The sequence below is a fragment of the Callorhinus ursinus genome, unplaced genomic scaffold, assembly GCF_003265705.2.
Source record: "Callorhinus ursinus isolate GAN/ISIS: 27379988/994484 unplaced genomic scaffold, GSC_fseal_2.0 scaffold5, whole genome shotgun sequence".
In the NCBI taxonomy this organism is placed as follows: Eukaryota; Metazoa; Chordata; class Mammalia; order Carnivora; family Otariidae; genus Callorhinus; species Callorhinus ursinus.
This window is the reverse complement of record NW_027397067.1, coordinates 60,426,517-60,570,695: the sequence shown is the minus strand read 5'-3', so window position 1 is coordinate 60,570,695 and position 144,179 is coordinate 60,426,517. Positions and strand designations below refer to the sequence as shown.

General features: G+C 37.2%; 2 protein-coding genes and 1 pseudogene across 3 annotated transcripts; 1 reads left to right on the top strand and 2 right to left on the bottom strand.

Moving 5' to 3' along the window:
* Window positions 1-29,009: 29,009 nt before the first annotated feature.
* Window positions 29,010-35,320, bottom strand: UTP23 (UTP23 small subunit processome component). The gene is made up of 3 exons (XM_025871024.2): window positions 35,072-35,320; window positions 31,917-32,091; window positions 29,010-31,011 (listed from the first exon to the last, which is right to left on the bottom strand). Exons 1-3 carry the CDS (start codon window positions 35,257-35,259, stop codon window positions 30,628-30,630), a joined length of 747 nt encoding a protein of 248 aa, XP_025726809.1. The 5' UTR covers window positions 35,260-35,320; the 3' UTR covers window positions 29,010-30,627.
* A 3,033-nt stretch (window positions 35,321-38,353) lies between these two features.
* On the bottom strand, window positions 38,354-38,708 carry LOC112823688 (large ribosomal subunit protein eL34-like; annotated as a pseudogene).
* Window positions 38,709-45,850: 7,142 nt separating this feature from the next.
* EIF3H (eukaryotic translation initiation factor 3 subunit H) lies at window positions 45,851-137,938 on the top strand. Of its 2 annotated transcripts, XM_025871022.2 has the most exons (8): window positions 45,851-46,017; window positions 65,371-65,527; window positions 123,842-124,009; window positions 125,540-125,639; window positions 126,860-127,009; window positions 133,985-134,105; window positions 136,119-136,251; window positions 137,714-137,938. In XM_025871022.2, the coding sequence occupies exons 1-8, from the start codon at window positions 45,886-45,888 to the stop codon at window positions 137,809-137,811; spliced, it is 1,059 nt and encodes a 352-aa protein (XP_025726807.1). In that variant the 5' UTR covers window positions 45,851-45,885; the 3' UTR covers window positions 137,812-137,938. The 2 variants fall into 2 exon arrangements, with proteins under 2 accessions (XP_025726807.1, XP_025726808.1); XM_025871023.2 differs by lacking the exon at window positions 133,985-134,105.
* The last annotated feature ends 6,241 nt before the right edge of the window (window positions 137,939-144,179 follow it).

Below are 144,179 nucleotides of genomic sequence, written 5' to 3'. Positions count from 1 at the left end.
AAATACAGAGAAAAAATTGGGGGTTGCCAGAGAGAAGGTGGGTGAGGTGATGGGTGAAATAGGTAAAGGGGATTAAAAGTATATTTATCATAATGAACACCACATAATGTATAGAATTTTTGAATCATTATATTGTATACCTGAAGTTAATATAACACTGTTAATTACACTTGAATATTTAACATATATATAAAAATATTAAAGAAAAAGAAAGAATCAAGATCTGTCATTACCAAAAGACAATTCTTCAATAACCAAACTCAAAGGCATGGAATTTTGTCTTCTAGCTGATGAAGAATTCAAAATGGCTTTTCTGAAGAAACTCAACAAGCTATTTAAAAAAAAATGGGGCGCCTGGGTGGCTCAGTCGCTAAGCGTCTGCCTTCAGCTCAGGTCATGATCCCAGGGTCCTGGGATCCAGATCCACATCAGGGTCCCTGCTCAGCAGGAAGCTTGCTTCTCCCTCTCCCACTCCCCCTGCTTGTGTTCCCTCTCTATCTCTCTCCCTGTCAAATAAATAAATAAAACCTTAAAAAAATAAAACTAAGAAAAATATCATGAAAAAAATACAGTCTCAAAAGGAGATATTTACCAAAGAGATAGAAGCCATAAAAAAAGAACTAAGCAGAAATTCTGAAGCTGAAGAACTCAATGAATAAAATGAAAGACACAGTACAAAACATCTGCAGCAAAACAAATGAAAGAATAAGTGAGTCAGAGGCTAAGGAGTTTGAAATAACCCAGTTAGAGAACACGAAGGAGAGTGAGAAAGAATGAAGAAAGCCTCTGTGATCCATGGGACACCATTAAAGAACAAATATTAGAGTAATCAGGACCCAGATGGAGATGAGAGGGAGAAGGGGGCACATAGTTGATCTAAAAGCCTGATAGCTGAGAAGTTCCTAAACCTGGGGAGAGAATCAGACATCCAGGAGAGAGGAATGATATCTCCAAAGTGTTGAAAGAAAAAAACTGCCAGCCAAGAATACTCTCTCTGGCATAGTTATTCTTCAGATATAAAGGAGAAATAGGGGCACTGGAGTGGCTCAGTTGGTTCAGAGTCCGACTCTGGATTTTGGCTCAGGTCATGATCTCAGGGTCATTGGGTCGAGCCCCACATCGGGCTCCGACCTCAGTGCAGAGTCTGCTTGAGACTCTCTCCCTCTCTCTCTGCCCCTCCCACTGCGTACACGTGTTCCTTCTCTCTCCCTGAATATAGACAAATGAAATCTTTAAAAAGAGAAATAAACACTTTCCTAGACAAACACAAGCTGAGGGAGTTCATCACCACTAGATTTGCCTTGTAGTAATGCTGAAAGGAATTCAAGCTGAGAAGATGCTAATCAATGACATAAAAACATATAAAAGTATGCAATACAGTGAAGGTAAATACACAAACTTAGAATACTCTAATTCTGTAACAGGATGGGTATTAGCCACTTAACCATAGTATGAAGTTCAAAGGAAAAGAATATTAAAAATAATTATAGCTACTGGGGTGCCTGGGTGGCTCAGTTGGTTAAGTGACTGCCTTCAGCTCAGGTCATGATCCTCGAGTCCCAGGATTGAGTCCCCATCAGGCTCCCTGCTCAGCGGGGAGTCTGCTTCTCCCTCTGACCCTCCCCCTTCTCATGCTCTCTCTCTCATTCTCTCTCACATAAATAAAATCTTTAAAAAAAAAAGGAAAAATAATTATAGCTACTATAATTGTAACTAATACACAATACAAAAAGAGGTAAATAATGACATCAAAAAAATAAAACGGGAGTAAAAGGGTGAAGACTTTGTAGATGACAGAAGTTGCTATCAGCTTTAAACGGGCTGTTCTTATCTTATGTAAGCCTCACAGTAACCACAAAGCACAATTTTAGAGTAGAGACACAAAAGATAAAGAGAGATGAAACAGAGCATACCACCATGGAAAATTCACCAATTTACAAAGGTATGGAGAAACAGTGGGGGAATGCAAAATACCCAGAAAAGAATTAACAGGATAGCACTAGGTAAGTCCTTCTATCAATAATAACTTTAAATGTAAATGGATTGTATTGGCCAAAATGCACAGAGTGGCTGGATATATTTTAAAAAATAGACTCAGATGAATGATTCCTATAAGAGACACTTCAGTTCACAAGCTCAGAGTGAAGGGACAGAAAAAGATGTTTCATACAAGTGGAAACCAAAAGAAAGGAAGCAGGGGTAGGAGCTATATACTTACATCAGAAAAAAAAGACTATAAGCCAAAAATGGTACTATTATAAAAAAAAAAAAAAAAAAAGAGAGAGAGAGAGGAGAGAGAGGCCAATATACAATGATAAAGGGATCAATTCATCCAAGATGTAACAATTATAAATACTTACATATCCAACAGTGCAGCACCAGAATATATTAAGCAAATACTAACAGATCTGAAGGGAAAAAGAGACAATAATACATTAATAGGATATTTCAGTACCCGCTTTCAACAATAGATAAATCATCCTGACAGGAAATCAACAAGGAAATGTCAGGCTTGAACCATCCATTAGACAAATGGGCCTAATTGACATTTACAGAACATTCTACCCAACAGACGCAAAATATACGTTCTTCTCAAGCACACATGGAACCCTCTCCAGAGTAGATCATATAATGGCTATGGAATAAATCATAGCAAATTGAAAAACATTGAAATCATACCAAGTGTCTTTTCTGACTGCAGTGGTATGAAACTAGAAATCAACAAGAAGAAAGCTGGAAAACCTACAGATATGTGGAAATTAAATGACACAGTATTGAACCACTAACAGGCCAACCAAAAAATCAAAGAGAAATAAAAAATCTCAAACCAAATGAAAATGGAAACATACCAAACCTAAAGGATGCTGTAAAAGTAGTTTCAATAAATGCATATATTAAGAAAATAGCAAGATTTCAAACAACCTAACTTTACACCACAAGGAATGAGAAAAAGGAAAACTAAGTCCAAAGTAAGCAGAAGGAAGTAACTATGATCAGAGCAAAAAATAAAGGTAGTAGAAACCAGAAAAATTAAAAACAAAATTTTTTCATAAAGATAAAGAAAATTGACAGACCTTTACCTACTCAAAAAAAAAAAAATCAGAAAAGAGACATTACAACCAATACTACAGAAATACAAATATTATGAGAGATTACAATGAACAATTAAAAGCCAACAAATTGGGTAACAGTGAAATAAACTATCAGAAACAATTTAATTTACCAAAATTTAATAATGAACAGAAAATCTGAATAGACCAACAGCCAGTAAGGAGATTAAATCAGTAATCAAAAACCTTCCAACAAAGAAAACCACAAGACCAGATGACTCCACTGGTGAATTATATCAAACATTTAAAGAAAAATTAAAACATCAATTATTGTCAAACTCTTTCCAAAACATAGAAAAGAAGGGAACACTTCAAACTCATTTTACGGGGCCAGCATTACACTGATAGCGAAGCCAGATACAGACAACACCCCCCCACCACCAAACAAAACAAAAAAACTATAGACTAATATCCCTGGTAAATGTAGATACAAAAATTCTCAACAATATATTAGCAAACAATTCTACAACACACTAAAAGGATTATGTGCCACGACCGAGTGGGATTTATCCCTGGGATGCAAGAATGGTTCAACACACAGAAATCAGTAAATACACTACACCACATTAATAGAAACATAAAAATCTACGGTCCTCTGAAAATATGTATAAAAAGCATTTGACAAAATACAACACCCTTTTATGATAAAAAATGATCAACAAATTGGGCATAGAAGAAATATACTTCAATATAACAAAGGTCATACATGACAAGCCCACAGCTAACATCATACTTAACAGTCAAAGATTGAAAGCTTTTTCTCTAAGATCAGGAAGACAACAAGGGTACCCATTCTTACCACTCTCATTCAACATAGCACTAGAGGTCATAGTTTGAGCTACAACTTTATTTTTTTAAGATTTTATTTATTTATTTGACAGAAAGAGAGATCACAAGTAGGCAGAGAGGCAGGCAGAGAGATAGGGGGAAGCAGGCTCCCAGCTGAGCAGGGAGCCTGATGCGGGGCTCGATCCCAGGACCCTGGGATCATGACCTGAGCCAAAGGCAGATGCTTAACTGACTGAGCCACCCAGGTGCCCCGTAGAGCTACAACTTTCCAAATGAGAAAGGAAAAAGTAATACCGTTATTTACAGATGTTTTAATCTTACATGTAGAAAACTCTACAAAGATTTAACCAAAAAAACCATCAGAACTAATCAGCAATTTCAGTAAGCTAACAAGATGTGAAATCAACATCCAGAAGTCAGTTGAATTTCTATATACGGTTACTTTTTCAGATGTTTTGTTATTAAAACTACCCCATTCATAACAACATCAAAAACAATAAAATATGCTAAGCGTCTGCCTTCGTCTCAGGTCATGATCCCAGGGTCCTGGGATCCAGCCCCGCATCGGGCTCCCTGCTCAGTGGGAAGCCTGCTTCTCCCTCTCCCACTCCCCCTGCTTGGGTTCCCTCTCTGGCTGTCTCTGTCAAATATATAAATAAATCTTTAAAAAATTATATCATATAACTCAGTGGCAAAAAAAAGTAACAAATAGGGAGAGGAAATAGGTATTTTTCCAAAGATAACATCCAAAAGGCCAACAATTACCCAAAAAGGTGCTCAATATCACTAGTCATCATCACCTGTTAGAATGACTATCATCAAAAAGAGATGACAAGTGTTGTCAAGGGTGTGGAGAAAAGGAACCCCTATACACCGTTGATGGGAATGCAAATTGGTTCAGCCACTATGGAAAACCGTATGGAGGTTCCTCAAAAAGTTAAAAATAAAATTGCCATATGATCCAGCAATTCCACTCTTTCATATCCAAAGGAAATGAAAACAGGGTATCAAAGAGGTATGTACACTCTCATGTTTACTGCAGCATTATTCACAATAGCCAAGATGTGGCAACAACCTAAGTGTCTGTCAAAGGATGAATAAGGGAGATGTAGAAGACATATACAATGGAATATTAGTCATCCGTGAGAAAGAGGGAAATCCTACCATTTGTGACAACCTGGATGGAACCTGAGGGCATTATACTAAGGGAAATAAGTCAGAAAAACAAACACTGTATGATATCGCTTATATATGGAATCTAAAACAGCCAAACTCAGAGTAGAATGGTATTACCAGTTAACAGATGAATGTCCTGGAGATCTAAAGCATCTATTATGATTATAGTTACTAATACTGAATTATATACTTGAAAGTAGCTAAAAGAGTAGCTATTCAATGTTCTTACCACAAAGAAATGATAATTATATGGCATGTTAGATAGAGGTATTAGCACTAGTCCAGTGGTAAATCATGTTGCAATATATAAACATGTCAAATCAACATACTGTATACTTTAAACTTATAGAGTTTTATGTAATTATATCTCAATAAGTTTTAAAAAATCACATTCTACACCTTAAATATGCAATTTTTGTCAAATACACCTCAATAAAGCTGGAAACAGTAAAAATATTAATGTTTTAATATTTCACATTACCAGAATGACCTCACAGATGACAGATTTAACATTGCTTAGATTACATAGTCACCCAGCAAATATCAAGTATCAATTATATACCAAGAACTTTGTAAAGTACAGTGTATTTGGATGTCTAAGCTGGCTTTAAAAAAAAAAATCACCCTTATGTTGCACATTATGTAATGGCATCATTCTGTGTATACTTTTATGGGATGTTAAAATGAAACTGAATCTCAAAAGGCATCTATTTTTACCAACCAGAAATCCCTAAAATTCCTAAAATTCTCCATATTAATCATTGCTAACAATAAGATCATGGCAGAGCCCTTTGTAATTTTTTAAAGATTGATTATGAGAGAGAGAAAGAGAGAGGAGGGGCAGAGGGAGAGAGAGAATCTTGAGCAGACTCCCTGCTGAGCACAGAGCCCTGCATGGGGCTTGATCTCATGACCCTGAGATCATGACCTGAACCGAAGTCAAGAGTTGGACACTTAACTGACTAAGCCACCCAGGCGCCCCCCCCACCTTGTTTTTAATTTTAATACCAATACACAAAAATTCTTTGCAATATGATTTCTAAAGTAGACCTGGAAGAAAAAAATTTTAAGAGTTTTCTTTAGAAGGTAATCCTACAGAAAAGCAAATGCATTTGTCATGATACTCCTAAATTTATACACATTTCTTATAATTTCACCAAGGGACCAAAGTCAGATGAAAGAATTGAAAAGAAGGAGCAGCCGTGAATGAAGGTAAGCTGCAAAATTCTTAATTTAGATAGTTGAGTATGGCCTTCATATGATGATGAACATAAAAGACCAGTTGATCATACTGAGAACAAACAGTAAGTTACACCTTATTTTTATACAAATTCTGATGAGAATGAAAAGAAATAATCCAAGTGAAAATGTAATTCCCAAAAAAAAGAAACTGTAATTCAACTCTAATGTATAGATATCAGTAGTAGCAGTTCCTCACCTGCCAAATTTTACCCTTCTGATAGCAGTGTTGCACTTTTCCACAGGGAAACACTTCCTAGCTATTCTCCATTTCTGTAGTTCAGATGGAGTTAACTCCACTCCCAGAGCCAGAGTTGGGCATGTGGCATCAATTGCATATTCTTGGCCCTCATTGTTGGTTCAGAAATGTACACAGTCTTGGAACTATTGCTGGAGTAAAGTAAGAGGGGATTTCTTTTCTGCTCCAGCTTGCAACTCGGAGGCCACCAGGTGGAGGACACCTACCTACCTACCTAAAAGTGGAATAAGCAAAAGCAGAACTGAGAGATGAAGTAGGAGAGAGGTCTGAATGAAATTGAGTACCTGGATCCAGCTAAGACTGAGGCTAAATCTATCCCTGGACTTTGCAGTTACAGGACCCAAAAGATGTTGCCCTTTTAAAGCCAGTTTTTGTCACTTGCAATCATAAATGCCCTCACTAATGTAATTTCCATTCTTCATGGCTGTAAGTCTATGGATTGCTCCCATTCTAGGTCCCAGTGGCTCTAAACCTAGCCTATTGTTTCCAACCTAAACTCCAATTAGGACTAAGATAATGGTATGCTTCTACAGCACACAACTTCATTCATAAGACCAATAGCTTTTAAATTAAATCCCATTAGTAAATTTATGATTAGCTTATTGAACTTTACTTCTGCTGTAACTGCACGTTTTATGGGCAACCAAATCACAGACTACCCTGAATTGAAATTCAGTGTGACCTCTGAATAAATGGTAGGCAGAACATAAGATGTATAAATTTGTAAGTGATGGTTATTATGAATGCTAAAGAAAGGAAGAAAAAATATGCAATGTGAACAAGAATACCTAAAAATAATTGGATTTTGATTCAGTTCAGGGTCATAAAATGATACCACGAAGACATCAGATTTCTTCTTTAGGCATGTGAAAGAGCTCTGGGCATTTTAGAATTTTGATATAAATAGGGTAGCTAGCAATACAAAGTTTTCCAAAATAGCCATAAAAGATGATTATCAGTAAAGTACTGGTAAGTCTGCCTCTTTTTTGTTGTTGATTTTGACATTTATTGTGTGCCTACTACTAAATAGGGACAGTGCTTAGGCAATATAGAGTCAGCAGGCAACATAGAGAAAATTCCTGACCTTAAGGAGCTCACAGACCATAACTTCAAAAAAATAAGAGTAGTATAGGGTACCTGGGTGGCTCAGTTGTTTAAGCATCTGGCTTTGGCTCACGTCATGATCCCAGGGTCCTAGGATCGAGCCCCGCATTGGGTTCCCTGCTCAGTGGAGAGTCTGCTTCTCCCTCTGCCACCACCCCACCAACTCATGGACTCTCTCTCTCTCTCTCATAAATAAAATCTTTAAAAAAAAAATAAGAGTATTATAGTAAGATAACTGTGTAACTTAATAGATTTATATCCAAGTGGCATTATGAGACATAGGAAGGAATGATCAACTCTGCTTAAGGGGATAGATGCTTATTGAAGGTTTTATAAGAGTTATACTTGAAGGATTTTAGCAGAGGCCCTTAGGAAAATCCACTCTAAGGGGCTTGTGACCCTTCCATGAACACTCCAACATGAAAATGTCAAAATGTTTCCTTCTACCAGAAAGCAATTAGGATTAACAGACCACAGCTACCATGTGGTCTCTTAGAATTTCCTACCATCACTATAACTAGAAGTACCTTCCAGGCTATGTAATTTAGTGGTTAAAACCACAGGTTCTAGGTTCAGATCCTGGTTTTCCACTTCACAGCAGAACAACCTTAAGGAAGACATTGAAGTATATAACTCTAAAGGTGGATACACCCTTTTCAAAAGGCTAAATTATATATCTATAGGAGAGCTAATTCCCACAAATCCTCTGATGCCTTTTTTATTAAAAATCTTGCTTATTCATCTGAAGTATATATTTCTATAAATCAATACACATGCTACTTTGAATCCAAATAAGGTTGATGAAACTTGCAACTCAATCTCCATGGACCTATCATTTCTGCCCCAGGAAAGGCACTTAAAATAGTTCAAACACCCAACCAATCACCATCACCAGGAATGCCTTAGAGAGCATGTAATTTAGTGACTGTTCTACAGACTCTAGGTTCAAATTCTGGCTCACCACTTGCCAGCAGAGAGACCTTGAACAAATCAGTAAACTAAATTTCTTCATCTGTAAAATAAGAACCTTCTGCTTGGTGGTATAACAAATAAGATAATGGATGTAAAGGATTTAGACCATTGCAAAATTACATTGTAAACCCTCAAAAAAAAAAAGTAAACTATTATGGTTATGATTATTTGATGGATCACCTGGTTGGCTGAATAGAGGTCTGACTGTATACTGGGACATACACTCTCCCCACACTATATCATCCTGGGGCAGAACTGGGTGAATGATTAAAAAGTCTCATCTTCTGGCAAAGAGATAAAAGCAGTGTGTTGCTTGGCTTTTGATAGAGAATATAGGTAAAGTGAATCCCTTTACTATGATTGCAAGCAAGAGAATCAAGGATGATCTGGTCCAGAGATATGGGACATCTGTCATTTTGGCATATCCCAAAAGAAGATATTCCTTTTAGGATGTCCATCTACCTTTCTCTACCACCAACTCATTCCATACATATGTATACAGTGTTCAACACAGGCACTTTTCACAACATAGTGGATTTTAATCTCCATGGAATGGGGACTTTGCTTCCTGAAGTATCTATAACCTAGGAGAGCAACTGGAACATGGTAAGCTCTTGATAAGCATTTGTTTAATGAGTGAATATGATCATTTCCCTCTTACACACAGCTGATTAGACCAAGGGTGAAAAATTTCAGACTCTGGGCCAATCAGATTCCCTCTTGCAAAAATCTGCATTCAGGTTTTGGAGTTTGGATTTATGAGCAATCAGCCCTGACTTTGTAATGGGATATAAACTCTGAGGCTAAGGGCACCGTTGAATGATGGGGGAGGTGGCGTGGGCAAAGAGGGCAGAGGCACCTGGCCAACTGAGAAGGAGGAATAATTGAAGCAAATATGCATAAAAAATGCAGAGACAAAAGACCTTGCAACTCTAGAGAGAAAGACAGAGTTGGAAAGAGTAGCTACGTTAGATATGTATTTCCAAGTCCTGATTCCTGATCTGCATGAAGCTCAGCTTTGTTCCCTTCCCTAGGACTTTAGGACATACTCCTGTGTCCTTCTTTGAATTCCCCCTTTGTCTAGTCTACATGCACGTGAACTGGTTTCAATTTTTACAATCAGATAGGAATAGGAATTTGCCAAGGTGTACAAAGAAAGATTAAAATGTTTGAATCTGATTCAAAGCTAGGAACATTTAGTGACTTTCAACTGAAATATTATAATGGCTTGGGAGCCCACACCTAATTTACATAATGAGGTAAATGTTTACTTTGACTCATCCCCTAAGAGCCATCTCTGCCTTTCTAAAGAATTCAAAAGGCTCTTAAAGATTTTCAAAGAGCTTTTCCTCCCTAGTGCCTAATCTATCTGTTGTACTAAAAGTGAATTTGCCAAAAAATGTTTCTGACAAAAGTGAAATGCAATATTTAGAACTTCCTATTAAATAGTTTAAGAGTTTTTATTCAGGAGGCTAAATAACTGTTTTCAGAATATATAATTTGATTTTCCCATGAGAACAGTTACTCTCAGGGTTCTTTCGCCATGATGTGTATAATTTTGAAAGATTTTAGCACTCCTCTCTTCTCAGTTGTGGGACAATAAGCTGGTTGACTCTGGATAGGACTGGAATACCTTGGAAATTTTGATCTTTCCCCCAAAAGTGCTCTATCCGTAGCCCTCTCCAATTTGCCTCAAAGCAACTGCATCCTTCCAATCACTCCGGCCAAAAACCTTGGTCATCCTTAACTCCACTCTTTTCCTTACACTCTGTTTATGGGCTGAATTAGGTCTCCTAAAAAGATTTGTTGAAGTCCTACCCCCCAGTACCTCAGAATGTGACATCATTTGGAAATAAGGTTGTTGCAGGTGTGATTAGTAAAGATGAAGTTGTACTAGAATAGGGTAGGCCCTTAATGCAAGATGACTCGTGTCCGTATAGAAGGAAAAGAGATACATGAGAGAAGAGCACCATGTAACGACGGAGGGCCACAGCAGCAAGCCAAGGAATGCCAAGGATAGCTGTCAAGCCACTAGAAGCTAGGAAGAGGCAAGGAAGGATTCTTCCCTGCACCCTTCAGGGGGAGCACCGCCTTCCAAAACTTTGATTTCAAACTTCTAGCCTCCAGAACTGTGAGACAAACTTCTGTTGTTTTAAACCACTCAGTTTGTAGTACTTACTTCTTTAGGGCCACTCTAGCTAATGTAAACCTACATCAGGGTTGCCGTGCAAATCTTCTTGGCCCTACCTTCAGCATACACCCAGGATAAGGCTACTTCTTGCCAACTTCAAACTGGTCTAGTCTCAACATGGAAGCCAGGTTGGTGCTTTTAACACCTAAATCAAAGGATGTTCCAATCTGCTTCCAATGCCTATTTCTTTTGAGTAAAATCCATAGCCCTCACAATACTCTAGGTCTTCTTATGCCAACACCCTCCTGTGCCCTCTCCCTCACCTAGAGTCAGTCTCTCTTCCCCCTCCATCCTTTCCTGCATTTAGCCACATTGCCCTCCCTGCAGTTTCTTGAATAAGCCATGCAGCCTCCCACCTCAGAGCCTTTGCACTGGCTGTCTGCCCTCCCTCTGCCTAGAGGTCCTCCAAGTCTCTGCTCAATCTCTGGTCCTCTTTTAGAGACCCACTTTGACCAGTCCATTTAAAATTACAACATCTCCCACATTCTCGATCGCCCTGGTCCATTTATTCTTTTTTATAGCACTTAACTTTCAGTAAATTAAAGAACTTGTTAAATAGGTTTAGTGTTCATCTTTGGTCTCCACCTCCTCAAAAGAATTTAAGACCCACGACAGTACGAAGGTTTGTATTTTGATTCCCTAGTGTACCCCAAGCACCAATATAGTAGGTGCTTGATAAATACCTGCAGGATGCATGACTACCAAAAGGAGACATCAGGTCTACCAGCCTAGCTCCGTGCTGGGCTAGTCAGTGCTGTGCCAGAGACTCCCCTCAAAAGCCTGCACCTCTTGCCAGCTCCCTGTTTGGGAACATCACATTGGTAGCTTGGAATCAGCCATGGTAGAAATAGTTATAACACAAACATTGACAAACCCTGCCAGTCAGGACTTTTTTGCTTCTCTTCTATCTTCAGGAGAACTGATAAACACCAGTACATCACCACTGCCTAACACTGACAAATGTTACAAGCATAACAGAGTTTTAGCTGTGAGACTAACCGATAAATCAGAATTTAGCTCATTTGGCTTGCTTTGTTCATCAGAAGCTAAATACTACTGAAAATAAATTCCACGCCCTTGTTAGGGTTGACATGACAATGTTTATGTATTATGATCACCACCAAAAAGAGCAGTGGATTAAATATGGTCATGATCAAGCAATGTATTATAGCATACTACTCCTGAATCCATACTGAGGACACAAATACTTCAGTGGGCAATCTATCCACATTTAATTTCTCAGTTTAACTCTGCTGCTGAATATAATAGCAAAATTATTAACTTGGTGTTAAACTTCAGTTTAATTGAAGACATGCTTGACAAGGCCCAAGCATTGTGATAAGGAATGATGACACTAAGGTAAACAAGATGTGGCCTTTGTTCTCAAGGTGTCCAAAGTCTAGTGGGGGGAAAAATGGCAAGCATATTATATGGTAGGAACTTAAATGATATACATAGGAGAATTTAAGAGGCAGAGACATGCAAATAATCAAGATGATTTTTTGCCACCTTTTAATTTTTTTTGCTATTTTCTTTTCTTATCAACACAATATAGTAAAACACAAGCCTGACGAGGACAATTTGGATATGATGCAAATAGTCATTGGGTCCTGCCTTCTGCCCACCCTAAAAGGGGTCAGGCTAATATTTGTACGTTTTGAGTGGAGATGGAGAAACAGAAGGGAGGTAAAGTAGGAAAAGGCAGGGCTCGGAACCACCCCATCTCAGGTGGCAAGGCAGAGGATGGATCCACAGGACCCTGGCTCCATGTTTCAGAATCAGACCAAAGGACACAAACATCAGCTAACTAGGAGATCCCAGAAGTCGCAGCCACACACAGAATGAGGGGTATTCAGTTTGTTGGGACCATCCTCATTTATACCCTTAACCCTCATCTTTTCCCCACAAGCCTAAAAATATTGGCCCATTTTTCTGGCCTTGTCTAGAGACCCTGCCAGAGAATAAAGCCAGTAAAAATACGTGAGGCAGGATGCAGAGATATGGAACAAAGACAGCGTGGTGGTGGATGAGGTTACAGAAGTTGGAGCGAGCTGATAATAGAGCGTCTAAGTCACGTGTTAAAAAACTGAACCACATTTAAGGTTCCACATCATCCTCAGAACCTTATTCTGAGGAAGATACTACATAGCTCTCAAAACTGTTCCTCTCCAACCTCATGGCTACGGCCTCTCACTCCAGGCCACCCCCATCTCTCCCCTGGACTACCACAACAGTCTCCTCCATGGCCCATCTCCACAGTCCACCCCCTACTCTTAACCTACGTGTCCTCCCACACTCCCCAGTTAGCAAGGGATTCATTCGAAACTCAAGTATTCTCACCTTACCTTCCACAGTGGCTCTCCATTGCCTAAGGGTCAAATGAAGGTAAAGATCTATAAGGCCTCACAGACTCCTACCTACTTCCTTCAACATACCAGCCTTTTCTACAGCCACACTCCATTTGTTCTCCCAACCCCAGCCCCACACAACTGTCTACTCCAGAGCCTTCAGTGCTGCAGTGCCCGGTCTCAGTTTCAGAATGACCTCTTCTGTGAAGCCATGTGACTTCCAAGACACCCTGAGGTAGAACTGAACAGGTCTGTCCACCTGTCACACTTTATTGCCTTCTTGGTCAACGTGTATCTTCCTGCAGTATTAGACCAAAGCTTTTCGAAGAGCAGTCCCTTGCTGAGACTAACCTACCCCTTGTACCCTCTCCATCCCTTCAGCGCACCCTTCCCCTCTTCCCCCTCAGGTGATTCTCTTTCTTCACTCCTGGTCTCCTCAGCCCTCCTCCAGGAAAATCTTTGGTTCTAGTATTTAGTAAGCTTTGGTGGTAATGAAAGCAAAGGACTGCATCTTGAATCTGTGAGAGCGCTATTATTAATCTTTTCTTCTACCAGAAGAGAACAATTCCTCTTACAGAATTTCCCCAAACCATTTCCATGGCTTTAGGATATACCATTTGCATTACAAATACTATTCCTTTTAGCCCTCCAGTACCCAGCAGAATATGACTGGATAACTACAGTCAAACAATGCTGAGAGGCATTTTCTCAAATAGGTTTGTCTGTTCTGCGTTGGGCAGTTACAGATACCTGACTAAAATGAAAGCGTGAAAGTAATTAATTCTTTGAAGCTAGATTTAATTCCATGCTATAAATGAATCTTTGATTATAGTGGTAACCAACTTCACTATTTCACTAGTCAAAAAACGTATCAAACACCCATTTATATCAGAACCGCTTTTTCCTTCTGAGTTTTATCAGAATTGTATTTTTTTGGTAAAAAAATATATTTTTGGTCAGGTTTAGAGAGAGAATTTATATACAGTAAGATTCATCAAATGGAGATGTACAATCCTGGGAGAGTTGTCAATGAATACAATTCTGTAACAACCACATAAGATAAACTTTCCATCACTCCAAAATGTTTCCTGTGCCCCTTTGTCATTAATCTCCCCTCACTCCCAGCCCCGATCAACCAGGGATGTGTTTCTGTCCCTATAGTTTTGCTTTTTCCATAAGGTCATATAAATGAAATCATAAAGTTTGTAGTTTTATTCTGGCTTCTTTCACCTAGCATAACTGAGATTTATTCTTGTTGCTGCATGTATCAGGAATCCATTTCTTTCTGTTGCTGAATAGCATTCCATCCTATAGAATGTGTTCATCCATTCACTGGTAGATAGACACTTCAGTTTGTTTCCAGTTTTTAGTGCTATGAATAAAGCTGTTGTAAACATTTGCATACAAGACTGTGTGCGAACATACGTCTGTATTTAACTTCAGTAAATACTTAAGAGTGGGATTACTGGGTCTCATGGTTAAGTGAATGTTTAACTTGACAAGCAAATGTCAAACTATTTTCCCAAGTAGCTGTGCCATTTTGCTTTCCCACCAGCAATGTCGGAGACTTCCCAATGCTCTACACCCTTGCCACAGTCTGGTTTCTTAAAATAACAATTTTAATAGGTGTAGAGTTGTACCTCATTGTGGTTTTGAATTTTACTAGTTTTAATCCTTAGATTGGAATACTACTGAAGCCAATGAGTCAAGTCCAGAGATCTAGAGAGAATACTGCTATGAACCCAAGAAATGATTCTCAGTTGTAATTGTGGGACTTGAAGGAAGCATTTAGTTTTTTTTTTTTTTTTTGATTTTATTTATTTGACAGAGAAAGACAGCACAAGTAGGCAGAGAGGCAGGCAAAGGGAGAGGGAGAAGCAGACTCCCCGTGAGCAGAGAGCCCAACACCGGCCTCCATCCCAGGACCCTGGGATCATGACCTGAGCTGAAGGCAGACACAACCAACTGAGCCACCCTGACGCCCCTGAAGGAAGCATTTAAAACACTAGACAAATTTGAACCACTGAATTTTTAGAAACATGTTTTTTTCTTATTTTGTTACTGAGGACTACTCTCTTCTCCCTTAGGAAAATTACTAACCATTGTTTTATAGCATGCCAAAAATTCAAAAATCAAAGCAATACTTATTGAACCCATGTTATACAAGGCTATATGTATAGATTATTACTTATTTGGTCCCCAATATCCATTCTTCTCTGCTTTCTTAGTAAGAAACCTCCTGACTTACCAGGGTTTGGAGCTAACTGGAATGTTAGCTCCAAATAAATCTCGGTCGAATAAATAAAATCTTTTCAGTCTCCCTTATGACTAGCTACAGCCACATGTTGTGGAAGGGTCACGCGGCAACTTCTAGGCGCCTCCCTTAAATATAGTTGGCAGGAGCCCATCGCTTTCTTTCTACTTTATCCCTTCCTCCTACCTGTTGGCTAGAGCTAAAGAAGCCACCTTGACAGTGATACAATTAGAAGCAACCTGAGTTCCTAAGAATTTTGTGGACCACATCAACCCTGGGCTGCCTACCTCTGGCTTTTTATAGGCAATAAATATTTATATCTTGTGGTAGATTGCAGATGTATCCCTAATTCTTCACTTCTCCCTATATCCATATCCTTGTCATCATCACGGGCAGAATGTATTCTGCACCCTCTGACTTCAGGCTCAGCCGATGTGAGCGCTTCATGGGTAGAAGCAATGGTGAGCTGGTTCTGAGCCTGAGCCTTAGGAGGCTCAGCATTTCTGCTTGCCATTTTTGTCCCTTCCTTTACCGGAAGAACAGTCCTGGTTAGCCTGCCCCTCATTCTCCAATCCGAGGAGGAAGGAGGCCTTCCGAGGCAAACCACAGACCTGCAGTGTGAGAAGCAGAGTTGCCTCAGCTGCCACAACTAGAGAAGAATCCAGTCAAGCTCAGCCTAAGTCTGCACAACCATAGCCACTAATTGTAAAAGATTATTCATTTAAGCCAATGAGTTTTGGCATGTTTTGCTATTTAGAAATACCTAACTGATACACTTGTTCAAGCTACTGTCATTTTGCCCACTATTTAGAAACTAACCAAATCCTAATTCAGATACAAAGGAGTCTAAGATAAAGTCCAAGCCCTCCAGGAGTATGCAATTAAATGGGAAATAGGAACAAAGTTAACGAGGAAAGGAAAATCTTTTCTTTTAAAGGCTGCTTTAACAACTGGATATATCCATAGAGAAAAAAAAAAAAAGAAATTTGATCCCCTCATCCCATACACAAAAATTGAAGAGGGACCTTAGACCTAAACAATAAAACACAGTGTTAAAATACATTTCTAGACCCAAGATGGAGCTGCTTCTGCCCAGCTTGCCACATCAGTAACCTGAGACTTAGGTAACTTTCCTGTCCCTGTAAACGCTCTGCCTGAACCAAAAACACAGTATATCCAGTCAACCGATCCCTAGACACCAAGCCAACTCTGGACTCTCTGCTTATTTCCTTGTTCCTTCTCACCCCAAACAAGGTTCACTACGTGGTCCGCCAATCAGATATTTACTTTTCTCTTCCTTGTTCTCTACTCTTTATTCCGTACAAGTCTTCTGCCTTCTGCCTCATTTTGCAGTTCTTCCAAAGGAGACAGATAGTCCACTTCGTGAAGTGTTGAAGCTTATTTGTATCACCTAAATGGTTTTCTTTCACCATTTTTTAACACCAGAAATATAAAGGTTGTATTTCCTAATTATACTGAGTGTTCACAATATGCTGCCTTAATAAAAGTAATTCATAGAATTTACTAAATACTTATGTGCCAGACTTTGAAAAACACTTTCACCTATATCATTTCTTTCTCAAAAACAATGCCATGGCTCTATATCCCTCTGTGTTTATAGGGGATAGCTACGTGTTTTTTTTTTTTTTATCTAACATTCTTTCCCCCTTATTTTGGTAACAGCACCTGAGTTTCCTTGGAGGGCTGGCTTCTCTCTTATACTTACTTCTTTGTGGTTTACTCCAGCATTGGCCTCAATCGGGTTCCTGTGTCAAACATTTGAAATCCTGATGACATCGCCAGATTCCTGGAACTACCCTCTCTCTTACTCTAGTGTTGTTTTTATCCAGATATGTGGTTCCTAAATTTTAGCATGCACAAGAATCACCTGGAGGGCTTGTTAAAACAGAAGTTTCTGGACCCCACCCCCAGAGATTTTGACTAGTAGTTCTGGGGCAGGGCTCACAATTTGCATTTCTAACAAGCTCCCAGCTGATGCTAATGTTGCTGGTCATAGGAGCTGGAGCAAGGAGGTGGATGGAACTAGGGGGTGTTATGTTAAGCGAAATAAGTCAGTCAGAGAAAGCAAATATCATATGATTTCACTTATATGTGGAATTTAAGAAATAAAACAGATGAATGGAGGGGAAGGGAAGGAAAATAAAATAAGATAAAAACAGAGAGGGAGGCAAACCATAAGAAACTTTTAACTATAGAGAACAAAGAGAGGGTTGCTGGTCGGGGCATGCGCTAAATGGGTGATAGGCATTAAGGAGGGCCCTTGTTGGGATGAGCACTGGGTGTTATATGTAAGTGATGAATCACTAAATTCTCCTCAAACCAATACTACACTCTATGTTAACTAAATTGAATTTAAATAAAAAATGCAAAGTCTGGGCCCTACCCTAGACTGACTGAATCAGACAGTCTGAGAAAGACCCAGAAATCTGAGTTTTAATAAAATTTCCAAATGATTCTTATGCACACCAAGGTTTGAGAGCCACTGTTCCATTAGTGCTCTTGAACCCTCACTACCTATTGGAATGATTTGGGAAATTTTAAAAATATTCAGAAGCTCAGGCACCTCCTTTAGAGAGTTTCATCTGATACTTGGAAACATCTCGCTAGAGACAAGTTTGCAGCTAAGGGTTGAGAAGAGCTGCTCTGAATCATAACGTTTTCCTTAGAAAGGAAAATAGGCCCAGGTATGTGCCTGCAGAAGTTGGGGGAGTGGAGAATGGGGGTAAGGGAACATTTATTTACTTAGATCATTAAGTAGGCTTCTTGACATATGAGTTTTGATGGCTACATAGTATTCCATTATAACCTATGAACTTTTTATTGAACATACACTAAGCTCCAGACACTGTCTTAGTTACAATCTGTATTAACTGTTTTACCCATAAAAAAACGGAGGCTGAGAGAAGCTCTGTTAATTGTTTGGACCTGGAACGGCCTGACTCCCAGACCCAAATTCTTCTCCATACTGAGGTTCTCTGTCTGATCGCTTGTGAGAAACACCTGAGTAACTTTGAAATGACATAAATCTGAGCTTCCCAGATGGTAGACATGTGGAGATTTGGGGAGAGTGCCATGCTCAGAGAGGACTTGGAAGCTCCTGCCCTTTCCCCATACCTTGCCCTATGCATCTCTTCCATCTGGCTGTTCCTGGTGACATCCTTTATAATAAACCCATAATCTATTATGTATATATGTATGTATGTATAGATGAATGAATGAGTGAATGCCTGGATTCCACAGGAGACTAAAGGAATCTAAACCTCCTGGGCGGGAGTTGGGCATCTATTTGTTTTTGGCTTTCTTTCCTTTTTTTTTTTTTTTTACTATTCCCCATGACTCCAATTCAAAGTAAAGGCTAAGACCCACTGCCCCACAGCATTCTGCTTCTCATGTTGATGGTATATATACCTATTTCCGACTTCCTTTTTCCTTTTTTGCTTTAGCAGAATCCCTTTCTTCTCCCTGTTTTGTTACTTCACCAAAGTCACAAAGAAAACATTCAGAAGGTCTAGAATGTATTTAGCTAGAATGTGGTATGGGCCAGAAGATACATGATGAGGGCACCTTACATTCAGAAAGGCTAGAGTACTTTCTCACTGCAGTGAGAAGTAATGAATGCGGTGGTAAGGGGCTGTCCTCCCAGGAGGTCAGAACAGTGTGTGTATCAGTGCAAAGGGTAAAGACACAGTTGAAAGGACACTGAATCAGATAGTAATTTTGAGTGTGGTCTGGGAATGGTTCCCTTATAATCAGCTGTTTTTAATCAACAGAGACAGAAAGGAAAGACAGTGTATCTCTGCCTCCTGTGAATTAGCAATGACCTCTGGGAAACAGAGCTTCAGAACTGATGAGGGGCCCAGCCAGTAGCCTCATACTGTAACCACGCTTGTTCTAAAAAATAATGTGTTTTATGTGCAACAGACACTACACAGTGCACATGCATGCAGTCTCTCTCCGTACTCCTCCATACACATGCATTAGATTACCCGAATCAGAATCATTCATAAAACAATGAGGAGAAAACTAGTAATAATGTTTAGAGGCAGATAAACTCAACAATATTTCAGTTGGGGTACATATTTTGCCAACCAACATATTTCTAAATATTTCTTCCTTTTCACCAAAATGTAAGTTTTTTTTTCCTTATGGTTGGTTATTTCCAAATTCCAAAGGAATAAATGAATAAAATTTTGAGCAATGTGTGTGCTGTATTGACAAGTTAAATTAGATGAACCCAATTTTGTCAGACATCAAAGAAACAGTGAGACTGAGAGTCATGAGTGAAGAAGGCTGGAGACCCTACAGGTATAATAGAAGAGTTCATTTCATCCAATTTAGTTACATTCATTCATTCATTCATTCATCCACTCACTCATTCAACATTTATTAAGTACCTAAGTGCCAGAAATGACTTCAAGCATCACCATGAAAACAAGGGTGGAATAAAAAAAAAAAATGGCTTTGAAGAAAAACCTAGTGACAGCTCCGAGTGTCTAAATGTATTGTTTCAGGAAATGATGATGAGACAGAAAAACCCAGAAACCGTCAGGATTAGGGGCTGCTATCTACCTGACCCACGCTCTGCGCTCACCGCCATTCTAAGGGGAACGCCCATATGGACACTACGTGCTACCAGTCAACGTGGGTCTCTAAACTGCTAGGCCATTTCTTCACAGTTTCTTTTCATGCCTCTGCTCTTTCTGAATGTGGAAACTCTATCAATGGCAACTGTGAATGTTATTACATCATATAGTTAAACAGCATTTGCTCATTTTGCTCACCATGTGAGAGATTTACATGTGGTAATTCAGTTTCAGAGATCAAAATGTTTCATTACCTAGGGATTATCATTCTCGCCTCAAGTTGAACAAAACATCATTGTGAAATAGTTGTGCAAGGTGATGAGTGTTCAGAAGGCTTACCTTTTCAGCATTTTTTTTAAGGATTTTATTTATTTATTTGAGAGAGGGAGAGACAGAGATAGTGGGAAAGAGCACAAGCAGGGAGTAGAGGGAGAAGCAGGCTCCTCGCTGAGCAGGGAGCCCGACATGGGGCTCGATCCCAGGACCCCGGGATCAGGACCAGAGCCAAAGGCAGACGCTTAACGACAGCCACCCAGGCACCCCCCTTTTCAGCATTTGCTACCTGTAGAAAACTTTGGATAATTTGTAAAATTTTGGCAGCTGAAGGGAAGAGATGGCACCTTTCTGACCACATCAGGGAGTGGACAGGGAGCATTGGCCGGTTGGCAGAGATGCACCTGAGATTAATTCATAGGAGAAACAGAAACGAAGCATTAGCACCCAAATAGCTTGTCAATAATTTTCTTCCTTAAAAGAAAATGGAAACATTCATACATATCTTTTTCTTTTTTAGCTGCCACTAAAAACATCTAAGGTGAGAAAGTACATTTTGTTCAATTCACTCAGGTACATGATGAATTCATAAATAAGCATGTAATATACACCTATGGTATAGATTTTAAAAACAGCTTTGTTGAGGTGTAATTCACATAGCTCAATCCACCCACTTAAAGTGTACAAATCCAATGGTTTAATATGTTCACACTGTTGTACATCCATAAGCACAATCAACTTTAGAGTTTTTTCATTACCCTGAAAAGAAACCTGACACACCTTACCCCCCAATCGCCCTCATCTTCCCCAGTCCTGGGTATCTACTACCCTATGACTGTCTCTACAGATTGGTCTATTTTGAATATTTCATATAAATAGAATCATATATGATCCTTTGTGATTTGTTTCTTTCACTTAGCATGTTTTCAAGGTTCATCCATGTTATAATATGCATCACTATTTCATTTGTTTTGGTTACAGAATAATATTCCATAGTATGGATACACCATATTTTGTTTATCCATTCATCAGTTAATGGACTGTTGGGTTGTCTCCGCTTTTTGGTATTATGAATAATGCTGCTATGAATTCTCCCGTGAAAGTTTTTGCATGGACATAGATCTTCGTTTCTCTTGGGTAATACCTAGGAGCAGAATTACAAGATAATATGGTAGTTCTATGTTTAACCATTTGAGGGTTTGCCAGACTGTTTTTCAAAGCAGCTGCACCATTTTATATTCCCACCAGCAGCATCTGGGTTCCAGTTTCTCCACATCTTTGACAACACTTGTTATTTTCTGTCCATTTGCTCATGACCATCTTTTTTTTTTTTAAGATTTTATTCATTTATTTGTCAGAGAAAGAGAGCACAAGCAGGGGGAGTGGCAGGCAGAGGGAGAAGCAGACTCCCCACTGAGCAGGGAGCCCGATGCCAGACTCGATCCCAGAACCCTGGGATCATGACCTGAGCCGAAGGCAGACGCTTAACCGACTGAGCCACCCAGGCGTACCAGCTCATGACTATCTTTGTAGGTGCGAAATGGCATCTCACTTCCATTTGTCTTTTTACCTTTATAATGATTTTTATTAAGCAGGTTTTTAGAGGGCAGAGAAAGGTGGTGAGACAGTGTTTTATAAACTCTAAGGACTGTCTTAATGTTTAGATGTGATTTTTTTTTTTTTTTTTTTTTGCCTGATCCCTCCCACCTCTCTTTGTAGTAGGACACCATGTTTTTCTTTGGTGGACCATCCTTTGTCCAATTGCAGTCTATATAATTTGAGTAGAGCTGACCTCTTCCCCCTACTTCCGAATGGGCACATGAAGCAAGCTGGCTAGTTGGAACCCTTGTATTAGATTGGGCTCTAGTCGGGAGAGAGAAAGCACACCAGTTATGTAAACAGAGAATTTAATATAACCAGGTATTCATAGGTATCAAGTAATTAACCAGGTAACTAAATAGGTAAAAAGAGAACTCTAAGAATTCTGGAGGTAGCAATTGCAGGAAGCAGCTTCTGCCCTTAGGGCAAGGGAAGAAAGGGAAGAGGTTAGAATTATTAAAACTTAAAAACTTGGAGAAGGAGCCCTGTGGAGCTGAAAACTCTGAGGAGGTAGGCTCTAAGTAATTGGTGCTGACATCTCTCAGTTCACGGGAGGAGCCCCGTGGGTCTGCTACCCGGGCAGATCTCAGAAGAACAGGCTCCAGCCAGCTAGTGCTGATATCTGGTTCTCTGGCTGGGGAAGAGGGGTGGAGGCAATGCAGCTGTGTTGGGAAGTTTTGCAAACTGGATTTAGGGACCATTGGTAGGAAATTGCTACAGTAAAGCAGTGACACTCACAAGAGCCTCAAGGAGTCTACAGTAATCTCCCAGGAAGAAGCATGTTCTTCTTTCCTCTCCCCTCCTTCCAGGGCCTGCCTGTAGCTCCCCTTATTGGCAGACTCTAAGAGAAAGCAGCTGCCCCCAGAGAACTAGTTTGCAGAGTCCCAGCCCCATCATCACCATGTAGAGTATAGAAAGGTGGGCTTGAGTTGGCACATTAAACCCCTTTGGCTATTCAGCATCCACACACACCCTTCTGTACAGATTGTAACTTTCATGGAACAATGAAACAACTCCCCGTGTCACCTACTGTGATGTCACGATCTTTCATACAAATGAAGATATTTTCACCCTCTTCACAAAATGAGAAGATGCAAAGTCCTCACCGTCATTGCAGCTATCTCTGAGCTATACTAATTACCCCCAAATTTCAGTCTCAGTCCCATCTGGAATTCTGTTACTTTAGGAGTAAATACACCATTTCTGAATCCAAACAAAGTGGACAGCAAGATGTATTGTTCAAAGTTCTGTCAATAGGGGCATTTCCCTCCATTGCTATCTTTCTGCGCCATCAGTGAATAGGGCTTTAATGCTGTGGCCGTTCACTTTTGGTTTGGGGCAGTGTATAGTATGAAAACATCTATAAGCCGGGTTCAAGCTTTTTTCTCCCTCAGTCAATGGATCATAGGAAAGCTCCTTGAGGTCATAAGTGTGAGTTGGGGGAAAGATGGCAATGCGGCACAGGTTGGTGTCAAAGAAGCATGAGAAAACTCACTCACGCACCTTACTTGTACGGGCTGTGCCTACGTAGGCTGGATCTCTTATGCACCATTCCCACTTGATGCACATGCCCAACCTCATGGCTTAATGGGCAGATAGCATCCAGTTAATTTCAGGAAGTTCAAGTTGCCTGGTCATTCGATGTCCTTTGGCTAGGACCTAGTAGCAAGCTTATAGCTCTTTGTCAAAGGATAATAATTATCTGCAGACAAGGATATTAATTTTTTCCAAAACCTTAGAGGTGTGTGCCATAATTCTTCTACTGTACTTGCCAGAGACTTCACACTGCTACAAAAACTTTGAGTTCGTTGGATCCAGTGGCCCAACCCAAAAAACAGCTTGCACTGTAGCCTAGACTTGCTGCAGAGCCTTATTTTGCTCTAGACCCCATTCAAACTCTCAGTCCTATGGGTTACTTAGTATTTTGGTCAAAGTAACAAATTAAAATATGGCATGTGTTGCCTCTAATACTCAAAATAGCCTACTAAGCTTTTGTGCCCCTCACCCCTTCTTGGGTGATACATGGTTGTGGTACAACAGTGTGTCATCAAGAGGTTATTCTGACATGCTAAAGAGCACTGGACTCTCAGGAATGTCACTGAGGTGGCAGACCCCTGAAATTTCATAGGGTCTATCTCCCACCCTCTAGCTCATAAAGCTTGACAAAGACATTTGTAGTACTTGCTACTTCCTGCTCATCAGATTTTATGTGCATAATGCCATCAACGTCGTGGGTAAGGGTGATGTTTTATGTAATGTCGAGATGATCAAGATCTCTGCAGACTGTATTATGGCTGAGAGCAGGTAAGCTGGCTTAGCATGAAGCAAGACTGTGAAGGTGTACTGTGGATGCTGTCAAGGAAAAACATACTGCTTTTGGTGGTCCTAGCAAATGGTTAAAAACTAGGGGGGCAGGGAAGAGGAAAGCATTTTCCCTATCAGGTTCAAGGAGCTGTGTGGATTTGTTCCAGCAAAGAGAATACATCTGGAAGAGCTGTTTCAAATGAGTCACCCTCTGATCAACATTAAAGTAATGTAGTCATGCTTTAAAACCCATCTGCCTCCTGCACAGACCAAATAGATGAGTTAAATGGAGATGTAATAGGAATCAACACTTCTGCATCAATCAAGTGTTTGATGATGGTAGTAATCCCTGTAATCATTCCAACGACATTCTATTCTTTCGGTTCGCTATCCTGGTAGGGAGGAAAAATTCCAACAGCTTCCCCTTGACTTTTCATAGCCTAGTGACCCTTAGTCCATAAATGAGGGAGCTAACATGGGGGACACACCAGTTGCCTAGTATGTCTTTCCCAATTATACATTCTGGAGCTGGGGAGAAAACAAAGGTCCACAAGCCCACTGGGATTCAAACTTGGCCTATAACTCAATGAATCACCTGATCCCTGTAAAGCCCTACTCTGAATGTCTGAGCAGCAACATCTGGGTCCCTAGCAATTAGGATCATTTGAGAACCAGTATCTAATAATCCCCCAAAGTCTGGGTGTTTTTATTCCCCCGTGCACATTCACTGTAGGAAATGGCCACAGGGAAAATCATAGCAGCGCTTCAGTGTCTTTGCTCAAAAGAACCCAGCCTCCACTTAAATTGAAGGGCTCTGGGGCCTCTGAACTCATTTAGGTCTGGAAACTGGATGAAAGGCTATGACTATCCTTTCTGATGGACGTGAGTGACTTCATTCTCACGTATTTGACAAATATGTATTGAGACATTCTACTCTTAGTACACTTTTTTGTTTAGAACACTATCATAATTATTATAAAGGAAAGCCAATGATCTAGTCAGATCTCACAAAAAAATGTAATTGTAAAAAGTACTTCAAGTGGATTCATATCTAATATTATCGATAAAACTTATGTCTTAAAATATTAGCCTAATGAGGCCATCTAAAGGCAAAGATTTTAAAATAATTTCTTTACCATCCTTTACATTTTGGGTTTTTTTCCTGTGTATATTTTATAATGTACAGTAGTAAACCTATGTAGTTTATAAACATACATTTACAGGTATACACAGTTCTTTTACTGACAAGAATGTATGATTAAAAATTAAAAATTCAGAGGCCACCAATCTAGGATCATATAAGAAATCACTTCCTATGCTCAGTCCAGACACTTCTTTTGCCTTTATTCCTAATTAGTTCTGGATCTCAAAAAATATAGACAGAGTTATACCAAGTTTTTGTATTTTTTCATTTACATCTAAACTAAGAACTCTTAAAAGCTATAGTATGATGACATTTTTTTAAAAACATTTTAAAGAATACAAACTATTCATTCTATCCACCCATGAAAATCTATTCTTTAACCTGTCAAATCACAGACAACTTGCTTTACCAGGTGCAGAGACATAAATTACTGTCTATGCATAAATAGAAAACAGGAAATTTTACTTTTGAAACTCAGCTGCTCTGAAATGACTTCTAGTTTTAATTTACATACCCGTGGGGATGAGAAATGGCTGCAGGGCTTCAAAAATATAGGGAATACAGACTCCTGCCCAAACTCAACTACAAATACTTTTTTGAAGTGTTCATAAAAAACAGTGGTTTTCAGAAACACTATTTTTCAGTCTGGCAAACTTCAGAGTTCAAAAGCACATGGACTCCACGTTTATCCCCAACAAAGCTAGTAGCTACCCTCTAAAGCAGAGGTTCTCAACATTTTCTTTTTGCCAACCTGCAAAATGGATTGCGCTATGTATCCCATGGTGCCACGCGCCCTTCCCCGAGTCATATGGAGAAAAGCAAGGAGTGCTAAGGATTTCTGGGGTGGTGTTAGGACGGTACTATTCACAAAAGAATTTTACAAAGGTATGAGATTCTTTTGTTAAAATATTTTAAAAGTAATTTATAAATATATAAATATATATGACTAATCAGTTTTAAAATATTAAATAATGTATTATCCTAATAGATTATTTTTAATATTTTAATTTAAAAATTGCTATTTTATAAAAATAAGTTGGCTTTTCTAGCTCTCCAGTTCAGACACTATTAATAGGTGACCAGATAGCACTGAATAAATATAAATATTTTGGTTTCCTGGACCCAATTTCAATGCGTATTGGGGGTTTAGACCTTACACGTATAAGCAGTGCCCAGCTGGGCGTCTTACAATTCAACTCAATTCTGGCATTATCTACTGGGAGATAGTATTAGATCCCACAGGTTAAGGGTTCAGTACTTCAACTGCCACCTCCTCTGCCCCCTCGCCCCTTCAGACCCATACAGGCTGTTATCCATGCTTCTGACTTCTGGCTATAAATCAGAAGTTCCCACAACACTCTTCTCCATTAAATTAACTTGCTAGAGGACTCAAGGAACTCAGAGAGACATTTTACTTACTACATTACAAGTTCATTATAAAATGATGTAACTCAGGAACAGCCAGATGGAAGAGATGCATAGGGCAAGGTATGGGGAAAAGGCAGGAATTTCCAAGCCCTCTCCAGGTGGGTCACTCTCCCCAGTCTCCACTCATTAACCTGGAAGCTCTCCAAACCCTGTCCCTGTGGGATTTTATAGAGGCTTCAGTACATAAGCATGATTGATTAAATCAGTGGCCATTCTCCTTCCCCTCATCCCCCCCCCCCGCCCGCCCTCCCCGCCACCGCAGAGGTTGGGGGTGGGGTGGGGACTGAAAGTTCCAACCCTCTAATCACATGATTGGTTCCAAAGGTAACCAGCTGTCATCCTTAGATGTTTTTCAAAACCATCTCATTAACATAAGAGACACCTTTAAACTCTCATCACTTAGGAAATTCCAACAGTTTTGGGATCTGCGAGCCAACAACCATGAACAAAAACCAAATATATATATACTTATTATAAGTCACAATAATCCTTGTTAAAAAGACAAATACCTAAAATTTATTCATTTTAGCATATTGAAAATATCATCAGTGTGCATTTCACTTGCTTTATCACTTTGTCTGCATTTGATTTGGTAATCCTCTCATTCTTAAAGATTTTATTTATGAGAGAGAGCACAAGTGCATGGCGGGGAGGGGTGGCGGCACAGAGGGAGAGGGAGAAGCAGAATCCCTGCTGAGCAAGGAGCCCGAAGTGGGGCTCAATACAGGGACCCCGAGATCATCATCTGAGCTGAAGGCAGACCCTTAACCGACTGAGCCACCCAGGTGCCCCCCTAACGCTCATCATTCTTTTTATTTATTTATTTTTAATTTTTTTAAGATTTTATTTATTTGACAGAGAGAGAGAGAGATCACAAGTAGGCAGACAGGCAGGCAGGCAGAGGGAGAGGGAAAACAGGCTCCCCGCTGAGCAGGGAGCCCGATGCGGGGCTCGATCCCAGGACCCTGCGATCATGACCTGAGCCAAAGGCAGAAGCTTAACCGACTGAGCCACCCAGGCGTCCCTCTTTTTATTTATTTTTAAAGATTTTATTTATTTATTTGACAGAGACAGACACAGCGAGAGGGGGAACACAAGCAGGGGGAGTGGGAGAGGGAGAGGCAGGCTTCCCGCGGAGCAGGGAGCCCGATGCGGGGCTCCATCCCAGGACTCTGGGATCATGACCTGAGCTGAAGGCAGACGCTTAGGACTGAGCCACCCAGGTGCCCCCTAACTCATCATTCTTGACAATTTTTTTTCCCCTCACAGAAACTATAGAGCTATATTCGCTTTTTCCCAGTATCTTTTCCTTCTTTTTAAAAAAGTTCCTTTAAAAATTTAAAACAGAATCATGAAAGGATAATCAAGCCCTAACCTGACTTGCTAGGTAACACAACCTGTGTGTTATTCCTAGTGTACTTTTTTTTAAAGATTTTATTTATTTATTTGACAGAGAGAGACACAGCGAGAGAAGGAACATAAGCAGCAGGAATGGGAGAGGGAGAAGCAGGCCTCCGCCAAGCAGGGAGCCTGATGCAGGGCTCGATCCCAGGACCCTGTGATCATGACCCCAGCCAAAGGCAGACACTTGATAACTGAGCCACCCAGGGAGCCCCCTAGTGTACTTAAGGCTAGAACTTCACTTTCTACCCAAAAAAAGCATCTCTGAATTCAACTGAAAATATTCCTGTAGAAAATGGAAATGGTCTCAAATTTGAGAAAGATCGTTTATTTTAGCCATTACGAGACTTTGTTCATGATGTACTTCATACCTGATCATAAAACCCTAATGATAGATTCAGAACCACTACTCAAAGGTGTCCCAAGCAGCACAAAGTTAGGAGCTAATCATCAGCTTCCCACTTTTCCAACTTTATACTTCAATATTATAGCACAGAAACATTGCAATTTTGGTCTGATGAGTAACTCAAACAATTGGGGAGAGGCTGAAAAAGACGTTTGATTATTCAATTCCTAATATAATCAGCCCTTTAGACATTTTATTAAAAAACTTAAAATGTAGGGCGCCTGGGTGGCTCAGTCGTTAAGCGTCTGCCTTCGGCTCAGGTCATGATCCCAGGGTCCTGGGATCGAGTCCCACATCGGGCTCCCTGCTCAGCGGGAAGCCTGCTTCTCCCCCTCCCACTCCCCCTGTGTTCCTGCTCTCACTGTCTCTCTCTGTCAAATAAATAAAATCTTTAAAAAAATAAAAAAATAAAAAACTTAAAATGTATATACTACATAATGTTAAAATTCTGATGACCCTTTAGACACGTTTTAAATAACATTCGTAGCCAATCTTAAGAGTGTTATTTTGGAATTTTTGCTATTGAATTTAACATTCACTTTTAAAAATCATCCTCCTTAGTGGACAAATGGAACTCAAAAAAATTGTTTTTCCCCCAGGACCCTATAAACAGTTAAGAGACTCTTTAGGGAAACTGAGTGAAATGATCTTTAATCAAGAATTATCTTGCTAGGGGGCGCCTGGGTGGCTCAGTCGTTAAGCGTCTGCCTTTGGCTCAGGTCATGATCCCAGGGTTCTGGGATGGAGTCCCACACCGGGCTCCCTGCTCAGTGGGAAGTCTGCTTCTCCCTCTCCCACTCCCCCTGCTTGTGTTCCTGCTCTCACTGTCTCTGTCAAATAAATAAATAAAATCTTAAAAAAAAAAAAAAGAATTATCTTGCTAGGGGAGCTTGGCTGCTTCAGTCAGTAGAGCTTGCAACTCTTGATCTCAGGGTTGTGAGTTCAAGTCCCATGTTGGGCATAAGAGATTACTTTAAAAAAATTTTTTTTAAAAGGAATTATCTTGCTAAATTAATGCAACAAATATGAGGCGAACACTGGTTGAGCCTCAAAAAAAATGCACTTCCTACACAATCCCTGCTTCACGACAGCAAAAAAGAAAACCAAGAGAGTAAAACAAAGAATGTAGGGAACAGAAATGACAAAGCAAATTTCTGGATAAGGGCAAGAAGTGTGTGGATGACAGGTGAGCAACATATGTGGCAGAAAACCTTTCCACATCGGAGGACAGAGGACTCTAGGATAAGTATCTCCAGGGGTGAGGAATTATCCCATATTATCATATAGAAAATTGTAAGTTCCTTTACAAAATTATTGGAAAATGTGGCAAAACCAAGTCAGATGCTTAAAGAAAATGAGGACATTATTAACTTCTGGAATAACAACAAAGTAGTATAAGAAATAAATTTCTTACAAAAATCATAGCATTGCTATGATTTGGTTGGTTCAGTGGGGAACAAAGTTTATAGTTATAAAATGCAAATATTTTATCTGGGATGTATAAAGACTGAACTATTGTATTAGAAAAATGGAGTCATACAAGTAAGCAAAGTTTCCACTTTCTAACAGAAAGTCAAGTAATTGGACGATGGACCAAAAGGTAGCAGCATACTCCTATTATTTGGAATATAAATTCTACAACTGCTACATGAATTAAATAAGAAATTTTCCTCTGTGAATGTTTTCCTTTGTTGTATGATTTGTTTTTACACTATTTGCATATAATGTTGGGGGGTAGGGGCAGTGGTAAGACAGAAAGAAACAACAGTTTTACACTGAAAAATAATCTCCAGAATGCCTAAACCCATCCATCCTGGTTTGTTCTTTTCTTCTTTTTTCTTTTCTTTCTTTTTCTTTCTTTCTTTCTTTTCTTTCTCTTTCTTTCTTTCTACAAATAATTTTAGGCAAAGGCTTATGGGTCAATATTTATTTATAAAAATAGCAGTCTTTTATTGTAAGTACTTCCACAGTTTTAAAAAGAAATCTGTTTTTCACATTTGAATGTCTTTAAAAGTATTCAAGGAATTCATTCCTTATCATTCTGCTTTTCAGAAAGTACTTTTGAGGTAGATCTGTTCCGGATTCTTTTTCTTTTTCTTTTCTTTTCAGAGGCAGGTGATTTTGTATCCTGTGCTTTCTTCTTTTTCTTCAAACAGCTAAGAGGATTGGGGCCACTTATTTTCTTGTGTTTTTTTCTTCTTCTCTGTTCCGGGTTTTTCACTAAACCCTGTTCTTCTTTGAGTTGCTTGATACTTTGTTTCTCGTGCACTGAGACAAGTTGACCTGACTCTACTGCTTTAACAAAAGCAACAGTTTTGGGAGAAGGTTTGTCCAAGACTATAGTGTTCTGAATAATAAACATGAGTGGAACTCCAGGTTTTTTCTTTACTTTCATAGACAAATTCTGATCCTATTGAAAGTAAAAATAGAATTGTTTAGTTCAAATATGCCAATTATATAAGATGCCTTAAGTAGTAAAAATAAAAGAGATCACAAGTTTTACTTTTCAAATCAGTATGTCTCACTAATGGGGATATACTTTATAATTTTAAAAAAGGAAGACAAAGATGAAATCTGAGCACAGTTAAGTGAAAACAATGTGAACTACACTTATCAATGTTCTAGGACCACAAATTACAAACTAAGGCAATGGTAAATATGTGGAGGCAATGTCCCATGTTTCTACTCTAAGACATGCTTCAAAAAGGGTTAAGAATGTTAACAGAGGTTGTAGGAATAGCAATAAAGTAAGAATTAGCTGACTCACATTCTAGATTCAGCTCTGCATCTAACCATGTGATTTTATAATTCTAAAAGCGTATTTAAGCAAATCTGTATGTACATGAGCTCATTCGATAATATCAACACTGAGAGTCTCTCTTTCCCCCTCCTGGTCTTTAGAAGTCAGAAACAGTTCCATATTGGTAGCACTTTTTCAAATAATATGAAACATGACTTTTTGAGGGAAAAATATGAAATAAAGGAACACGAGAAAACGCTGATGAACACAGATAAAATCTTTGCTCTACTTATTTTCCCTTCAAGAACCCTGAAACATACAATCACATCTCTCTGTCAATAATTTTACTTAAAAAAAACTTCAGAAAGAAGAAAAATCAATATGCTTAAGGTTCTCTTCTCAAATTCTCCAATGACAACTGCTTTCACTGACTGCAAATTAACTTAAAAGCCTGCATTTTAAAAAGTCGAGACATTTTAACAAAGCACTTCCACCTAATTTTTTCTGATTATATGTAGCTCCATACGAAGCATAGAAATGATTAAAATTGACTCTGGTTTTAAAAGCAGTATCACCTGTGTTGCCACAAAATAATGATGAGGATTTCCCTCTTCAACCATGGAGAGCAAACATTCTGATCCACTCACAGCATTCTTGAAATGGGGACAATTTCGGACTTGGCATTTTTGTGCAATCAGTTTTGCCCCATATAAGTCTTTTCCCAATGTTTCTAACTCTTTTAACACACACCTGGAAAAAAAAAAAAGTTATTAACAGCTCACAATTATTATAGATACATATCGTTGTTCACATAAAGCAAGTATTAAAAAAATACCCAATTTTTAAGAAAGTAAAACTATACCATTACAATCTGAATTTGTCATGTGTTGGCCCCAATCATATGGCAGCCAGTTCACTCTTTAAAAAACCTGGAAAATACAACCATTGAGTAGAAGGAATCACAGTTAAAATTTACTGAGCATTTACTATGTGTCAGGCAGCATGCTAATTGCTCTTTACATAACTTCTTGCTTAAATCTCAAACCAGCCCTGAGTTAGGCACCTTACTTGAAAATTACCCGTATTTTAGAGCACCCCACTCTGAGAGATTTCAAGCAACATGCTCAAACACAACTAATAAGTGGTAGAAATGTGAATCCAAGTAGTTGACAACAGATGCCTTGCCCCAACCTTACTGCTATATGCTTCTACTTCAAGTACAAATTGGTACACTTTAAACTATTTTCAGTACAGAAAAGTAAAAATTTTCAAGTCAGTTTAATAACAATCACAACTTCCTTTTTCACTCTGCATTTTCATATTAATATAAGTCAGTGTTTTTCCAAGTGTCAGCTAAAAACTACCCATATCAAAATGACATAGTGATAATCACATTAATTTCTACTCCTTTCTCATTCCCACATCCGCACCTCTTGAGGAGCCAAATATTAGCATTTTAATAAGCTCCCCAGGCACGTCTTCCATCACAGAAAGGAAGAAAGGAAGAACTAATTAATTCTAAGTACTGAGTCAAAAATTTCTTAAGCTCTAGCCAGCCCTTGTCAGACTCTACCTTGCCTCACTCTCTTTATCATCCCTTTAGTTTTTGTTTAAGAAGAGATTTTGCTTTCTAGTCATCGGTTCTGAACTCTTTTTCGGAGTTTCAGGCCCAAACTGCCAAGTATTTTTTGAATATTTCCTAGGGATATATATCAACTCTTTAAATTCACATCTAAAATCTAAGTATTTCCCTGCCTCCAAAATTCTCCTCCAGGGCATGCTATCTCTTTGGCTATATGAGCTTCCCAGACGCTGGGTGTAAGTCAGAAATCCTAACTGACCTTCTTCTTCACCCCTATCCCCACCCCTACTCCATCAGCTGTTAGTCCTATCTCGGCTGTTGCTATCTATCTCATAATGTCTCTTTGTAGAACCCTTGGGTTCCTGCCCTCCCTCTCTGAAGTTCAGGCTCCCATTATTTCTTGATTGGACGACCACAAAATGAGTTTGCCTGCCTTCACGCTCTTGCTTCTCCAACTTAGGCCTCACACCATTAGCTTTTCTGAGAGACCGCTGTTGGGTCTGATAGCATTTATCTCTTCATGATGCACACCAAGAACTGACAGAGTAATATGCTTTAAAATAAACCACCAGTAGGCTGTGTGTGTGTGGGCAGGGGGAAGGAGGGAGCGGTAAATGAAACAAGACTGGCCATGTCAGTAATTTCCAAAGCTGGGTGATAGACATTTCATTATATTACTCTACTTTTGTGTAGGTATAAAATATTCTGGAAGTTAAATTCTTTAGGGAAAAAATGCTATAGAATGTAATTTCATGCAGTACTTTCCAAGCTTTTTTGTTATAGCACTATATTAAAAATGCGACTGTTTCTATGGCACACAGGGGTCAATGAACAGGTTTTGCATAGCCAGAAGTGATGAACTCCAGGCACAAGCCAACTAAGGACTTGTCTGGCAGCCCTAAAGGCTAAGGGGATAAAAAACTGTGGGGTATCTATAACCATTTTGAGGCGCTACTTGACTATGGAAAGCTGTTCATGAAGAAGTATTATGTGAGAAAACAGGCCAATGATACTGTGTGCCCAGTAAGAGCCCATTCCTGTGTGTGTGTGTGCGTGTGCATGTGTACATATAAAGAACTGGATGAATGACACAGCACGTTGACAGTGGTAATTCACTGGTGTGGTATTATGGGTCATTTTCATTTTCTTTTTCTACTTTTTTAAAGTAAATAATCGACCATGAAGGGGAAAACCCCTACGTTCCTTAGTAGTTCATGTTGTAAGTTCGATTTACCTTCTTCCCAGCTTCACTTCCAATTATACCCTGTGCTCTAACCTCTTTTCCAGGCATTTTACAACTCCATTTCTTTATTCAAGAGGCTCCACAAGTCATTTCTCTCTTTTCGGACACTCAAAATAGTCCTTCCCCTCAGAACCAAAAGGTGACTGGGCTCAAAAGTTACCTCCTTCATGAAACCTGCCATGATTCCATCCCCCCTCCCCTCTCCAGGAGGTTCCATCGTAAGTGTTCCCACACTGAGGGAGTGCCAACACACCCATCGAGAGTGACTGCTGCACTCTACTGGCCACGAGGGCTGGAAGTCTGTCCTGCTCACCAAGTTATCCTCAGCGGCTCGAGCAGTGCCTGGCATCTGGCTGGTACTTCATAAAGACAGCCGAATAAACAAATGACCCTGGGCCAAGCTCTTAACCTCGAGTTCTAAATTATCTTTCTGGAAATCGAAGATATTACCTCACAGGGCAGTTGTGAGGCTTGAAAAATTTTCATTTACACCAGAAAAAGCTGCCATTTAAAGGGGGTGGGTTTTGCATACCAGCAAGTGCCCTACGTACACTATACCTCGTTTGATCCTTACAGCAACTTTATTCGTTACGGTCTCTTCCTTACAGATGAGAAATCCAAGGCCCAGGGATTAACTCGCAGAAAATCACAAAGCTGGTAGGACTGGGACCTAGATTCGAAGCCAGGTCGCACTACAAAGCACTGGTCTTATCTGCCAGGCCAACGAAGCGAGTATTTGCAGGGCAATGTTACTTTCTACCTACATTGCAGGCACTCGCCTGACCTCCTTAGCGCCTCCACTTCACTGTCAACTCCTCGTGGGTGGGGCGTTTTGCACGTCGTGGCCTCGCCTCTACCACACCCGCGGGATCCCCGGGCCTCCTCCCCGGACCCGCCTGGCCCACCTGGTGGTGCACAGCTGTGTCTCGCCCATGAGGTAGCGGGGCAGCTGCTCCCGCAGCTGGATACGGCCGCGCAGCGCCGCCTGACAGAAGGTACCGTCCAGCAGGATCTGGTACGGCTCGCGAACTCCGAAATTATTGCGGAAGAAGCCGAGATGCTTCTTGACATGTTTCTGCCTCGTGATCTTCATGCCTGGCTTACAGGGACCGAGACCCAGGGAGGTAGAACACTCTTACCCCGACCGCCCGCTCCTCCCGGAAGTAAAGCGCCTTTGCCCCCGGAAGCAAACGCCCCCATCTGCCGGGCCTGCCCCTGATTACGTCACGCCCGGACCAGCGCGCGTTTCATTCACAGTGCCCGCGCTTTAAGGTGCGCGCCCTCGGGTTAGTGCTTGCGTCTGGCGCGTTACTGTGCGTGCGCTCCGCCTCTCAAAGATTGGCAGTATAATAATAACCAACGAGAATATGGAACCTTAATATGCTACGGGCATTATTCTAAGTAATTTACCATATATTATTCCCTTTAGTGTTTATAATTCTCAAGTGGGGAAAGGAAAGTGATCAGAGTAATTGGACAACTCCGTCTGACTGACCAGGTTTGTCCCAGTTGCCTTCCCTCAAAGAAGTTAAGCACGTTTGGTAAGGGCACGCGGTTCTTTAGTGTTAGAACTATCACTGGAGACCAGGACTGAAGTTAAGGGCTGCCTGTAGTTCCAATGTTCTTGCTACCCACCCTCCATACGTACTACTGTTCCTGAGTGCCAAACTTAGGGCAGAAGATCGCACCATTTTGCATCTCCGCCCATTAAGACCATTCTAAATCACTTACACAGGGTGTTTTAGGAAAAAATGCTCAAGGGCTTCGTTTTCTAAGTGTCGGAATCCCTAAACTTGAGCCCTAGTTCTGCCAGGAACCCAAGCCGTTTCACTTTGAGCAACAATTCAAAAAAAGCTGGGTTCAGTTCCGCACTGTCAAACTGGTTGGCAGGACTAGACTATTTTTAAGAACCCTTTATATGTCTATGGTCTCTAAGATATGAAGACTACACGCTGGACTCCAGTAATAGGAAGGGAAAAAGATGACCGAAAGTTTACAAGTTACTTGGTCAACTCCATTAATGAAGAGTTAATCAGAAAAATTTGTTCCCCAGCAGCTAATTGCCAAGCATCCGCTTCAATTCAGAGCAAGATAATCAAAGAATGGGGAGAATAAAATTTTGCATTTTTGTCCTGGCCTGGAATCTGTCCCAGATCTAGTTTTGGCTAACGATTGAGAGAAAGAACCAATACAGAAAAGTGATTTACAAGGTGATTGAGATGTATTATTTGCATTTGGGATTTTATTTCAAGGTACAGGTTTATGGAATTGGAACTAAGATATTCTATAATGATTCTCATGTCCTGATTCCCAGCACAACGTCACTTAGATGGGTGCTTTTATTTCACTGAAAATAAATTTAGGGATGGAAGCTGTAATGTGTTATTATAGGATTGGATTCATGGTTCTTGAGTATAGTTACTCACTGCTTTCCAGTTTTATTCTTCTTTATTCCTGCATGCCAACTCCCGACCCCAGCTATACTCCCACCACAGAGAAATTATACCAGCCTCGTCTTGCAAAACAGTTAAAAAAAAAAAAAAGTTTCACAGATTTATCTACCAACTCCATTCCATTGGTCATACTGGGCAGAAAGAACTCTCACACCCTACTACTCTTATTCAATAACAGACCCAACAGGAAGAGACTGACCTTGTAGGTGGATACTACTTTACTACTTCAGCAGGAGGAAGAAAGCCTTTCCTTATCCAATGCCCCGCCAACAGCCCAGCCAATGAGAGACGGTCACAACTTGGCCAATGAGAAGCCACTACAAGTTTTCAGTTTACTCCAATGGTCTTTTTGTTTATACCAGTCTTTCAAACCCCCTGATTATCTTGTAAAAGAGCAGTACCTCTTTGTTTCCCAGATTTGCCTGTAGTTGTGCTGCAGCTCACTTGTCTGGTATTGCAATTGTCTGCTATTCCTGAATAACGCCATCTTTTTACTTGGTGAAATAACTGGCTTAAAATAACTGGTTCGATTTTTAAGGTTAACTAGGGAGAAAAAATGTGGTGCAGGAATAGAGATGTGAGTCCTATTCTAGTCGTTGTTGTTTTTTTAAATGTATTAAACTACAGCATAATTACTTTCCAAGCTCTATGTATATGACAGTGCCATTTGCATACCAGATCTTTATTTCACAAACATGAAAACAGTCTATAACAGTGTTTACCAAGTCTAAAACAGTTTTCTGTTACAGCAGTATTTCTCAAAACATGATCCTGAGACATGCAGAAAAAGCTCTTGTTGCTTGTTTAAAATGCCCATTTCTGGCTCAGAACATGTATTGAAGGATAGGAATACTATTCAGAAAGGAAGTGACGTTTATTACAATCTTCCCAAGTCGTTATTATGCATATTAATGTTCCTGAGGTTTGCAGTCAAGCATCACTGTTTATCCACTAGGACATTTTCCAATGAATACTTTTTGGTCTGATGGTCAATGACCTAGTATTAGAAAATCAATATTTGGCCACAACCAAGGCAGAAAACAAATATTGCCATTATTGGTTGAACTATTTAGATATAAATTTAAATCTGAAATTTTACTTTAAAAATTATTATGATATCATTGTTAAATAGTCATTGAAAATAATTTTGACCTTGTAGTGCTGGAACAATAGTGTCTCAGCATTGCCAGCTGCTAGCTTTTTTCTTAGGTCACTACACTGGACATTTTCCATGCCAAATAGACAGTCAGCTCAGGTAGGTAGGGAATTAATTTATTTTTCTTTATTTTTTCATGCTCTTCATATTCTTTATTATGTCTGGATCAAATATAATTTATAATATGATTTGTTGTACATGATTTTGAAGGTTTTTCTTCATGAAATTTCGATGAAGCCAAGTTGACGGAATGATTTATTCTTGCAAGGTGTGACTAATTCCCAAACAAGACTTTTTCATGAAAGATTCATGGCCTAAATGGAATTAAATAGGTAAACATTAAATACAATTCATAAAGGTTATTTTGTTTAATTTCATAAATGTTAGTATTCCAGATAATTCACAAAGATCTATTGTGACATTATTGTGCCTTACATTCATATTTAAATATTTATAAACATTGGTTAACATCCATTAGTTCAAAAAGAACACAATGTTCTTTCTAACATTATGTAGCTAACACATGTTTTTTTGTTGCCTTTTGATTTTTTTTATTACTCAAAAAAAGCTTCATTTTTTTATTTAGCTTTCTAACTCTGTGCTTGTGCCTTCAACACTTGCACAACAATTTTCTGCTCCTCAATAAGGAAAGCATGCTTGATCCTGTCACGAACACACTTACCACACATGGAACCACGATAGGCCCTGCTGATGTGTTTTTTTCATTTTAGACCACTTCATAAGCACTTTAGGTCTCACAGCACTAGCTCCTCGAAGTTGGCCTGGGCAAACATCACATGCAGATTTTGGTGATTTCCCAATCTTTTTGGTATAAAGGTAAATGATTCTATTATCAGGGGTTCCGGGCAGCCTAGTTTTGTTAGAGGCTGTATTGTAGGACAGCCTAGGATGGTAGGTCAAACACTGGACCATTCTGAATGCCTTTGGATGCTGACCCTGGAAGAGGAAAAAGGAAGTGCTTGCATGTTTAAAGGTTAACTATGACTTGCTAACACATGTTCTAAGTAAATAATTTCCCTAAATAAATAATTTAAAACAACTTAGGTAAACTGTACTGAGGGCCTAAGTTCTTCACTAGGATCCCCTATGATAGACTCCAACCTGGACTTGCTTACTGTGAATTTTCATATATGGCAGGCAGTGTTTTGAAGGTTGGATCTGGAAGCTGCTCCACATTTTAAAACATTTTAAAACATTTACAAAAATGCCTATCATAACAAGTGGAACAATGGAACGACACAAAGATAGTCATCCCTTCTCCCCTTGCCCAGAAAAAAAACATTGACAACTTACTGAGTATCCTTCAGCAATTTCCCAAATTCATATACTTATATATCATTTGCATACATATATGTAGAGATTTTTGCTGCTTTATGTTATTCAAAAATGGTATCATATTTTATCACTTTTATACATTTTTGCTTTTCTCACCCAGCAATCCTTGTGGAAATCCTCCCCTGCCACACACCCCAAGTCAATCGGCATAGCTCTTATTCATTATTTTTAATGGCTGCATGACATTTCCCACAAAAACATCACATATAACATAGTGGATGTGACACAGACTGAGTTGTCACCCAATCTCTTCTTTTTTAGTAATTGAATTTGGATTTCATTCTGGACATTAATATGTGCTCAGAGAAAAAAATCCATTTCCCAAACTTGCATGCAGTTAAGTATAGTCATATGGTTAAGTTCTAGCCAAGTATATGTAAGTATAAATGTTACAAGGGACTTCTGGGAAGGCTGCTTAAACGATGCCAACTTAGCTCAGCGATTGGCACTTTGGTTTTTTTCCACTTTCTTCCTTCCTACTGGAATTTGGATGTGATGAATGGAACACCAGAAGCCTATTTTAGTCCATGAGGTAACCTTGAGCATGGAAGCATGTGCTAAGTTGGCAAAGCAGCTAAAGGAAGGAGTCTGTGTCATTTGTGAAACCATCTTTCCAAATCTAGGCTTTCTATGTCTGGACTTGTTTTACATGAGAAGAAAAATAAACTTTTACCTTGGTTTAAAAAATATTATTTTAAGGGTTTTTTTTCACTTTTTGAGACATTATTTATTTTAGAGCAGCATTAGGTTTACAACAAAATTAAAAGGAAGATACAGAGATTGCCCATATACTCCCCACCTTGATATATACACAGCCTCCCTCCTTATCAACATCACTCACCAGAATAGTACTTTATTTTTTTCAAATGAGGACGAACCTACAATGGCACATTCAGTTTCTTTTATATGCAGCCAAACCCAGTCCTAATTGATAAAGTTAAAACTACTTGCCAGAATTTTATGTCAGCAGATGTCTTTGATGAAACTTTGATGTCAGCTAGGTTCAAAATCCGAGTTTATATGTTTTCTGTAAAAAGTGCAATATTTTTTCAAAGTAAAATAAATTAAATCTTTTTTACATACAATAAAATCTATCTTGACATTTTTTTTTCTTTTGAAAGTATAAACAATTTGATTTGAACTGGATATGTCAGTGGGATGAATCTTCCACTGAGTAAAGTTAGTTAAATATGAAGACCCCCTCCCAGCTGCTTGGGCAAGAAACATCAAGGACATATTAGTGTTACCCAGTTGTGAATTAAAGAAAGCAAGTAGGATTTCTGTCTGTTGGCCCAGCTAGTACCAGTGAGCTCTTCCTTCAGGGTATATGACAATAAAGAAAATGTCTCTTAGAAAAAATTTCAAGGGATTTCTGTTTATCGAGGGTATTTTTAAACCAGACAGTAGTCAAGAAGTATCCACCATTGGTTATCAGATGGCCATAAAATTGGAGTAGTAAATTTGCTTGCTGTAATAATCTATATGAATGAAATCATACAGAGGACAAATACTGCCATGGGAATTAAGTCAAAAGGAATTCAGTATTTCGCTATAACAGATCTGAATAGGGTTCTACATTGGAATGTTACTACAAATCTTTAATGGTATTAATTAAAGTGGTAAAACCAAAACCTGGTAGAGAAGAGGAAAAGTTAAAAAGTGGTAGCAATGTGCAAACTGTTTTACTTTGATGCATAACAAACTGCCTTTTCAAATTTAATTAAATCATAACTGAAACTGGTAGCGAAGTTCATACCGACCGTATGGGGTCTTTCATTTTAACTTCTCAAAGCATTTTAGGAGATTAATGAATCCTTGTAAAATTACTCTGGGTAAGCAAATATTATTCCTGTTACTTAAAGGAATTTAAAGATCAAAAATTTTGTCAGATTATGGCATTAAAAGGATTTTCTACAAACACTATTTATTTATGTTGAACAAAATGTTGAAGACAACGATTTCACTCATGCTTTCGTATATATTTTTAAGCAGCAGGAGGACTTCAGGGCAGAAACTGAACTCCTGGTGACAAGAAATTAAACAGACTTTCAATAATCCAGTAGAATATTATTTCAAAGTCTCATATTTATAATTAAATTGCACCAATACACGGTATTAATTATGTGATATTATACAAAATAAAAGTCACTCTTAGAATCTGGGCAAATGTTTTCAGTGCTAGATCACCTTGTTTTAATATTAGTTGGTAATTTATAAATCAAAATACTGGGAGGAGAAGGCCAAATGTTGTTTTCCGAATTATTATTATTTTAGCAAACATACAGAAAATGCCCACATGCTGGGTCATATGTGTAAATGAATATTATTTCCTTTTTATTGGCTCTTTCTTTACCCTCTCTATTGTTCCTTTCATGATACTGAGCAAATCACTTAGCTCTTCAAACAATGGCCTCACACAGTCTTGTTCCACATGTACACAGAGGGAAGCATATGATTTAAATTGATCCCAATCAGACTAAAGAGAAAAATCTTTTCTCCCCATGGTTGGGGGAGAGGTTTTCTTTTTCTTGCAATAAACATAAAAAAAGAAGTGCATTGTGTCCACTGCTCCTGGCAACTGTTTTTGAAATTATGGGCGTAGCCAGTCTGTGGACAGAACCAAAACATGTTAGAAGCCAGAGTCAAGAGCATCATAATGATACGGAACTGGAGAATTTATGCTACTTTATTTGCAATATGCCCTCCTCTAGATATTTAGTTATGTGATAGAGTACCTCTCCTTCTTGTTTAAAATAATTAAAATTGGGTTTTCTGTGTACTTGTTTGTTTTTTGTTACTTGGAGCCCAAAGTGACCTCATTGATGGAATATTTGCTAAATCCAGCTCCCCCCTCCCCAAAATGTATTTTGAAAGGAAAAATGATAGGAGTGCCTGGCTGGCTTGGTTGGTGGAATGTGCAACTCTTGGTCTTGGTGTTGTGAGTTTAGGCCCCATTTTGGGCACAGAACTTACTTTTAAAAAAATAAGTAAAAGGAAAAATGATGGTATTGCCTGTGTAACACCTTGCTTTAAGGAAATTTAAGATGTTCTGCATATGTTCTTGTTTTATCCTGGACAACATTGTGAAGAGACTGGGATGCAGAAACCTGTTGTTATTAGCTGCTTTCGGCATCTCCCAAAGGTGTCTTTTCCACTCTAGTTAAATATTAAGCAAAGTGCTTAGTGTTTTAAGCCGGATGATTTTGTTTGGCCAAATGAATATTTGTGGACTTCTAAAAAGTATACTAGCTTAATCCAGAACTTTAGTTTTTCCCTATTTATATGTTGTTTCTTCTGGCTTTGCTTACATCTAATTTTTGTGTTGTAGACCTGGCTTGTTAATTATGATGACACCGTATAGTCTCTTAGGGAGGGGGAGAAATTGCCCTTTCCCCCCATTTCCATAGAATAGGGAGTTTCTGATCCCCTCCTCATGAGTGAGTGTCGTTGGAGGGTAGACTTCCTGTTTCTCTCCATTCCTTGTTACTTGTGACTCCTGAAGGAAGGAAGGGCTAATCTGATATTTTTGGAGATCTCATAACCATCTCATAAACACATCTCTTTCCCAAGGGATAAAAAAAAAAAGATCTTTGTGCTTCTTTACTAGAAAATAATCTATATAGAAGAGCTAAGAACATACATCTCTTACAGAATCTCTTGCTGAAAGCTTTGAAAGTTTCCTTACTTCTTTTGTTTTTAATGGATACTGGAGAAGGAGGACCCCTTAGCTCTATGTCATGAATATACAGTTACTTCCCAAAGGGACAATAAATAGTAAGATCAGATTACTTTCTGCCCTCTTCCTTCAGCAAAAGCTAGAACAAATGCTAAGTCGAGCCTATAGAGGTTAGCTGTGAACCCTGAGCAGACAGAGACACAGCACCCGCTCTATATGCATTTACTCCATGACCAAGAGTGCTGCTCAGCTCAGGCCCCAAGACTTACCAGATGTTCAAAGGAAACTTGCCTTCCATAGAGGTCTGGAAGCAGGCAACAACTGAATAGGAATTAATTGATATTTAAAAAAGTCCTTTGGTCATCTGTATACCAAATAGGAATAAAGTAACATTTAAAAAAATCCTTTGGGTCATCTTTGGTGTCTTCACTCTCATTTTACTACATTGAAAGGGGTTTAAGTAAGACTTAGCCAAGTGAGGGAAAGCAGCTCCAACACTGGCTGGTTCTAAGGCATGGCTGGACTGGTCACAGTCTTACATTCACTGGGCTGTGTTTTCCTAGTGGGTAGAGTTACTATGCCACAAAGGCAGAACCAGTCAGACAGTTTATTTTTTCATTTTCTTAGTCAGGTATGACAGGCTATTCATTGCTTCCTGTCCCCAGGTGGTAGTCACCTATGGGCACAGCCCACAGCTGGCTTTGGAAGACCCTTACCATCCTCTCTCTTTTTGCCTCTGACTGAATTGGAAATATTTTCAGCAAATGTAGAAGTATACTAAAAACTTTAGTTCCTGTGACAGAAAAAATGAAGAATGTATTGTTACAAATCCAGGGTAAATTTATTTTGGCCAGTAAATGAATAGCTACAATGGCATTAATACCCACAATACCAATCTGCTTTTTTTGGAGGCAGAAATACAATTTAATGATGGTAACCAACCTTCTTTGGGTGATCAGTACTGAATATTCAGTATTCTGCTATAATCTGTTATTTAAATTTTTCTGCATGCTTTAGGTTTATTTGGCTCTTATTTTTCTAAGATCTTGAGGAGGGAGCTTTGGTTATTGATTTGAGATATTTCCTCTTTCATAATGTATGCATTTAGCTATAAACTTTTCTCTTAGCCCTGATGTAGCTGTGTCTCACAACTTTTGACATTTTATATTTTCATATTCACTCAATTCAATGTGTGTGTGTTTTTAAAGTTCCCTCAAGACTTCCTCTTTGATCCATGGGTTATTGGAAGCATGTTGTTTAGTTTCCAAGTTATCTTTATGTTTTGACTTCTAGTTTGAATTCATTGTGGTTGGAGAACATAACTCTGTGTGATTTCAGTGCTTTTAAATTTGTTGAGGTTTGTTTATGGCTCAGGATATGGTTTATATGTTCCATGGGCATTTGAAAATAATGAAATGAATGTGTATTCTGTTGTTGGGTGGAATGTTCTATAAATGTTGATTAGATCCTGTTAATTGTATTGCTGAGTTCCTTTATATCCTCGCTGATTTTCTCTCTAGTTGTTCTGTCAATTGTTGAGAGAGGGGAGTTGAAATCTCTAACTATGACTGTGTCTATTTGTTCTTTGAGTTCTAGGAGTTTTTTCTTTACAGAAGCTCAGCTTTGTTACTAGGACATACACATTTAGAATTACTATGTGTTTTTGTGTTTTTGGTGATTGGCCATTTTATCATTGTATAATGTCTCCCTCTGTCTCTGGTGATTTCCTTTTCTCCAAATTCTCCTTTATCTGATATTAATATAATCACTCCTGCATTCTTTTGCTTAACCTTGGCATGATGTATTTTTTTCCATCATTTTACTTTCAATGTGCCTGTATCATTATATTTGAAGTGAGTTTCTTTTAGACATAGTTGGGTGGATTTGTCCTATGTCAACTTTGCTAAGCTGGAATCATACTTCCTAGAATTCCCTTTCCTATATAGTCTGAGCTAGGGTTGCCCGCAGGGGTGTGAGGGAAACAGAGAAGTCAAAGATGACTCCAAGGTTTTTGGTCTAATCAACTGGAAGAATCAAGATGTCATCAAACGAGATGAGGAAGACTATGTGAGGGAGGTGGTTTTTGGAGCTCAGTTTTGGAAAGGTTAAGTTGCTGGTACACGTTGAACATTTAAGTAGAGAAGTTGCATAGGCAGATGGATATGCTGGTGTGGACTTCGGTGGAGAGGTCTAGGGAAAAATAAATTTGGGAATTATCAGTTCTGCATAGACATTTCTTGACTGAGTAGACATTTCAAAAATAAGCAATAGGCAAAATTTGGAAACATAAGAATGTCCTAAATTCCTTATCTAAAGTGATTTGCTAAAACTGTTAAGTATTGTTTTAAAGACTTCAGTTCTATATTTCAGAGAACTATGTTATAAGTCAGCATGATTTTTACGGAATATGTTCTGCATTATCCTTGAACAATGTACATAAAATAGCTTCTTTGGTACATACTTTACTCATGTAAATCCTGCATAAAACTAAAAACAGCAAATGGCTGTTAATTCTCGTTATTCTGATCAAAGTTCCCACATTATACTTTCTGTATAATCTAAGTGGTTAGAGACTGCGACCTAAAATTACCTAAAATAAACTGCAATACCAGCTCACCACTAATTAACAGAATGACGTTGGACAAACCCCGTCTCAGTTTCCAAGAATGTGTGATGGTAGTTAGTACAGTTCTTCATAGTTTTCAAGATTGGCAATGGGGATTAATAAAAAAAAAAGTGAAATCGTTTTTAGGTGAGACCCTACAAAAAACAAGAGCTATAATGCTGTTAAGGTCATCTGGCTAATGGAGACTGACTAAACATATGGTGGAAAATATTTTCAAAAAGTCTAATTTCGTCTTCAAGCTTTTGAAGAGAAAGAAGCCGCAAAGGCACAATGCACATGCGCAAAAGATTACCTCCGCGAAGGAGGCGAGGTTGGAAAAGAGAAGGGAGGCGGAGCCCCACTCCAGCTTCTCCTCCCAGCTCCACCCCTCGGACTGTGCATGACGTCACGTAAAGCTCGTACTTCCGCTTCCGGTCATTCACGTTTCTCTTTTTTCCTGTCTGGCTGGAAAGATGGCGTCCCGCAAGGAAGGCACCGGCTCTGCTGCCACTTCTTCCAGCTCCACCACCGGCCCGGCGGGGAAAGGCAAAGGCAAAGGCGGGTCTGGAGATTCGGCCGTGAAGCAAGTGCAGATAGATGGCTTGGTGAGTGGGGTTCCGTTTCTACAGGCCCACGTGGGGAGCTCAGTTCTTAGTCCAGTCCCGCCAGACGCGCTGCTTGGCAGCCTCTCCCTGGGTCTGGTGAGACTGGGACAAAGTTTTCCCTTAAAACCTTTCTCTTTCATCTTCACTTTTTGTTGGGAGGCGCAACAGCTTTCTCTGCCACCTATTGGGGGAGTTGAGGGCTGAGATAGGGAACAGAGGCTAGGGGTGTGTGTGGCAGATTCTTGGGGTCTTGTTTTGAGATGCCTGGATTCGGAGAAAGGCTCTTTAGGAAGACAAATAGGTGAAGGAGGTGTAGTGAAGGATCTAGGAATCTAGGGCTTTTGGAAGGTAAGGTAAACCTCATTGATTCTCTGCTGGGACCTGACATATGTAACTTCCCAAGTAGAGATTTACTTTGTAGCCACTTCTGAACCTATGGTTCAGCGTTTATCTGAAACTATGTAGTGGGCATAAACATCTCTCATGTTGGCTGCTTCTTTCCCCATCTGTGAATGTTGGAGTGCCTCAGGACTTGGGTTTAGGCATCCTTCTATCAGGTCTCTGCTTGACATAGTGTAACGAGAGTAGGTAAAAGCACACTCATGGAGCCAGACTGCTTGGGATTGAGTCCTATCTCTAAAATTAGCTGAATGACATTGGTTAAGTTAATCTCTTTATAGTTATTTTCCTCATTTTAGTTGTTTTGAGGATTAAAATTGGCTGAAATGTGTCAATAACTAGAACAGTGTCAGACATAGTAAGTTACCATTTAATCTTAGTTGCTTCAGTGTTATTATTTGTGTTACAAAAAGTTACAGTAGTAGACCCTCCTTAAGTTCCTTTCATTGACTTTAAATATTATTTATATTCTGAAAACCTTTAGATTTATATTTCTTGCCAGACCTGGTTTTTGCATGCCACTCTTATGCATCCTACTGCCTGCCTGACATCGCTTTTTGGATATCTTATAGGCATCTCAAATTTAACTTGTCCAAAATAAGATTACTGTCATCTCCCCTTCCTTCCTCTCTCCCCATCCTTGGTCTTACCTCAGTCTCTCCCGTCTTAGTAAATGGAACTACCATCTAACCATTTGAACAAGTCAGGAAACCTAGGCATTAACCTACATTTGTTTTTTTTTCCCCTCAGCAAACCCTGTTGATTCCACCTCCAAAATATATCAAATTCATCTGCTTCTCATCTACCTATATACCATCAATCATATCCACTTGCAATAAAATACAGACTTCATACCATATTCTTCAGGGTCCTGCTACTCCTGTCTCTTTCTCCAAACTCACCTCCTACTTTATTCTGGGCTCCATTCACAGTGACATTTTAGTTGTTTTCTCTTCCTGAAATACTCAAGTATTTAGTGGCTTCTTTTGATTCTTTAGGTTCTTGGCTTAAATGCCCCATTTTAAGAAAGGCCTTGCCTACCAGCCCTGTTGAATGTAGCTCCCTCCCCATCATCCTCCATCACACCACCCTGTTTCATAGCATTTTCCACTGCCTGTAACTGTCTTGTTTGTTTTCTTGTTTGACTCCCCCACCAGAACGTAAGCTACTGGAGGACTTTGCTTTTTCACGTGTTATGTTCCAATAGAGACCTATTAACTGATATAGATAGAATGAATGAATGAATAAAAGATTTCATTTTATTTTTTTTTAAGATTTATTTATTTTAAGAGGGGGAGACACGAGCGGGGCGGGGGGGAGCGTCAGAGGGAGAGGGAGAGAAGCACACTCCTCACTGAGTGCAAGCCGGCCATGGGACTTGATCCCATGACCCTGAGATCATGACCTGAGCCGAAATCAAGAGTTGGACCCTTAACGACTGATCCACCCAGGTGCCCCTCATTTTTATACTGCTCCTAGTACTTGTCCTCATATCTTTTATAGATTATTCTAATGGTATCTTGGATTGTTCTCTTAGCCCTGTTCAGTCCATCCTTCATAATTTAATTAAAACATTCACTTAATGTGAAAGTTTAGATCTTGTTAACTTCCTTCCTTAAATGTTTACAGTGATGTTGCAGTGAATTCAAGGCCTATCAAGATGTCCTTGCTTTTGTGTTCAGGTTAATTTCCTACTATTTCCAAGCCTCATAGGAAGTGTATGTTCCAGCAACACAGGACTATTTGGTTAGTCTGATGTTTAATCACATTTGTTCCTGGCATCTTTTTAGTGGTCAAGACCTGTTTTTCTTCTTGTATTGAACCTTTCCTTTCCTACCTTTGGTTCTGTTTCATCACATCTTCTGTGTCTTTAATATTACTTTCCCCTTAACATGTGAACATTGTCAGGACTTTCCCATATTACAGTGTTCAGTTCTCTTTTTCACTTAGTTCCATTCTCAGTTTCCACTTTTTTCTTCTTGAAGTCAACGGTTAAAGAATTATCTATATTTGTAGTTTTCCATTCTTTCTTCAACTCACTGTTGTTAGAATCTCCATCACCAATAATTCCCTGATTTAGTTTTTAGAAAAATCATTGATAGCGTTCTCAATTCTAAAAAAAATCAAAATATATCACACATGCAAAATAGTATCTATGATACATAATTTAAATAATCACAAAATAAACATCCAGCTACCTCCCATTCAACCTGCGAAATAGAACATTGTGAATATCTTTGAAGCCTCTTCCCCTATTTCATCCTTTCCTCCTGTCCCTAATCCCCACCCTATAATCACTATTGTGAGCTTTGTTTCAGGGATTGCGTTTTCTTTAAATTTTTTATTGTTATGTTAATCACCATACATTATATCATTAGTTTTTGTTGTGGTGTTCCATGATTCATTGTGTATAAAACCCAGGGCTCCACGCAGAACGTGCCCTCTTTAGTACCCATCACCAGGCTAACCCATCCTCCCACCCCATCTAGGGATTGGGTTTTCTTTATAGCTTCACCATACGGAGTATTTCTAAACAATTTGTTCAGTTTGCCTGTTTATATTAATGATATGGATGAAATGTGAATTAATCATAGTACATGTTCTCCTATGTCTTGAGTCATATATGCATATCTCACATTGTTTTTGAGATTAGTCCATTCTAGACTGTGGCTAATTCATTCCTTTTCATTACTATAGAGAACCTCATTGTATGAATATGACATAATTGTCCTCATCTTACCGTTAATGGACAATTAGATGGTTTGTTTTTCTTGTGTGAAATGGTATCTCTCAAGAATCTTTTAATTGTCCATTCCATTAGGCTTGTCAATGAGATTTTTACTGTACCTTGCACAGAGTCAGTGCTCAGTGTATCCTCTTGGAATGGAGGAGTGGCTCTTCATTGCAGTCAGATGATCTCATTGTTCCTAGAAAAGGTCAAACTGATCTTTCCTGTAGAACTTCTCATGTAAAACCTACATCGTTCCTCCAAACCAGTTTGAATCTTTCTATGGATCAGCGAGACAAGTGGAATTGGCCTCATCTGGTACCTTGTTAGAAATGCAGAAATATAGTATCTCAGAATCTTGGGCCCCCCCCGTCTTGATCTGCTGTATCAGGTGGTTTATAGCATATTAATATGTAAGAAGTATTGTTCTGGTCCACACTGATTTCTTCCTTTATCCGAACATTATCATAGACTGTTCATTAATAGTTTTTCTTTTCTCACTGAGATGATAATTTGTTTTTTTTTTGAGATGATAATTTGAAGACAAAATTGTAAAATTTTTTGTTTATTTTAGAGAGCACGTGCGAGCGAGCATGCATGGGGGGAGGGGCCCAAGGGGGAGGAAGAGGGACAGACTCTGTGCTGAGATCTGAGACTGGAGCCAGACACAGGGCTTGATCTTGACCCTGAGATCACGACCTGAGCCAAGAGTTCGATGCTTAACCGATTGTGCCATCCAGGTGTCCCAAATTGTAAAATACTTATATCTTTCATAGTTCCACTGCTTAAAACTTGGATTTCGATTTTGATTACCATTGAAATTTATTCCTTTAAAATTTTGTTTTTCCTTTTATGTAAAAAGTTATTTTATTGTTTAGAATTGTTAGCTACCTCATTCCTCCTTTATTGGATGTAAGGTAGAGTATGTTATTAATAAGTGAAAAAGTCAGAGCTCCATATACTTTGTCATTTAGGTATCATTCAGATGTTACCTCAGAGGTACTTTCCAGCTGCTCTTAAGTGGCCCCATTAGTTCACTGACCCTTTTATCACCCAGTCAGGCCCTTGTTACTGTCGAAATTCTCATATTTATTTGTTGCTTGTCTTCTCTCACTCAAGTATCAACTTCCTGAGAGCAGGATCAGTGTCAGGTTTGTTCACTGCAATATTAACAGTGACTGTCACATAGAAAGCACACAGATACTGTGAATGAATTAATACAGTTCTGGGTACAAGAAATTTTCTTGAAAATGAATCATGAGGAAACTGGGTCAGTAAATGCTTTGTAGAAATGGTGTGTTGGTGAGAAACACGAGTGAGGCTGGGAGACCAGTGAGCTTTATAAACTCGCTCATATTTCTTCCTTTATTTAAAGCATCAGTGTCTTATCTGTAAGAAAAGTCACTAATGTTAATTGAGCACTTGCTATTTACAAGACCCTGTGAAGGAAAGTTTGGTTAGATTATGTCTGATTCTCACAACAGTTCTAAGGGTAGATGTTATCTGCCTTACGTACCTGTGGTTCTTCAAAGCTGATGAGAAAATGTTGGTGGAAGTGCTTTGTGAACTGAAAGGAATAATTCAAATTTATAAAGGGCTTATACTAGGCCTAATGACCTATATCACTGTGTATTGTGTGTGTGTGTGTGTGTGTGACACTACATGAAGTTAGTAGCTTGTTAGACTAGATAGTAGCTTGTTAAACTATGAAATGGAAACCTTAGTCTAAAATCCAAGTCTCAAGTAGAATGCAATTTGGCCTTTAAATGTTTTAACAACAAAAAAATTGTGTGGCTCTTGGCTCCTCCTTTCAGTTTTCTGACTTCAGGAAAGAGTAAGTTGGTTCTCGTGTGTGGATATTTCAGTCAGATAACTTGAAATTCTTTTAAGCACCGAAATCTTTACATTTTACCATTTTAATTGTAAATCTTTCTGAAGTGTATTACATAAGTTTCTGCCTCTTTAGTCAGAGAATATTGAACACAGCTTAGCCATGTTTTGATGACTTATTTAGTATTATCTTTAAGAACATAATTTGTTGCCCCATACTGGACAGTAGTCCTCGAGAATCCCTTTGGGTATTTACATCTGTTTATTTCTATAATGTCCCCTGTCTTTGAGGTGCCTTGCGTAATTTGTCTTTTAGTTGGCTGTCTTTTTTTCTTAGTGTTTTTGTTGTTAAACTTACATGTCTTACCCCTTTTATTTCCAGCTTTTCATTTGCTATGGATGGTAAACCAGATAAGCAGTCTTGTTAGCATTATTTTTAACATGAGGCTAAGTACATGCTGCATGAGGATTAAATTGAGTATGCAGTCTGACATTTTGACCACTTAGTTATATTTTTGCTTTAGCAAGTAAGGTGTTACTAATTTTAAGTAACAGCTTTTTATAGTAGATAAAAACATTTGACATATGTTATTATATCCTGGAGTTGATAGAACCAGTATTAACTGGATTATATGTATGATTCAGTCACTCATAGAAGCTGAGTGGCTTTTCAAGGGTGTAAAGTGAATTTATTCTAGAGTTTGGACTCAAATCACAAATTGCCATCTTTGATGCATTTTGCTTTCCATTATTACAACTGCTTCATCCATTGTAAGGACTCAATAGATGTTAGTTCTTACTATGTGCCAGGTACTATTCAGAGTACTTTATATGTATTATAGCATTGAAGCCATATAACAGCTCTGATTTGGGAACCATTATTATCCTCATTTTACAAATGAGGAAGCTCATATACATATAGGTTATGTGACTTGATGAATGTCAGCATTAGGGGAAATAGCAGTAGTGTTCACAAAAGAATTAATCCAGTGTTGCTTGCTCAAGCATCAGGAAGTGTATTTTCCAAAACTTAGGTCTCTTACAGACTTAGAACTTTAAAATGTACAAGAAAGCGAATATATCAGAATCTTTATATTTAATAATCTGTCATATTCGAGGAGAAGATTTGTAGCTAATAGAAGTCAATTTAGTAAATATTCTCATTTGGAAAAAGACAGCTTTTAGCCAATGGGTCACATAGATGTAAGATATTGGGGAATCAACATTGAAGAAAATAGGAGGTAAGCTAAAGAGAATGGAGGAGTACTGGTAGGTATTCCTTAGTAAGGTAGTTTACTTGCCTTAGCTAGGTAAATCTAAGTCTGTCTGACTTCTCAGGATGTTTTTAAGATTCATATAATCCTGGAGACATCCTGGACTTTGTTCCTTTCCCTTAAGGTCAGAGGGCTTATTGGAATCCATTGCCTTTTTGATAAAGCTTTCTGATAGTGCTTCCTGTGTTTATGGCATATACATCAGTGATGACAAACTGTATTAATGTTGTTTCTTGTAACTATCTTGGGGTAATTTAAGGAGCCTAGCATACATGGTATTTCTCATGGGGGGAGATGATTTAATAAATCAGTTAGCATCTCTGGGCCTTACTTTCTTCTTTAATATGGGGATAATGCATGGCCTTCCTGCTGTAATGAATAGAAGCTTAATATATACTATTTTTATTGATGTTTAATTACTGTAGTTAACAGATTTAGTAGTTGGTATTGATTTTAATAGTTACAGTGGGATTCCAAACTCAATGCTTCACCAAGTAAATGGAAGATAATGAAAAATTTTAACTTCAATTGTAGCATATCTGGCCCAGATGAAATGGCATATGTACTCTTCAAATGCCTATTTTGACATTAAAAGGTGTGGGTGCACAGTATTCACTGGTTTCTTTTCTTTTGTTTTCTTGTCACCTTTGGCTTCAACTAGCTCCTGTATAATTATAAATTCTGATCTTCAGCTTAATATCTGAGATTTCAAGAGCTTTGCTGAGCAACATCAGGGATTTTAAGTCTTCCTAGCATTTTTCTGGACTTTTAGCTCAGTCCTAGCTTTGACAACCTCTACAGAGCATTAGCCTTTGGCGAGGATCTTTACCAGGTCTTACTTTGTGGTCAAATATTCTCACTTGTACTTTACCCCGTCTAGCCTAGTTTCTTAGATGAAAGCTTCTGATTTCAGCACTTGCACAAAAGCTTGGTTGCATATGCTTTTCTCTTGGAGATTAGTTCATAATTTTTCTTTTGTAAAATATTTAAATTGTGGTACTTGGATATTATTTCCTTTGGCAGTGTATGAGAAAATATACTTAAAGAGAAAATAGCTTTATTTTTTCCCATAAACTATCTGTAGAAGATGATTCTGTAAAATGGCTATATCTTGTAAAGATTAAATAGCAAAAAGTACAGTGTAATGCACATCTCCATCTATATGGTGAAAGAACTGAAATGGACACTAGTGTATGCAAGAGTAGTACCCTGTATTTTTGTTAATGTTGGCACCAAGCCCAAAAATAGAGTAGAAAAAATTGATTCAGCAAAAGAGTGGTAACTTAATATTAACTTAGTCAAAATAACTTTTATACTGTTTGAGTCTGAATTCATCAGCTGTATTTTGGCATAATATTTTAAGGTTTTAGTTTTACTCCACATAGTACCTAAACACCACAGATAGTCATTGTATCCTGATGATTAATAGGAATTCTTTTCCTTAGTACCTTCTATACCTCTATCCCTGTCCCCAGCTAGTTTCATTTGATGTAAGTAGCAAATGTTTGTTTATTTATGGGACAATAGTAATGTGCTAAAATATGATTTTTTTAAACAAAAGCCATATGTATTCATTGTAAGCAAAGTTTGGAGAAATCTCTCTCTCTCTCTGACACACACACACACACACACACACACACATCTCTCTTTCTGTCTGACACACACACACAAATCTCTCTCTCTGACACACACACACACACACACACACACACACACACAAATCTCTCTTTCTCTCTGTCTGACACACACACACACACACAAATCTCTCTCTCTCTCTGACACACACACACACACACACACACACACCCAGAAAGTTACTTGGTTTATAAGCTCGTAACATGAGGGTGGGTAGCACCATTAAGATTTTGGGGTTTACTTTTCTAGTGTTTTTCCTGTGCTTTAATAAATACCTGTAGTTGAAGTTAATGGCTTAAAGGTTATGCATGATTTTAAGCATGTTGCCAAATTGCTCTCTAGTATAGTTGTATAATACAGTTTATTTTCCCATGTGCAGAATATTGGAGTGCTGCTTCTTGGCACTATTGCCCAAGGAGTTATAATTTTTAAAAATCTTAGTCTTTATTTTTAAAATTACCTGTGCCTGTTAGTATGCTGACATACTTGTTACAGTGATTCAGGTCTGTAAAATATTTCCTGTCCTCTGTTAGTGATACCACATCTGCCCAAGTCACCCAGGCTTCTGGTATCATCTTTGATTGCTCTGTAGGGTTTTCTTTGGTTTCTCTTAGGATCACTTACATAGTTTGTGAGTCTATAACTGTGTTGTCTGCACTCTTCATTTCTCACTCTCCTTTCTGAATTACTGCAAAAGTCTCATGTGACTGGTGTTACAGATTATATTTTGTACTTGACCATCACACACAATGCTGCTGAGTAAATAATTATTTTAAAGGACAGCTGTAGTCCTAGAATGCAAAAATCCTTTGGAAAACCCCCTTACACAAAAATCAAACTTGATAGCCTGACTATTAAGATCTTCTTTACCTTCTGTTTTTAGCCTCCAAATGAGGGCTGGTAGATAACTGTTTTCAGGTTTGGTTTACGGAGAGCCTTTAAAACAAAACCAAAATATTTTCCTTTGAATAGAAGAAAACCCCTGTTTTACATTTTGTGCAGAAATGCATAATCTTCAATTCGGTTCTGAGGGACCTCTTGAGAAAGGTGAATAATCACCTTGTTCTGGTATTACTGTGGTGTGCTTTTTAAAAGCTGAAGTCTTTTAATATATTAACCCTATTTAATTAAACAGCCTTTTGGGTACACGTGGTACATAAATCAAAAAGCAAAAAAGAGTATGTAATGAAAAGAAGCTCTCACTTTTCATCTCTGTCTTCAGCTACCCTCTTCCCAGGGGCAGTCACAGAAACTTTTTTAATGTTTCCGTCTGGACTTATTTTAGCAAGCACTGCCTGCTGTTAAGGAAGCAGAAACAAACTATAATTGAAGTGCCCCCAAATCACCTAAAGGCCATCTAATTAAGCAGTGGTCTATGCTCTTCAATATAACAAACTTAAAACATGTTAGGAGTAGATAGCTCCTAACAGTTTTGAAATTTTTTGATTTGTTTTATATGAAAGAGGAAATGAATTTTGTTCCAGCAGAGCTTTTTTAACACTCATTTTACTTTGGAAAAATTACTTTCCAGCTACATGTGGGAAAATTTGCAGATTTGGTTATGTATATTGAGTTGGTAAAGTAAAAACTTAATGTTCAAAATAAAACATCCTCATCACTTAAACTTTAATTGTGATTATACATTTGTATGTTTGATTGCATCATTGAACTATCTCATGACTAATTTTTATGAGGATAACAGTGCTATATTCTGTTGAATTTCTTGAGACTACTTTGCCCTTTTCCCCCCTTTCACAACAATTATTAGTTGATTTAACTTTAAAATTGTGGACCATTGATGAGCATTAGATCCAAGAGAATAATAAGTATGCTCTTTCAACTGAAATATTATAGAGGTGATATTGATTAAGTGTTTTGGAGCATTGCAACTAATCCCATATGTGTCAGGAGCAAAATATCTTTTTTTTTTTTTTTTTTTTGCTATTGAAGTTACTTAAATTTCTTTCACATCAAAACTGAACAGCAGTGATTTAAATCCTATTTATTATTTGACTCAGCCAGTTATGAAATGGAACCCCTATCCCACTTGAGCCATAAAATGTGTTAAATTCAAGACTAATGCTGCTTTCTGCTTTTTGAATTTACATTTTGGCAGTAACTACCTTCTTTGTTCAGTGTTAGAAAAAAATGATCTAGGCTTAACCAAATAAGAAAACTGCCAAGTTCACAGATCAGTCAGTGAAAGAAGCCAGAATTAAATGAAAGTCTAGTTATTGACTTTACAGAATATGCTAAGGGGAGATTCTGTGGCATTACAGTGTCTTTGAGACTAAAATTCTTCTATGGTAATAGCTGTTCTTTGACGGTGATTGATGTGAGAAATTCAGGCTGTAGACCTTACCTCCCAGAATCTACAAAACTGGAATAAAGCCAGCCTAGGAATCATGCATCCTGCCTGACCTCTTCTCCAAATGGCCGGTAACTGGTGCAGTTGGGCTTTGCCATTTTATTTCAGACTTTTAAGAATCTCTTGGAGTGGATCTAGTTTTTATTTTTAGCAAGGATAATGATGTTTTTAAGGGAACCTGCATACATACATAAACACACGTATACACTGCTGTTTTGAATAAAGACCATTTACTCTCAACTTTGACTTTTTGATGCAGATTTTAAAAATCTTATTTTGAAACCCTGTGGTATTGGTTGTTATAAGAGAGAGCTCTAGATCAACGTGACTGATAAGTCTTAACAAAACTGGAAGTTTGTTGTCAGGTGGTTGATTTTTAGTAAGTTATATTTACATCATATTAGACTGAAAAAAAAAATCTCTGAGGAATAAACTAAACATTCTGGGGAGGCAAGGGTCAATGCCATGAAGATAACTGGCATATTCTAGTTGCTAAATATTTGTTGGATAGGTGGATGGATGAGTGAATGGATTAGGTGAAATGGTTATTAGAGTATAGGTAATATGTTACTGAGAATTTTCTAGGCGCTGTGCGCTAGGTACTTTGGGTGGATAATTTTTTAATCCTTGCAACAGTGCTGTGAGATAGGCACTGACTAACTTATCTCCACAGGAGGTAGGTGAGGCTTGGATAGATCGGATACCTTGTCTAAGGCCACAGAACTGGCAAACTTTAGTTTGGAGTCTAGTGCTCCAGCCTCTCAACTATGCCATATGATTTTTCTGTTTGTACAGACCAGAGGCTCACATTTGTGTATGCAATCATAAGGATTAATTTTTAAGCTTTTACTAAGGCTTTCTTGCTCACTTGAACATTATTTTTTTCACAAAGAAATAAATGTTCTAGAGTTACTATGTATAACAAATGGAAGACAGCAAATCAGCATTTGAATGTTGGCGCTTCAGCTGAGTTCACTCACTGGATAATTTACTTTCTTACCTCTGTTTTAGAGAGCTTGTGATTTAAAGTGGGCTCCTGCTGCTGAAATAAGTTTGTTTTTATCCCTCTTAAAAATACAGTGTTCAGATTGGAATCAGAGCTAAGGGAATAGTGGTTTGATCCCAACTAAGGACTATGCCTATCCTCTCCTATAGAAGCAGCATGGGGTAGTAGAGGAACTATGGGCTTGATAACCGCACAGTTTGGAGTTCACGTCTATTGAAATATGTTATTTTGAAAGACTTCATATCAGTAACATAAATTAAGAAGTGTTTGATTCTAAAGTTCAGCTTTTGGACTTAGGAAAGAATGGTCTACCTGCTTCCATAAACCATTGCTACCTAAAGTATGGGTATGGTTTGTGAACTGTTCACACTCTGCATGAGATAAGCACAGGATTGAGATTGAGTGTTTAGAAACCTTTCTGGCAGTATGATGTTGCTGTGATAGCCAAGAGTGTGATCTCTGGGCTTGTATTTTCTCTTTTTTAAAAAAGTCACTTTTCCTGTAAGTTTTATTTTTTTACTATGGTATTGGTCTGTGAGGGATTGGAAGAAAACAAGTTCTTCACTATGGGTAGTCTGAGAAGCCCTGTTCTAAACTATTTGCATACCTATTTTAGCTAATAGCATCTTCCTGTAACCGGAGTCTAATAATGTTTAATAGAACCATATATAAAATACTATTGTGATTATTAAATATCACCAGATTTACTTTTTTATTATTGGCTTTAGTGGTAAAACATTTAAATACTTTCAGCATTTCTTTTGTCTGTGAACTGTTTAAAAAAGATGAACAAGTGGATTTAGTGTTTTCTTATTCTAGGTGCACAATACAGGTTGCAGCCTCTGAACATATCCCTGTGAACTTGGCTTTATACAGGAAGGTTAAAAATGGTGGTGTATTTCCACAATTTAAAACTACTTATGTCCCTAATTTTAACTGGGCTTTCAACAGATCCTTTTTATGTCTTACACAGGGACAGTGGAAAACCTGCTGCTTTTCTTGGTGAAGATTTATTGCTGTTAGTTTGCTCAAAGTTTGATTTGATATTTTTGCTGATTTATAATTGGCTTATGTTAGGCTTCTCTTAAACAGATCTCTCTGCTTGTTGAAAACCAGTCTGTGTATCCAGAAGTTACCTCTTTGACCTCGGTGGTGTGTACATACGCATATTGTCCAGTCGTTTGTGTATGTGAGTGCAGTGACATCTGTGAATAGATGTGAAGAGTGACCCTTTCAACCAGACTAGAATTTAAAGTCAGCAGGTGCTCAGGCTTTATAGTTGTATTTTTTCATTTTCTCCTTTCAAAGCCCACTTATTCATCCCCCCTTTTTTACATACCTAAAAGAACATGCTAAAATCAAGATATATCCACATCATTCTGTCAACTCAGTAGCATTGTCGAAAAGAAATTAGTGGGGTTTTTTTGGTGAAACTTCATGCAGTAAATTGCTGTAATTGCTGGGTTTTAAAATCTTTTCTGTTAACTTTTCCTTAACATTTGATGTTTTTTGAATTGAAAACAAATACATGCTTATTATAACTAAATAATAACAAAGATTCATAAAAGATATGTCCTTCCACACCATTCTTGTTCATGCAAACATAAAAGCATAACTGCATGTATATAATAAAGTTTTATTACTATTAGTTTTTAAAACTCTAACCCTTTGGGTGTTGTGGCTCTTTGGGAATCTGACGAATGCCATGGACCTTTTTTCCAGGAAAATGCCTTTAAGTATATAGAAATTATTGGTAAAATACCTAGTTAATCCCATTAAATTCCAAAATACTTTAAGATAATGGCAAAATTCTAATGTTATACTTTTTTGGCTTCTAAAACAGTACAGTTTAATTTATTTTTGATTGCCTGGGCTTATTATAAATGTGAGTTATTATAAATTTTGAGTTTATAAGTTATATAAAACATATGTTATATGCAGTGCAGGGATATAGCAGTGGTTTTTTACCTAGTTCTTTATAAGCATTTCAGGGGATCTTTGAACTATGAATTGAGAAAAATTGGTAGTGGGTACATATTATGAATTGTTTCTTCAGATTTTAAAAAACATGCACAGGGTTTTAAAGTTAAGGTATTATTTATATAGAATAAAATCCACCTATTTTAAATGTATAATATGATGTAGTTGTAAACAACTGTACAGTTGCCACCACATCAAGGTGTAAAATAGTTGCTTCACCCTAAAGAGTGTGCCGATCTGCCGTTAGTATCCTCCCCCTCACCTGGGCCCCAGGCAATTACTTAGGGGTTTTGTTTTGCCTTTTCTAGAATTCTATATAAATGAAATCACAGAGTGCATAGCATTTCGTTTGACTTCTTTCAGTTAGTATAATGTTTTCAGGATTCCTCTCTGTTGTACTGATATTTCATTCCTTTTTATTGCTGAGTAGTAGTATGTAGAATGGATATACTACAATTTGTTCATCTAACTTTGGTGGCCTTTGGGTTGCTTTCAGTTTTTAGCTCCTATGAATAATGCTGTTATGAGCAGTTGTGGACATATCTTTGTGTGGGTACATTTTTATTTCTCCTGGTGAATTCCTAGGAATAGGAATTTGGGTCATGTAGTAAGTTTATATTTAACTAGAAGATGCTGCAATTACTGTCTTCTGCCTTTCCACCAACACTTTTCACGTGGTTCTAATTTTTTGGAAAGGTCTCAGTTTCCACTTTCCTGACTCAGAAGTCCAGGACACCATTGTTTCATCCAGGACAGAATGGGTTGCAATCTAGCTCCTAGCTCTTGGGTGTTATATCTATGTGTGTTGTACCTTTGGGTACTGCTGCGCTAATTCACAGGGTTAATGCTCTGGTTGTCGGTTTCCTTGTCTTGCTTGATTGGTTAAACTTTTTAGAAATGCAGTATAGTCAACATTTCTATATGTCTGCAGGAGTAGAGGGGATTCAGGTACTTCAAATTGGCATATTGCAAGGCCTAAAAATTCCAGATATATTTCTTAAATAGTTTACTTTTTAACCCTGAACTTTATTAAGAGTTGCTTTAATAGAGGAATTTTGTGTGGTAGCTTCATAGCCCTTATTTTACCAGGTAAAGATTGGCTCTGGGACTAGTATTAGAAATATTGCTGATTAAAAATCCTTGCAATGCTTCCTGAAAGGATTTTGTTAACACACTGTATTTCATAATTCATCAACAAAAATTACATGAAATTGCTCATCTTGAATTAATGTAATGGTGTCTTTTAAGACATAACTATTTCTGCGAGTAGACTGGGTTTATTATTTATATGCCAGTACTTTTGGTAAAAACATGAAAGTCTACTGCTCCCATCCTAGTGTTCATCCATCTCTAGGCCTTTTTGTTCTGCTAAAGTATGACTTGTGTACTTCTTGAAAAGTTAATATTAGCATTTTAATTTGAAATCCATAGCTGGCAAGTATTCTCTTCACCCAAGCTGACTGCTTGGTCTTCACTTCTCTGCTCAGGTGTCATCTCAAGGAAGGGCCTTTCCTGGGTCATGCACGTTAAGGTTACCTCCCTTTCATTCCTCTGTTTTTTTCTTCAGAGTGTGCTTCACTATCTATAATTTTCATTCACTTTCTTAATTGTCATTCTGGAATAGTGGTTCGTAAAGTGGGAGAACCCCCAACACTTCTATAGAGGGTCTCTGAGGTCAAAACTATTTTCATAATAATATTTAAACATTTTTTGTCATTTTTACTCATTCTTTATGAGTGTTTAATGGAGGTTTCTAGATGCTACATGCTGTGTGGTATTAAAAGATTGAATGCAGAAGCAGTTATGAAAATCCAGTTGTCTCTTATTAAACTAGAGATTAATAAGATTCACAAAAAATGTGAAACAATGTTATTTTTTAAGATTTATTTATTTATGAAAGAGAGAGCACGCAGGCGCACACAGAGGAAGAAGGAGAGGGAGAAGCAGACTCACTGCTGAGCCAGGGAGCCCAATATGGGGCTTGATCCCAGGAACCTGGGATCAGGACCTGAGCTGAAGGCAGACGCTTAACTGCCTGAGCCACCCAGGTGCCCCACAATGTTATTCTTCTATCCTGGTTAACATTTCTTTCTGAAAATGTAAATGTTTTACAAAAATGTGAAAGTGTCATTTTTTGTATCCTGATTGTTTTTATTTTGAAAAATAAAGTTATTTTTCTCAAATGTAATTTATGACAATGTAATATATTTGTTACTGTTTTTAAGTGAATAAATATTTTGAACATTTTTCAGTTTGAATTTCTAATATGTAAATATCAATATAAAAATTCTTTGGGGTCTTAGTAATTTTTAAGAGTATTAAAAGGGACTCAGGATCAAAAACTTTTGAGACTTGCTATTTTAAAACATAAACCTCATGAAAGTGAAGACTCTCATGTGTTTTTGATTTTAGTTTCATTTTCCCAATAGGCCTGTCAAAGGTGACTGGCCTGTAGAAGTCACTCAACACATACCTAGGTGAATGGATTGATGAGTGAATGAAAGAAGCCAAAAATAACAGAATTCTGGTGATTCTGTGCACAGCTTCCAAATCTTTCTGTAGTAACTGGTCTTTGCAGATATCATATTTGATAGAAAATTATTCTAGTTCATCAGACAGCATAATCTTTGTTTTGGTCAGATTTAAATTGTTCCCTGGTATGGAATTGAAAGTTTTTGATATGGTTTTGATAGAGGTCTTAGAGATTCTGCTAAATGTTCTATTTTAGGGAGAATGGAAGATTTTATTCATCATGCTCATTAACTGAAATTTTAGGTTTGTTGACTTCTGGTAGAATTAATTTATTTGGATATTTTAGATTGTTACTTATATTTTATTCTATAGTATTGAGAATACTTTGTGCCTTTGAAGTTAAATACTATGTTGTGTTTAGCCTTTTGGGCAAAGTTAGGTTTTCATTTTTTAAAAAGTCAGGCACTTCTAAAAAATAGTATTGTGTTCATTAGAGATTACAAAATAGTCTGCTTTACTTTTTCAAATTGCACTGAATAATAAACAGTATTAGAAAAAATGGTTCCTCTAGGGTAATTTCAGCAGACCCGACATCTGTTTACTATTCCTTGCTAAGATCCACCCAACTTGAGAATGTGCAAACCTCAGAAAGCTGGGAGACTGTTCTAGAGATAGTTGATGAGACCAATACTGACTGTGCAGGGCAAAATCAAGTAGGTTAATAAACACTTAGACCCAGAGTATGACAAAGTTTGGGAGTGGGTGTAGAAGAATTTGGTAATTTAGGATTCTACTGGCCAGTTTGTTTCCATCCTTTAGGCATAATATGTAGGAAAATCTTGATTTACCCATGAATTTATAGGATAAACAAACCCGGTCAGCATTCATAAGCAGTCTTAAATTTGGGGTCAAGCTATAAAGTATAAGTCATACAGAACACTTGATGCTTCTCAGATGGATTGCTGGCATTACTTTCCTTCTCATCTCTGTGCTGTAGAGATTCTTCCAAGTAAGGCTTGAGTTCCTCTATTAGGGGGTGATATTTATGCTTTTGTAAGTAAAATGTTCACTTTTGGGTCTGTGTTTCTCAGTATACTCAGCTTTTCATCAACACGGGGAGTCTTAAAACAGAGGAAAGGAAACTTTGTTTTAACCACTTGTGTGCATTGCAGTCTTCTGAGGAGTTAAAAAAAAAAAAAAAGGAAGGCTGCTCCATACTTCCTCATTAAAAGTTAGAATGAAGTAGGATATTAGAATCACCTGGATAATCGAAAACAAAAATGAAAAGAAATAAAATCCCCTCAAAACCAATATAGGATTCTTAGCCCAGATAATTAACTCTGAATTTCAGAGGTTGGTTTTAGGCCATCCGCTTTTTGTTTTTTGTTTTTTTTTTTGTTTTTTGGTTTTTCCTTTTGTTTTTTTTTTAAACACCGATGGCTAATATGTAGCCAGGGTGAAGACCGCTCTTCATTTATTTAAAAAAAAGCTCGGCAGGCCATTTTGATAAGCTGAGAACAAGTGATATAGAGCTCTTGAGTATGTGGGATCATTTGTGATGCTTATAAACAAAATATAGGAGTATGTTTTTGTTTTGAGACTGTTAAGCTTTAATGTATCTATTTTTAAAAGTAAGAGGAAGCATGACATAAACAGGATTAATTAAAAATGTATCAGCCCTGTTTTAGGGACAGAGGCATATGGTTGGTTGGAGGGAGAGAAAATGAAAGGGGATGAGCTTGACTGAAACAGGACTTTTGTGGTGGAACATTCCCATCTTGTGGTTTGTGAGAATAGTGCTGCTAAAGATTAGAAACTGTATTGCATTACAGCAACTAGTGGCAGTTTCCTGTTGATTCTACTTGATGTCTAGTGATCAGGGCACAAAAAATTTGACCTCTAGGACCATTCCCTTAGCATCTTTTGCTGCCTGACCCAGTAACCTTACACTGAAAATCTACTTCAAGCATAAAACCCTGCTTCTGCAACCTAGCTACAGCGGCTTCTTCCAGAGCTGTTGTCCCTGCATTCTTTCTGTTTCAGCCTTGTTACTACAAACAAAGTTACTCAGTTATTGTGAAGTAATTATAAGTACCTTGAAGTCCAAAGTCATATTTCATCTCCCTGATTTAATAATTCTGTGTCAGAGTGTCTCTGTTTCCTCATCTGTCAAATAAATGAGGAAATACTATTTCTCACTTCATGCTGTAGTTACGGGATTGAAGGAGTCATTGCGTGTAAGGCACTGTAGAGTGCTTGATGTAAGTGATTGATAAATGTTTAACATTCACTCCTTGAGCACATAGATTCTGAGTATCTTTTAAGTGCCAGGACCTGTGTTGGGTGTTGAAAATGTGGTGAATAAACACGTCTCTTCCTTTCTAGGAGAATATTTAAGAGGGGAGACCATGAGCAGAACAAGGATTTTTGTCTTGTAAATATGAAACATCGATGGAGTGTTTTTATTTATAAATTCTTAGGTATTTCTGTAGGATATCAAAAGCTTGTATGTGAATTTGTTAGTTCTGATCAGGAATTTCCTTTTGACATCTTTCAAGTTTGAATTGCAAGCCCATTACATTACTTTTTGAACTAAAGAACTGAGATTTTAGCATGTATGTAGGAAATAAAGGCATAAGATGTCAGACTGAAGAATGAGCGTAGTTTTGATAATTTTTTAAATATTTATAAATACATATCTATATATGTTTATATTTTATTTTTTATATTTTGAATGCTTTGGGTGGGAGGGATGGGATGGCTGGGTGATGGACACTGGGGAGGCTGAGTACTATGGTGAGCGTTGTGAATTGTGTACGACTGATGAATCACAGACCTGTACCCCTGAACAAATAATACATTATATGTTACTAAAAAAAAATTTTAAAAAAAGAAAAAAAAAAACAAAACAAAACCCTTATTTTCTAGGAATTATAACTAATGATTATTGTTATTGTGAACTTTCAAATTAATTTCCTGTCCAACCTTGCAGTGTTACCTCTGTCTTTATGGAAATGTTAAAGGAGAGAGTAATGTAAGAGCCAGTTTTCCATTAGAGGTTATGTGGTGTATCCTGTTGAGGAAAATTAGCGCTAGAGACTTTGTTCTCTTTGTTTTCTCTTTTACCAAACATTCCCATTGTTGCTTCCTTTGGCTTAATGAGATGTTCTGTTCAGGAACCATCTTGAGATGTTGAGAAATTGTCAAGGGAACGGTTTGCTTTCAGGTTTTCAGGTAATTGAGTTTTTTATCTCTGTGTCTTATTGATGGTTTTATCATCTGTGTCAGGAAATTATCATGCTGTTAACAGATATTAATAGGACCACTTCCTCTGTAATAATTTTGGATTGAGGTAATACTGTTTGAAGGAGCTCCTGGATGCCAGACCTTTTGGGAGCCTTGACCTGAAGGTCATGAGTGCTGTACGTGGACATTTTTGACATGTCTTCAAACTCCAGGAGTTACAGATGTACATTTAGATTATGTGAGTTTTATTATTTCTGTCAGAGTAAAGGAATTGGTTTATAAGAAACTTGGTTAGTTCTATTATATAATTTTGTGATTTTTGCAAACCCATAGTATGGTTCATTTTTTCCTTTGAAATAAAGGAAATACAAACTGTATGGATGGTTGTTAAGGTCACTTCTGTATTTTCTTTTAGGTGGTATTAAAAATAATAAAACATTATCAAGAAGAAGGACAAGGAACTGAAGTGGTTCAAGGAGTGCTTTTGGGCTTGGTTGTAGAAGATCGTCTTGAAATTACCAACTGCTTTCCTTTCCCGCAGCACACAGAAGATGATGCTGACTTTGATGAAGGTAAGGGTACTCCTTTCATGTGTCTTTGCAGTGCACACAAATTGTTTTTCTTTTTAATTTTTATTTTTTTGAGAGATTTTATTTTTATTTTAGAGGGAGAGAATGCATGTGAGTGGGCAGAGGTGCAGAGGGAGAGGGAGAGAGAATCTCAAGCAGACTCTATGCCAAATGTAGAGCCCAGTGTGGAGTTTGATTTCATGACCCTGAGATCATGACCTGAGCCAAAATTAAGAGTTGGATGGTTAACGGACTGAGCCACCTGGGCACCCCCACAAATGGTTTTTAATATAGTTCTCACCATAACCTTTGATTATCTCTTATTGGGAGTCTATCAGGCCAGCCTAATTCCCTTGATTACTGAGTTTCTTGAAAAAAATCATGCAAATTCTTTGAAATGAGGATTTATATAAAAAACTTCATTAGTTTGGCCTTATTTGGAATTTGAGATTCTCATTTTAGTAATTTGGATAGGAGCTGTGCTGTTGTTAACTTTCCCATGATGAAATCAGCTTGCAAATAACTTACACTGTGAAGGGTAGGGATCATCATTATGTGTCCAACATCCATTTTCTTCTCTAGTATTTTGACTTAACGTTTAAGAACATGAGCTTAGGGTGCCTGGGTGGCTCAGTCGTTAAGTGTCTGCCTTCAGCTCAGGTCATGATCCCAGGGTCCTGGGATCGAGCCGCACATTGGGCTCCCTGCTCCGTGGGAAGCCTGCTTCTCCCTCTCCCACTCCCCCTGCTTGTGTTCCCTCTCTTGCGGTGTCTCTCTCTGTCAAATAAATAAATACAATCTTAAAAAAAAAAAAAAAAAGTTGAGCTTAACTATTTTAGAAAGAGGACACTGAGCGTAATTGCTTTTTTAGCAAAGGCCATTAGTAGTTAAAGTTCACACCAAAGGCCAAGGTCAATAACCTGAAAGATTTTTTTAAAAAGTCTAGTTAAAAATAATTTCGCATTTGTCTGAACACTCAAGGATCATTTTCTATATAACTTTTTTTTTTTTAATGGTAAGAACAAGTAGTATAATTTACCATCCTAAACCATTTTCGAGTGTATAGTATAGAGTGCTAACCATATGCAGGTTGTTCTGGAACAGATCTCTAGAACTTTTTCGTCTTGCAAAAAACTGAAACTCTGTATCCTTTGACCAGTTCTTCTTCTTTTCCCCCTTGCCAGCCTCTGGCAACCACCATTCTGCTTGCTTGCTTATTTGCTTGCTTCCTTCCTTTTTCTTTTTTTTAAAAGATTTTATTTTTAAGTAATCTCTATACCCAAAGTGGGGCTCAATCCCATGACCCCGAGATCAAGAGTCACACACTCCACTGACTGAGCCAGCCAGGTGCTCCATCTGCCTTCTGTTTCTAAGAGTTTGACTCCTTTAAATATTTCATAAAAGTGAAATGAAATCATGCGATATTTGTCTTTTTAGAGACTGGGTTCTTTCTTTTCTTTTCTTTTTTTTTTTTTAAAGATTTTATTTGTTTATTTGAGAGAGAGAGAGAGAGAGAGAGAGAGAGCATGAGAGGGAAGAGGGTCAGAGGGAGAAGCAGACTCCCCACTGAGCGGGGAGCCCGAGGTGGGACTCGATCCTGGGACTCTAGGATCATGACCTGAGCTGAAGGCAGTCGCTTAACCAACTGAGCCACCCAGGCGCCCAGAGAGACTGGCTTATTTCACTTAGCTTAATGTTCTCAAGGTTCATCCAGGTTATAGCATATGACAGGATATCCTTTTATAAGGGTGAATAATATTCTGTGGTATGTATATAGCACTTTATCCATTCATCTGTTGATAAATATTTAGGTTGTTTCCATCTCTTGGCTCTTTTGAATAATGTTGCAGATACCTCTTCAAGGTCCTATTCAGTTCTCTTAGATGTATACCCAGAAATGGGATTTGCTGGGTCATATAGTAATTCTATATTTAATTTTTTAAAGAACTTCCATACTGTTTTTCATAGTGGTTATAACAATTTACATTCCCTACCAGTAGTGTGCAAGGGTTCTGATTTCTTCACATCCTCTCCAAAATTTTTATTTTCTGGTTATTTATTTATTTTTTTGATAGTGATCCTTCTGACAGGTGTGAGGTGATACCTCATTGTGGTTTTGATGTCCATTTCCCTGAAGATGAGTGAGCATTTTTTCTTGTGCTTGTTGTCTGTATGTATTATTTGAAGAAATGTCTATTAAGGTCCTTTGCCTGTTTTTTAGGATTGTTGTTGTTGAGTTGAGGAAGGTCTGTATATTCTGGATATTAACACTACCTTATCTACATATGTATGGTTTGCAGATATTTTCTCCCATTCTGTAGGTTACTCTTTTACTCTGTGGATTGTTTCCTTTGCTGAAGCTTTTTAAGTTTGATGTAATCGATATTGTCTGTTTTTGCTTTTGTAGCTAGTACTTTTGATGTAATATGCACGAAATTATTGCCATGATCAATGATAGGAAATGTCTTCCTTATTTTTTCCTCTAGGAATTTTATGCTGGTACCATTCTGCTTTGATTACTGTTGCTTTGTAACATGTTTTGAAATCAGGAAGTGTGAGGCATTCAGCTTTGATTTTTCTTTCTCAAGATTTTGGCTATTTAGGGTTCTTTGAAATTCCATGTGAATTTTAGGATTTTTTTTTCCTATTTCCATAAAGATGCCATTGGGATTTTGATAGGGACTACATTGAATTTGTAGATCACTTTGGATAGTATGGACATTTTAACAATATTAAATCTTCAGTCTACGAACACAGGATGTCTTTCCATTTCTTTGTGTTGTCTTTACTTTCTTCCACCTGTTTTGTAGTTTTCAGTGTACAAGTTATCCCCAGATGTTTTATTCATTTTGGTGCTGTTGTAAATGAGATTTTTAAAAAATTTTCCTTTTTGTCATTTGTTTTCTGTGTAACTTTTAACTGATGACTTTTCACTTGGATAAAATGTTACTTACGTAATTTGATTTCACATACTCATAGTACCTTGAAGATATAATAGACACTGGACATATTCTTGCTAAGGTTAGTACCTTGATATTGCAATTTGGTCTTACAAAAATCATTTTTTCATTCAAGTAATACCTTTAGAAACTAATTAAGGCTATTTTATTCTAGGCACTTGGGTATTTACATTTTTAAAAACTTTTGTGCAATATGCACCTTTTTGTTTTTAAGCTGGCCAAGCTCTCCTTGTTTCACCTAAACTGTATATTTCATCTGAACTACTGTGATATTATCAGATTACGGTTGGGATTTCTCTGCACTCCATTCTGGCAGTATTAGAATATCTTAGTTCCTCTGTCTACCAGCATATCTGGAGATGCTTAATTATATTGCAGTAATAACTCTTTTAGAGCTAGAAGACTAGATGAGAAGACAAGGGATTGTTAACATAGTTTTTTTTTGGTTTGTAAGTGAGGAGTTTGAGGGGTTCACTTGAAGTGACTTCCCCAGTTACTGTGTTAGTGGCATAGTTGGGAGTAGAATCCTTTCCAGAACAGTTTATATTGTCACATAGTTTTCTCAAGGTAATTAAATTTGTCTTATAAAATTCTCAATTTAGAATATGTGCAAGAAATAATGTTCAGTGCAATTATGGCAGGTGAACAAAGCAAAACGTATTTATTAATTTTAGATCTTGATCATTGGATGCTGACTTCTTATGGGCTTTCAGGTAATTGACCAATATGCTATTTTATTAATCCGTACTTTAAGAAGCTCATTAAAAAGTGTTTTAACAACGTGGACATAAGAAATTTCAATTTAGTGTTAAATAACAAAAAAATTGCTGGACACTGTGTGTTGTGTACTATATGATGTTGCCTATAATTAGTTGTTACTCTGCACATTTGAAGGTTTTATCAGTCCCATTTTCCAAATTAGGAAACTGATCCTCAATAAGACAAATAACTTGTCAAAAGTTATTTAACTGGGAATTTATAGACTAGGGCTTTAAATCTTCGGCTGCCTGGTTCCAAGTCTCATGATTTTCCTGTTGTTGCTTTTGGACACTTAGTGAAGTGGAAGCCAGTGATTAAAGGGTATAGAATGGGGAACATCATTATTTTGTAACTGAAATCTACTTTTTGGATAAAACAACTAAATTTGTTTTTCTTGATTTATCTTTAGAAGCGAATAGGATTTGCTATTTTTCTTATAAATGTGAAAGATCTGTGATAATACTCTATATTTCTTTCTACCCTTATATAATCAGTCTGGAATTCTAGGTTCTCTCACATAATTCATTTATTTGTCTGAATAGGCGTTACTATGTAGTCACCATTAGATTTTTATCAAACCTAGCTAAAAGCTAAATTTTCTCATTATATGGATATATTGTGGAATAGAAGAGCCCTGCATGTTATTTTAAATCATTCTAAACATCCATTGTTTTACATACTGCTTTTCTATTACTTTATGCCGGCTAAAACTAATATTTATTTAGGGAAAGAGCCTTTTTTCTGCCCTTCACCTTATGGAAGTAAAGTTCTCACTAAATATTTTGTAATTTTAATGATTACATATTTTGAGTTGCTTAGGTATTTGTTTGTTTCTGTGTTTTTGTTTTGGTCCCTCACGTAAAGTGGAGATTTTTAATCTGTGGTCCCAAAGTGAAATGTTTTAAATTAGGGGCTGACAAGCTACAATCTGTGGGCCTGCTTCTGCGTGTAAAGTTTTATTGGAACACTGCCATGCCCATTCATTTATGTATTTTCTGTGGCTGTGTTCTTGCTACAGTGGCATAGTTGGCTAGTTGTGACAGAGACCATATGGGCACCAAACCTGAATTTTTTTTTTTTTAACCATCCAGCACTTTAAGAAAGTTTGACCACTTTTTTTAGTGTATGTATATATATATGTATATATTTTATTTTCCCTCTCCATAAGGTTAAAGAATAAGGTAATTAGTTGTCTCTTTCCATCATAAATAGATGACTTTTTGTTTGTTGTTATTCCTTTCTAGTTGTTGTCCTTAACATTGACTCTGAGTCCAGAATGTATTGTGGTCACTGTAATAAAAACACTGATATTATTGGGTATTTGTTTTACTGGTACATCTGGAAAGTATCAGAAGATGTAGATTTTCCTTTATTTTAATGCATTTTTTCTTTACTCCCCCCTCCGCCCCCTACCCCCCGCCCCCACTGAGTTGCTGATGTTTAGGGGAACTGTCTGTAGATGTTAGGGAAGAAAAACATTCAATTCACGGTTGCAGACTTGTGAGCCAGGTACAGGTTTCTGTGAAAGTAGAGTGTTTCTGTGAAACCTTTGTCACAAAGCGAAGCAGTTACCATTAACTTATATAGAAAACATTTTGAGCATTCCCAGACCCAAAAAATAACTTCTGTTAGGCTTTTCTTGTACCCTAGTACACATCTTGCTAATGGATGCACAAGGTAACTCCAGATAAAGCACAGATGCTCACAGGCACAGATCAGAGCGCTGGCGCCTTGATGCTGGGGAAGATTGTCAGGGCCGCTCTTGCTGCTTGGCATGCGTGCTACCCTCCAAACGGTTCACTGCAAAACAAATGCCGAATGTTATTTTCGCTTTTTGCCTTTTTTTGTAAAAGTGAAAATTCTCTTTGGATTTCTTTCAGTAGGTCTTTCGGAAAAGTGAAGTGGTATACCGCAAACTTCCAAAAGCAGGGTATGCCTGTGTTATGGAAAGGTAATGAATGGTATGAGGCCAAAAAACTTGGGTGGGAATCTCAGCTCTATACTTAGATCTATGTGACATTGAATGACTTCAGTTCTGAACTAGTTTTTTCCTGACTCTGTACTATCTTTCATTTAGCACATGTTAATTGCTCACTTACTGAGTACTAGAAATGTAGCTGAAGGATAATTTATGAGATCAGTGCCACCTTGGATTATGTTACAATAGGGTGATTCAAAACCAAGAAAACTGTTGGGCATGAAGTTTTTCTTTTTTGTTTCTCTCCATGAATTCACTTTTTGTTTTTTCACATGTGATAACTCCCCTAAGTGGCTTAAATCTTGATATTACAGGATTTACTTTGTAGTTAAAAGTGAGATAATTTGCTCATATTAGAGAATATATGCCTTTTAAAAACTGAGTAGAAAGACTCATATTAAAATTCCCATTAGGGGGCACTATTATCAAGCTTAGGAGAACTGGAGACTAATTTGTTTTCTCAGACATGCAACCCGAGGCTTGCTAAAAGGGAAAAATATTTTCATCTGATAAGATTCAGATACTGTTTTATACAACTGAATTCCTTAAGTATGTTATAAAGTGCACTGAATTAAACACAGATCCAGTAACTCACTGTCTTATTTTTCAGCAGACTAAATCAATTTAATATTGCAGGTGATATAAGAAGCTTACTTTATTCTGCATCAGAGCCAGATCCATAATTTTCATATTTGGAGTGGACAGATTTTTTATTTTGCTCTCTTTAAGTCAGGCCAAAGGATGATCCTTAGACTTCAAATAAGTTTTCTTCAAAAACGAAGCGTGAAGACTATATTGTACTATGAAAATACAGTTAGGGGAATGAAATGATGCCTAACTTAGAAAGTATGAACGTGTGTAGCATGTAGAATTCCTGAAGTAATTCTGCACATTGACGTGATATAGACACACAGATAGCTTTTGGCTTTTTTGTTCACTTTCAGGTACTTGAAAATTTTTTATTATTCAAGTTTGGTTTTAGAACAAGAAGTAACTACTTTAGACTGTTTTATACAATTATTTTGTTATCATTAAACTTGCAAAAGAAAAGAAGTCGTGTGGAGTATTAGACTTTTCAAAGGCTAAATACGAATTGGCAAAAAATGTAATTTACAATAAAATGTACTGGGAGTACTTTTTCAATGCATAGGTATTATTTTTGTATCACTGGGTTCAGAGAGAGTAAGTTTTATCTAGCTGCCTTACTTGCAACACTCTCCCTGTAAGTAAGCCATAGTTTTCATTGGGGAGAATCTCTGCTTAATCACTTGCTTCCTGAACTCTCATCTTCCTTCTTTTTCTTCTTAGTTTGTCTGAAGCCCACACGCAGGGCAAAAACTGCTTGAAACCTCCCCAATAATTACTGTTTCGGCTTTGTATTGCTTTTGAGTTCAGGGAAGAGTTGAGTCAGGAGAGAGAAAGCTTTCGTATTTTTTTTTATGCAGATGGAGACATTTTGTGACAAGATGATGTTTACTTATTATTTTGTATTATTTTCTATCTATGCGAATAATCAGTAGTCGTGTTCAACACATTCACTTTTTAAAAATTCCTGTTTTACTGCATTTTTTTCAAAGTTTTTCTTGGTGCAAATATTAGAAATATATATAGACTGTTTTGGAGTGTGTTTTGAACCTTATTGGAGAAGTAGGAGGGTGTTTACTTTGTGATCTCAGATCATTAAGAGATATGATAAAATGTTCCAAATAACTCAGAAAAAAATTAGTTCTTAGTAATTCATTTTAGCATTTAGTCAGCAAATTACATTGAATGGGTGGTGGAAAAGATCCAAAGATAGGAAATCCTGGTTACTGCTTTGAAAGATTTTAAGTGGGAGAGAAATATGTAAAGAATTGTGGAACAGACTTGATAAAAGTCTAGAGTCAGGGAGGACAAAAAGTGATGGGAACCCTCAGGTACGAGCTACTAATTCCTTTTGGGGGATGACTTCATAGGAGAGGTGAAGTTTGATTTTGTAAGTGGGTGTTGTTTGTATTTTAAGTAATTTTTAAAGAAGTTGTTTCTTCTGAGTTTGTTGGAATTATTCACATTTCTGGGCCCTCATAAATAACAAGCATCTCTAGAAATAAAGAACAAATTATTTAATATATATTCAACTTGGCATCTTTATTGTTCAGTGATAATTATGTTCCTTGACAATATTTTTCAAATTTTGTTGCTGATTTTGTATCCAGGTGGGGAAGCTGCTTTTGCAGTCTAGGCTCTTTTGATACATAAAGGACTCCTGGCAATAATTTAGTGCCATGTTTATGGAAACCTAGGACCCTGCTGCACTTAGCTCTTTTTAAAAATATTTAATAAATATTTAAATACGATATTTAATGAATTGTAAATATTTAATAAAAACATTTCATATATATTTCATTTTAAATGAAACAATGTGTACGTAGGTAACTAGAGAGAATCTGTACACTGAATTATTATATAATTCTCCTGGGCACCGATCTCTTTGTTGATATTCATGGTAGTATTTTGAAAATGTTAAACCATTCGTATTTAATGGCTTATCACTGAATATTCAGGGCAATGAACTTTAGATTATTGCTTAGTTAAATTATTTTGATTGCTCAGAAAGCCTATGGTTTGTGATTTGAAACTAACTTAAGAGTCTTACTTTATATGTTTAGTCTTCAGTTTATTAAGGTGATTAGAATATGAGACATACAATCCAAATGTGAGGCATCGATCCCAGTGTTTTTATGACTCTTTTGTTCTTTTAGTTTGGGTGTCTCAAGATATTAAATACAAAAGTAGGAATAATGTCTAGCTTCATTTTAAAAGTTTGAAGAGATTTTTGCGTTTATTTAATGTTTTAAAATTTAGATTTTTTTTCCCTTTTAAATGAGTTGAGGAATTCCTTTGCATGGAAGGATGTATACTATTGAAAATGTGGTCAAGGTAAAAGATTTTTCTGCTTAAAGAAATTAAAGCGCTTTACACTATACCCTCTCTTGGTCCCTAAAGTGTAAGTGCTATGGTTTGGAAAGAAGCCAAGTAAAACGTGTTCAAATTTTGTGCAGACTTAAAGTAATACTTTAAGATTTGAAAATTACAGGTGGATACAGTACTTAAATAGTATTTAAAATTCCTAAGTTTCCCAAGTCTAAAAGTGTAATCCTTAAATTACTATTCCCAATGGTTTACGTTTAATTAAATAAAAATTGTCTTACTTTTGAACCACAACAACTTTAGGTATAGATATTTGAATTTATTACTGAACCTTAAGGTAATAACCATTAAAAAAAAAAATGAACTGTTTGGCACTAATTAAAATGTCAAAAACCACAGTTACAGTGTGTAACCAAAGATCCTTGCTGTTTCTGTTTTTCCAAAAATTGTCCTAAGCAACACAATTCAAGCTTGCTTCCTGTCTTGCCCAGAAATGCTAACCAGCTTATCTCACTAGGTGAAATTTTCATAGATCTTGAAACTTTTATTCATTTGCGATTACTCTTCACAGCTTACCTATTACCACTTGCTGAGTGGTGTTTTCATACCTTTATCTCTTTCCACCTTGGGGGTTATTTGCTGCTTATATTTTTTGGTAGTAATTTTTACCCAGTGCATTTTAGATGCTTTCTAACATATTTGAAAACAAGGCAACCTTTATTTTGGCTTAAGTAGCAATATAGTGGTTACTTAATGCATTGTAATGCAACCCTACATCTCCCCACTACCCTCAGCTCCATACACATTCACCCTTTGTTTTCTCTAAAATTGAACCTGCAGACATTTTAATATACAGACCACCTTTCTTTCCCACTTGATTGGTGAGAAGATCACAAAATTATTCCAGTGGTCTTTGCAGAAATAGATCTGTTTAATGACTGTTTTGTAGAATTGGATAGTGCTGACTTCATAGAGGTCGTTTTTGATGGCAGGTTACTAACCCCACACTTAGTGGCTGTGGCTGTAGGAGTCCAGCAGCAGAGACCTAAGGTGGGGCTTTTTGGACTTGGAGCATGCCGGTAATAACCCCGGCAGGCAGCAGGGGGGCGGCGGCAGCTGTGGTTGTCCTCAAGCCACTGTAGCTTCCAGGCTCATCTGCTCTTGCTTTACTCCCCTTTCCTTTTCTTTATTTGTTGTTCATTTCATCAAATCAATATTTCGGAGGGAACCAGGTGCCAGGCATTTCCACTGGCTGTTGTGTACCTGTATTTCTACTAAGGATGTTTTCTGAAGTGTTCATTATTTAAAGAACTTAGCTATTCTAAGCAATATATTTGACTTGAAGCATGGGAAGATTTGTTAGCACTTTATTTTAGTGAATTAGATTATGAGAATAAATTAAAGCTTATGTTGTAGGTGAAATTATCCAAAAAATGTTTTTGTGTAGTTGGAGAATGACTTGGGTTTACTAGTATATATTGGCGTCTTCATATCTCCAGGTGTGCAATTCAGAGTGTTCTTGTAGTTTTGTTAAAATAATTTTGTTCCTAAAAATTTATACATCATCATGTATTTTTCACTTTCATAGTGGAAATATTTTATTTTTACTTTTGATCTCATTTAGTAGTGACTCCCAGAATTTTAAATGAAAGCTTTTCTGTCAGTAATTTATTCTGTAAATAAATGTACTTGGTTTAAAAAGTCTATTACCAAGACTCTTTTTTGGTAATGTGAATTCTTCTCCTTAGATTTAAAATTTCTTCTCCTATCACTCCCATCACCACTCCTGCCCTGAAAATGTAGTCAAGACAAAACACTGAAAAGATTTACTACCAGAAGAGAGTAAAAGCTTTTACGAAGAGTGCTGACCTAATACTTTGATGGGTTTTAGCCATTTTCCCTGGTGATCCGCATGAGGAATGGGATTGTATGGACATGAGATGAAATATTAAGATCACTGTAAGCCATATCTGGGTTATTTCCATGTTCCTTTAGGAGATATTTGACATAACTAGCAGTGAGACGGATGTTTTGTCAGAATCCAGGCTTGAATTTCTTTCGAATTGTCTCTTTATTCTCTGGGCAGCCTGATAAAAAATATAGCCAGTTTCACATACATGGAAATGATGTGTGTACACATAAATATCATTATAGTCTTAGTTAAGAGAATTCCTAAAATCATTCATAGATCTTGCAAACATTTTTGAAAGGCATAAAGGGAAGGACATTTAGACTGAGTTCTGGCTAAAACGTTCTGGCTTACTGCTAATTGAAATCATGGGTCTCTTCAGCCTCAGTTTTCATATTTGCAGAGTAGATCACAACAGGAACTTTTGTAATTCTTTTAACAGATGGGAGACTGGGGCTCAGAGAGGCCCAGGTTTAAAATTAGCCACAAATTCAGAACTAGAAACCCCAACATGAAATGTGTAATCCACTACAGTTTAGGAGGGTTGTCAATAATCCCAGGATTTTGTCAGAATCACTTGAGTGAGTGATATAGATGCCTGCAATTGTAACTTGTAGGCATGATTTTTTTTTTAAGATTTTATTTATTTATTTGACAGAGAGAGGGAGAGCACAGGCAGGGGGAGCGGCAGGCAGAGGGAGAGGGAGAAGCGATGTGGGGCTCGATCCCAGAATGCTGGGATCATGACCTGAGCTGAAGGCAGACACTTAACCAGCTGAGCCACCCAGGTGCCCCAGGCATGACATATTTGCTTGAAAGTTTACTTCTTAGTGGTATCAGTTACTGTCAGCACTACTGGAATCAAATGATTGTTTGAATTTAATGATAAACTTCAGAAAGGTTCCTAAGTTTGTGTATGTATACTAGGTATTAAATAAAAATGAAGGACAATTCTAACCTTCAGGTCAACAGAAAATTAATGGTGGTTGAATATATACATTCAGCTCAGACAGTAGAAACCCATTTAAATACTGAAAGCACAGCTTCTAATATTTTGCTAAATGGAATGAAGAAAGTAATTAAATGTAGATTAATCTGGGTAGATTAAGGGAGGAATATAGTTCATATTAAATGCCACTGAATGCAATTACAAGCGATAGGTTAAATAGATGATTTAATTTAACTTAGGAAATCAATGTTGACTGACAGAAAAACTTTCTAGACTACATTTCAGATGACTTAGACAGTAGTGACTGTCATGTGAATTTCTGTCTTTACTGAGTACACAGCATTGTTAAGTGGTGTGTTGTGCACTGTTTCCAATCTGCTGTGACTGCCATCTGCACAGGTGGAATGAAAGAGAAGAGAGCACGGAAAGGAAATGGATCAGTTAGTTAGTTGTAAGGAATCTGTGTGAATGCTGGGCGCCACTAACGAAACACTGAGCAGTTAGTGGTTTTCCTTTGTAACCAGTACAACTAGCTGCCTCTTAACTGGATGTGTGCCTCCTGTTTACCTTTTGGATGTTACCTATGGTTGAGACTGACTAGGAAATCCGGAGACTGTAACTGTATTGTGCTACCCTTTTCTTATTCTTCTCTATCTTTGGTTATAATCTTTTTGCTGCTTCAGTGTTTGGCACCAATATTAAGGTAGATGTAATATGCCTAGCATGTTTACTGTGCCTAAATGGAATCTTTTTGGGAACAAATTATGCTATAAAACAGATTTCCTGAGAAACACTTAAGTACTTTTGAAAGAAGTCAGTAAGACCTATAGATAGGAAAATTGCTTCAAAATCTTACAAGTTGTAACCAACAGAGCATCATATGAACGATGGAAAAGTTTTGTATGGGTGAGAGGAACTGACTGGTAGAATCTAACCTGTGTACCTTTGTTAATGGATAAATCTCTTATTTGAATCTGAGATTTATAACTAGTAAACAGTTCTTTTTAGGTGCATATGGTTACCTTTTTGATGTAAACATGTGAGCCCTTATAAAACTGTGTTAACCATGAGTCATCTGGTACCTTCTTAGGAATTAACATATACCTATATAGATGACTAATAATACAAAGCCACCGTGGTTTCTGTGGTTTTACCTGCCATAGCTCCAGTTCTAAAACATTTAAAAGGAGACCCGCTCTCTCTTTTTAAATTTTTTTGGACGAAGAGTTGTCTTATCAGAAAACTGCAGTAACTTAAGCAGATCCATAACTGGGGGAATTAATAACAGAAAGTTTTTGTTGACACCAGGAAGTAAATTAAATAGTGCAATTGTGGTAATGAGTACCATATATGATAAGCTTGAGCCACCTGGGTTTTATTAGGATGCTTGATACTTTGATCACAATATTATTTCAAGGCTTGTCTATTTAAATTGCTAGGGTTTCTTGTCATCTTTGTGATTTAGACCATAATTTTTTTCACTGTGAAGAGTTTTTTTTTAAAGAAAGGCCCTGTCCAAGCCAAAATTCTAGGGAGGTGCAAGTTCAACAGCTAAATGAGCCATAGAATGAGAAAACCAGTTAAATACAAAATTAAAAGCTTGAAAGTATAGCAGTTGAATAGCAAGTTCATCTGCCCTTGCTTCTCTTTAGTTTTTTGCGTGGATCATAATTACACTTTTTTTCTTTTAAGATTTTATTTATTTATTTGTTAGAGAGTGTGTGCACAAGCAGGGGGAGCGGCAGGCAGAGGTGGAGAGGGAAGCAGGCTCCCCGCTGAGCAAGGAACATGATGCAAGACTCGATCCCAGGACCCTGGGATCATTAACCAACTGAGCCACCCAGGCCTCCCTACACTTTTGTTTATCATATGGTAGTGGAGTACTATAAGGACATTTGGTATAATTGAATTAATTATTGTTTGATATAAGTATGTGCATTTAAAATATAGGTTTCATGCTTTGAGAATGTAATACTGCTATCGGTTTTCCATAAGCTGGTATTAAGTGGTTTTGATGAACATCTTTGAGGATTTATGAAAGATTTGAACTATTTCACCCATAATGAATGAATTATATACAAATCACAGAATTTATTTAATTTGTTTGATGAATTATCTTGCTTTGTCTTTGAACTTGAAATTTTAAACTTTTGTCTGGTATAGATGAATGAAATTTTTATTGATCAAAATCAACAGATTCTCTGGCCACTAATTTTCTTTACTATATAGTCTTTCACAGGTATTTAAGGGCATCTTTGTTATGTATTTAAGCAAATATTTTGGGTTGGGAAAATAAATATTCATTTTGACTAGTAATGGGGGAGAACAGGGATGATTTAGTAATTTAAGATATTGTTGTCCTTAGCATAATATATAATAATCATTAAGTACCATTTTGAAAATTTACATTTAAAATGCTTTGTACATGTATTCATGTGCTCATTAATTTTCACTGTTTCAATTTTTGCGAACTCCTATAACTGTTGTAATTTGGCTTGAAGTTTCCATGTCCAGTGTAACTTTTAAGCCTGGTTATGGGCACTTAAAAATATAATGGTCTTCTTTTAGTGTATCTTATTTGTCCTTGGCAGTGAAAGGAGTATATGGAAGTGGCAATCAACAGCTCTTTTCTCCTTCCTGATAAGACAAAGGAGAAAAGTATTAAAAATAGGAAATGATGTGAACATGGGAAGAGTTGCTTACTGGGAGTTTGTAACATTCTTATTTTGGGAAGATAGGGAAGTACTTGTAAATTTAGGGATATGTGACTGATTGATTCAGCAAAGATGAACTCATAAAAAGCAGAGAAGCATAGATTCAGGAACAAGCATATAGGCAGAGAAAAATGAGAAGATCTGTCAATTAGAGTGAAATCTTGGTTTGGGGGAATAGATAGGGTCAGATTATGGAAGACTTTGAATGCTTGAAAAAGAAGCATGAATGTGAAGCAGCTGTGAATCATTCTGGGTTCCCCAGCAGAGGTGTGATAGTATAAAATCAATATTTTGTGGCTAGAGGCATGAAAAACAGATGGATAATGAGGGTTTGAATGAAATATGGGCATAGCAGTAAGAATGAAAAAGTGAGTACTAGAGAGATGGAAGAAATGGCAAATGATTGAGATCAAGGTTATACACACATTTTGAGAGTTTGACTTAAGATATCAAATAACTTCAATATCTGAAATATTCTAGAAGAATTGAATTTGTTTGTCATCCCTTTCCCTTTTGAATAGTTTGTAAAAAGCATCTGTTCTGTGATGATGGTACACATTACAGAGCAGATGGGTATAGCAAATGTAAGCTGTTGATAACCAACAGGGGGATTCCTGCACTTAAAATACCAGCATTACTAAAATATTAAATATTTAAGATTTTTCAATTCAGGGAGTTATTCGGTCCATTTTAAAAGTACATACATTGTTTGGAATAGTTGATGTAATATAGATGTGAAATGATATTTTTAGTTGTGTCTTAATGTAATCCAACCAACATGAGTGCTCCTTGGTGAGTCACAGATAGAAACTATATCAGGTGAGTTGTCGCACAAAGGAAACAATTTGTAGCAAATAAGGAGATCACCGGGAATAACTTCCAAAGCCATGACTTCCTGAGCAAGGGTGAATGGGTTCCTTTTATTTAGGGTTAGGATGAATATTTAGGTGAATGGGAAGCCTTGTCCTCTATGTAGAGGCGGGCGTAAGGCTGCACATACATCTTAAGAAAATGTGCCTATACATACATTGCATGTTATGTAGATGAGGCTTGTGCTCCTCCTTGGGCAGAAATTTTAGTATTATAATGAGGTAAAGGTAGTTGTTGGTTATTCTAGAGGTCACGTCATGGTCCATCTGCGCAGGCTTGAGTTAGGGGTTATGCTCAAAATGGTCTGAGTGGTCTGGGCAGGTGGAGGGTCTTGTTAGGGCAGTCGCGATTGTTTGAAGGGTGGTTTTGGTTTCCATTTGCCTGTGTTATGAGATAAGCCAGAAAGAAGAGCTTAAGGAAAAATGTGGGACGAGGTCAGTGTGTAAAGCAGGTGGACAGTAAAGGTCAGGTCTTGGGGTCTAGCTGGTGACATTGAGAAGATTAATCTTTATTATAAAGATCCTAAGATCTAAAAGTAGAAATAAAAGGAAATCTACTTCACTCTTTGAACGGAATAGTCCATTCCTGGGATGGATTCCTTAGACAGTTTATGCCCTTTCTTAATGATAGCTTTTGCAACTTGTTGGATTCATTCATTTAACAGACATTGGGGCGCCTGCGTGGTTCAGTTGGTTCAGCATCGACTCGGTTTTGGCTCAGGTCAGGATCTCAGTGTCGTGGGATTGAGCCTTGTGTAGGGCTCCGTGCTCAGGGTGGAGTCAGCTCGAGATTCTCTCTCCCTCTCCCCCTGCAACCCCCCCCCCGTGTGTGTGTGTGTGTGTGTGTGTGTGTGTGTGTGTGTGTGCGCTTTCTCAAATAAATAAAATCTTTTAGGAAAAAAACAGATAATTACTGTGTGCTAGCTATCTCAGGAGCTTTGCCAGATATTGAGGGATAACAAAATGAACAAGTGGAGGAGAAAGACATATACTTAAAAATCTACAATTCAACAGCCTCTTGCTTCTTAATTAACAGTTTATCAAATAATCACAAATTACGCTAAGCACCATGGGAGAAATAAGCAGATGCTTTAATGGGTGGTGTCCTACCTTTAGCAGGTCCCTTCAAAGAGTCTCTGGTATGGAGGTATATTTGACTGAATATTCAGTCGAATATTCAAAAGTATATTCATTTGAGGTGAAGGATAAGAAGGGGTGAAGATAGGCTGGGTGAAGAGCCAGGAGTGGAAGAAAACCACCCCTGAGGTGGGAATGAGCTTAGCGTTGTTTAATGACTCTCAGAAAGAAAGCTGTTGTGTGTCTGAATAAATCCTGCTGAATGAGAAACAAGGGGCTATGTCATTGAGAGCCTTGTAGGAGTTCGGGTTTCATTAATTAAGCAGCAAGAGGCTGTTGAATTGTAGATTTTTAAGTATATGTAGTAATCTAATTGAATTGATGATTATCATGTTCTTTATAATTCTGTGACCTAATCAGGATTTGTGGTGTTGCATTTGAAATATTTATGGAAACTCAGCTTGGTGATTGGATTCATTGGTGATAGTGTTTACTCCAAGAAAGTTTATCCATGGCTACTAGATAACCTTCATAAACATAAAACAAAGTTTGTCTGCAGTCTTTATTTTTTATTAAAATTTTAATTTTGGGGGCACCTGGGTGGCTCAGTCCATTAAGCGTCTGCCTTTGGTTAGGTCATGATCCCAGGGTCCTGGGATCCAGCCCCTGAGTTGGGCTTCCTGTTCAGTGAGGGAGCCTGCTTCCCCTTCTCCCTTTGACCATCCCCCCTGCCCATGTGCATATGTGTTCTCTCTCTCTCAAATGAATAAATACAAAATCTTTTAAGTTTTTCATTTTGGAATCATTTTAGGTATACTAAAAGTTACAAAGACAATACAGAGAGTTCCCTTGTAGACCTCAGCCAGGCTTCCCCTAATGTTATCATCTTATATTACTGTGGTACATTAATCTCATTAAGAAATCCAGGTACATAAGGTACATTACTGTTAATGGAACTCCAGACTTTATCCACATTGCACCAGTTTTTTCCATTAATGTCCTTTATTTTTCTGGGATCCAGTTCATAATCCCACACTGCATTTAGTCATGTCCTGTTAGTACCCTCTGGTCTGTGATCATTTCTCAGTCTTTTCTTGTTTTTCACGATCTGGGTAGCTTTGGGGAGTACTGGGTAAGTATTCTGTAGAATGTCCCTCAGTTTGAGTTTGTTGATATTTTTTCTTGGTTAGATGAGTTTCAGGTTTTGAGGGAAAATCTCACAGTGATGAAGTGCCCTTCTCATTACATTCTACTAGAGAGTAGAATGATACCCTCATCACACCACGAGTGATGCTAACTTTGATCTCTTGGTAAGATGGTGGTTGACATCCTTTTTGAATTATCATAATATCTTAGAAATCTTTATAACTTAAGGAACCATTAGGACACAAATGTTTTGGTTGAACGATCTCTCTTGGAAGAAACAGCTTGAATAATTTTCCTACTTATACTGTATTCCTAATAGTTTAGTATTTAAACAACATGGGTAAATGTTATATATTATGTACCTTACCGTGTAACTTTTCACACAGATGAGATGACACTTTTGCTTTTGCTTATATACAGTGTGCCATCTTGGACATACGTTGGGTATCTAACTTCATACAGGTGAGTTAGGATCCATCTCTGACCGAATCTGAATTAGATGTTGGAGAACATTCACTGTAGCTTATCAGCACTTCAGTATCAGGAATATTTGATGACAGCAATTAACATTTCCCATGTGTGGTGCTACTCGATGTAATTGGCATAGTTTGTTTCCACGACACAATGCCTTTTATACAAAGGAACCCTTCATCCAGCTTCCCTTAATATTAACATCTCATGTAACTGTGGTGCATTTGTCAAAACTAAAAATTGGTATAAAACCATTAACTAAACTGCAGATCTTATTCTCCAGTTTTCCTACTCGTGTTTTCTGTTTTAGGATTTGACCCAAGATACCATGTGCCTTTAGTTGTCATTTCTCGCCAGTCTCCTCTAATCTGTATCTTTTCCTTGTTTTTCCTGACTTTGACATTTTTCAAAAGTACTCTTAGCTGTTAGGCCTGTTGTCTGTCATTCTGAGTTTGACATTTTCTCATGATCAGATTAAGGTTATGGATTTTGAGGAAGAATACAAGTGAAGTGCCCTTCTCATCACCTTATATCAGGGGCTACCTTAACTCAGCATGGTGATATTAACCTTGGTTACTTGGTTTAGATGGCGACTGCCAGGTTCCTCCATCGAATAGTAACTGTTTTCCCTAGAAGTGAGTCATAAGTCCAGCCCATACTCAAGAGGAGGGGAGGTAAATTCTACCTCCTGTGGTGGGAGGAATATCAGAGAATTTCTGGAGTATGTGAAAAACACCCCAGTAGTTAATAAATATTATGAGGACTGTTGGGTTGTATCTTAATTATCTTTTCAGTTATTATCATTCACTTTTTCTGGCCTGGATTCGCATCAGTTTGTTTCCCTTGAATGTAGCACAGTGGCATGTCGTAAATAGTAAAATATTTATTGAATGGCTAGAACTGAAACAGGGAGTTTGTGAATTGTTTACAAAGCTGAAGTAGTTAAGCTTGATCCTACAGTAGTGAGTGGAGCAGTTTAATAGTGTTTGAATGATATGAAAAAAATTGTTTTAGTTTCCTTTGTTTTAATTTTGTTTGTGATTAGGGATGTATTCCCTAATTTTAACATATTTAGAAAAAAGTATTTTTTTTCATAGCTGTGAAGGAATACTGATTAGAGTAAAGCAATTTAACAAAATAAATTTAGACCAGAAGTCTTATTTTATGATTAAAGGTACCACCAGTTGAATGTTTTGAGCATACCCTATGTTTAGAAGGGTGGACTTAACTTGGGAAAGCATATAATTTCTAAGTAAATTAGCAGTGATAGAAAAATCCCTTCCCATTTCTCAAAAAAGGTGTTTAAAAGTACCAATGTTATGTTTAACCTAGCTTTTGCATTAAAAATGGACCCTGAGCCCTAAGCATGCTAAATATAACTTCCATATTGGATGGCAGTTTTACTTATGGATGCCTTTCTGGGTTCCTTTCAAACCGTCTTAAATCTTTCTTTTTTTTCTGTTTTTTAAAAGAATGTTGTTTGATCCACTAGAAAGGAACAGTAAGCCATACTTGCATTTGACCATTGGCGTTTTTGCTAAACAGTAGCTAAGGAGTGAAGAGGTTTCTTCTTGAAGAACTTGAAGACTTTAGGAGATTGACAGTTGGTTTTTTTTTATGATGTTATGTTAATCACCATACATTACATCATTAGTTTTTGATGTAGTGTTCCATGATTCATTGTGTATAACACCCAGTGCACCATGCAGAACGTGCCCTCCTTAATACCCATCACCAGGCTAACCCATCCCCCCACCCCCGTCAGTTGGCTTTAATCTTCTGTTTCAACTGCTGTGGTCGCCACCCACAAGGGTGTGTGTTGTCACCTGCTTTTTTCTCTAGGCAGTTCAGCATTCTTGCTCCCAGGCCAGATTATCAATGGCTACTTAAAATTGTTAAAATACTTTGTCTTCTACTTAATTATTTCCATTAAAAAAATTCTACATAGTTATTTGTGATTGATCTTCAGGGCCTTTACGTTTAAAAGAGAATAATCAGAGGGGTGGCCCGGGTGGCACAGTTGGTTAAGCATCCAACTCTTGGGTTCAGCTTGGGTCCTGATCTCAGGGTTGTGAGATCTAGTGAGATGCGGGCTCCACCCTCAGTGGGGAGTCTGCTTGAGACTCTCCCTTTGACCTTCCCCCCCTAAAATAAATAAAGTCTTTAAATATCAGTCTTTCTTTTTCTTTCTTTCTTTCTTTTCTTTCTTTCTTTCTTTCTTTCTTTCTTTCTTTCTTTCTTTCTTTCTTTCTTTCTTTCTTCCTTTTTCTTTCCTTCCTTCCTTCCTTCTTTCTTTCCTTCTTTCCTTCTTTCTTTCTTCTTTTTAAAAGATTTTATTTATTTATTTGAGAGACAGAGAAAGAACTAGAGAGCACAGTAGGGGAGGAGAAGCAGGCTCCCGGCAGAGCAGGGAGCCCGACACAGGTCTCGATCCCAGGACCCTGGGATCATGACCTGAGCCAAAGGCAGACGCTTAACTGACAGAACCACCCAGGCACCCCTAAAAAAATTTGTATTTTTAAAAGAGAATAATCAGAGCACTTGTGTGTTCATTTAAATTTGCAGTTTTGGTGAAATTTAAGGAAAAAGTTTGTGGAGCTTAGAGACTTTGAATGTCTAGTGTTACTGATTACAAAAATTATTGGGAAATAGAACTGTGAAGTGGGTGGAAATGTAAATAAAGGTCATCAAATCAGTACTTTTTGTAATTCATAAAATGATACAGTTGGGTCACTTAAGAATGGTGGACCTATAACTCATTTTTATAACATAAATGTGTGTGTATGTAAAATTTATATCTAAATTCTTAACAGCCACACTTCTGTTACTGATACAAAAAATGTCTTGCATCTCTCAGTGGAAAAGAGTATTGAACAATGAAATTTAGGGGTAGGCAGCATTAAAGAGGTAGGAATTGACATGAGAGATTAGAAGTTTTCAAAAAGGGAGAGTGGTGGGGTGAGCCATTTAGAAATAAAGGCTTTTGGGTGACTGAAGGTACTAAGAGATTCAGGGTGTGCTAATAGTCTTTTAGCTTCAATTTCCTCATTTGTAAAATGAAGACAATTGACTTATAATAAAGTATCTATTAGTTGTGACCATTTTGTTAAACAGTTTGGCCTTTATATCATTAACATTGAACAACTATGAAGGCTTTTTATGAGTATTATGTTCAGATCTGTTTTAAGAAAAAATATTAAATTAGAGGAAGACCATCAGAATATTGATAGTGAGGATGAAGAGAAGGGGTAGATATGAGAAATTTGATGTCTTCTGAGTAAAGGGGTGGTTTGCATTAGTGAGTGACAGCTAACTTGTAGGCTGGGCTTATGAGGATCTGGAAATTGTGGCTTAAACTCATTTTGGAATGACATGCGTTTTATTTCTCTGAATAATCAGCCTTTGTCACATTTATTTTATATCAGATTGATCAGTTTATTAAAGCTATGGTAAAAATAAGGTCGCCTTGGTGGCTCAGTTGGTTAAGCATCTGGCTCTTGATTTCCACTCAGGTCATTATCTCAGGGTCCTTAGATTGAGCCCTGTGCCAGGCTCTGTGCTGAATGTGGAGCCTGCTTGAGAGTCTCACCACCCCGCTTTCAAAAAAAAAAATAATAAGGCTATGGTAAAAATTATTTGGTATGTGAAATCGGAGCTACCCAGTAGCCATGATTGTGGCCCTCTGGTGTGGTGGTCAAGGCGGGCTCTGATGTTAAACAGACTTGGCTGCATTTGAATTGATCTGATTTGTGAGTATGATAATACCATTTACCATTCTGGGTTGTTCTGAGGATTAAGTAAGAATGCATATAAAACAGTAAGGTGCAGTGCCTGACTCATGGTAAATACTGAATGAGCAGTAGGTATTGTTATTTTTCACAATTTTGGGTACATTTGGGGTAAGATTTTGGGTTCATTGTATGCCTGGAGCCATATGAAATATACAGGATCTGTCTTCCACCATAGCATAATTTAATTTAATTGGTTGAGATTATACTTATCAAATTTCAAGATCAAGCCTTATTGAGTAGACTAATTTGCATTGTATAATACAAAGTAATCAGGGCAAGTTGAAATTTAGATTTTTAAACAGTATGATATTTAATAGGAACAAATAAAGGTTTAGGCCTTGAGGGAAGAAACATAAACCATTACTAATTCAGTGTGAGGAGGACAGGCTTAGCTAGAGATTTCTGGTAAAGGGGGTAAAAAAAAAGTTTGTAATATAATACAGTGGGAACCTCACTCTTTGTAGCGGTTTTAAGGAACCTCCTTATAATGCCAATTTAATTCACAAGCTCACTGGTGGAGTGGTCATCCTTACAATGCCAGTTTAATTCACAATCTCACTGGTGGAGTGAACTCCAGTTTGTTCCCAGTGTGTAGGAAGGTATTTATTGGTAGTAAAACAGAAGAGGAAAGGGAGCAGATCTATCAGCATTGGTGAAGGTGGGTGAAGACAAAAACAGGTCCTTAGAATCCCATTTTTTTGCAAAGATGCATGCATTTTTAAAAATTAAATTTTTTTAAAAACCTAAAAATCTTATCTTTTTAAAAAATTTAATGCAGGCCCAGTATTTCCCCTGGGGCGGGGGGCGGATCTGCAGCCTGTTGGAAAAGCTACAATGAGACTACCACTTCTGTGCCCTTATTGCATGAATGTGTTATAATATGGGGAGGCTTGGTGTCCTAGGCTTTTTTGTTTGACTGCAGGTACTACCTTAACTACTTTTTGTTTTGCTTTTTTTCTTTAAAAAGTTTCTGGTCTCTGCTTTTCATTCTGTTTTTAGAGGTAGGCTGTTCTTCCTATACGTTTTGTAGTCAGATTTACACATCATCAATTTTACCCTCACAAATTACTTTGTTTGGTTTTTGTTTCTCAAGAAGACTAAGCATGATACAAGGATTAAATATATGATTATATGATAGAAATTCAGTATCATGCTAACAACAAAAACAACAAACTGAATTGTAAATATTCTGAAGTCCTAGTTATGGGACCCTATATTTTAGATAGCAGTAACAAATTATTTCGGAAGCAATTTCTGTAGTGCCTTGGAATCTAATCCTTGATGTAGTCATGAAATTTGCTTATCTTCCATCAAACTTAATCACTATTCCTAATTATGAATTATAGTAGAGCTAGAAAACTTTGAATAGTGTCAGGCAAGAACCATTTATGAATATTTGGCCGGGGAGGGGGGCAAGGGTAGGGGGGTATTTGGAAATTTCGTAAGCATCCTATTTAAAAACTTTTCAATTTAATCATGTATTTATAGGTATATATATTCATGGTTTCCTTTTTTATTTAATGGGTTATTATATGTTACTGTTATTTATTTTGATGTTCATTTTATCCCCAGTTTGATCAGTAGGATTCCATTCAAGGTAGCTGTGGCCTTTTGCAATGTCCTCATCAGTTATTTGAGCATCATTTCCTTGCTCTCTGACATAACATGATATTCCAGACTCATTTTGTACTTCCCTGTCACAGTTCTGGATTCAGTCATTCTCAAAGGAGCCCTTATTCTCCTCGAGAAGAATGGTATTTAGAAGATGAGAACTGGGCACTGAGTGTGCTCATTGCTGTTGGAGTATCACTTCTTCTGGGCCTTTTATGCTGACAGAGTTAGGGAATGTATGTATTTAAGGTGGTGCCTCAATGGGTGTCTCTTGATTGAATGGGGGCCCCCAAACATGGGGCAACGATCTGGTGGTGGAAGCTGGTGGCGCCGGTGGTGAAAGAATTCATCCAAGGCAGAACAAAGGCAATAGAAGTTTATTGAATACACCACAAGGAAGCAGTGGGTAGGACAGCAAAGCAGAGACTCTGCGGGAAGGTGGTAGAGGGTGGGGAGGACTGTAGTTAAAGGGGGAAAGTGAGGAGGTGTGGGAACATATGGAATTGTCCTTTATTAGTACATGTGTCCAGGTGTAAGTAACCGATTGGTCAGCTAGGGCTTATGGATATTTTCAGGTGAGTCGCCTATGGGCCTGCTTGTGTTCAGCCAGGGGATAGGGGGTCATTGTGGGCCCTTCTACCTTACTCAGGTTTCCATCACTCAAGTTGGTTGCCTTTAAAGCAGCCTCTGCACCATCCATGGGTTGCCTTGCCTTCCTTACCCTGCTCAGATGCTGACTTTTCCATCTGTCTTCCACCTCCTACCTTCCTCACTTTCCTGAGTCTCTGACTCCCCATGTCAGCCGTCCTCTTGTGGGGCTGCCTCTCTTACCCTGTTTTAGGCTTGGACATCCTCCTCATTGTTTGGGCTGTAACACTCTGCTTTGGGCCATTGTAAACCATCTGTCCCCCAAACTGTGGACCTTTTCTTTAGAAAAAAATGTATTGTGCATAGTTGAGCACAAGAATTTATGAGGTTGATCCTAGTTTTTAGGGCCTTTGCATCAGGTGGGATTTTCTTATTGTTGTTTAAAGATGGTGTGGGCATGATCATGGGATGAATAAAGGAAATATGAAGAGAAACTTTTATTTTCTCATTCCCTATTATTATGTTGCAATACACCTCCATGAGTTAGTTTTAGCTCATGCTTCCTTTGAATGATTAAGCTATCTGCATCACATAGTATCTCTATCTCATCTGAACATAATTTAGTTTTAGGAAAACTTACAGGGAGAGGTAACAGAACTACTTCTCAAGAATAATTTAGGTATAGGCTGAAGATTTCAATGTAATAAAAACAAAACAAAAAAGAAAATCATGAACTAAAGAAAACATGAGTGAATTATATAATATGCAGTCTCAGATTAGGATAATATCTTTTGGTGTATGACACAGAACCCAGAAGGCATAAAATACACGGTTGATAATTCAAAAAAATAAAAATTAAAACATCTGTATGGCAAAGTGAAAGAAACATTTATAGTTCAGCACGGACAAAAAGCTAATTTCTTAATTATGCATAAATCACTTTTACAAATCAGATGGGGGGAAAAAAGAAAACAAGTAGACCACTGGAAACAGTGGGCCAAAGATGATTCAGACAGTTCACAGGAAAAGATTTGCAAATAGCTCAACCTTATTCATGATAGAAGAGATGCAATTTAAAATTACAACAAAATTTGTCACCCTTTAGATTTGTAAAGATTAGAAAGTTTTGTAGCACACTGAATTTGACAAACGCTTTGTAGGAAAACAGGGCCACTCTTACATTGCTGATGGGGGTTTAAGTTGGTACAAACTATATGAAGAGAAATTTGGCAATACAAATTTTTCCCTTTTTCCAAAAGTAGAGTGTTTCTATGAAAGCTTTTTTAAGCTGAAATGATATGAAGTGGAAAAAGTAATTACCATTAATTTATATGGAGAAATTTCTGAGTGTTCCCAGACCCAAAAAATAATCTCTTAGGCTGTTTTGATGCTTTAGGACACATCTTGCTAATGGATGCGTAAAATCAAGATAAAGCGTAGATGCTCACAGACATAGTTCAGAGCTATGGCGGCTTGATGCTGAGATGCTGAATGTAGGTCCTGGGGAAGGAGCTTGGAGGTGCCACTCTCACTGCTTGGGATACTTGTTGCAAAACAAATTCTGAACAGTTTTTACTTTTTGCCTTTTTTCTGTAAAAGTGAAAATCTTGTTTGAATTTCTTTTAATGGTCTTTTGTAAAAGTGAAGTGGTGTAACATGAACTTTTGAAAAGTGGGGGATACCAGTATCAAAAATGGAAATATTTGCTCACAGTTCTTTACTTTGAAATTTCCCTTAAGGGAATTTGATTTACATGTTTTCTTACACATACTTGAAGTGATGTACATACAAGAATATTTATTACAGGAATGTGTAATATCAGAAGATTGAAAAAACTTTAATGTCCACCAGTAGGAGAATGATTAAAATATTTTATATCCATTCAGTGGGATGCCACACATCTGTACAGATACATGAAAAACTTTATGAACAGGTGTGGAAAATCTCTGAGACATATTTTTAAGGGAATAGTTTTGGAGTGCTTTTTTTTGTATGCTACCATTTGTGTTGAAAATATGTTAATTTATGTATCCTTACAGATAATAGGCTTGTATAAATAGTATAAATATAGACTGTCTCTTTAAGGATAAATATACTAGAAAGGGTGAAGTCTGAATGAGGGGCATAGGAGTGTGAGGAGAATCTACTTTTCATTTTGCACCTACTGAATTTTGGAACAGGCATGTGTAACTTGGGGAGGGGATCTTATTGAATTAATGTAAGTGGGCAAATACTTTTATGTTAACCTATTCTGATGTTGATGTGTCAAGCTGTTTCCTTGGTTACTGCCTAGTGTCTATCTTAAGCGTAAATGACTTTCCATTTATTGGCTGAAACTTTATTTTTTGAGTGTGTCTTGGGAAGAGAGATTTAATAGATAAAACAAATTTTATATAAAAAATATAAATTTTCATTTAAACTGCTCTACAGTGGACTCCTACATTCACAGATTTTAATTCTTACTTCTGTCCTGGGTTCAGAGTGATTTAGTGAATTGGCCTAGCAGGCTGCCCAGTTTTGTATTCAGCATCCACTTATCAATGGAGCAATGTGATTCTCTGTTAATTATGTTGTGGGTGATTCCATTTGAAAAGCATTAAAACTTTGTTTATTTCTGGAAAAATGGCCCTGAAAATAGCCACCCCTTACTCTTAGGGAGGCTGTTCTGTTAAGCTATCACTTATAATTATGAACAAACAGTTACTAAGATTTGCTGATAAAACTGATGCTGATGTACTTATAAGATTAATAAGATTAAAAATGTACTTTTTCACAAATTGAATATTCACTGTATTTTTGGATATACTTTACCTCTATTTGGTAATGTAACAACGAAATTTGTTATTTTGACTTCCTAATATATTCTTGCATCATTGTTACTGAAGGCCAGAAACTTTCCTAGTTTTCAGGAGGCATAACATTTTTGTTTAATTGCATGCTTTTCTGGACATGAACTTTGGATGTATAAAGATTTGGGCCTTAAGAAATCTTTTTTACAAAGTTAGTTACTTTGGCCTATAAATTGATTTCGGTTTATTCCCAAGTAGAAAGAGGTAAGAGGAATTGACATAAAGATAAAATTAATTTAAGCTTTATGCCAGATAGAAGAACTTGGGATTTATTAAGAAGACACAGTGGATTATAGAAACCAAATTGAAGACTTGCTGTTCTCTTAGTATCTCTTAAATTTGATATTGAACTATTTTAATACTTTACCTTGGAGAACATATTCATTCAGCATATATTGTGAACGGTATTTCTAAATAAATGTCTCACAGTTTTATAAAACGAAAATGCAATGAGAGTGGCAGGAAAAGGGTTTCTTTTTTAAAGGACAGATTATACTTTTTTCTGGAGTGCTTTTTAATTGTGCTTGTGGAACCCTGGTTTAATCCTTACTATTGTACCAAAACATTCTCTAAATGTTTTGCCTAAGTTCGTTAGGTTAGATTTGAAAACTATATTTACTTTTAGTCAAAGGTAATAAGCTAGGTGGTCTTTTCTATGAATCAGTAAGATGTAATTGGTCTTTATAAGTTTATATATATATTCTTTATATATATATATATAAAAGTATCTATTATAGCATATATATAAAGGCATCTATTATAGCATATTTATATATGTATATACATAAAATCAAGGTCCTGAAAAAAAAATAACATCATTTGTACTTTTGTAAATCTCATGGTCTTTTAAAAGGTACTGAGAATTTGCCATTAAGAGGAATCTTGGGTAAGTCTTTATGAAGTGGATGATTCTTTCCTTCAGTTTCTCTTAGGTTTTTTCATACTGTTGAAATCATGTTGAACTTCTATTAGATTTAGGAAGCCTTTCAGAGTGCTTGCAAAATTATGTGTATATATTTCTTTGCTTATCCTTGTGGTTTGTTAGATTTAGTTTGGTCCAGTAGGTAAAATACATGGTGCTAGAGTGGAATCCATGGTAGGATTCATAGGAGATTGCTACTAGAAAGCAAGACCTTATCCACCAGCGTAAAACAGTGAGCATTGGGTAGAGGGAATTAATATTCGTGATTTCACTAGCTGTAAGAAAACCTCTCATCCAAGTGGAATAATATACAAATTATTGTGTTTATACTTACATCCGACAAAATAGACTTTAAAACTAAGACTCTAATAAAAGACCAAGAAGGACACTAAATAAAGGGAACATTTCAACAAGAGGATATAATAGTTGTAAATATTTATGCACCCAACATGGGAGCCCTCAGGTACATAAAGCAGTTAATAACAAACATAAAAGAAGCAATTAATAGTAATACAGTAATGATAAGGGACTTTAACACCTCACTTATGTCAATGGATAGACCATCCAATCAGAAAATCAGGAAACAGTGGCTTTGAGTGACACATTGGAGCACATGCATCTAACAGAACATTCCATCCTAAAACAGCAGAATATACTTTCTTTTCAAGTGCACATGGAACATTCTCCAGAATATACCACATATTAGGCCACAAAATGAGTCTCAACAAATTAAAAAAGATTGAAATCATACCATGCATCTTTTCTGACTGCAGTGCTATGAAACTAGAAAATAACCACAAGAAAAAGTCTGGAAAAATCACAAGTACATGGAGGTTAAATAACATGCTGCTGAACAGTGAATGAGTCAACCAAGAAATCAAAGAGGAAATTAAAAAATACATGGAGATAAATGAAAATGAAAAAACAATGGTCCAAAATCTTTGGGATGCCGCAAAATGGTTCTAAGAGGGAAGTTTATAGCAATACAGGTGTACCTCAAGAAGCAAGAAAAATCTCAATCTAATACTTACACCTAAAGGAGCTAGAAAGAGAAGAATAAACAAAACCCCAAACCAGCAGAAGGAAAGAAATAATGAAGATTTGAGCAGAAATAAACAGAATAGAAACTTAAAAAAATAGGTCAATGAAACCAGGAGCTGGTTCTTTGAAAAGATCAACAAAATTGATAAACTTTTAGCCAGACTCAGAAAAAAAAAAGAGGACTCAAACAAAATCAGAAATGAAAGAAGAGAAATAACAACCAACACCATAGAAATACAAAGGATTATAGAGAATGTTATGAAAAATTATGTGCCAACAAATTGGAAAACCTAGAAGAAATGGATAAATTCCTCAAAATGTATAACCTCCCAAAAGTGAAGCAGGAGAAATAGAAAATTTGAATAGACTGATTACCATCAATGAAATTGAATCAGTAATTGGAAAAACTCCCAATAAGTAGTAGTTAAGGACCAGACAGCTTTACAAGTGAATTCTTCTGAAGATTTAAAGAAGAGTTAATACCTACTGTTATCAAACTATTCCCAAAAATAGAAGAGGAAAGAAACCTTCCAAATTCATTCTGTGAGGCTAGCATTACCCTGTTACCAAAAATCAGATAAGGACACTATAAAGAAGAACTACAATATCTCTGAATATAGATCCTTAACAAGAATCCTCAACAAAATATTAGGAAATCAAATTCAACAATATGATAAAAAAATTATTCATCATGATCAAGTGGGATTTATTCCTGGGACACAAGGGGGTTGAGTATTCACAAATCAATCAACATTATATATCACATCAAGAAGAGAAAGGATAAAAACCATATGATCATTTCAAGAGATGCAGAAAAAGCATTTGACAAAGTATGACATCCATTCGTGATAAAAAACCCTCAATAAACTAGGTTTAGAGGGAACATACTTCAACATATGAAAAACCCACAGCTGATACCATATTCAGTGGGGAAAAACTGAGAGCTTATCCTCCAAGGTCAGGAACAAGATATGGATGTCCACTTTTACCACTTTTACTCAACATAGTACTGGAATTCCTAGCCACTGCAGTTGGGCAAGAAAAAGAGATAAAAGGCATCTGGATTGGTAAAGAAGAAGTAAAACTTTCACTATTTGCAGATGACTGATTCTATATAAGAAAAACTCTGAAGACTCCCCCAAAAAGCTCCTAGAACTGATAAGTGAATTTAGTAAGTTCACAGGATACAAAATCAATACACAGAAATCCATTGCATTTCTATACACTAATAATGAAGCATCAGAAAGAGAAATGAAGAAAACAGCCCCATTTTCAATTGCACCAAAAATAATGAAACATGTAGGAATAAATTTCACCAAAGAGATGAAAGACCTGTACTCTGAAAACTATAAAACATTGATGAAAGAAGTTGAAGATGACACAAACAAATGGGAAGATATTCCATGCTCATGGATTGGAAGAATTAATGTTGTTAAAATGCCCATTCTATCCCTACCCAAAGCAATCTGCAGATTTAATGCAGTCCCTGTCAAAATACCAACGGCATTTTTCATAGAACTAGAACAAACAATCCTAAAATTTGTGTGGACCCACAAAAGACCCTGAATAGCCAAAGCAATCTTGAAAAAAAAATTGGCTATATCATAATTACAGATTTCAAGTTATACTACAAAACTGTAGTAAACAAAACAGTATTGTACTGGCACAAAAATAGACACATAGATCAATGGGACAGAATGGAGAGCCTAGAAATAAACCCACAGTTATATGGTCAGTTAATCTTTGACAAAGCAGGAAAGAATATACAATGGGAAAAAGATGGTCTCTTCAACAAATGGTGTTGGGAAATCTGGACAGCTACATGCAAAAGAATGAAACTGGACTACTTTGTTATACCATACACAAAAATAAACTCAAAATGGGTTAAGGACCTGAATGTGAGACCTGGAACCATAAAAGTCCTAGAAGAGATCACAGGCACTACTTTCTCTGGCATTGGCCATATCAGCATTTTTTTTCTAGATATGTCTCCTAAGGCAAGGGAAACAAAAGCAAAAGTAAACTGCTTGGACTACATCAAAATAAAAAGCTTCTGCACAGCGAAGGAAACAACAAAACTAAAAAACAGCCTACTGAATGGGAGAAGATATTTGCAAATGACATACCTGATAAAGGGTTAGTATCTATATAAAGAACTTCTACAACTCAACACCCAGAAAGCAAATAATCCAGTTGAAAAATGGGCAGAAGACATGAACAGACATTTCTCCAAAGAACATATATAGATGGCCAACAGACACATGAAAAGATGCTCAACATCACTAATCATCAGGGAAAGGCAAATCAAAACCACGATTAGATATTACCTTACATCCCTCAAAATGGCTAAAATCAAAGCCACAAGAAATAAGTGTTGATGAAGATGAAAAGAACCATTGTGCACTGTTGGTGGGAATGCAAACTGGTGCGGCCACTGTGGAAAGCAGTGTGTAGGTTCTTCAAAAAGTTAAAAATAGAATTATGATTCAGTAATTGCACTCTTGGGTATTTATCCACAAAATACAAAACTAATTCGAAGGGATACATGCACCCCTATGTTTATGGCAGCATTTTTTATACGTAAGACAAATTATGGAAGTAGCCTAGGTGTCCATCAATAGATGAATGGATAAAGAAGATAGTGGGATATATACACAATGGAATATTACTCAGCCATATAAATGAATGAACTCTTGGCATTTGCAACAACATGGATGGTTCTGTGGAGTATAATGCTAAGTCAAATAAGGCAGTCAAGGAAAGACAAGTAACACATGGTTTCACTCATGTGGAATTTAAGAAAAAGAAGAAAAAAGATATAAACCAAAAAAACAGACTCTTAATTATAGAGGAAAGACTGATGGTTACCGGAGGGAAAGTGGGTGGGGGGATGGGTGAAATAGGCCAAGGGCTTAAGAGTATACGCTTACTTGATGAGCCCTGAGTAATGTATAGCATTTTTGAATCATTATATTGTACACCTGAAACTGATATAACACTGTATATAAACTGTACTGGATTTAGAATAAAAACATAAAAAAATTATTGTGTCTAATCTATCAAACCTTAAAATTGAAAATAGAAACTTTATACACCCCTCCCCCCATTTTTAATTAGATGGGCATTTCTTTTGTAGGATTCATTAAAAAAAAGTTTTATGTAGGTAGAGCTTATTGGTAGTGGTGTTTTGAGGCAAAATTTAAACAGTTGAAGAATATGTGGTAAGCAGGAAATGTAGGTTTAGTTAGTACATGTTGAGCAACCAAAAAAGTGCATGTGACAGCACATATATTTTGAGTGTCTTCAGAGCTTTTTAAGTACACCGTCCCTCTACTGAAAGCCAGGTTTGTAGAGAATGGGGAGTGAGTCAGAACTAAAAGGTGGCATTTTGGTCTTGAACTGGAGTCCATCATATGAACAGCATTTCATTAAATATGTGATACGTGTATATATATCATGGATACAATGTGCAAATGGGTTGTTATTTATAAATGGAAAATGAAAGTTGTTCTTACATTTCCTAACTTAATTTAACCTAATGTTTGATCTCCTTAGGACTGGCCATCAAACTTAGTAATGTAGTAAACTGTGTTTACCCTATGGCTGTTACTCTCTGATTTAAGAATGCTGGGTAACAACAAAGTTAACCTGAATAATAAACATTGGGGTTGAATATATGCTCTGAGACACAACATTATCACTAATTTTGATTTGAAAATTACTATGGACTTAGCCATGATACATATTCATATTGCTCTCACATTTTATTTGCTTCTCAGAGCCTTTAATGTATGGAGAATAATGGGTTTTGTATTCACTTGCTTAATGTAGCAAATATCCTTAAAACGTTTACTACCTGTGTTTTCACTTTTTATTTAAGATGAATGCAGAGAGCAGAACTAATCTTTAGAGTATTTGCTTATCTAATTATATTAGACATTTTTATTCTATACACTGAAAATTTGAAGAAAAGTAGGTTATAATTAAATCCCAGTGTAAATCAGTCCAGATATGGTAGTTAGGATGAGAGTAAGGTTTCAGCAATCTGGAAGAATTAATAAATCTAGTACTCCCTTTCCTAGGCTTATTAAATGTCTGCTATAGCAACCTTCAGTAAGTTGCCTCAGCTCAGAATTTCTTTTCAAACCTCGTTTTTTCTTTTTTTTTCCCCCTAGTATATTTCCAACAAGTGCTGTTATTGGTGGGCTTGAGGGATAAAGGAAGAGAGGAGCTGTTTTTCTTTTTGATTGTTTAGTTCAGAAATTTATAGTCATTTAAAAATATAAATTAAGTTATTCCACCATCTACATTATTACTTCTAAACAGATGAGGCTAGAAAAATTGTTCTTATCTGTATTAACAAATTCTACACCTTTTGTTTTTTTAAGAGAGGTAGAGAGAGAGAGAGGGTGAGGAGGGACAGAGGGTGAGGGAGAGAGAGAATCTTAAGCTGACTCCACGCCCAGCATGAAGCCCATGTGGGGCTCGATCCCACGACCCTGAGATCATGACCTGAGCCACCCAGGAGCCCCTTTAACAACTTTTTTGGGGTATGATTCCTGTACCATATAGTTCATTTAAGTGTACAATTCATTGTTTTTTAGTATATTTACAGGTATGTGTAGCATCACAGCAATCAATTTTAGAACATTTTCATTACCTCACAAAGAAACCTTGTACCATTAGCTATCATCTCCCTTCCCCCACCCTCCACCGCTAGCCTTAAACAACCACTAATCTACTTCCTGTTTCTTTAAATGTCCCTGTTTTGTACATTTCATATGCATGGAATCATATCTTGTGTGGTCTTTGTGATCGACTTCTTTTACTTAGCATGTTTTTAAGGTTCATCTCTATTGTAGCCTGTGTTAGTACTTCATTCTTTTTTTGGTATACATATTTTTAAATTGTAAAATATACATATAACAAAACTTGTCATTTAAACAATTTTTAAATGTACAATTAAGTGCATTAATTACAGTCATTATGTTGTACAACCATTAGCCCTATTTCAAAACTTTGTCATCACTCCAAACAGAAACTGTGTCTGTTTAGCAAGAACTTCTCATTACTTTTCCCTGCAGCCCCTGATAACCTTTAATCTACTTTCTGTCTGTGTGAATTTGACTTTTCTAGCTACCTCCTATAAGTAGAATCATACAGTATTTGTCCATTTGTGTTTGGCATATTTCCTTCAGCATTTTTTCATGTTCATCCATATTGTAGCATTTATCAGAACCTCTTTGTTGTGGCTGAGTAATATTCCACATTTTGTTTATTTATTAGTGGTTGGACATTGGGCTATAATGCTTCTGTAAGCATTTGTATACAAGTTTGTGTGTGGATATTATGTTGTAATTTCTCTTGGGTATATACTGAGGAGGGAATTGCTGGGTTGTATGGTAACTATGTCTAATCAATTAAGGAAGTACCAGACTTTTCTAAAGTGACTGAACCATTTACACATTTTTTTTTAAATCAAGATACTCATTAATTTTGAGCTATTTGCCTCATTTAAAAAAACATTACTTCCCATATCCCATTTAACAACACATTTATTCCATAATATGTTTACAGGAGAAGTACCTAAAACAAATGTGGTTTAATGAATAATTATAAAGCCATCATCCACATAACCACTACTTTGGTCAAGAAATAGAACATGGATTGCACACTGAATCTCCATTAGTGTTATGCCTGATCACATTCTCCTTGTGTTTCCCCCTAGAAGCAACTAGTTTTTTGACATTTCTCGACTTAATCTTTTATACTTTTGCCAGCTATGTTTGTATCTATTATGAATTTAGTTTTGTTTGATTTTGAACTTTATAAATGTAATGACAGTATGTATTTTCTTTATGTCTTGTTTCTTTTATTCAGCATTATATTTGTGAGGTTCATCCTCTGCAGTTTATTCATTTTCCACTGTTGTATTCTATTGTGTGAATATATCACATTTTATTTATTCATTCTGTCCTCACTGGGCATTTGAATTGTTTCCAGTTTTTATGTGAAATTTCTACATTTTTAAGAGCACTGCACATATCAAGACATTTTGTATGCTAAAGTTGGCCATTTACAACCCTTATTTAAAGTATGAATACCAGAGAGATTAGACACCATTCTGTATTTAGAGCTAGTACTTGAGCATATTCAGAAGAAGGCATTTCAGTGCTGTCTAATATGTTTATGGTAAGTTTGACAATAGTTGTTTGTTACAAAATTTTTGGAACTTTTCCCTTGTTATTCAAATATTTCTTTAGTTTTTCCCCATAGTATGAATATCATAGATAAAAGTGAGGGAAATGAGTTAAATTGGACTAAATATGGTTTTTATCTTTATTTTTTTATTTCTTTGGACTGACAGTAACATTTTGTTGTGTTGCATTTAAGCTGTGGTCAGAATGTGTCTCTTGACCTTTTGAAGTACTTTATTTTTAACTATCCTTAACTTGTATTAGAAGTATATATGGGCAGTAGTCAGACCTGATTCATTCTAGATTGGTGTCTTGAGCATTGTAGGTTTCTTATGTGAATGAATGATTGCTTTTGTGACCAAGTTTCTATTATAAGTAACTTTAAAAGGAATCATGAAGTATATGCATAATTTAGCAACCCTCATTGATAGAGGTTTTTAAAATTTAGGTGGTTTTCAATAGATTTGAAAATTATTCCAGAAATGAAAGTAGCCGTGGGAAAAAGTTTGGAAACGATGCAGTTTTAAAAGCCTATAAAAATGCTCCAGATTAAAACAAAGGTCTGGCCCTTCTAACTTAAAAAAAAAAAAAAAAAAATAGAGCCAAGTAGAAAACACTTCATAAAGCCTGTCCAATGGCTGCATTAATTTTTCTTGAATTCCTACATCTATTTGTCTTTAGATGATACGGTAGTAACAAAATAATGTACTTATAAATTGTAGCAGTTGATTATTTGAAAACTTGCTGGTTGCACTGTTGATTTGTGGATTTTGTGATACCAGTTTGTGATTTGTGTCTCTTGCTGGGGCTCCAAGGGTGGGGCAGGTGGGATGTGGATTTCTAGTCCTCTTCTTGAATGTAAGCTTTGTTGATTCTTATGAATTAAAATTGTTCTGAGATAATCTGTTAATACGGTATACAACCTAGAATGCTTTTTGGAATTTTGATATCTTCTTGATGGCACACTTACTTTTTGCATGAGCCCCCTTTAAAGGTAACATATAAAGTTGTTGAGTGTATTCCATTTTTCATGTTAACTGCTCAGGCTGTCCACATACCTAACTTCAGGCCTTTCTTATCATCTGTGGCCTGAATTACTGCAGTAGCCCCATAATAGATTTCCTTGCCCAAGTCTTTCCCTTTTTAGTCCATCTTCCACTCCAAAGTGATGCCTTAAAACAGAAGTCTGACCGTATCACCCCCCCCCGCCCCCCCTGCGCTTAAAACCCTTCTCTGGCACCTTCTTGCCTGCACAGTAAAGTCCAATTCTCCCTGGCCTGTGGCCCTTTGAGATTTGGCTCAGGCCTGTGTTTCCGCCCTATTTCTTGTTCTTTCTCCTGTGCCCATGATATAGTATGAAATTGTGTATAGAGTGCCCTAAAAATTCTGTCTTTCACACTTCTCTGCCTTTGCATAGAGGTTTTCTCAGGCCAGAATACTGCTGTCACTTTTTCTGCCTGGCAAGCTCTTGCCTATCTCTTAGAAACTAGCACAGGTTTTGAAGCTCTGTAAAGTCTTTTCTGTTGCCCCTGTTCCCATAGTCCCCTGTGCGTTGATTCTGCACCCTATATATCTATTGAATTTATCACAGGGTATTGTTAATATGACTTTCTTACCTACTGTGAACTGCTTGAAGGCAAGGCCTGTGTCTTGAGTCAAGGCTGGCTGTCAGCTTTTACTGTAACGCCTAGGAATAGAAATGGGTTCTCAGGAAATGCTGTAGAAATCATCTGGAGTTGGAGTTGGAATTCATTCTGTAATGATTTTGATTATCTTTTCACAGTCTCCTGTTTTTAATGTAAAATGGGTGATTTGAGCCAATTTGGTCACTCATTTTTTTATTTTCTAGGTTATGTAAGACTGTATTATTCTTTCTGGTTAGTAGGTAGTTAAGATACACACAGAATCACCACACATAAACAAAATTTCACTCCACAGAGCTTATCATTGACTTTGAACTTGGTGTAAAATCAATTCCTGATGTCATGCTAAATGTTTTATATTTTAAGTAATATGGTTTTAATCCAGAATATGGAACCCAAAATAAGTGTTGAAAATAACATTTGTAAACTATCCCCTAAGGCTTTGTGATTAGTTCTTTAGTCCAGTAGTTAAGCAGCAGAAATGGGAAGTATCCATTTTCTTCATTGATAACTTCCTGTGTTTAATAGTAGGATTAGTCTGTAATTGTGTTCTCTTTTCTACTGTCAGTAAAGTTTATTGTATTAAAATGTTGGGTAAAATGCAGTGTCTCTTTCATGAGTACTAATGGAAGTAGCTGATAGTGTGAGGTGATGGAAACATTTTATTTCTAAACACTTTCAGTTTGCAGTTGATTTCTATTACTCTAGGGAACTGATCCTTCACAGCTGTTAGAAAATATAAGTGGGTTCCTTTCCTGCTGTGCAGATCTTTCCTTGTTTGGGAACCTTTGATGGCACAGTAGGGGCTTTTAAAAGTGTCACAAATGTAAGGCAATTTATACTGCAGTAAGTGTAGAATTTTGTTGTTGCTGTTTATGGCAGAAAATTGAAAGTTAAAAGTAAATGGAGGAGAAAGGCTGCTGAGCATCGTGTGCTTATAAAAGCAGTCCTTTTTTGAGTTAATAATGCCATCTCTTCTGGTTATCTGGACTTGTTAGTTTTCCTTCCCTGTTTCTTCTACTCTAAATTCCCTTATTGGTGAATTGAAAATAAAAGCAGAATAGATTGATGAATCGCAGACAAGAAATAGCATACATCCTGTCTTGATTAATGCCTATGTTAATGTACTTGGGGGAGGGATGTAATCAGCAATCACATGGTAGACGGAGTCTATTAAATAGGTATGTGTTTGGAGCTGAAGTGTGTACTTACTACAGAAATATTTCTCCGAGTACTCTGTTGAGGCCTAGTTGTTAGCATGTTGCTGAGAAAAAGAAAACACTCTGTGGCTGAAGAAGGTGCTTCCTTAGTACCTTTTTATTCTCCATTATGCCTTTACCACTTAGCATGGAGATTACAGCTATCACATTGGAATACTAACCTTAGCAACAGATGTGATCCTGAAGCACGTTACACATTTCACCAGATGTTCCGTTTCTCTTTAGGGGAAACTTCTGGTTAGTTTCTTGTATCAAACACTCTAAGAAATCAGAATTTGAAGTTTATTTTAGACATACTATGGTTGTTTATAAATAAGAGAGACGAAAGGCACAGCCTTTTATAACCTGAAAGACTGCGTGATTTGCATAATATCAAATAAGTTGTGGTACAGCTACATTTTATAAATATTTTTCTAGTCGATACTGCATTTGCATTCTGTATGAAAAAGTTTGGGAAATACATATATTTCAAGAAGTATCTCTTAATGAAATAAGTAGTAAAGTAGTATTCCTTGTTGATTGTGCTGCGTATATTTATGATTTGCATACTCCTTCCAAAAGAGCATTTGAAGCAGATATGAGTTCTTGCTAATTTGACAATTTATTTATAATTGAACAAATTGTGGATATTCTTAATCATAACATCTGCAGGATGTTGATTTATAAACACTGTAGAATGCGGTGTTGTTTTCATGCTATGCATACTTCCTGTAGTGTATGCTTACAGTTCAAAAGGATTATTTTCTTATCTATTTCCTTCAATCTTTGAATTTTAGCACTAGTCATAATTTTGAGTCTGGAAAAGATTTCATGATATTCTAAATTTCTGTGTTTTTCCTTCCCGTCAGTAATGGTCTAGCAGTTTTATGTAACATTAAGGAGTGTTGTTTTGTAAAAATAACAGTAGTATCTAAGGAGAAACACATCATCTTGTTTCTTTGGAATAGTAGGGATAGAACTCGCTGTAAAGTAATTTTAAAATGTTTATTAATTGAGAAAAGGGAAAAAAATCACACTGACTTTTCTTTTGGAAACTTTGAGTTCATTCTATATCTTCTCGTTAGGGGAGATTCAGCAAGAATAGTTTTAAAGTAGATGTATTATTTCAGGAGATACACTTTCTGTTCTTTCTACTTTGAATCAAATATTTTGGAAAAAACCCTCATGTCTGCAAGACTTCCATCTGGTGAGAACTTGATCCTTTCCGCCCAGTTTCATCTTGGCTCTCGCCAGTGGTTGTAGCATAACAGCTTCTCTTTGAGATTAAAACAGAACAAAGACAGGCTCTTTTTATTAATAATCAAATGAAGTTTACAGATTTGTGATTAGTTCTTTTTCCAGATATGGAATTATTTTTTTAAATTAATTAATTAATTAATTTTTTTATTTTTATAAAGATTTCTTTTTTTATTTTTTTTAATAGAGAGCATGAGAGGGAAGAAGGTCAGAGGGAGAAGCAGACTCCCTGCTGAGCAGGGAGCCCGATGTGGGACTCGATCCCGGGACTCCAGGATCATGACCTGAGCCGAAGGCAGTCGCTTAACCAACTGAGCCACCCAGGCGCCCTAATTTATTTATTTTTAAATATTTTATTTATTTATTAGAGAGAGAGAGAGAGAGAGGAAGCATGAGTGAGCACAAGCAGGGGAAGGGGCAGATGAAGAGGGAGAAGCAGACTCCCCACTGAGCACAGAGCCCAATGCAGGGCTCCATCCCAGGACCCTGGGATCATGACCTGAGCCAAAGGCAGATGCTTAACTGACTGAGCCACCCAGGCGCCCCACCAGATAGGGAATTATTAGAGACAGGTCGTATTTTATTCCTTTGAATTGTGTATTTTAAAATTGTACTCCTGTAGTGGACAATGCTCACACTTTCCTTGTTTGTAAAATGGGAATAATAACAGTACCCACATCAAAGAACTGTTGGGAGGCTTATCACAAATGAGAGGTGTGTAAGCTAGCAATCAGTGGAAACTATTATTAGTCATCTTGTGGCTTTAAAAGAGATAAACATAGCTATAATTAAAAGCAATTCAACATATGTAACCTGCATGGTTATATAAATCACTCAGTGCTGGTGTGACCTTAGCATTTATAAAACAGCAACTTCATTATAGCTAGAGATTGTTTTTTGCTTTTGCCCAGTTTTGTTATTGTTTTTTTTAGTCTTTTCTATGAATATTTTGATAGCAACCATTTTTTATTAAAACCTTAATGATTTAAACATTTTCAGATTATGTCATCCATCCCTGTGCACACACACCATTGCCAAATTGAGAAAGTTAAATAGAAATTGTTATGCGTTAACAAATTTTGTTGTTTGTGTCCTCCAAATTTTATATGTTGAAGCCCTAACCCCCAATGTGGTGGTACTTGGAGATAGAGCCATTGGGAGGTACTAAAGTTAGATGTAATGCTGAAGCTTGGGCCATAGTCTGATATGATTTGGTCCTTACAAGAAAAAAACTGGAGAACTTGTACACTCATTCTTTCCATTATGTGAGGACACAGGGAGAAGTAGGGCAAGTCAGGAAGAAGGCTCTTACGAGGAACTGAAGGAGCCAGCACTTTGATCTTGGACTTCCCAGCATCCCAAACTGTGAGAAAATAAAGTTCTGTTGTTTAAGCCACCCAGTCTATGGTATTTTGTTATGGCTGCCCAAGCAGAGTAATATATAAACAAGTGAAGCTCAAAACTGGAGGTAACAGTCAGGTATGAAGTAGGGAATCTCTCATACTAAGGAGATATATAGGGCATTGGGACAATGAAAAGGCATTCTGTTTACTGTGTGGTGTATGGCTCTATCTGCTTTTACTTCTGATAGTAGAGCAGATATTGACGTTATTGTTTTATGATGCTGTCTGCAAAACGTTATTGTTTAGTAGATGGTAGGTACTGTGAGATGTTTTGACCTTAAATATTCATGCAAGTTTAGTTAATTTCTCTGGACAGGCATTTAATGTACTAGTCATAATTCAGTGCCAGATGATTATCATCGGAGCAGAGGTCTCTTTGGAAAAGTTCATGCATCACAACTATAGCAAACAACATACCACAGCATTTCATTTTTTTATAGAGTCTCTTGATTAGGTTGTTGAAGTAACAGGCAATTGGAAGGTAGGATTTTTATTCCTAAGAAATCAAATATTTTGGGGTGCCTGGGTGGCTCAGTTGTTAAGCGTCTGCCTTCGGCTCAGGTCATGATCCCAGGGTCCTGAGATCGAGCCCCACATTGGGCTCCCTGCTCGGTGGGAAGCCTGCTTCTCCCTCTCCCACTCCCCCTGCTTGTGTTCCCTCTCAAGCTGTGTCTCTCTCTGTCAAATAAATAAAATCTTAAAAAAAAAAAAAAAAGTCAAATATTTCCTGCTCAAGTGGATTCATACCACTTTGTATATCTTTAGTAAAATTCCATTTTAATTTTGTAGGGAAGGTAAATTTATGATACAGACCAAACACTTAGAATAATTTTTATTTTTTTACCTGTTGTGAATAATTTAACCAGCGTATGTACCTTCTGCTCTCATCAAATGTGATGCGTGAAGTGTCTTGTGAGGGCATTTGAACTGTGATACCTCTGAACACAGGAATATCTTTTTGAAGAGTTTTTTAAATCTGGTTTTGAGAAGTCCTTGGAGAAAGTGTAACATTGCCTAATCTGTATAAAAGTAAAACAAGAGAGATGCTTAGAGAGAAAGACACGGTGGCAGTGAAATCAAATAAAGTAGATATTTGCTAATTATTGTTAGTAACTTTTTACTGCCTCAAATGAGACGCTGTTCACTTAAATCATGCTTTTGACCTCTCTTTTTCGACCTGATTGCTAAACTTCCTTTCCCCAATGAAATGCTTGAGGAAGCACTCTTCTCATCTTTCCAGTACTTTCTTATTCAACAGCCTTCAACTGATACTAATTTTGGGTTTTGCTGAGAGCTTAGTGTGGCTTGATCCCTTCAGTGTAATGGACAATTCTGTAGTAAATGGACCCTACTTTATGCTCTTTGATCTGAATATAGCCTTTGACATTATGAATTTCTGTCTCCTAGACCCTGCTGCAATTCCATAGGAACATCTGGTTTACCTCTTGAAATGCTTCTGTTACTGAACTTCTCAAATTCTTGCATCTCTTTTGCTTTTTTCTCTTGCTATCTTATCTGGATCTTTAAACTTAACTATCACTTTTGTGAGCATGTGAATTTTGTTATGAATTAAAGAACAGAGTGTACTCTGTTTGAACTTTTAGCTAAGTCTTGCTAAGTCTTTTTTAAATGTTTTTTTAATTATAAAAAGTTAATAGAATAATATTTTAGAGAATTTGGAAAACAGGAAAAGTTATTCATCTTATATCTTTAACAGTGATTGTTAATAATTTGGTATATTTTCTTCAACTTAGAGTGCTTTTTTAAAATTGTAAATGCCTAAAAATTTTAGTTTTACCTTACCTTTTGTATCTACCTCACATTATAGTTAATATTGTGTTATTAAATGATCTTCACCATCATTGTTAGAGCTGTGTGTTGTAAACATTTGAAGGCATGAACATATATATCATAGTTAAATCTTCCTGTCGCCAGACATATTAGGTAGTTTCTAATTTTTTTTTTTTAAGATTTTATTTATTTATTTGACAGAGAGAGAGAGACTGAGAGAGGGAACACAAGCAGGGGGAGTGGGAAAGAGAGAAGCAGGCCTCCCACCGAGCAGGGAGTTTGATACAGGGCTGGATCCCAGGACCCTGGGATCATTACCTGAGCCAAAGGCAGACGCTTAATGACTGAGCCACCCAGGCGCCCCTGTAGTTTCTCATTTTTGATGAACACTTAATAATGTAACTTTTTTTTTTTTTTTTTTTTTACAAAATTTGAATTATAATTTTACTGCTAATTTCTAGCAGAAGAATCAGTAATAGGACAAACATTTTTATGGTATATTGAAAAGAAGGTGGGTTTGGTAGTGAAAAAGGCTAGCCTTGAGTCCTGGTGGTTACTTTTTTTATGGGCAAGTTACTCAGGTGACAAATGGAAAAATTAATACCTACCTTAATATCAAGTATGGGGAGTGTCTGATTTATTGATGAAATATAATAGGTGCTCAGTAAGTAATTAGGAATTACTGTGACACAATTATCATTACTGTGACTGCCTCAGAGTAGGTTTTATTGACTTCTTGAATCATTTTCCCCTTGCCCCCAAAGTTTTTGGTCATTTATGAAACTTTTTCAAGTAGTAGCATAATGCCATCAAAACATTGTGTATTTAAAAATAAACTACAGTGATGTGTGTGTGTGTGTGTGTGTGTGTGTGTATTTGTAAATCAATAAAGTTTTTTTCCAGGGCAAATGTAAAATAATACTTTCCAAAGAATTATTTCCAAAAATAATGAATTTTGTAGCTAAAAATGTTGAAGGCTAGACTACCAGAGCATCATTTATACCAACACTTTTTTTTAAGGCACAAACAAGCAGAAGTCACACTGTTGCAGTGAACCTTGTAAAACAGCTGCAGAGTTAATGACAAATACTATGTTTGGGGAGAACGCAGAGTAGCTATGTTGTTTGTTTTATAGAATGACTGTTAATATTACCTAATATCAGTTGCATACAGTATGTAAAAGGCTTACCATTAAATGTGTGCATGTTACTAGTCAGCTTCACAATTGGTATGCACAGAAGCATTCCTTCTTAACGTATATGCTGTTCTTATATCACAGAGAAGTGCTATGTGATTTTCTTGTTCATCATGGAAAATCCATGGTTGAAGAGGAGAGAGTTTTTATTTAACAATTACTCTGTGAGCTGTGATACAGGCTGGAAAAAATGTGTTAGGATCAGTACTGATAGAATACAGTTGTGTTTTTAGGAGGAAAAGGGCATTGCTACTGCAGTGCTCACCCACATACTTCTTTGTTTACAGGGAACAGCTTTATTGGCTCTAGAATTTTCCTCTCATATCCTCCTTTCTTTTACCTGAACATCTATGAAAGTGGGTTGCATTTTTTTAATCCATGGTATCTTATAATTAAAATTGCCAGTCCTCTTTCCTTCTTTTTTTTATACTCAGTGGAATTTGAAATAATGTTAATTGCTTTCTAATCTTAATTTAGTGTGGAGGGAAATAGTGAAAATAATAAAATTTCAACCTCTGAGTGTTTGTCTTTAGAATATGCTGAATGAAAAATCTGATGCTGCTTTTCCAATACTGCCTATGAGGAGAAGTATGTCTGCTTGAATCTTTGACTTTAGAGAAGAGTTTACATTTTTATGCCTTCTTTATGACACAGTCAATGCCAATAAAAGCTATTTCCATTCCTTCAAATAATTTCCTAAAAGTAGCATGTTTTAGCTAAACATGTAGTATCCTAAGTAGCTTTACAGTATTAACTTGTGAGTAAAAAAAAAAGTCACAATTTTTAACATTGAAATTGTGATACTGGGATGAGTAAAGTGTTCCCACTTTTACTAAACCTTGATAACTTATTTGAGGAAGAAGTTGTTGAGAGGGGTGCCTGGGTGGCTCAGTCGGTTGAGCATCTGCCTTCGGCTCAGGTCATGATCCCAGGGTCCTGGGATCGAGTCTCACATCCGGCTCCCTGCTTGGCAGGCAGCCTGCTTCTCCCTCAGCCTGCTGCTCCCCACTGCTTCTGGTCTGTCCCTCTCTCTCTAATAAATAAATAATGATAAAAAAGTCTTAAAAAAAAAGATGAGATTGCTGTGCATATTTTCAGAACTACATCTAAATATGGCAGTAGGATATGAATAGCTCCAGAGCTTAATAAAATCAAGGGTTAAAATCTAGTTTCCAGAATTTCCCTAATTGAAATAGTAATTTTTAGGTATAATGTGTTCCTTGGACAGAGATTTATATATATATATAAACATACGTATGCATATATGTAAGATCATCTGACAGTAACAAAACTCTTGTTGTATTTTCTTATAACCTGTAAGTCTGCATAAGGAGCTTCTAAGTTAGTACAACTAGAATGAGAAAAGCAGCCTCTTAGGCTGCTATCTATAATCCACATCCACATCATCCATCTCCAGGTTGTGTGTTTAAACCCTGGACATCATGCACAGCATCTCTATCACAGATATACAGTAGATTTATTATGGTTTTAATTTAATCAAACTTTTATTTATATAATTAAAATTAGGATAACAACTTTTTTAAACTTGAAATTGGTGGTTTTCACGAGGCCAAATGTCCATTAAATGATCTTCAAATGATATAAGTTTGAGAGACACTGTTCCAGTGCATATTTGTCTGAAATAAAGTAAATGTTGGGAAGAAAATCTGATGACTCTTTCAAACTTCCACCTTCAGGGTTAGCCCAAGGCCCTTTTTCTGTGTGGGGAACCCACATATACTCATTAGTCTAGAACTCTTGTCACTTTTTAGGCTGTGTTCCTTGTTAGTGCCCCTGCTCTTCTGACCACACTTGTTGTTAGGGTTTCTAGACTGTATTTTTTAGTGAAAATGGACTTTTTTCATTTATCTCTGTGGAATATTATCATCTAAAAGCACTTTAGAGATAATTGATTTCAACTTCAAAGCTTAGCAAAGAAACACATGAAATTTTTTATTCAGGGAGGATAGTTATCTGGTCCTTGCTTTAAAACTCTTTGTCATCATTACCATGTGATAAGCATTAAACCAAATCATTTTTTCATTTGAGATAAAGTCTAGATGGTTTTAAAACTGTATCTTTAAGAGCAGTTTGGTTATTGGGAGGTTTTCCCCTGCTTTATTTTATTGTATTTACTGGCAAAGCCAAAATAGCGATTCGGGTCTCTTGTTTTCTCAGCCCGTGACTTCTTCTGCACTGCATTATTTGGCAGGGTAAGAAGCCAGGTCTTTGACTCCCAAACTTGATTTCCTGGTTGTTATTAACAGAAATAGTTTGTTCATTTTAAATGTGCGGAGAACTATCTGGGATTGCCCAGATACTTTCTTGAGGGAACATTTAAGCATTTGTGTAGAGCCAGGACTGCTGGCTATCACAGTGTCTGTCGTACCTGCTCTTCTCTACTAGATGTCAGCTGTGGGAACCTTCCTTCAAGGCGTAGTGCTGGACAGCACCTAAAACCCTGGCACATTAGAGCTTGGAATACCTGCTTGTATGAATATATGAAGGGATGAATGCATGATTTGCTGTTTAAGATTTTTCTTCCCCAAAATATGAGGAGGAAGCATCTGTAAGCCATTTGTGATGCCTTTATCAGACTGACTATTGTAATCTTTTCTGCAAGGAAAAGAGAGGGAAAAAAATATATATATATATATATCCTTGGGGGATAAAGGAGAGTTTTTGTTGTTAAGGTGATATTACCTTGTTTGAAAATGCTTTGAAACATTGCAACTACTCTGATTAAACTCAGCTTTTTAAGGAGATACTGTTTGGTTTGCCTTTGGCACAATTTCAAAAGCCTTGGCATAAGCGGTTGGCTCTCAGTATCTGTGGACACTGCTGTGAGGGACAAATTTTTTATTTATTTTTATTTTTTATTTTTTGGTGGGATGGGAGAAATAATCTATTTGAAACAAATTCAGGGAAAGTAAAACAAAGATAGCCCTTCTTAGGTAGTTATTTATGCTTCCCTAGATATTTATTTATTTATAGTTATGCAGTTTATTTCTATCAGTGTAGCCCATAGAGGTTAATTCTATTTCAAACATCTGGCAGGATCTTGCCTGCCAATTGCGGAAGAGAATTATTTGGTCTGTTTTGTAGCCTTCCAACATCTTTCTGTAGTAATTTTCTTGCCTTTCAGTGATTTTTACTTCCCCCTACACACTGTATTTCATCTTCTTCACTAATCCACGAGGCCCTCCCTAGAAAAACATCTTTAGGATCTTCAGATTACATAGTGACAGCTGATTAGACATGTCTCAGTAATGGCATGTAGAGATCGTTATGTAAAATCTCTGAAAGATAACAGGAGTACTGAGTTGCTTGAGGATGGTGTTAGTGTGTGTTTGTAGAGCTGTATACCTCCAAGGTATATTTGTAACATAGCAGAATATAATTTGTGCTAAGCATGTTTTTATAATGTAATATTTTTGGTAGAGACCAACCTTTCCCCAAAATGTTTCTTCTTCTCAAAAAGAGAAGGTTTATCTTTCTGTTAGGATCACAACTCCGTCCCTGCCTTTAGAACAGTCTTATTAGCTTATAAGCCCTAGTCACTGTCCCTGTGTGGGTAAGAGCATGTGTTTTCTCTTGTCCATTTTGGGAATTACTAGTCTCGGTCACAGAGTAGTTTAGGTGAAGCCTCCATCCAGCTTTCTCCATGATGGACTTCCTGGTTTTGGTAGGACAAGGGTAAGAATGACATCGTTGGGTATCTTGCTGAAAGCTGGGGTTTTCTCTCTTCCTTTGCCCTGTCATTCTAACTCTTCTGGATAGTGTTATTTTTAGAGATCTCAGTGCTGTCTTTGCTACTGTTTGGTACCCCCGAAGTGAATTGATTATTGCTTCACACCTAGCCCCTCCTCCTCTCCCCACAATCCTACAGAGGAATGAGAATCCCTAAGTGGGACCATGTTTGACTTGTTCTCCACTACACCTCAGTACTTGTTACTCATCTTTTGGATCTTGAGTCCCTTTGAGAATTTGGTGAAAGTTTTAGATCTTCTTTCCACAAAAGTACATCGGCATGTGGTTTTGGGAAAAGGAGATTATAATGGGAAAGGTAACATGGCCTCCTTAAAAATAAGCCACAGGTTTTCTAACCTCAGATTTATGTGGCTGCCATAAGGATTTCTGCTTGATCATTTTCTCAGTATAGAACTCTGTATTCCTTATCCTATAAAAATAAGTTTGGACGAAGCAGAACATACAGGGAAATCGGTGGGGGACAAAAAAGGGGTGAATGGAGAGTGTGGTTGTAAGTACTTCTGTTTCTCTGATTTAAGTAATCCATAGGAAATTATTTGCCTTCCTAACCTTTTCTTTAACTCTGGTCATTTGCCGTTCTTGCCAGCTTTCCCTTTAATTTGTAGTTAAGAATATTCTTAAAAGATTGTGTCCCTTAGGCTTTCTTCTTATGACATGTTTAATACTGGTTTTCTAGTCCAAATTGTCCTGATGTTTGAAGGTAAAGGAAACTATCTTTGGAAAGTTGAGGCTGCCAGAGTGGATCATCTCCCTGAGCAATAGGGGCCTGCTATAAAGCTGTTTGCTCTATCTGATTGAGTTTACTGTTTTATTGGGGTGGCAGTATTTCCAGTAGCCTTTACCGAGTCCTCATGCAAGCTGGCATTACTGCTCACTCCTCCATCCCATCCCCACCCTCATTCTCAGTGTTGTTTTTAAAGTTATGTGTTGGGAGGGGACAGGGAGCTTATTTCCTTTCTTTGGAAGAGTTATAAATGGAATCAGGAGATAGAAACTTATATAGTACAATGCAGTTATACTGTTATATACACAGTAATAATAGAACACCCAAGATTACCTTTGCTTGAAATCTAATTTCTGTAGCTTGTCTCTTTCTTTATTGAATCTGTTCTTTATTGTACGGAATATAATTAGCTCATAGTTTTAGTATCTAAGAAGTATTTTTTGTTTTGTTTTGTAATCCTTTTTCATGCTAGATTTTTTTTATTGTATTCATATTCGTACGTATAAATTTGGTTTCATGAAATGAATGTCATAGATTCACAGACTGTTTTTGTAGTCATACATACAACCTCTAATCCCTTTCTCTGTTTTCCTGATTCCTCCCTGCTCCTGGTATGGAGATGGGCAAAGAAGAGTTTATACAACATTTGGAGACCAAGTTAATCCAGTCCAATTTTCCAAAAACTTTTCCTTTGCTCGAGTTAAGTGCTGTGACTTCTCGATTCTACATAGCACTTCTGAATAATAGGTGATGGTGAAGATGTATTAAATTCTTCTTGAGGTTATTTAATACACCACACTCTTGCTGTGAATGATTTCATTTAATCCTCTTTTAACTACTTTCTGAAGTAAGTACTGTTTTTTCCTCTTAATTTACAACAGAGGAGACCTAGGCCAAAATAATTTTGTTGTAGGTCACACAACTAATGTGTATTAACGATGGTGTCTTGGCTCAGGCTGCCGTAACAAGTACAGTAGACTGGGTGGTTTAAACAACAGAAATTTATTTCTCATAGTTCGTGAGACTGGAAGTCCAAGATCAGGGTGCCAGCAGGGTTGGCACTTTTCACTGTGACTTCACATGGCCCTAGTACTGCCTGTGGATGGAGATGGGAAGAGAGAGAGGGAGGGAGGAAGGAAGCGAACTCTGTGGTGTCTCTTATGTGGTGTCTAAAGGGCACTAGTCCCATTGTGAGGGCCCCACCATTATGGCCTCAGCTGAACCCGATTACTTTCTAAAGACCCCATCTCTGAATACCATCAACTTGGGGTGTTAGGGCTTTAACATAAGAACTTGGCGTAGGTGATAATTCAGTCTATAGCAGACGGTATTTAGGCCAGGTTGGCTACTTCAGATTCTGAGTAGTCTGAAGTACCCTGTTCTGTTTCCTGCTCCCACAGTTTAGGAGTGCTGGTACCCAGGTTATTTGATGAACATGGTAAATAAATGTAGGCAAGTTAGCCAGCAATAGAAAATTCTGTTGATATGTATGCACGTACACCTTTCATGTTATATGTATTGCATACTTCTTTCATCAAAAAACATGGAAAGTAAGGGCAAGAATAAGTAAGAAAACAAAAATCACGTATGATGTCACTCCCCGGAGAACGACTGTCGTTACCATTTTAGCATGTTTCTTTGTAGTCTTTCTCCTTACAAGGAGGGAGGAACCCAGGTTGTTTACATACTGGCATTTATATGGTTTATAGTTTTATATTCTTTTTTTCCTAGTAGCATCTCATGAACATTTTCCCATGCCATTTATAAATTTTTTAGAAACATTCTAAATGCCTTGGAGAAAATAAATTTGAGACCAATTCAGAAGGTAAATAGCTATATGAGCTGAGTGTGGTGAAGATTGATGATGATTCAGAGTACCCCTTAGTGAGGGAGAAGTAGTAGGGTTTGTGGGTGGGATGGATAAAGTCAGTGTATACGTTTGTAGTATGTACTATCTATGGGACTTTCCCCCTGAAAATGCTCAGTAAGCACAAAGCCATGTGAACTGGTGGTAAATTTTTTAAATTGCCATCATCATATGGTTGGAAGTGGAAATCACCATTTTCCAGCTGGAGAAATTAAAGCTCAGAGAGATAAATGCATTAACTACCACCAGCTTGTTGGGCAGCCATATTGAGGAGGGTACTTTTTAGAAAATGGTGTCACTATAACTTTATGAGGCTCCCAGCACAGGTGGTGCTCAGTAAATGGTTTCAGTACAAACAGTTTTGTTTGCACATTGCAAATAGTACCTCCTAAAAGTGATCATGTGTTCTCTATTTTGAATATTGACTGCACACTGCTAAAGCATCTCATTCTATTTTTTGAACAACTGAAGTTTGAACTGATAGGGGATAAAACTTTTTTTTTTAAGATTTATTTATTTGAGAGGGAGAGTGCGCATGCAAGGTGGAGCAGCAGAGGGAGAGGGAGAAAGAAACTCTAAGCAGACTCTGTGCTGAGCACAGAGCCCAACGCAGGGCTTGATCCCACGATCCTGAGATCACAATCTGAGCTGAAACCAAGAATTGGACACCCAACTGACTGTGCCACCCAGGCGCCCCTGGGGGTGAAACTATTCATTTTGGCAGCCCTTTTTTCTTCTTCTTCTTTTTTTTCTTTTCTTTCTTTTTTTTTTTTTTTGATAACTTGTATAGACTATTTTGTGTGTTATAACAAGTACTCATGAGGCCATTCTTTCCTTGTTTTACATTAAAAACTAGATTTATAGGAAAGGTAAATCAAGTGTGATTATTCTATTACAGAAATGTCTTCTTTTCTCAAAAAATTGCATACTAATTTTGCTTTGAAACCCCACATGAAAACTTTAGGGTTAAGTACTGGGGAAAGTCTTAACTGACTTTGAGATCCGATGTTTTTCTCCCTTTGGATAATGTAAATGACCAAGTTTCCCTTATTGCTTTGATTGCCAGAATGCTTAGAGCCAAATTTGTGTATTTTAGTAACACAAAGGATCTATGGGGGTGCCTGGGTGGCTCAGTCTTTAAGCATCTGCCTTCTGCTCAGATCATTGATCCCAGCATCCTGGGATCTAGCCTTGCATCGGGCTCCCTGCTTGGTGGGAAGCCTGCTTCTCCCACACCCCCTGCTTGTGTTCTCTCTCTTACTGTGTATCTCTCTCTGTCAAATAAATAAACAAAATCTTTTAAAAAAATTTTAAAAATGCAATTATAAAAAAAATCTATGGTTTACTTCATTTTGTTCAGGTCTCTGCCTCACCTGCAATTTCTATTTTATGCATTTTATTTATACTTTACCTAGTCTTGATTTCTGATGATTTTATCTGTTTTAAAGCAAGCTAATTCATGTCCTCTGTGAATATAGTAACATGGATATATATATAAAATTTACTAATAATTGTGACCTTTCTAGTACATTAACAACAATCATGTTTTTGAAATAACTATGTTTTTTTGTTTTTTTTTTTCCTGAATACTTTCAGTACTTAATTTTGGGCCAGAATTAATCTAACACCTGATATATAGCTGTAAATATGACAGAAGTGTTACTTGTCCTCATGAGAGAGCCTGTAACCTAGTATGAAATATGTATTTTTCTAAATCCAGAGATTCTCCTTTGATCTTCTAACATATCATCTTAATTGTAGCAAGGGGTAGCAGTGGTCAGTAGGCTGTTCTTCAGGAGAGTTCTTCATGGTGATGGGTAAAGAGGTCTATAGCCTTTTGTCCTGTCCAGGTGAATTCACTTTGTATAAACAGATCTCAGATGACCTATAGTTAACTTATTAGTTGCTCTCTATCATCCACTTACCTGCATGTGTTTTCATGATCAAGGGCAGAAATGTGTATACATTTTAAATTTCATAACCTCAAAGAAATAGAATCTCTATGTTTCATGATTTGGTTGAGAAGATAACAGTATGAATTTTTTACAGGATATACATGTTATTTTCTGTAAAGGGAGTCCAGTTTATTTCATAAAATACTTTTTGAGAAACATTAAAACCTCAAAAAACCTGATTTCCCCCAATTTTCAAAGTTCTTACTAGTTTTAAAAGATAGAGTGGTTGCCACCCCTTCCCTTCTTTATCTTCAGCTTGGCATTCTGAAATTATTTGTCAGAATTCATAAACATTTTAAACAAGAAATTAAACCACCCAGGACAAATGAACTATTAAAAAATATTTTGTAAGACTATTAAGAAAGGCAGTATTTTTCTTATTTCTTTTAAAATAAAACAAATTAGTTTCTAGGTAGAGTAATGTATCAGGCACTTAATGTGAAAAATGAACTGTTACCAAAATCCTTAAGCATTCACAGGGGTGGCCTTAATAACAGATGATGTATTAATTGGAAAAAAGGATGAATATATGATACAGACTGGGTAAAGAGAATATGGAAGTTTTAAGAAATATATACTCCATAGTTCTCTCCACCCAAAGTAGACTCTTATTTAAGTCTTTTTTCAAATGCACATTCTGTTTGCTTAAATCTGCATCTGCTACTAGCTTTGAACACTGCCTGAAACGTATGTGCAGCTTGGCAGAAAGTCTGATATGAAGAGGAAAGCTCAGAATAGTTTGTCTTGTTAAATGATGAGCAAAGCCTTCACAGTTCATAGCCTGTCGGTGTTCACTGGTGTCCCATGGTGCTGCTGGAAAGAGGCTTATAATTATTTTCTTAAAAGTCCTACTTAGGCTAGTCCTCGCGCTAAAACAGGAGATTTTGATGTATTCCACTTCCCTGTCATGTTTGTTGAAACCCATTGATTTGTTTCAGAGTTGTGGGGTTTTGTTTGCTTTTAAAGCCATTTGCATCTCTTGATTGAACTTAGTAGGTTTCTTTCCTGCAAAGAGCATCTACTAGATCTGGTCTCTCTTTCCTTACTTGATGTGTTTGTGCGAGTCATCTTTGATCTAAGCCAGTTCTTAGTTACAAAGTAGTATTGGCATAAATTTCAAATAGTAACATAGCAGTGTTTTAGGAGTTTGATTACATATTTGTGATAACTATGGACTTTGACAATTACAAATCTTTTTAGATTTATCACTTAAAATCTTACTGGTATCGCTAAATTATTGGTTGATTTAGTGGTCAAACATGCACAAGCTGTGTTTTCTCAAAACCTAGAAATTGTGTATTTCCGTTGTGTTTGGGTGTTATGCTTTATTGGCTCAGAAATAATTTACACTCTACCAATAAGAAGAGATGAGATTCTGTAAGTGGGTGGTTGCCTGGGCTTTGGAGTCAGAGAGTCTGAAGTCAAATTGAGTCTTGCCACTTTACAAGCTGTGGTAAACAGTTTTTCTAAGAGGATTTCAGTAACGGTGATTAGCTCATTAGAGTTATTGTGAGGAATAAAGTCAGATAACATATGTAGACCACTTCGCAGGAAGTCTGACATAATAAGTGCTAAGTGCTACCTTCTCTCCTGGTGTTTAGCTCTACCCTTCCCCTCTAGGCTATATAGATATGTATATTTTTTAATATAATTTTGTCATAATTTATTTTAAAATAATTTGGATTTATTTGATATGGTATTAAGTCATTAAATGAAATAGTATGTCTATTAAATTGTCTTTAATTTCTAAAGTTTACATTAGGTCACTTTGTCTTTTAAAAGTTCCCTAATACATCTATAAAACACTCCCCTGCCCCCTTACTCTTGACAGACATTATCTCGAGTTTTGGACTATGCTACAGCTTTAACTTTCTGCCCTCAGCTCATCTCAGCCTAGCCAACTGTGGCAAGTCTTTGTTCTTGTTTTTCTCTTGTATTTTGGTAAGGCTCACTTAAAATAATAAAATAAAAAAGATGATTTTAAAGATGAGGGTGAGGAATTGAAGGAGAAAGAATGCTGATTCATTATTCTACTGAACTAAAAAGCTTCTAATTCCTTGTCCTTCTCAGTGATCTTCAGGAGAACTCAAATCTTAAGCTTTTTTTGTTGCTTGCCAGTGTAACTCCAGATACAGCATTTAAATATAAAACAACCTATTATTTTCACTGTTTTCATATTTGGAGATAAAAACAAGAGAAGGCCTAACAAATGTGGTGGATTTTTGAAAGGAATAGTTATTGGGCAGCCTGCCTCAGTTAAGACAGTTTTAGTTCTAGGCAATTTAAAATTGACTGTTTTGCAAAGAGGATATCTGGAAAAAGTGAATATGAATGTACTGGTGCCAAACCTCGAACAGTTATTCAGTGTTGTAAACCAGGTTCTCCTTTGGTTGGGAGAGGCTTAGCCAATTAAGACAATTGTAGAGATTGAAGAGATTTATAAAACTTCAGCTCATTTTTATAAGCCTTCCAAATTTTGTAGCACCCACCTCAGTTGCATGTTAAGTATTGCTTTTGTATTAGTAATTTGGGTTGGCTTAATAGTAACTACCAATTTGTTTTTGAAATTCATTTGCTGTGCACTGTTTCTCCTCAGTCAGTAGGGTGTTTGCTTTTTAGACTAAGAATGCTTAAAAATTAAAAAGTTCCTTCCTGAACTTTTCACTGTACAATTCTGAGCTGAGCCCTTCTGTTGGATATTACCATGATTTAAAAATAGTCCCCCTCCAAAACAATTTTCCTCTTGCTATTCATCTTTGGGAACTCCTCCAGGAATATTTGGTTATCAATTCAGAAGTGAATATCATTGGTTGAAATTGCGGCTTTGGGGCTCCTTTTTGTTAAATATGAGAACTTTAGAATAAAAGTGAAAGTGTGCCTAACCCTGGACCAACTCTACAAAGATGCCAGGAAATGCTTATTTCTTACTTCATTGACCTGCATTAACTCAACAGTAGGGAATTGATACTTCGTATCAAGGAGCCTCATTTTTTCTTTTCCTTCTCTTTTTTCCTTTTGTTTTCTTTTTGCTGTGATTCTCTTGAGTTCTGAGGTACGAGGCACTCCCTACACAGGGGTGAACCTTATCTCTGCCTCGGCACATCTTTTATGCCCTCCTGTTCAAACTCCAGCCCAGTAAAGTGAGTCCAGCTGGGCAGGTGAAGGCGAATACGGCTCTACCTCCCCCTCACCCAGAGCCTGTGGGCTGGGACAAGGCATCCTCATAGGCACTTCCAGAAAGCATGAGCTTCCTCTCCTCCCCTGTTATCTTAGTGTTGTAGCTAAATTGGGTCTCTTGTGTGTGCCTTAAGTGCCCACCCCAGTATAACTCCTGAGAGAAACTAGCATAGCCACAAAGTCAATGGCATTCACCTGGGAGATTAGAATCTGCAGTGGTCGTTCCTTATTTCCTGGGTAAAATTAACTGGGACATCACCATTTCACGATTTTTTCCTGGTGTCTTCCATAGGCCGGAAGGGTAAATAAATAGGTGTTAGCTGGTGTGGCAGCTCAGATCATTTGATTGGTAGTAGCTGCTAGGAGCGTGGTTTTGAGACCGTTTTAGTGGGACAGTCTGCTGTGCATTTCTTATCCTTAGATTTGTGAGGATACTTGCAGGGTTTGGTTTTGTGTTTTTTGAAAACTTGGGTTGGAGGGGGAAGAAAAGAAACACTGGGTGAAGGGAGATGAGAGTCACATGTCTTTGTCACCATTAAAAGGGAGGACACAGACCGAAAGTCTGCAAAGAAAGCAATTCATTTGGCAGGCTCTGAGGTTTTTCTTATTCCTCAGCTTGTATATAATAGAAAAACATATCACTTAAATTTTTGTTTGTTTGTTTGTTATTGAACTAAACTTACCTCTTCGAACTATGCACTTACTGGAGGCTCATATGAAGGTGAGGACCGGGCCTCAGTGCACCCCAACTTTACTTTGAAGCCCATCTTTTCACAGATCACTTGCAGTCCTTTTATTTTTTAAAGATTTATTTATTTATTTTAGAGAGAGCATGAGCAGAAGGGGCAGAGGGAGAGGAAGAGAGAATCTTAATCAGACTTTGCTGAGTATGGAGCCCTACATGGGACACTACATAGAGGCCGACATGGGGCCCAATGCAGGGCTCGATCTCATAACCCTGAGATCATGACTTGAAGCGAAACCAAAGAGTTGGATGGTCAACCAACTGTGCCACCCAGGCACTTGCAATAAAGGTCCTTTCTTGTGTGACACCTCCAAGGGGACATTCTTTAAGTTGTGTTTTTTAATTTTTAAACTTGGGATGGAAAGTCCAAACCAAAATAGAGAATATTTGGGCATTTCACATAGAATAGGCCCAGACTGTATTTTTTGCATAATAGTGAAATTCCAGTGCCTTGTAGATTTTTAGAAGCAATTTATCAACTTACCTGTCTTGGTCCTACCTCTTACATTTTAATATTTATTTGCCATATTTAGGTCATATGAAAACTCTTTATAACCTTAAAAATAAATTTTTATTAGAGCCTTGTAAACTCATCTCTCTACTTCTCAGTGCTCAAGAAGTAAATACACTGGAGCAGTGGTATTTCCTATAGAGTGACAAGCCTCCTATCCCTTAGTCTCTTTTTAGCTGAGAGGAATACTTCGTTTTCATTCTTGTCCAAGGGGCTATAAAATAGCTAAGATTCTGGGTGAAGAAGGAATTTGGAGGTTTGCTACTAATCATATAGTTTGTTTTACCTCCTGCATCCTGTAAATGCTAGTATAAAACCTATTCTATTCAGGCTATTTGGGGAGAGACTTAGTTGGGGAGAGACTTAGTAAGATTACAGACTCTTTTCCAGAGAAATGCATTTTTTAGGTATTAATGCATGCTGGAGGCTCTGCTTTAGTCTCTAGAAAAATTATTACTTTAATTAGCATATTTAGTGAACACTGTGGAGTCACAACATTGTGTTTGTGATGTGCTCTCTGATCTTTCTGGAGATGGGAAGGCTGAACATCAGAAAAGGATCATTAACTGGACAGCAAGATTCCGCATGGGAAAAATCTAAGAGCTAGTATCAGAACCTAGATCTCAAGATTCCAAGTCTTTTTTTTTTTCTACTGTTGCAAATTGAATCTAACTTCTGCTTATATTACACCTAAATTTTACATTGGCAGATATTTTGGAAATACTGATTTAAAAAAAAAAATCATCCTATAAAATCATGTTTGTACTGTCAGTTGCTTGGTAATCTCTCCCCATCTCCTTCTCCCTATTCCTTTAAAATGAATAGTACTGGCTCCTGTTTTACTTGTGGTATTGGAACTTTTTGTAAGTTAAGTTTGATTAAATTCCATTTCAAATGGGTGATTTTAATTTAAAAGTGAGAATTTTAAAGCAGAAAGAGGCCATAGCAATTGTTCTATACCACATTTATGTGGTTGATATGTACAAATCTGTTAAAGTAGCTGGAAAGGAGGAGGTCTGTTATGTACCAGAGGAACAAAAATTTAAGATAAAAGATAATTGATATGAGATTATCATATTATTTTTATACTGCTTCTTCTTGAGGCCATCATATTGTATATAAAAAGAAAAACTAAAAAACCAACTTCTTGAATAGTTGAAAAGTTAGCTGCCGTATTTATCATGAGAAATATAACCTTCCTTGGAATAAGCAGATTTATAATTTCTTTGCCTGGTAACAAACGTTGAAAAAATAAGATTGTGACCATCTGAGGGAGGTTCTTTTGTACTTTATGATCCTGAATCTTGTTTGCTTTATTAAACCGTAGTGCTATAACCAAGGAAATGACAGGCATATAACTTTACTTTTGCTAAAACCTGATTAAGAGTTTAAAAATGAAATGGTTAGATTCCAAGTTAAGCAAATATATTTACTCCACATAATTGTACATTCATTATCATAGAAGTAACTTGGTTATTATGTTGACTATAAAATTGTCTCCTGTATTACATGTTTGCTATTCATTATTGGGCTATATTGTTTTTTAAAATCTTCTATTTATTATAGTCTCAGTCTGCACCTATTCTAGTAATATTGCTTTAAGTTAATAATAGACATTATCGTCATTAATTTGATGAAAGTAAAAGTCTTCAACCTTTTCATTCTGTACATGGCGATTAACCTATAACTCTAATGAAAAATTAATATCTGTTAGTTAACACAAAAGAACACACAAACAAGAAAAAAGAATTTTTTAAAATTTAGCAATATGCAGCAGGGGGCACCAGATGAAGGCAAAAATGAATTCTTATATTTTAAATCAGCTACAGCTTGTATTCTGTTCATATTTAAATAATGTGGTAGTTAATTGTTTCCCTATTCATTTTCTTGATGATTTTAACTTCTCAGTTCTAAAAGCTGTGTTGAAGAAGACATTCTCACTTTATTAATTCAAATGAAATGTCTTAAAATTAACCAGTTTAGCAATTACACAATTTTTTTCTTAAACATTTACTATTTTTAAGAGTTTTAAGAAGGGAGTGGAAACCACATTTAATAAATAATTTCTTGTTTAGAACAAGGCATTATTATTGTGTTTTTAGTAGCTTTTCTACAGTATGTTATTTCATTAATGAAAAAAGGAAAGCTTTAGTGATTTGAAATGATTTGAAAGCTTAAATTCGTTTTTGGTATAGGTGAACTGAATGAATTTTAAATCTGGAAACTGTCCTTTAGCTAATAAATAGTTGTGTAAAAACAAGTTTTCAAAAAGGCTTGTTTTTTACTATTTGTGGCATCATTAAAGTTTTTCTTTTACCCCCTCCTCTGTATCATCTAGTCCAATATCAGATGGAAATGATGCGCAGCCTTCGCCATGTCAACATCGATCACCTCCACGTGGGTTGGTACCAGTCCACGTACTATGGCTCGTTCGTCACCCGAGCACTCCTGGATTCTCAGTTCAGTTACCAGCATGCCATTGAAGAATCTGTCGTTCTCATTTACGGTTAGTAGGAGTTTCCTTTATTATTCTTTTCTTCCCTTAATGTTATTACTACTATTTTTGCGTTCTGTCTTTTTGCCTCTAAGAGCAGCCTGGCAGGCCTTCTCAAGTAAATACCAACCCTGTTTCTGCAGCAGCCTCAGCAGCAGCTAAGTCTAGACAGGGTTTCCTTCTTTCTGTTTATTTTTCTTGCTATCAGAGCCCTGATGTGTACATTTTGGAATGCTCGAGTAGCTGCTTCATTTTTATTCCTCCATCTCCCCTCCCTCATTTGAAGGGGCTGGTGGAACTAGACCAGATGTCTAACAAACCCCAATTGCTAGAGTGTCTGGCTCTGTACGTGACTGACCAATCATAACACAGTGTGCCAAGTTTTTTTTATACCTCTGACAGCAGCGTACAAAACCTGGACTGTTTCTTAGCACAAAGATTTTTTTCTTTTCGGCCTATTTAATGGTGTTTCCTCAAGCTCTCCAGACCAGATGTTCTGTGCTGTATCAGAACTGTAGGCAATTTAACAGCTTTATAGCCTTCCCCCTCCCCAAACACTCACAGTTTGCCATATCTGGCAGACTTGCATATAGTTTCCAGCTGAGAAGTAAATGTAACGTCCTGAGTATCTGTCAGAAAAAATACTAATGAATACGATCAATCTTATGAGCTGCCCCAAAATTGTTTCAGTATGTTAACAATTGGATTACAGTAAAGAACAAGTTGTTAAAGTGTACTTATATTGGCTGGAAACATTGCATCATCAGACCTTGATGAATTTTCCACTTGTTTCAATCTATTTTGGTTTTCATTTTATCACCTATTGCTAAAAGTTTCACTGTGTTAAGTTTCAGACAACATGAATGTTAACACAGGTTTTAGGCGAATATTGGCATGCCGGAGCCGTTATCATGCAGCAAGTGCTAAGCTCCCTTACTCATGGAGTGTGTAAGCAGCTAGTTTTGACAAAATGAGTTTCTCTGGAACTAAAAAGACACTTTTGTGATAGCACTTTTTACTCATTTCATTTTTAGAATCTGTTTTAACTAAAAAATTTGGACAGTGATTACTAGGATGGATACATTTTGTTCACAGGGCTATTCATTTAAATTAGTTGACTGAACTACACAAATGAATGCAATGTATTTTCACATTTAATATTCATTAGTATTTTTCTTCTAATTATACAAGATGAATATAATGTGTATAGAACATATGAGATGTTTAATTTTCATCAAGATTTCTGGTTCAAGCTGACGAATAGATTTGAAAATATAACTGCATTTTGAATCTTCTGTTTTTAAAACTTTAAGGAGGAAGTTATTCTACCAATTCCAAGTAGGATGATAAGGCTCCTACATCTTCACTTAACTATTCGCTATACTGGTTTTAATCTGCTTCAGATTGAGTTCTGATCTTTTATTTTGATCTTCATCTTGTAAATATAGTGTGATAAGTAACAGTGTGCCTAGAACCAGTGTCATTCAGGCAAAGCATTGTCAGTAACGAAATTGTTAGTAATTTTTCTTTTCCTTATTTGAGATCCCATAAAAACTGCCCAAGGGTCTCTCTCGCTGAAAGCATACAGACTGACTCCTAAACTGATGGAAGTTTGTAAAGAGAAGGATTTTTCTCCTGAAGCGTAAGTGTTTGGGGGCCTGTGAGGTGTATGGTAAAGCATTGGCTGTTTTCCTTTTAAGATTTTAGTTTGCCACATTTATTGAATCCTTGGTAGTGGTGGCATGGTAATGCTTTTGCCACGTGGATGGTAGAAGTCTTTTGCATGGCTGAGTGCCACTTGATTTCTCCCTTTCCATGTTTAAACTGTTCTTTATGGAATGTCTCATCTGTTGTTCTCACTGTGGGTGAATTCAGTTGGAGTGGGAATTAATTAGCTACTGAATTTGAAGAAATAAATGATTAAGTAAAGGGAGGTGGGATGAGTGACTGGTGGCTGTCACACTGTGAGCTCTGTGTCAGGATGATTGTGAGCTGTATGTCTTACTTTCTGAGCGCCTGTTTCATGGGGAGGTGGGGATGGGAAAGACATAAACATTTTAAGGTATCAGTAAGGAATGTGGCATTTTGGAAATTTTTGGGTGATAGGTATGCACAGACTTAATCGGTAAAGCTGTTTTATGATTTTACATAATGGCATTGGAATATTTACATTAAAATTTTTAAAAATTCAGAATTCTTTCATTTTCTGTTAATTATGGGAGTTTTGATTTCTTATTAAATTGAAGTTAGTGGCTTTGATTTCATGTAGGACAGTTCTTTGCTAGTTTCCCAATAGCTTCTAAAGAAATTAAGGTGCAAAAGATTTTAAAAGCTAACTCATGAACAATTCCTGGGTATGATAGTTATAACTAAATTAATGGGAAATTGCATTCTTGCTGTGTTCTGAACCATTGTATATAGGATATCCTGTGAGTGTTCTGCTAGTTGTTAGTTTCTTCTTCGGTAGGCTTTTAAAATAAACTTTCCAAGAACTGAAGTATGTCTCTGTTCTAGCTATTTATTTTAAATGTTTTAGATACATATTATATAGCATAACTACCCATGACATTTACATTTTAGTATCAATGAAATTTTGAAGATACCTGATTACAAAGATAGAACAGTTTCTTCTGCCAAGAATTTTTGTTTTCTGGGCTTTATAGCTCAAACTTGGATTGTTTTCAGTGTTATTCAAATCATTCGACTTATGCTTGACTCTGTAAAACTAGTTTCTCTTTTTTAAAGAGTGCTAATGAAACAAAGATCCTGGAGATGGCCTGTAATTAGGGAAAATGTATGAAATAGTCAATTTAACACTTACTTCTGACCACCAGACTAAAGTATTTTTAACATGCTTCACAGATTGAAAAAGGGAAATATCACCTTTGAGCACATGTTTGAAGAAGTGCCGATTGTAATTAAAAATTCACATCTGATCAACGTCCTAATGTGGGAGCTTGAGAAGAAGTCAGCTGTAGCAGATAAACATGAATTGCTCAGTCTTGCTAGTAGGTAAGTGACCCTGTCTAATGAAAAGTCCTTTTTTAATCACTTTCTGCACTTAGAATTTAACCTATGGATCCAGAAAAAAATTAAGCATATTTTGAGGTTCTTGAGACATATGTAATGACATGTAGTATTTGTCCAGCCCTGCTAACATCCCAGGAAAAAAGCCAAACTGATAAAATGAAAGTGTTTGAATACTAATAATTCCTGTTATAAGAACCCTCTGATGCCTTTGCTGTATCATTTTTGCTTTGATATAGGGTAAATGCCCATGGGGGAGGGTTTTTTTGGCGGTGGGGGTGGCTTAGCTTTATTTATTGTACACTGTCCTTGGAGGCCTATGGTATTATGTTGGGATATTTAATAATGCTCAGGAAAAATACAAAAATGCTTCTTTGTTTTACTGGTGGCACTTGGCCCTTGTTCAGATGCAGACTGTATTAGTAGTGAATTTCCAGTGTGGATTTTCAAGTAAAATTAGGATTTTCTGAACTTGACACTGGCTTTTTCTGTCTTAGTGGTGACATAACTTCCTCCATTGTGACTGCTTTAGCTATCTAGTTGCTACATATTATTTATTGTATTGGTAAAGGGCTGACTGAGGTGTTCCAAACAGATTATTTCCTTTATGGAATTCTTGTTTCTTTTCCTAGCATTTATTGCTCTTAACAGAAATACAAGCAGAATTGTCTGTATAGCGCCTCTTAAGTGCCTTTTAAGCTTGATCTTAGTGATTGTTTTATGGTGGGAGAATGCTAGCAGCAGACTTGTAGAATGAAATTAAATAGAGTAGGTAGTCAGTCTATATGCATTTGTTGGATGACTGAAAAAAACAAGGTGTGTTTTCTTAAGCAACCAGTTTGGAATAGAGGTTCAGTTTATCAGATTTCTCTAATCCCAGATAGAAGCTTGTACAAAAGAACATACAGACTTTGTACTTGTTTGTTAGAAGACAAGTAGGGTAAACCCAGGAGGACCTGAGAGCCCAGTGTTGTTCTCCATGCTCTGGGCTGGATAGGACCGTACTTGAAGTGACACTTTGTATTGCATGAATCCATCATAGGGGCCACTAGAAAGTATGTACAGAGGAAGGAGATGGAAACTGCATGGTAAACGGAGTGCTAAGTGATACAGCCAGCTTTCAAGGCTAATTTGGCACTGAAGAGTGCACTGTTGACTGCAAACATATATTCATAATAGTCCTTTAATTTGTCTCTTTTAGAAGGTCATACTTAATTCTTCATTGCTTTTACAAACACACTGAGCACACCTGTATTTAAAGCATTGCACTAAGAACATTCTTTAGCATGCAGGGTTACAATTTGATGTATTGAGTATATATAGTTATACAATAATTTTAAATTTACTACATGAAAGTGTTTGCTTATATAATATATGCCTTCACCTCTTCCCAAGCTTATTGAGCATACAAAACAAATACAGCCCTTTTGTGCTTTAAATTATCAGTGAGCTGGTTCGTAATATCTGTCCAAAACAGCATTTATACAAGAAAATGTTCCCAGTTTGCCATGGCAACTAAGATCTAGACAAATATTTTATTATTTTTATCTTCTGTATTTTATGTGAAATAGAAAGAGGGGCCCTTTCCTTTTCATGTGAAATTATTTAAAAGGTAAATTTGTGTTGCAGTTGGAAGGAAAAAAATGAAGCAACCCTGAAGCAGTGCCTATACTGATGGGTTGTTACATTCATCCAAATTGGTAATACTGTTTTAAAAGACTTTGTACATCTCAAATTTCAATTTATTTTTAAGATTTATTTGTTAGAGAGAGAGACAGCATGCAAGTGAGGGTAGAGGCTGAGGGGGAGAGGGAGAGAGAGAATCTCAGGCAGACTCCCCACTGAGTGTGGAGCCTGACGCGGGGCTCCATATCACGACCCTGAGATCATGACCTGAGCTGAAATCAAGAGTCGGACGCTTAACTGACTGAGCCACCCAGGCGCCCTTCAAATTTTAATTTCTTACATCAGTAGCATGATGGTAGTCAGGCCTGTCGCCATAAATTTTTTTCTAAGAAACCACATCAGAAATCATGCCCAAGAAGCTCTTCGGATTTTGCTTGGTCTTGCTTTTCACTACCCGTATGTGGATACCACTTTTTTGGTTTACCTGATATATTTGTTCTAGGCTGTGAATAAAACATACTACATTTCCTTTCATTTAAAGAATGTTTTTAATTTTTCATTTTAATTTTATTGGCTGGAAGTTCTAGCAATGGCTGTTTCATAACAGCCTTTATTAATGTTTACAAATGTGTTACCCAAGCCTTCAGCTTTTCACACATGAAGAAACAGTTCTGTTTTTATTTCCCCTTTAAACAAGTAAACTAAGGGTGGGCATTATACATTAAGGATAAATTGATACTGCAGCCAGAGCAGACTTTTCACTGTGTGTCTTGGTTCACATCTGTTGAAGTGAGCTGTTTTTCAGTTCTTTGTTTCCTTGACAATAAAAGAAAAGGCTATATTATTGAAACTCCTAACAGTAACTCCCTGGTTCAGTATTCTAGTTGAATGGGTACTGAAAAGATCCCCATAAAGTTGCTCTTGGTAATGGACCTGATTTCCTGTGAATGTTATCTGTGAAATAGGTATTATTTTAATTCCTTTTGCTCTTCAAGATCTGTTGTACAGATTTTTGAATGTTTCTTATTGGATATATTTTTGAAGAACATTGTAGTGATAAAAATGTTATGAAATGTTTAAAGGCCTCATATCTATGCTTGTGTTTTTTCACTAATTACATATATTTAACAATAGTAGTTCATATTAAAGACATTTTTTGGTGTAGATCGAGAGGGTCTATTCTAGTAGCACCTTTCTCATTGCTGTAATTAGTGTAGTCAGACTCCAGGATTTAAGGTGGAGGAACGAATAATAGATGTGTCTCTGCATATGGCAGTAACTCCCTTTATGATTTTCTCCAGTGTTACTATCCTCCCCATCGCCCAGCTGTAGGGTTTGTGGTGATCTTTCTCTTCTCTGAATTTCTTTTGCACTTCAGCATATAAATGACTTATTTAACAACTAATTGCATAGTAATGATAGCATTTCTTGCTTAGCTCTCTGGGCCTCAGTTCTTCCACTGATAGAAATGAAAGGATTGGTGCCCCATTCCTGTCCATTCTGCCTTCTCGGGATCTGACTGGGTTCTTCTACACTCTTTTTCCTCAGATATCTTCAGTTACTTTCCATACTGGTTCTTTTCTCTTAGGTTTCTTGACTTGTTTTTCCCATTAAAAAAAATTGAAAATGTTCAACTCCTCAGAAAAACTGAAAACAAACAGTCTGATGAACACACATAAACCTTTTGCCTAGACTCACCAGTGGTCTGTCTTGCCACATTGGTACCTGCTCTCTATCTATATACATAAATGCATAACTTTTTTTTTCTGAACCATTTGAAAGTAAATTCCTGACATAACTTTTAGCCCATAAATATTTAAACATATGTCTTCCAAAAATAAGGATGTCTAAATTAAAGCCTCCCTCATCTTAAAAAACAAAGTTACAAAAAAAGCACTTTTTGACCTCATGCCATTATTATCCATTTCCTTTCACCTTTTGATTCATATTCACCTGTTTTATTTTGTGTTTTTTAAAGATTTATTTATTTGAGAGAGAGAGAGTGCACACGATTGAGTGTGGCGTGGGGGGATGGAGCAGAGGGAGAAGGAGGGAGAGTCTTAAGCAGACTCCATGCTGAGGGCGGAGCCCAATGCGGGGCTCAATCTCACAACCCTGAGATCATGACCTGAGCCGAAATGAGTTGGTTGGTTAACCGACTGAGCCCCCCAAGCACCTTGTATTCATCCGTTTTTGTAGTCAGACTTCTTAGTGTTCCATCTATTCTGTGTTGTCAGAGCTCTCACTAAAGTCACAAAGGACGACTTTATCACCGTGTTACTGGGTGTTGTAGACACTTAAACACCTAATATGTTGATGACTCCTTCTTCCTGAAATACCTTTTTTTGGAGTCTGTGAGGTTCCTTCTCATTCTCCACGGTGAGCCCTCTTTGCTCATCCCTAAAGATCAGTGTTCCTCAGGGTCTGTCTTCTCGTGTGTACATTCCTGGGGTGATTTCATCTTATTTCTGTGTCTTTTGCTACCTTAGACCAGGACCTCATTATTTCTGTTCCTGATTACTTTCACAGTCTCCTGACTTCCTGCTTTTAACCTTTTCCTCTTCCGTTGTAGTGATCTTGCTAAATGCAAATTGTATGATCATATTACTCCTTCGCTTAACTTTTTGGCTGGTTCCCCACTGGCCTTCGAATAGAATCCAAACTTCTAGTCCTGGCTTCCAAGACTCTCTGTGCTGTGACTGTTGTCTGCCTCTTAGTTTCACTGCTCTCTTTTTTCCCAGTCCTGCCTTTCTGTGCAGTTCTTCAAAGGCATTATGCTTTTCATGCCAGAGTGTCTGAACACACTGCCTTCACCCAGTATTTGGCAGTGTCCTTCCCACCTTCCTTGTCTCCAACTCCTCTTCAAAAACTAACTTCACCTGTCAGAGAATCTGGAAACTCATCTGGTTCTGCCATACTATCTTTTATGCTTCCATTCTATTAGAATCATGACACCCTTGTGCTGTGTTTATCTGGGTGCATTCCTGTCTTCTCCTTAGGATGGGTGGAGTGCAGCAGTGTCTTACGGAGTTTAAGCCTTAGTGTCCGACAGAGTGACTAGCAGAGTACATACGTACTCATTAGAATGTACTGAAAGAGTGCATTTAGATGACAGAGTATTGATAAATTTTAATCTTGAAGTTGTTTAGAACAGTGTAGCTATATAATCAATGGATCTGGACATTTGGCTAGCTACTTGCTAGAACAAATCATTTTATTCGCTCACCTTTCACCATAGGCCCAGACATTTAATTAGAGGTAAGTTAAAATCAAGCTGTTAAGAAATTAGAAGAAAACAGGAGCAAATACTTAATCTCGTTTACAAAGAAAAAGAAATATTTTAAAGTTAAAAAATGATTCACAAAATTAAAATGGAATAAGAAAAATATGAAAACTTAATTTGAAAAAAGCACTTTTTCAAAAAACTGAAACATTTGAAAAAAAGACTAAGTCATTAGGCCAAGTCACTGGGCCAAGGTTATATAGATAGTGCCAGACCTGGGATTTAGATGGTACATTTATTTACACACACACACACACACACACACACACACACACACCCCAGTTCTGTGCTCTTTTCTGCTATTTAAGAAAGAGCCAAAACTGGCTAATTTTCTCCAGGTTATAGATACAGTCCATTTAGGATCCATACTGTAACTAAATTTGTCATTTATTCCCAACATTCCCAGGCTGTTCCTTCCTCAGCCTGCCCCTTCTCTGTAAATGCCATAAACCAGCATTTGGCTGCTCAAGCCAGGAAACTGGGAGTCACCCTCGGTTTCTCTCTCACTTCTGCCCATTTTTCTCACGCTCTCCCATGCTTACTGCCACCATCCTCATCCAGGCCACCACTGTTCTCTTTGTAATACCACAGTAGGTTCTGTGTGCTTATGTGTGTAGCTTTTAAAGTAGAGATGAAATTTACATAACATAAAATCTGCCATCTTAACCATTATTTTGTCTTCCCAGCACAGTATATGGGTGTCCAGTTTCTCTACATCCTTGCCAGCACTCCACAGTAGACTCTTAACTCATCTCCTGGTTTCCACTCCCCAGTCTGTTCTCTGCATAGCAGCCAGAGTGGTCATTTTAAAATTTAAGACAAAATATATCACAAACACATACAACCCAAGGGCACCATTTATGTTGGAGTTGAGGAGTCTCGTTCACACTGACTGTTGTTAGGGTGTTTTGTGGTGCAGCTAATGGCTTCCCATCTGTGTTTGTCTGACCTCTGTAACCTGTCACTGTGCTCCAGCCATGCCAGACCCCTTCTATTTATCTGCCTAGTACTTGCCCATCTCACGCATTCAGCACTGATGCTGTCTTCTGCTTAGAATACTTTTTTGCTTGGCTGATTCCTTCTAATCATTTGCTTTCAGCCTGTCCTCTCCATAAGGGAAAGAGATAGGGCAACCATACTATCTAAAGTGTTTCTACCTTTTTTCTCCTCCCTACTCCCAATCATTTGTAAGCTCAGTGAAGATAGAGACCATGAATGTCTCATGCATTATCGCTTCTTTGTTTGCTAACACTAAAGTCAGAACATAATAGGTGCTTAATACTTGTTTGAAATGAATGAGTGAATACTATTTGTTAACTAGGTATTTTTAGAGTACACATATGTAGTAGCAGGCTTTACTATGGTAGGAGATAGTTGCAGGCAGAAATCAATGAATATGGTGGTGATTGCACTAACCATGAGCATCCCTTTATAAGGTGATTTTGGTAAATGAGTTGGAATAGAAATTTCTGGAGAGAAAAAGAAGTATCAGTGACTGTCCTACGGATTCTAGGAATGGCAAGAGGAAAGGAGCCCTCTTTTCTTCATTTGGCTTTGCAGATTAAATGCTATTGCTGTTCTTTTATAACCTGCTGGATAGAGGAATCATGTACCAGAAGTCTTAGTGTCTGGTTCCTCCTTTCCATGGCTCCTGATTTAAATGCTCTGCAGTACAGTTGGGGAGGGGTGGTGCTAAGTGGTCTAAGAAAAGGGTGTAGGAGTACTGAGCTTAGGTTAAACTTGGTTGTTCAGAAAATATACATTATAGATAACCTGCTAGATATGTTTAACAGCTCCTACTCTGATATATGTATGCTCTGATAATAAGAAACTGAGCTATTTCAGATACTCTGGTGGTTACAGGTGTGGGTTCAGTATGGAAAGTTTAATAACAAGCTGACTCAGATTCTTTCCTGTCCCCTTGCTTTTATGCGGATGTGTGCTCTCATTCTTTTAGCAAATGGCAAATCAATTTAATATCTCAGAAGTGTTTAGAGCAGTGGCAGACCTCTGGCTTTAAAGTATGACATGTCAGTATATTTACATTTCAGCAACCATTTGGGGAAGAATCTACAGTTGCTGATGGACAGAGTGGATGAAATGAGCCAAGATATAGTTAAATATAACACGTACATGAGGAACACGAGTAAACAGCAGCAGCAGAAACATCAGGTTGGTGTTAGGGGAAAATTTGACACACACAGGATTCATTTCTAAGTATGGTGCTTCAAGAGTTATCTTCAAAACGATCAAAATCATATTTGATAAAGTATTGACTATTAGCTAGTAACTCTATCATATTTAATTTATTACCACATACTATTTCTAAGTTGTACCTAAAAATACCTGTTTTAAAGAGAGCCGGTATATTAAGCTCAGATCGCGATGGCAGTGTTATGCAATTAAGAGATACATTTATTGAGAGAATCAGAGGCAAAAGAGATTCTGGAGTGTCACAGCTCATTTCTTTACTAACTATAATTGGTTTGGTAGTGGCTCATTGCAGCATAGTTAGCAATCTTCAATTCATTTGAAAAACTGAGCAATTGTGATTAAGAGCAAGCAATTTTGATAGGAAATAATAGACCAACTGCTGTGAAATAGATAGTATAATACAGATAAAAACCCTAGAACTACCTGAATATTCTCATATGCACATATATACTGCTATGGCCATTTAACCTTTTCTTTATTCGTGTTGCTTGAAGGCCACATGATTTTCACAGTTCCTGGAATATTGTTTTTGGACAGTATTGCTCAGCATTTGATTCATAGATAAGTTGATTCCAGAATGTTTACCTGTGAAAGCATTTGTATATGACTACCGTGTGTTCATTAAAATGTACTTTAAACTTGGTGTTGTTAACTGTACAGTTCTCAGCGCAACTACAACTTAGGTGGCTCTGAGAATATTATATTTAAAAAATTTTTCTAATATCTATGTTCATATATAGTGAAATTTAAAATACTTTGTTTCTACTGTACTTAGAATTTAAAAAACACATATAAATCTATAAAGTATGTACTTTTTAACTGAAAAGTGGATGGTTGGTAAAGATGGCGGTAGTGAAAAACTTCTAAAGGGTGGTGGGGGGAAGGACAGAAAAACCTCGCTTGATTCCATTCCCCTGCTGGTTCTTCCCATAGGGGAAGGATGCAACCTGGAGTATCAAATTGAAAATCTGTCAACTCTGAGAGAGTTGATTCTGGAAACTAGTCTTAACAGTCATTTTTCAGAATTCCAGCATGTCTTAAAATTTTGCATTTGATGTTTATTTGTACCAGCACCATTCATAACCCTTTTTAAATTTGTCTGGCTTCTACCCTCAAACCCTATACTGAGTTTAGAAATCTTTGCAAAAAGCAAGGTACTTTCCTTCTTTAGGAACCCAAGGACTTAAATTTTTTACTAGCCCACCTTGGTTTCTCATTACCTGACCTTTTAAGGCTCTATATGGGATATTTTCCCTCTGCCACTGTAAGCACCCCATAAGTATTACCTCTTGATTGTAATTGGCTCAGTAAGTTTGTAGTTGATCCATACCTTTAGATGTATCCCCACCTTCTCTTCTGAGAATCCTAGGAGTCCATAGTTTGACAGTTTTTGAGCATTTTCTAAGCTATAATATTCATTCTTAGCTGTAGAGCTAAAAGCACAGCTGATTAGAAGTATTTACTAGTATAATAATAATAGTGATGATGATGATGATGTTATAGTTATCACCATCATCAGCATTATTGTTGTTTTGGTCAGTAGGGATAAAGTTGAAAAAATTCCCCAATGTGGTGGTTAATTACTTCATTACTACAGTTAAGGTGAGTCATACTTGTAATGCTGTCATCTACTCCATTGTCATAAATGGTAAAATCACTCCCCTTCACTCATTAATCATGAGCATCTTTGCCTTTTAAGCCCCCAGTTTCCCACATAACCAGTTTCTCTTTCGATATCATTAGTTATAGACTCTTAGAGCCCAAAGTGACACTAGAGTTTCCAACAAAGGAATTTTCTTTGTTGCCATATTTATTAGATTCTTAGAAGGAGGAGTTACCATGGGTTACCATTTATAAAACTGAGGTTGGAATTCAGGGCAGTGGGGTTTTGCTGATTGCATAATTGATGGAGGTCTTTTTATCCCTTCAGTTAGAGAAAAATAACCAAATCATTTCTTCTCTGAATTTTAGTATCAGCAGCGTCGCCAGCAGGAGAATATGCAGCGCCAGAGTCGAGGAGAACCCCCACTGCCTGAGGAGGATCTGTCCAAACTTTTCAAACCTCCTCAGCCTCCTGCCAGGATGGATTCTCTGCTCATTGCAGGTATTGTTAGCCAGTGCAAACATGGCTAGTTTTCTCTATTCCTTAGGAAGCAGAAGACAAGGAGAGATTTATAAAGAGAAAAATATATCATAAAAGCTGGTGTATTTAAAATGGTTGAATGATGAATTTGAATTTAGCACCTATAATTTCTGAAATTTAAGAATTTGTCAGTCTTTGTTATTTCTAAGGTCCTTTCAGTGCTTCTTCACTCTGTGTTTAGCTAAACATTTTTGAGATGGCATTATAAACTTTCTAAAGTGGAAAGGTTTTATTTGAGTCATCTTTCATAGAAACCAAGGAAAAATATTTACGTTCCATAACGCAGAAGATCATTCAGCTCAAGCTGCTTACTTTTCATGTTCCAGCCCAGCACTGAACCCACGTCTGTTTGTGGGTGTTTGAATTGAGTTGGATTTTCTGACTGGAGAAAAAGGATTTCCCTTACTTTGACTTATATTGTAGCAATAGGAATGCAGTTCTGGATGTACTTTGAGAGTATCTACCATTTAACACCATCTTTTAGTGGTGGGGTCTTGTGTCCTATGCTAGAACTTGATTTTGCTCTTATTTAGCTGTGATAACCTTATTTCTGTATAAATGTTGTTAAATACTGTTTGATTCATTCAGCCGGTTGTCTGTGAGAGATTTTTTTAGAGTGAAAACCCCACTCAAAAAAAAGCTAACACTGTACAATTTCTCAGTTCTATTTATACATTTTCAGAGTGTGTGTGTGTGTGTGTGTGTGTGTGTGTGTGTGTGTGTGGTGGCGCGCGGGGGAGGGGGGTCAGATTCCAAATTCTTAAAACCTTCTAGAACACACATAAATTTGGGAAACCAAGACACATTCCTTACTTAAGGTCCAATTCAAACAGACTTGTATTATATATATATATATAAAATACTTGCATAAATGTTGCATCAGATTAGATCATTAGTTTTAAGACTTAAAGAGCAGCGATGGACCCCTTTCTTCATGGGGACTCTCTGCTTCTCCTCTGTCTTGGATCAGAAAAGGAACCCTTAATATTTCCAGAGCACAGCCTGAAAACTACTGTACTTGTGCACATCTGGGTCAGGTGGTCCATTTTGTTTGCAGTTCTGTGATTTGGTAGCTGCTTTGTCCCTGGCTGAGGGGAGCCTGGTGGAGGGGAGCCAGTGCTGCTTGCTCACTTGTGTTAGTACAGCGTGCGTCCAGGCTCCAAGGTCAGTACTTAACTGCTGCTGTTTTTTTTCCGTCTCCACGTAACCAAGAGCGGAAGATAGCTTATTTTCAAAAGAATTTACATTCTGTGTTTTAAGGGTATGGACAAACAGAATTGGTTCCTATAAACTCTTGATTCAAAACAAATTAAAATTCTGGTGATTATGTATTATGCTGATTTTCTTGCTTGCCTAGTGTGCTAGGTCATTTTATAATTTGTGGAACATTGTGACTCTCTTTCTCACTTTCCCAAATGCACAGGCCAGATTAACACTTACTGCCAGAACATCAAGGAGTTCACTGCCCAAAACTTAGGCAAACTCTTCATGGCCCAGGCTCTTCAGGAATACAACAACTGAGAAAAGGAAGCTTCCAGAAAAGGAGTTTTAACATGGACTCTTGAATCACATTGGGGCAATTCTTGGAAGAAATACACTTGTCTAGTGGAAAGTCTTTCTAGCGAATAATAAAGTAAAAATAAAACAACCTTGACTGCTTGCTTATTTGATTTTACATGTATTATATCTAGCTTTTTATTTTTGTTTTGCTTATACTATTTATCCCTGAAAGATTAAACGGATTCGACCAGAAGCTACATGGAGCCCAGACCTCCAGGCTCCGTTGTCTTTGCTGCTCCGTGTGAGGTGCCACTTTTCAACATGCAGTCCACTGCCGCTTGTCCTCACCCCTGACCTAGCGGCCCTGGTACCTACTGGGAATTCTTTACTCCATTCCTCCCAAATTAGTGCCCTGGAAGCCCAGGCACCCTCTTGCCCAGGCTTGGAATCGTATGGCATGCTTCTTGCGGTCTGCCTTTTCGTTTCCACCGGTGATGGTCTACCAGTCCCCATGCTCATAGGTCATTAATCAGGCGCTACAATTTTTCTAAAAATTTCATCAAGAAAGCCATCCATGTTTTGTATGAAAATGAAATTCATTCTGTGTCTGTTCTTTTTTTTTTATATAGGAATTCTTGCTTATCTTTTCCATACAATGAAATACAGTTCTTCTGACATTATGTTTAATAAGTGGGGAAAGAAGAATTGGAAGAACAGTACTACACTGAGGGGAGAAAAAAAACTTTTAATTTCATATTTGAAAGACAGTCAAGGGGCTCCTGGGTGGCTCAGTTGGTTAAGCGTCTGCCTTTGGCTCAGGTGTTGATCCCAGGGTCCTGGGATCGAGCCCTGTGTCTGTCTCCCTGCATAGTGGGGAGTCTGCTTTTCCGTCTCCCTCTGCCTCTCCCCCTGCTTGTGTTCTCTCTCTCTTTTTTTAAAAAGATTTTATTTATTTATTTGAGAGAGAGAAAGAGAGAGAAAGCACATGGGGGGGGGGAGGCTCAGAGGGAGAAGCAGACTCCCTGCTGAGCAGGGAGCCCGATGCGGGACTCGATCCTGGGACTCCAGGATCATGACCTGAGCCGAAGGCAGTCGCCCAACCAACTGAGCCACCCAGGTGCCCCCTGCTTGTGTTCTCTGTCTTGCTCTCTGTGTCAAATAAATAAAACCTTAAACAAAAAAAGATAATCAAAAATCCTGCTCTTTGTAACACCAAAATCAGTGAGATCTACAGCTGCGGATTGTGCCTGTGAGACTTTTATTTCGTGACTTTCACCTTGAAGACATGGCCCATAGGAAGATCAGAAAGAACGGGTAAGGGGTAAGGAGAGTTGAGAAATCCTTTTTTCTCTTCCTCCCCCTGCCCTAGCATTGTTTTGGAGGTACCACTGGGGCTCTGGGATCAGGCAGCTGGATTGAAACCTGACTCTTTTCCCTCTAGGGTATCCTTGAACTAGTTGCTTAACCTCCCTGTGCTTCACTTACCTCATCCAAATGAGATGAGGAAAGGGGACAAGTGTATTATCCTATAGGGTGGGTGTGAGTGTTGAAGTTTATTGAAGATTGGGGTAAAGCACCTAGAACAGTGGTTGGTATGTAGCAGATGCTCAGTACTTACCTGATGAGCGCTACACTCTTTAAGTTCTTATTCAGGATATTGGGTTGTTAGCAGGGTTTTGCTTTTAAAAAGCTATGGCCTTTGACCATTCTAGAATTCAGGTACTTGCTCACATGAATTAATTTTTCTAGGATAAACTAGAAATGGACTTAGTGGTCAAAGAGTATATAAAATTCTAAGACGTTCTACCTGTATTGCCAAATTGCCTTCAAGAAAGGTTATACTGATTTGCACTCCCACCCATGGGGCTTGCTTATTTGAGTCCACACATATTTGAGTGTGACTGTGTTACATAGATGAGATGTATTGATAAACAAAACCGGTCATGTTCCCTGTCCTTGTGGATTGTATACTCTGTTGGTTTATTTCCTTGCATTCTAATTGCCTACATTTGGAATTCTATTGTGAGTTAAACAAAACACCCTTGAAGTCTCAAAGAGTAAAATAAAAGGAAAATCAGTTGACACATAGTTACTATTTTCCTCATGGTGTAAGATTAACAGGATTCAATTATATTTTTTAAAGATGTGGTTACTTACTAAATTCCATATGACTGTTTAGATACCCATAACTCAGAGTAATATGCGAGTGCACACTTGAAGATTTCAGGAGTTTTGGGTTAGGAATTACTGTAGTGGGAAAAACTGTTTAGGGAAACATGTCAATGGAAATTAAATCTGCACAGTATGTAGTGTTAGGGAATAGCTTCTGTTCGCATTTGATTTGAGTGCTATATTCTGACATTTTTCAGGAACAAATACGTATGGTTCATCTTCTATAAATATTTGCAGTTTCTTCAAGTTGAAGTGAGAAAAGCTCATAAACTGAGTACCAGGTCTAATACATCATTCACTTACCCAAGAAAAAAACACAGAAAAAGCCTAGCATGTTAATCTAATGGAAAATTAAATGTGACAAACCGAAACAGTAAAACATTTGAAGTTGACCCCATGATCATTGATAATGCTTTATAAGGTTCTAGAAGACATAGAATTATTCTTAATTGAAAATACCTGAGAGAATGAATCTTCAGACTGCCCCAGATAACCTGATTTTTTAAATACTGAGGTGAACTAAAAGTTTTTTCTCCATTTTTGGAAGCTTGGAAATTGAGATGTGGTTATCTAATGCTAACTTAATTATTTTGAAATTTCAAATTTTAGTGTCTTCTAAAGTGTTTCTACATTGTTCACACTGTATTTTTTAACATTCTTTGGAAAACCTAAGTGAAACCTTCATTTTCAAACCATGCTGGCTGGTGTGTTATGAAAGAATCATTTTGAGTTTTAAACTCCATCTTTATAGTAAACATTTCTCATTCATATTAAATATATACCATTTACCAGTTTTTCCCTTAATCTTCTCATTGGGCATCTTCTTCTGTGATAGTCCTATCATAGAAATGGGACAAGGGTATTTAGAGAGGTAATACTAAACTGGGGTCAAGCCAAATGCCTATAGGGCTTATTTTAGCAAAGGACTCAAGTGCCAATCTACAGAGACCCTGATCAAGTCGTCAGTGCCTTGGACAGTGCTTTGGTCTATCTCAACAGAGGTCTATCTCCCTTCTGTTGGGACAGCAGTTAGTAGATAAATAATGAGGGGAAGGATGAAGATCCCGAGTCTCTTAGATGTTTACAAAGATGAGAGAAAAGCAGTGGGTGGTTTCTGCATCCTATAGCCAAGACTGTGCAGTGGAGGAGTTAAAGCTGGCTTTTCTGTGTGGTGACTTTTCCAAATTAGAGTCTGCACCTCTTTGCGTGGATTGGAACAGGGACAGGGATTGATCTGCCTCCAGATTACTTGAGACAGGGAGGGAGGGGCTGGGGAGCCAGAGCTACTGGGAAATTATAGTTTGCTGGAGCAAACAGCTGTGGCCTAATACCCATTCCCTTGAGTTTCCTTTTTATGTAGAAAAAAAAGACTCTAATGAACCTTAAGCCTGGTTGGCCCTATAGTAGAACCCATAATAGCTATACCAAAGCCTCAGTAGTGATTTTAGGGATAAAACCCACAGATACAGAAATGGTTTTCAAGAGCCACCACCCCCAGCTTGGGGAGTTTGGGCCAATCCTTAAGTGGTTTGGTCTATCCCAGACAATTCTTCGATTACCTGTAGTCTTGTTCTCAGAGACTGTTAGGCCCTCATATCAATTATCATACGATCACTTTATTAGAGTCACAACTTGATTCCACAGAATTGGGTGTTGACATCAGTTTCATTTTCTTACAACCGTGAGTTAGGCAACCCATTTTCAATTCTTTGAAAAGATTGGATGTAGCCTCAGAGTCTTACTAATTTAAGTATTCCCTGGAACCTTCATGAAGTGAGGGGATAGTAGATGGGTTACTGAATCCATGCATATAGTAGGACTTGGCTGGAAGCCCTTTTCAATGGGTTGCAGATACATGTTTGGTCTTCTTTCTACACGTATCTTCCTTTCAGAAAAAAACATAAAAAAATCCTCATCCACTGATGTTATACTATAAAGAAAGGTAAAAATGACTTTCTCTTCTTTTAATCCCCAAATAACTGTTTTTACATTTGGACAAAAGTGAAGGACTGTACCACTTCATCAGACCTGTAACAATAGAGGGTGGCCCATTCTCCTTATTTAAAGTTGAGTTGATTGCAGTAGGAAAATATTGCTTCTGGCATTTGTGTCAACCTCAAGACATAAACTCAGGTGTCATTTCCATTTCCTTCAGTAATATTTTTTTTCATTGACCTTTCTCCAGGGCACAGCCATTTCTGGCATCTTCCATCTTCCTTTGTGGATATGGAGGCAAAGGATTTGTTTAACTTTTCTGCAGTGTTTACCGCTTCTGACGGTAAATGGTCCTTGCCTTTTCTTCTTGGACCATAGTCTCTCTTGCCAATGTTTTACTTTGTATGTATTGGAAACAGCTCTTATTTTGTCAGATCCCCTGAGTAATCTTTCCCCACCTTTGTTTATCTTGTCATTTGGCTTTCACTTGCTTAACTCATTCCTAGATTCAATGTGCCTGTGATTTTTTTTTTTAGTTTTGATTGTTGCCCTTCTCCAGTTTGAGGTTTTTAAATTGCATTTTATTTTTTTAAATAGTCACAGAGATTTTAATTTTTCCTTGATCTGATCATGCGTCTCTGAATATCATAATTCTCCAATCAGGCAGGCAAGTGTCCCAGTAACCTCATCCCCTAGATCACAATGGTGAGGGTCTGTTTTTCTCTTTGATGCGTGCAGTCCCCATTATTGCTAATGAAAGGTCTTCATGTGCATTAAGGGGAAACTAGACCTCTAATGAGATACAGAGAGGAATTGCAGCTGATGATTTCCACTTCTAGCCCACTGTACTATAACAGAAATGTACTCTCAAGAGGCAATGGGCCAAAGAAATACAAAATGCATGTGCTGCCTACATAAAATATCCAGTCTGGTCTTAATGGCTGGGTGGTATTGCTTTGGCTCATAGTCTCTGGTATTCCATACCTGCCGAGGGGGACCTTTATTATGGAGGCGAAAGACCCAGATCCTGGAAGAAAGTGAATAGACTAGTTACATTGCATTTGAATCAGCTTTTAAGAACGATCTATGTTAATACATTATTTTATATATTAACAAAGTACTTGCTCGTATATTTTCTCATTTAGAATGGGAAAGGAGAACAAATGCATTATGAAGCCAACGTGCTTGGTACTAAGAATACTAAGGGAGTGAGAAACATGTTAATTCCTGCTCAAAGATGATGAAACCAGACTTCAAAACGGTGATTGATTAAAGCAAACCTATTCATAGGTGGCAGGATCAGGACTGGAGCTCAGGTCTTGAGTCCTCTTACCAGGACTTGGCACAACTTCTCAACACAGCACGAGGAAAATAGTTCTTATTTCAACATAGATTCCCGTTCATCTTGTATCTTCCCCTCTGTGGTGAACCAGTCTCTCCCCTCCCCCACCAATTTCAGGCCACTGCTTCTCCCTCTTCATTGCAGTGATGCACTGCAACCTCTCTAGGCTCCCAGTGGTGAGCTCCCAGTGTTGTGTTTATCATTGGACCCTTTTCTGATTGATGTACAAGAAGTGAGATTCAGGGGTTCTAGTATCCATTCAGGCTCATTTCTTGAGTAGAGAATATCTAACTTCTCATAACCATTTGTGATACAGGGCTGAGTAGCACAGCGGAGTGCAGGGGAAGAAGCAGAGAGGTACAAAAATGAAAGCATGCCTCCGGGTTCTTAACACTTGGATTTTCTGTTTCTAGTCCATTTCTGTCCCTGTTTGTGTTCCTGCCCCTAGGTCTCATAAAAGCATATTTGAATCTTCTTAATAACACTACCCTTTTTTTCCCTTCATCTTTGAGTTGGTTTCTGTTGCTTTCAACCTCAAAAATACCTAACCCAACTCCTGTATATGCCAAGGTTTATTTGCTATGAGACCTAACAGATTTGAGAAGGTGCAGCCTTAAGAGGTAATAGGAGAATGAAAGTTACTTTGCAAATATTTTAATAGAATTTTAGAGCAGGAGGGGACCTAGCCTGATCTCTTGGCCACCACAAACCTCCCATTCACAGATGTGGAAACAGGCTTCAAGAGTATTAAATATTGTTTCCAAAATAACCTAGATTGTTCACTCTTTTTTCGTATTATTCTGTCTCAGTATTTTTTTCTTTTTCTTGATTTGATATTTATATGTATTGCCAAATGATCAAAATGAGTAAGTCTAGTTAACATTTGTCACCATACATAGTTAGAAAAATTTTTTTCTTGTGGTGAAGACTTTTAAGATTT

What these genes read in the sequence shown, in the direction of transcription:
- UTP23 (XM_025871024.2), bottom strand. Translation starts at nt 35,259, where the DNA reads ATGAAGATCACGAGGCAGAAACATGTCAAGAAGCATCTCGGCTTCTTC. An exon ending in ACACAGCTGTGCACCACCAG is followed by an intron (nt 32,092 to 35,071) that starts GTGGGCCAGGCG and finishes TTTTTTTTCCAG; the next exon opens with GTGTGTGTTAAAAGAGTTAG. An exon ending in ATTATTTTGTGGCAACACAG is followed by an intron (nt 31,012 to 31,916) that starts GTGATACTGCTT and finishes TACTTTCAATAG; the next exon opens with GATCAGAATTTGTCTATGAA.
- EIF3H (XM_025871022.2), top strand. Translation starts at nt 45,886, where the DNA reads ATGGCGTCCCGCAAGGAAGGCACCGGCTCTGCTGCCACTTCTTCCAGC. An exon ending in ATCTGTCGTTCTCATTTACG is followed by an intron (nt 124,010 to 125,539) that starts GTTAGTAGGAGT and finishes TCCTTATTTGAG; the next exon opens with ATCCCATAAAAACTGCCCAA. An exon ending in AAGGATTTTTCTCCTGAAGC is followed by an intron (nt 125,640 to 126,859) that starts GTAAGTGTTTGG and finishes CATGCTTCACAG; the next exon opens with ATTGAAAAAGGGAAATATCA.